Raw genomic sequence first — 120,597 nt, 5'->3', positions numbered from 1 at the left:
CTACCAGGGAAAGAACCGGTACCTCATCCTGAGATTCATCATCCAGACTGAACCACGTTCTGAATCGAGGAAGTTGAACTTCCATCTTCTTCTATAGACGGATCAGATCTTGAAGAGCCCACAACTTGTGGTAATATTGAATGGATGCGATACTGGCCTGATGACAGTACGTCTGATGTTGCTCACAGTGGTACAAGGAACGCTCTTGGAGATGGTGTGTTTGCTCAGACGCGAAAAAAATGAGTGGGAAAATTGCCCACAAGTCATCTTTTGAAAAATGGGAATCAAAGCAAAACAGAAAAGGCCCTTCAGTCCTGCATGTCTGGATGAGAACAAAAGCTAGATGATGAAGCCGGAGCCCGACTTGTCATGAATCTAGTAAAACATATGTTAGAATAAGATGCCGCATCAGACGCTTTCCTGTCAGCGACACACGCCTTATTAAGCTGGTTGATATGAAGATTCTTTAGCCCGTTTTCTGCTGCTGCCTGAAACCTTTTCTCTAGGAGGAGGTTAGAATAACTACCAACCATTCTGACTTGTCTCTTACCGAAAACAATTGACACTCCTCGGCATGTTCTTGTTAGCGGCTGTCAATCAAATCTCCTCATAGACCGTATCTGTTTAGAAGCCTTTATTTAGACACTTGAACTTCACTTGGCATTAACACTTAAGCCCAAAGGACTTTGCCATCTGTTGAAGATTACTATGAACTCCGGTGGACTCACTTTGTCTGTGTAAAACTCAGTGACGATGACATTTGAAGAAATGTAATTAAGGGGAAAACAAGTGGAATGTGCAATGTACATTGTTTACATCTGGTGCTCAACTTTTTTGCTTTAACTCATAATGTTTGAAAACATGACCACAGACCAAAATTAAACTGAACCACTTTCACAACAGGAAAATTCACAACAAAATTCCTCACCTACTGATTGGAAAAATCTAGTTTCTCTGACGGTAGATTAACTTTAATTTACACAACAACAAACAACTTCTGTAGGCAACTTGTAGTGTCCTGATGTCAAAAAAACTAGTGTAAAAATGGTGAATGAAAGAGGAAGTTTCTGAAAATTAAACTGAAGGTAGCATAGGTTGTTTATTTACAACTAGACCCTTTCAACACTGGCCATTGCATTCATATCCATTTCCAGATTTGTGTTTGATCTAATTAATTTTTTGAGCTATAATTTTAAGTGTTGGTCACACAAAGAGAAGTCCAGACCACATGACCCGTTATGAGTTCTGAATGGAAAGCTTATGAAGTCCAGAGGAGATCTTTAACCAGATCCTCACAGAAAACAATTACACAGAACTGGACCATTTTCCCCCATTAAATAACATGTATTTCACTTTCATTGATAAATTGGTCCACAAAGCTGAGAGCCAATAGGGTCTGACTGTTCACATTCTATCCCAGCATGCTCAGGGACCAGGTGGTGCAGTAATTGAGATTTAACCAGTAATGATTAAGACTTAAGTACAGTGTCCATTAAAGGCAAACAGCATTTATAAAAACTAAAGTGCATCCACAAAAAAAGTCCATTTACAAAAACAAAACTTAATTAATTGAACAGGAACTGAGGTGTGTATCTGCCATGTAGAGGCTTGTCTCTTAAAACAAGGCACCCTGATCAAACTGCACATCAGCATCTGTCCAGCACCCATTTAAATTTCTTGTAAGAAAGTGAATTTGTCGAGGAGAACAACAACACTAAAGAAAAGTATTGGTGAATTACAATGGCAGTTATTAAGCATGTTCAAATTAAGTATATGAAACATGAAATTAATTGTAAACTAAATGTACTGTAACACATTATAATTAAAAGAAAGTAATATGGTAATACCATTACTTTGAAATAACAATATCTTAATAACCTAATGAACATTACAATTATGAGGTAACTTTCCCAACACTGATCATAAGATAGTCCTCGATAAAGCTCCGTGTTCACAGAGATCATTAACGCTGCATTAGAGCTCAACATAGTTACACAGAGTTGTTGGTACAAAGGCCTGATCCAGGGGGCGATGAATCCCTGTCTGAACATAATGTCTGCCAAAGTTCATCACTTGAATGTGTTTGAGAGGTTGTCAATAGTGTACTTTGTAGTTTAAAACCCTGAATGAGATACAATGACTCTAGATATCCTTGTGTTTTCCCCTTATTGAAAGTTTTAATGTTAAAGATATTTAAACTTTTTTTCAATGCATGATTTAGTTTGTTTAATTGTAAAATTTAAATTACTTTAAATTATATATATATAATTTGAATGTAATTCATGTAAATAAAATATAATCAGGAGGAATATCAATTGTATTTTCCTCTCATTACATATGCACCTTCTTAAACTAAAGATTAGAAACTCAATCTTACGAAGTTGAAGCTCATTGTACATCTTTAAATAGGTTTATTTAGCTTAGTTATCCCAACAATAATCAATGGGGCTGTCTCTTTCACATAATAGAAAATAAATTAAATACAAATATACAATTCAGATATGCTGTCCTTCATTGTATGTTTTGTTCTGTTCCCTAACCAGGGCTGGTTCAGGACACTTGGAAGGCCTCATGTAACCCAGGTGTAATGTAAAACACAATAGCTCCTCACCCCCTCTCTCTCTCATCATATCTGTCTGTTTCTTCCTTTCTTTCTTTTCTACATCACCGGTTGCATGCTAGCCATCAATGTCAAAGGCGCGGACTCCAAATCTCTGATGATCTCTGATAATCTCTAAAGCTACTCCACAGTGATCTGCAGGGAATTTCTATTGAGGGCTTATTTAGCAATGTTTTTATTCTTAAGCCCATCAAAAGAAATCACAAGGCCAGATGAAAGATTGAGCGATATTTCACGATTAAGGAATATGTAATGCTTATCGTAGACTATACTCGGATGAACATCAGTGCCCTTCACAAGTCTATATCCTGAGTAAAAGGCAGGGATTGTAAGAATGTTAAGGCTTTTATAAATAAACTCAAATGTTCTGTGTGGGAGATCTTAACACCTGTGTGATGGTAAAAATCATTTTAGATATGCTTTAATTCCCTCATCTGTTTATGGTCAGGATTATTTCCACCCTCATTCGAGGATGAGATACTTTTTACTTTTGTGATAAATTTAATAAATAAGCTTATCCCAGCTACCTGGGGTAAGACACCTGAATAGGTCGGCAGTCATTTGCAGTGCGTATATACTGTACAATATCCCTTCACATGGAGTATTTAGAATCATCAATTAACCTGATATTTTAGGACTGTTAGGACCGTTGAACCCACTAACTTCCTGCTATGTCTTCAGTACTACAGCAATTTTTATTATTTTTATATGATTCAACAATCAATTACTCTTGCTTGAAACATTCAGTAATGTTTTTTCCCTTCATTACCTGCCTGTCGTTATTAATTCACAATCCTACGAGAATACATCATTTAGTTTAATTTATATTTAGTATTTATTCACTTTTAAGCCTTGCTAAAGTCTACTTTTAAGATTATTAAAGAGACGTGTGAGCAAGAAAAGTAACAAAACAAGGCCAGACAAGATCCTCATCAGGTACACACCATAAAAAATACAATTTTAACAACAAAACTCTCCACCCTTGCTGATCACAAAGACTTCAGTGTTACAGTTCTTTTTTTTTTTTTTTGCAATTTGACGCTGACAAATTATCACACCCTTGTTCTAGGTAGTCCGGGCAGTCTACTTAAATGTACAGTCCCGACTCACTTGACATTTTGACCCTTGTGTTATCTTTATGCTCAAGGTGAACTGAAGGCCTGAAAACAAATGTGTTTGTGGTATCCCTTGTGTTGTCTCTGGATCAGGTTCAACAACCTTCCTGGCCGCCAAACCCTCTGTGGTGGAAGCAACACAAGGGATACCACAAACAAATGTTTTTGGGTCTTCGGGTCACATTGACCCTGAAATAACACATGTAGAACAAATTGTGATTCATGTTAAAATGACATAGTGAGCAAGATTTGATCCAGTCTTTGAATTTTCCACACATTCACTGCCAACTTACTCACAAAATTGATCAGCTGTAAAAAAAGGAAAAACATGTGTAAAACAGACACGCAGAGTTTTGGTTAAATATATTCTATAATTATAACATTCACTTTGGATGAGATGTGAATCATCTTCTGTGTACCTTCGTAAGTCAAAAGAAACATTCCTTCCATTGAAGTAAAAATGCGTCATAAGTCACACAGTCAGTCGTCTCCACTCAAACTCACTAATTTTAGCTAGTTGTCATGTTGGCAACAAGACAACAGATACAAACATCGCAGAAGCTTGTCTGGGAGTAGATATAATGGTATGACACATGCTCATCAAACTGCTGAAGAAAAAGCCAGGGATGAAACAACGACTTAAAACAAAACGGTTTTTGAATTTCTATGGCGAGGTAATAATAATAATGACATCATTATTTACTATCTAAGCCACTGACAAGCAGAAAAGCACAGCATGTTTCTCTATGACTACTTGTAGTTGATGTTGCACTCAGCAGAGGTCACCATCCTTTGATATTCATCCTCCATTGAGCTGCTTCCCATGTTGGATTTATAACAAAAGCTCAGTGACATCTCCATGATATCACTGGCCAAAAACAATCACTTCTCTCCACCCACATTCTTTGGCCTAAATATGGCTGTTTACAGTGTCTCTGCTGCAGCGAGGGAAGACCCTATAAAAGCTGTATTACTTCAGCTGTGATCTGCTAACTGGAGTTCGTGGGGATGGGAAGATTTTACTGAGGATCATACATTTGTTTTTCAGCGTATAGAACTAAACTTTTGTGTTGAAGCATAACAAGCGTTGAAGGGTCACCAGCGGAGATGAGCACGGATGCTGAGATGAGTGTTTTTGGGGAGGCGGCCCCGTACCTCAGGAGACCTGAGCGGGAACGAATTGAAGCCCAAAACAAACCATTCGATGCCAAAACTGCAGTGTACGTGGTGGACACGAAGGAACTATTTGTAAAAGGCTTGTTGCAGGGTAAAGATAAAGATGGGAAGGCGACGGTTAAAAAGAATTCTGGACAGGTACGTAGAATTCAAACGTCAAAAATTCTTTGATTCTCTTCATAAAAAAATAAGAAAATTGAACTGATGATCTTTCTTTTGATATCACAGATGGTAATTGTGAAGGATGACGAAGTCTTTCCGATGAATCCGCCAAAATACGACAAGATCGAGGACATGGCCATGATGACTCACCTGAATGAAGCAGCTGTGCTGTATAACCTCAAAGAGCGCTACGCAGCATGGATGATTTATGTGAGTCCACTTTTCAAACTTTGATGATGTGTGAATCATCCTTTCGAAATTCAGCCATTACTAGAAAGCTCCTTGTACAGAGTACTTCAAGTTTTAATGAATAATAATAACATTTCTGGACGCTCAAGGTCACCGTACATTTAACAGCAGAACACATTGTAATTTGTAAGTGGAAACTAATTTCCCAGTATAGGACAATTTCTTGACATGAAATGTATTACAGTGGTTAGCTTGAATTTTAACTCCCATCTCATCTGTAAGAGTAGTTTTATGATATACATGATAAGATGGCCTTCCACCACGGGATGGCAACAGGATGTTTTCACAATGTTAAAAAATATGAATTTTTTAACAACATTCCTATTTTGATCTGGTTTATTTAGTTGTTTTTCCTAATTCATTTTTAAGAAAGTGCAGGAATGTGTTATGGTGTATATAAAGAAAACAACATAAAAAATAACATTAAAAAAGTCTGAGAAGTGGAAAGTTTTGGTAGTTAAGGTCAACTAATGTGAAAACCCAACTAACTCACATGTTTCAAAGTCTTCCTCTCCAAGATGAAGTAAATCCCTCAGCATGACGATGTTTCGAAGTAATTACTTTATAAAGTTCTTCCCCATTGGTTACTGGAGGAGAGTCCATTATGACGTAATAATGTTACTTCACACCTCCTCCAGCCAGCAGTAATCACACTCTTCGTTGATTATAAGAAGAGTCACTTGGAGGTCAAGACTTCTGGGATTGATGACACACGGTGACAAACCTCATCCAAGCTTGACCAACCACAGGATAGTGGGTGTGGTTATGGTAAACAAGATTTAATCTCCAGTAATACGAAGCATTTTCCGTGGGCGGGGCTTACACCCATTTTCTTATGTAAATATTTCAATGAAAAGAGAGTTTTCTACAAACAGACACATGCTGATGAGTACAATAGAGGTCCAAGATCAACTTAGATACTTTAGTGTTTAAATCAACACATTAGTTGCCCTTTAATCGTCTGCGTCTGGTCTTAAAGGAGGACTTTAATGGAGCATTGCCCTGGAAAAGAGAAGGATGTCTACCACCCTTCATCACCAGCACCTGTCTATATATTATTGGCTGGGCATCAATTTGAATTAATTGTATAAAGCACTCTTACTTTCCCGATAGACCTACTCCGGTCTTTTCTGTGTGACTGTGAACCCATACAAGTGGCTTCCAGTCTACAACCAGGAGGTTGTGGTGGCCTACAGAGGCAAAAAGCGTCAGGAGGCTCCTCCACACATCTTCTCCATCTCTGACAACGCCTATCAGTTCATGCTCACAGGTAAAATGAGCCATTTGTACTATAAGCTGTTTTCTAAGAAAGCTGCTTTCTTCCCTGCAGATAGAGAGAACCAGTCCATCTTGATCACGTAAGCTGAACGATTATCCAGTCATGAAAGTTTTTGATAAACTATCTGTGTTCACTATCTCCCAGCGGAGAATCCGGAGCAGGAAAGACTGTCAACACCAAGCGGGTCATCCAGTACTTTGCGACAATCGCTGGCACAGGAGACAGAAAGAAAGGGGCCATTTCTACAGGCAAGCTGCAGGTAACATTGCCCGACGAGAATTTGTTCGTCTTCATCATGGCCTGTCAGAGTCTCCCACAGAAAAAGTCACCTGAACCCTTTTTTCCTCTCCTGCATCATCACTTCGATCCCCTTCATCTCCTCATTTACTGCATCTTCATATCTTGTCATGTCTATATCAAGCTTTTTTATATTAAATGTACCTTTTTAGGGAAATTTGGAGGACCAGATTATTTCTGCCAACCCGTTGCTAGAAGCATTTGGGAATGCGAAAACTCTCAGGAATGACAACTCTTCTCGCTTTGTGAGTGGAAGCTAGGCTGACCAGCACCGTCTCATGTAACAAATGAGTTACTGTTCTCCTTTAGGGGAAATTTATCAGAATTCACTTTGGAACCTCAGGAAAACTTTCATCGGCAGATATTGAAACTTGTGAGTAAGAAACTGTGACGAAAAACTTAACCTTCAACTTCACTTACAAATGAATCTTGTTTCTTTTAATAGACCTATTGGAGAAATCAAGGGTAACATTTCAACTGTCTGCAGAGAGAAGTTACCACATTTTCTACCAGATCATGTCCAACAAGAAACCGGAGCTCATCAGTAAGCAATAAGTCCCCTGCTTGCTTTAAATTTGGATTTGATTTATTTTTTGATTTTGTCTAGAAACTCTTCTCATCACAAACAACCCCTATGACTATCCATTTGTTAGCCAGGGGGAGATCAGTGTGGCCAGTATCGATGACAGCGAAGAACTGATGGCGACAGATGTAAGAGTAAAAGTGTATTTAGGAATGTGTTGCCTCAATTCCCTTTTATTTAAATTTTTTATTATAATCTTAAAAATATATTTATAATTCATTCTTATTAAATAAGCTTTCCTACTGAACATTAACTTAATCTAAATAAGAATGTTAATTCTCCTTATTTTTTCTCATTTCAGACCAATTCAGTTTTGCTCATTTATGCAGCATTATCAGAATTATTATGATTTTACTTTTTTCTTTTTGCGCCAGATTTTTTTAAAACAGTGTAAATACTATGTTGTATGGCATGTAAATATTGTTTTACCTGAATTCTCCCATCTTAGAGCGCCATCCAAACCCTTGGCTTCAGTGGAGATGAGCGAATTGGCATTTACAAACTTACTGGTGCAGTGATGCATTATGGGAATATGAAGTTTAAACAAAAGCAGAGAGAGGAGCAGGCAGAGCCAGATGGCACAGAAGGTAGTATAAACTATACTTTCTGTCATTGTATGTCTGTGTAGATTCTTATTTGTCCAGTTCATGTTTATCTAGAAGGTTCTAAAGGAAGGCAAATGTCTTCCCAAAATTCTACTCAATCCACTTGCCTTTTTTGTTTTCTTTTTCATGACCGTTTCCTGAAGACACAAACATTGTGAGAATCTTTTGTTTCACTTTTTTCAGTGGCTGATAAATCAGCTTACCTGATGGGCCTGAACTCAGCTGACCTGTTGAAGGCACTTTGTTATCCTCGGGTGAAGGTTGGAAATGAGTATGTGACCAAAGGACAAACTGTTCAACAGGTATGCAACATAGCTCACGTGTGTTTAAGAATGATATACATTATAATATTAAATATTATCACGTGGAGTCAAAATTCTGCCGGTTGCTTTAAAGGTGTACAACTCTATCGGTGCTTTGGCCAAGTCTGTCTACGAAAAGATGTTTATGTGGATGGTCCTGCGCATTAATCAGATGCTGGACACCAAGCAACCTCGCCAGTTCTTCATTGGAGTGTTAGACATCGCTGGGTTTGAGATCTTCGATGTATTTAAAAAAAAAAATTATTTATTTAATTAAACCACTTTGGACTATGTTGTTATGACATGGATGGTTTTGTATTGCAGTACAATAGTCTGGAGCAGCTGTGCATCAACTTCACCAATGAGAAACTGCAACAGTTTTTCAACCATCACATGTTTGTGCTGGAGCAGGAGGAGTATAAGAAGGAAGGGATCGAGTGGGAGTTCATTGACTTTGGGATGGACCTTGCAGCCTGTATTGAGCTTATTGAGAAGGTTGGTTTCCTGCATGGAATCTAAGAGCAACACGACTTTCCTAATTCAGTAAAGCTCACAGAGGTGTGACAGAGCAGATTTTAATAGATTTGTCTGACTCCCACTAGCCAATGGGCATTTTTTCCATCTTGGAAGAGGAATGCATGTTCCCAAAGGCGTCAGATACCACATTCAAGAACAAGCTCTACGACCAGCATCTTGGAAAATCCAACAACTTCCAGAAGCCCAAACCTGTTAAAGGCAAGGCAGAGGCTCACTTTTCCCTGGTTCATTACGCTGGCACCGTGGACTACAGCATCACAGGGTGGTTGGACAAAAACAAGGATCCACTGAATGAAACTGTGGTCCAGCTGTACCAGAAAGCTGGCCTCAAACTTCTGTCTTTCCTCTACTGCAGCTATGCTTCAACTGATGGTCAGTCCCTGCATATGTGCAGTATTTTAATACTAGTTGTAGAAACTTGCAAACTCTCAACAGTAGCCTGTGAAATTCTATAAGAAGAATTTTCTATAATGATATCATTTCTTCAGGGGAGACGAAGAAAGCATCGAAAAAAAAGGGGTCCTCCTTCCAGACTGTCTCTGCTGTGTTCAGGGTAATGTTGCTACACCTTTTATGTTAACTTCATAGTTAAAAAAAATAATGTATTTACTGGAGGGAATCCATCAAATCTGACAGGAGAATCTCGGAAAGCTGATGACAAACCTGAGGAGCACACATCCTCATTTTGTCAGATGTCTTATTCCAAATGAAACAAAAACTCCAGGTATATTCTACATGATAAAAGCGCTAAACTAAAGTTCTAAATTATATGTATTGTTTACACCCCTGCAGGTATCATGCAACACCATCTGGTCATTCATCAGCTCAGGTGTAATGGGGTTTTGGAAGGGATCAGGATCTGCAGGAAAGGCTTCCCGAGTAGGATACTGTATGGAGATTTTAAGCAGAGGTAAGATTTTTTTTTTCATGCAAAAACATTGATTCGACAACTATATGTTGTTCTTTTCAGGTACAAAGTACTGAATGCAAGTGTGATACCTGAGGGACAATTCATTGACAATAAGAAAGCTGCAGAGAAGCTCTTGGGATCCATCGATGTGGATCATACTCAGTACAAGTTTGGACATACTAAGGTAGTACCTTAGAGAAGTTACTGATGCAATCGTTAATATATCCCATAATTTAGTTGTTCAACACAGTGAGACAGAATAAAAAGGATGTCTCAAAAACAAATCCTGATAGAAGCTTGTTTGTTAAAGTATGTCTTTATTTTGGGAAGGTGTTCTTTAAAGCAGGGCTTCTGGGCCTCCTGGAAGAAATGAGGGATGAAAGACTGGCGTCTCTCATCACCACCACGCAAGCTTTGGCCCGTGGCTTCTTGAAGAGAAAGGAAATTCAAAGAATGTCCCAGCGGAGGTGAGGGTGATTTAAATATGGTTTCGAAAACAATTTGAGAACTGATGAAGGAATACATTCTTTCTAGGGAATCTATTTACATCATCCAATACAACATTCGCTCCTTCATGAATGTGAAACACTGGCCTTGGATGAAGCTGTTCTTCAAAATCAAGCCACTCTTGAGGAGTGCTGAAACGGAAAAGGAAATGGCGATGATGAAAGTTGACTTTGCCAAGTGCAAGGAAGATTTAGCCAAAGCAGAGGCAAAGAAAAGGGAACTGGAGGCCAAAATGGTTTCCTTGATTCAGGAGAAAAATGATTTAAGCCTTCAGATGCAAACCGTGAGTAGACAATTGTGTTGTTACGGCAGAAAAAATAAATAAAAGGTAAGGAACAATGATGTGTTCTTCCTTATAGGAAAGTGAGAGTCTTGCAGATGCAGAAGAAAGATGTGAGGGACTTATAAAAAGCAAAATACTACTTGAGGCGAAAGCCAAAGAGCTCAGTGAGAGACTGGAGGATGAGGAGGAGGTCAACGCCGAACTGACCACCAAGAAGAGGAAATTGGAGGATGAATGCTCTGAACTAAAGAAGGACATTGATGACTTGGAGCTAACGCTAGCTAAAGTTGAGAAGGAAAAACACGCTTCCGAAAACAAGGTAAGACTGTTCACAAATGAATATACTAATATATGATATACTTTTAATAACTAGATTTTTGATACACATTGGATGGCTTATTATTTTATTCTTATTTGATCATTTGATTAATTATTGTTTCAGACTTTTGTGGTAGATTGTTCAAATGTAATGTCTACTCATGTCAATTCAGCCTCCTCCACCTTAAAGTGATAGTTCACCCAAAATTCAAATTTCACAAATTTTCTACTGAACCTCATGTTGACTAAGGGTTGGGAATAATATAGAGACTGATGCTCAGTTGTCTTCGTCTTAATATTTGTCCAAAAGGACACACTTGACATCCATATACCTCCATACTTCTAGTCTGTATTGTCCATTTTGTATTGGAGCTTCAACATGAGTAATTGTTCCGAAAAGATATGTGTGTATAAGTGTGTTTTTGTTAAAAGAAAAGTTCTCATTCTTTCAACTGCTGCCTTATGTATTTCCTCATTCAAACACATTCCAAGTGTCAGCGCGAATGCACAAGGTTTAGGCTGATGGTCTAGCAGCTTCCGTTAAAACAAGCTCAAATTATAAGTAAGAACGTTATAGTTCTTTGTAAAGCTTAATTCCTTAAGTCAAGGCTTTAATACATGATGGACATTAAAGACAAGCACCGTGGGGGTATTCACATAGATGTTATTAAGTGCCTGATTTTGAAGAATGATGAAGAGGAAGACAACTGAGCTCCAGTCGCTAAGTTAAAATGGACATACATTTATGTTAATAAGTCACATCTCCATCTGCTCCACCTTTCATCCACTCTCTTCTCTTATTCCCTTGGTTTCTCTGGATGACTGACCTGTCAAACTGGAAAACTTTAGGTGAAAAACCTTGTAGAGGAAATGTCGAGTCTTGATGACACCATAGCCAAGTTATCAAAGGAGAAGTTAGCCTTGCAAGAATCACATCAGCAGACCCTGGAGGACCTTCAAGCAGAGGAAGACAAAGTCAACTCTCTGAACAAAGCCAAAATCAAACTGGAGCAACAAGTGGATTATGTAAGCTGATTCTATTCATTATCAACATTCAGAATCTTACTAAGAGTAATTGTGGACTAGCTGGAGGGCTGTTTGGAACAAGAGAAGAAGATTCGCTTGGATGTTGAGAGAGGCAAGCGGAAGATGGAGGGAGATCTCAAACTATGCCAACAATCCATAGTGGATTTGGAAAATGACAAACAGCAGTTGGAGGAACGACTTAAAAAGTGAGTTCTGCTACATTCATGCAAACGAAAAAACCTTAAACCATAAAACGTTGTTCTCATATTAGAAATGGCTTCGAATTGAACCAGCTGGCCTCAAAATTTGAAGATGAGCAGAGTGTTACATCACAAACTCAAAAGAAGATCAAAGAGCTTCAGGTGCATCAACATTCTTCCGCTCAAATATGCAAGTTTGGGAAATGAACGATTTTTTTGTCCACCCAGGCTCGTATTGAGGAGCTGGAAGAAGAGGTTGACGCTGAGCGTGTTGCGAGATGTAAGGTAGAGAAGCAGAGGTCTGATCTTGCCAGGGAACTGGAAGAGATCATTGAGAGGCTGGACGAAGCTGGAGGTGCTCAAACTCTGCATATTGAGACGAACAAGAAGAGGGAGGCTGAGTTCCACAAACTTAAAAGAGACCTTGAAGAGTCAAATTTATTTCACGAGGCAACTGCCGCTGCCCTGAGGAAGAAGCATGCAGACAGTGTCGCAGAGCTGGGAGAGCAGATTGAGAATCTGCAAAGAGTCAAACAGCACCTGGAGAAGGAGAAGACTGAATGCAAGATGGAGATCAGTGACTTGTCCAGCAACATTGAAGCAGTAGTAAAGACAAAGGTATTACTGTCAGACACAAAGTGTTACTGAACTCTTTCTGTTGCAATCACAAGTCACAGTTTTTTCACTCCCATGTTAAACATCAGATCAACTATGAAAAGATGTGTCACTCTCTAGAGGACCAGTTGAGTGATTACAAATCCAAATGTGATGAAAACACTTGTTTGATCTCCGACATCAATACTCAAAGGGCCAGACTTCAGTGCGAGAATGGTAAGATACCAAAATGATAATTTAAGATTAAATGAAACATGTGTTAACCTGATGGGTCATTCTGTGAAACTAGTAACATGTTCACATTACAGATATTACTATGGACAATTGGTTTGGAATTTCCTTCACTTTATATTTGAGTTTAAAAAACGTATGGTTATGGGTTGGTATGGTTAAGGTTAAGTGATCTTACCTTTATACAAAAACAAATAGATATTAAATTCAGTGGGAAGTTGTTGCTGGAGACCTTGGGGTTTGCCTAAAATTCACCCGTTTTCTGTGATTACAGATCCAGCTTAAGAAATGATACCTTTGTAATAACCAGAGCATGTAAGCGTTACCGGGTTGGAATGTAAAACTGTGAAACAGATAGTGATGGGCTGAACCTTCATAAAGCCGTATCATTACCATCATAAGTCACTAGATGGCACTCTCTGCTCAACAATCAATTGCCTTTTACAGCTTTTCATTTGAAACCACTTTTTCATGAAGCTTCATCATCAGCTGTTCACCAGGGACCGGCATAAATGTTTTTTTTTATTTTAAGAAACGATACCTTAATAAATTGAAATAAGACAAACTTTTAGTATCAGCGGAATCTACATCTTGAATTTACAGTTCTGATTCTTTTAAATTCATTTTTGTAGGATTTTCTACAGGCCGCTTTCATGAACCTTGTACTCTGTTCAGCTTGTATTCTGAACGGGAACGGGAATCATTTTGCCTTCAAAAATACTTTTCATTTACCAGGTGATTTTTCCCGTCTTTTGGAGGAGAAGGAGACAACGCTCAATCAGATGTCCAGGGCTAAACTTGCTTCCACACAACAAATTGAGGAACTGAAGAGGCTGCTTGAGGAGGAAACAAAGGTTTGTTGCATTATTGGAATGAAGTGTCATTCACATCATGCAAATTTCACAATCTATCTCTTTATTTTCAGGCTAAGAATGGCATTGCCCATTCATTTCAGTCTGCCCGACATGACTGTGACCTGCTGAGAGAGCAGTATGAAGAAGAGCAGGAAGCGAAGGCCGAGCTTCAGAGGGGGTTGACGAAGGGCAATGCTGAGGTGGCCCAATGGAGAACCAAATACGAGACTGACGCCATCCAGCGCAATGATGAGCTGGAGGAGTCAAAGTTAGTGAATAAAAATATGTCACTTCTGCGATTGAACAAAAAATGCTGACGTCAGAGTCTGTTGGTTTTAGGAAAAAACTTGCACAACGTCTGCAAGAGGCGGAGGAGGCCATTGAGGCAGTGAATGCCAAGTGCTCGTCTCTGGAGAAGACAAAGCACAGACTTCAAGGAGAAGTGGAAGACCTCATGAATGACTTGGATAGGTCTAATGCTCAGGCTGCAAGCCTTGACAAAAAGCAGAAGAGCTTTGATAAGGTAAGAAAAAAACTTTCACAGAGCATTGACAAACCAATGAATCAAGACTTTCAAGTAAATTAAAAAGAAAATAGTATGTCAAAAGTGACTTTAAAGTTTGTCAAGTTTGAACCATTATTTAAAGGGATCCATTAAGAGAACTTCAAGGCGACCAATCTATCTAGATCAAGTGGAAGATAACAACTATTTTCTTGAGGCCCAAAGGGTGCTTAAAGTGATAATTCACTCAAAATTCATTTTCACGTATTTTCTACTCAACCCCAAGTTGACTAAATTTTGGGATTATGTTAAGAGTAATCCGTACCTTTTTAGATTTATAGACAAAAATGTATGTCCATTTTAATGTAGTGACTAGCACCCAGTCGTCACTGTCTTTGTCTTGGTCCAAAATGACATACCTAAAAACATTCAAATGCCTAAATACCTACGTGGTTCTCGTCTGTAACATCCATGATCCAGATGATTTAAACGGAAATATTTGGTATGTTGGTAACTGCTTGTTTTAAAGCTAATTTTGCTTGCCAATACTTTCATTCAAATGGCAGTCTTTTCTGTCCACACTGAAATCAAACAAAGTAATACATTGCATTTAGAGCTTGAACGAGAAAGAGTTTAATTACTGCTACAGAAAGAAGGAATCTCTTATGATTGGCAGATGCACTTTACTCCCCAGAATAATTATTATCTTTGAATCCTAGATTTTGTCGGAGTGGAAGCAAAAGTATGAAGAATGTCAAGCTGAACTCGACGGTTCTCAAAAGGAGAGCCGTTCGCTCAGCACGGAACTCTTCAAAATAAAGAACTCCTATGAAGAAGCTCTGGAGCATCTTGAGGTCCTCAAGCGAGAAAACTCCAATCTTCAACGTATGTTAACTAATCTTTGTTGAATTAAACCGTGTTGACAAAGAAACATTGTTTTTTAATTGCAGAAGAAATTGCGGATTTGACTGAACAACTGGCGGAAAAAAGTAAAGCCATGAACGAGCTGGAAAAGCTGAAGAAACAAAGTGAGAGTGAAAAGACGACCTACCAATCAGCTTTGGAGGAGGCTGAGGTAGAAAGACCAACAGTTAATCATTCTGCAAAGCTCCGTCTGACCCTATTTTTCCTTTAAAAGGCTTCGCTTGAACATGAGGAATCCAAAATCCTCCGCATCCAGCTTGAGCTCACTCAGGTGAAGGGCGAGGTGAATCGCAAGCTTGCTGATAAGGACGAGGAGATCGACCAGATGAAGCGCAACCATCAGCGCACAGTGGACACAATGCAAGTGGCGCTGGATGCAGAAACTCGTGGCAGGAACGACGCCATGAGGATCAGGAAGAAGATGGAGAACGACTTGAACGAAATGGAAATCCAGCTGAGCCACAGTAACCGGCAGGCGGCTGAAGCCCAGAGACAGCTGAAGAACATACAGGGCCACCTCAAAGTAAAAAACAAAATATCATATATTTTTCAAATACATTTGAACGTGATGTCTCCTGACAGGAGCAGACTGTTCAGCTGGATGAGGCTCTGCGTAGCCAGGAAGATCTAAAGGACCAGGTGGCTGTGATGGAGCGCCGCTGCAACCTGATGCAGGGGGAGATGGAGGAGCTTCGAGTTGCTCTGGAACAGTCGGACAGGGGCCGGAAACTAGCTGAACAAGAACTGACAGAGACCTGTGAGAGAGTTGGATTCCTTCATTCACAGGTGCTGCATCATCTGGTTGGATTCCAGGGATTGGAGTTCATGTAGTGACAGTGTTCCTGATTGTTGTTTCTACAGAACACCAGTCTTTTGAACTTCAGGAAAAAGCTGGAAGCAGATGTTAGCCAGCTGCAGGCTGAGGTGGAGGAGCTTAGCCAAGAGTCTCGGAATGCTGAGGAGAAAACCAAAAAGGCTCTTACTGATGTATGTATCATTTGACAGTTTGATGACCTGAAAATATGTGTATTTTTATTCAAATAAATCAAGGGTAAATTATCTTTAATTGTAATTAACAGGATTGTCCAACTAAGAATCTGCAATTTAAATTACAATTATTATATTCTAACTTACTTAGACATGGTTCAAAACCAGCTGGAAAATTGGAAGTCCTCATTTATTTTAAATGGCATGTTAATAATGTCCAAGGTGCAGTAAGTCACTCATCATGATGATTTTTTGAAGTCTGAAATCTTGGCGAATGAGAGGTTATGAAAGCGGAATCCATTAAGGCCTAAATAATGGACTTCACTACTTCTCGAGACAGCTGTAATCACTTGTTTATTCAACAAGTGCGTTGGAGGTGGAGACCTCTGGAAATTGATGACATGCGGTGACAGACCTCAATGCTTATATAGAACTCAAACCACAGCAGAGTGGGTGTGGATATGGTAAACAAGATTTCATCTCCATAATAAGGAAGTGTTTTCAGTGGGCGGGGCTTAAGCAATATTTAAATTAAAAGAGAGTTCTGTACAAACAGACACACACTGATGAGTACAATAGAGGTCCAAGTTTGAGATGCACAACACAACAATATCTCAATAGAATTTAAGATGAAATATTACATCTCTATTTCCCTTCAATTTTTGTTGTAGGCTGCCATGATGGCAGAGGAGCTGAAGAAGGAGCAGGACACCAGCAGCCACTCGGAGAGAATGAAGAAGAACCTGGAAGTGTCTCTGAAGGACCTGCAGCACCGTCTGGATGAGGCGGAGAGTCTGGCTTTGAAAGGAGGAAAAAAGCAACTACAGAAGTTGGAGGCTCGGGTATCACCACCTCACAAAATTGAAGTCGCCAGAGATCTTGATGGGTAATTGGCTTTTACATCGACAGATCCGAGACCTCCAAGATGAGGTGGAGACGGAGCAGAAGCGATCTGCGGATGCCACCAAAGGGAGCCGTAAGTATGAGAGGAAGATCAAGGAGCTCACCTTCCAGACGGAAGAAGACAAGAGGACGGTCATGCGGCTGCAGGATCTTGTGGAAAAACTCCAACTTAAGGTCAAAGCCTACAAGCGGCAGAGTGAGGAAGTGGTACGTCCCTGCAGACGCTCATATATGTCAAACAACATCTCATCATGCCGTCCCACCTCCCAGGAAGAGCAGGCTAATGGCTACCATGCTAAATTAAGAAAGATGCAGCACGACCTGGACGAGGCTCAGGAGCGGGCAGATAATGCAGAAGCTCAGATCAACAAGATGAGGACTAAAAGCAGGGAGTTTTGAAATGTGAGTTGAAAACCGTAACTTACATTCTCATGTTGTTATTATTGTTTCTAACCCTATTTTATTCTGATGTTGCTCAAAGTGTTGACCTTCTCTTCTGGAAACTCAAGAGCCACAGTGTGACGATCATCGTTTATTTCCAAACATCTTAGCACAAAAGTTAACTGAGCACATTTTCTTGCTGTGTAATTGTAGCTAAATAAAGTTGTGTGAAGCATCATCTCTGTCTTTAGTGTCTGCTGGTGTGTGTGTGAGCCAGCATGTGCAGTACAGTCCCCTATCTCTTCTTTGTGGCTTCATGTATCCTCCACCTCCTCAGGCTCTAATGGCCATAAACGTTGGACCAGAACAATATAATTAAAGCACTGAGGACAGCCAATATATCCACATTATTCAAAGTATTCATTTAGAAGATATTAGAAATTAGTCCAGGAGAATGTACACAGAGTTTAAATGACAGGGTTTTCTTTTGTTTGACATGCAGCACCAGTACTAGTGTTTAGGACTTCTATGAAGCTTCTATGAAGCAACAGTTATTAGAAACATGTCATGAAGCCTAATTAAAAGTATTTACAGGTCTTTAAAAAACATAATATTTACATACATTTTGTCATATGTGACCCACATACAATTTACGGATATTTTTCTTTCAGGTTTTACTTTTCCTTTGACTTTGCAACAGAGGCTGCAGAAGGAACAATGTACAAATGTGTTATGACTAGATATGATTTGATGGATGGTAACTGCTGGTTCAGGTTTTAGAAAACACTCAATAAACCTTGACCTGGCATTATTTGAACTAACCAATACAGGAAATTTGATTAGCTGAACAAAGTAAGATCATATAAAGTGTGTGGTCATAAAGTAGATTATGGTAGTGTAACATATTAAAAAGGAGTGTGTGCTTTACCCGGGGAAAAGTGGCCCTTTGACTGTATTGTAGTGGCCTTCAAGAGGTCAAAGATCATTAAGGATCCAACCATTTTATTTGCATTTATTTATAGTATTCATTACTAGCATACTATTATCACTTCAAAACACCACCAAACTACCTACCAAACGTTTCACTTCTTTATTTTTTGCTTTATAGCATCTCACAACATCCACTTTATAAAATGTGGTCCCTGAGGAAATTTAATTGCCCACCACTACTTTACTGCCTTAATAAGGGACCTATTGTAGAGGGCTCAATAAAGTTTATTTAGCTTATCTATTGTCGGTAAACTGTATTCCAAGTGCAGTTAGAGTAATTGACACTAGAGGGAGCGCATAACCAAAAGAGAAAACACACCTACCCAATGTTTCAAGATTGAATTTTGTTGTTACGATAGGCATTGTTTTAGTCTTATTTTGTGTTAGGAATATGTAATACAATAATTTGAATTATTCACATTTTTTATGCTACATGATTTAAATTCGAATACAATCGATAACTTAAATAGAATAAGTTTTCCCAGTAAAAGAGTAATATTATATGATACCAAATCAAATGTTTAAACCATAAAGCCATGCTGTTCTTTAAATAACCTACTCTTGGACTTATTTTACTTTTTAGTTTCGTGAAGCAAAATACATTACAGTGCATATGGATACTATAGGCTGGTGTAAAATCTAAGAAAAATCAACAGCGATTACTGTATAGATATCAAACACCCCTCTATCTGTTAAACTTTGATATTAGTGTTGTTTCCGGTAGAAAACGTTTTCCAGAATAAAAGCAACATGGAGCTCAAACGTCCAAAAACAATAATTTCGTTTAGTTTTTAACTAAAGGGATTTATTTAAGCTACTATAAAAGACAATATTACGCCACGTTTTCCTTCTCATTATGCATTGTATGCTTTCACTAAGCTCATGTCGCTTTTACTTTGAAGGTCGATTGGTAAACGCGAGTGTGCTGTTTGGAATTTGACGCAACACAGCGGCGTCTCTTCACAGCAAAGTGCGAGCAGCAGCCAGAGAGACGGACAGCTCTCAGGAGGACCGCAGCGACCTGTCATCCTCATCTACATTAGTCTCTTTTTTTCCTCAGTTCTCCTCAGAAGTCCCGGTCAGGCTCTGGTCGAGGTGAAGGGTCAGGGATCCATCCCCCCAGCACTCCTCTGGATCTACAGAAGAAAGTTGTGGACATGTCCGGGCCGTTCTGCAAAACTTTGTACCCCTTCAGTGGGGACCAGCACCAGCAGGGCTTGAAGTTCGAGGCCGGGGAGGTGATCAAAGTGGTCCAGGCTGCTCCGGGCGGATGGTGGGAGGGTGAGAAGGATGGGACCAGAGGATGGTTCCCCACCAGCTACGTCCAGGTCCTGGAGGTGAGAACTTCACCTCCTTCTTTATGATAGTTCTACTGCTTCAACACATGTTTGTATCGACCCACAGATTCAATACAATAATTCACTAAATATTATATGTTCAATTAGTGCCTGACATGCTGACACACAACTCATATACTGACACACACACAACACACACCTCCACATAAAGGCCCGCATTGACAACTAATGAATAGTTTTCCCGTGCTTGTGTTCATCAGATTAACTTCCCAGCAGTCAGTGGTCCTGCAGCAGATACACACTTCCTCATTCCACACACACATTCCACCGGTGCTGCATGAATACACACCCACCCCCCCGATCCCACTCCATCCTTCCTCACACACACACACCAGAAACTGAGAGGACATCTGGTGGGAGCGGAGACTGAGTAAATTGAGGAGTAGTTTGATGTGGTATTAACTCCACCTGTCTTTTGTCTGCCTATGTTTTGCACGCTTAAAATCAAAGAATGTGAAAGATTTTGTAATGATTTTTTGAGGAAGTACTTAGTGTTTAGTTTATCAAAGTAAAATCTGGAAAGTGTCACACTTTTTGACATCTACACAAACAAAGAAAAGAGCGAAACATGTTAAGATCACCTTTATTACAAAGGGAGTTTGCACAATCATTTTTTTTCTTTAATGTCTTTTTTAAGTGTAGTCACCCGTCATTCAAATGTCTTATTTTCTGATCACCCTCATGTCGACTAATGGTTGGAATTATTTCCAGTAATCAGTACCTTTTTAGAGTTGTAGACAAAACTCAAACTCAAAAACTCAGGTGTTTTGGTCTTCATCGTCGACCAGAATGACACACTTAAAATCTCCATGGTGCACTTCTGTAATGTCCATCTTGAATTGAAGCCTCGACGTGAGGACTTGTTCTGAAAAAAGTTGAAAGTTTTTTTTTAGCGGAAGTTATCAGTCTGTCAGCTGCTTCTTGACGTCTTTCCTCCCATCAAACACATTGCAAGTGTCAGTTTACCTTGCAGCTTCCACTAAAAACTATCCATAAATAAGGACTTGTTTATTTTTTTTACTGAACAATTCCCTTGTTGAAGCTTCAATACGAAATAGACGTTACAGACAAGCATAGAGGTATTTGGATGTTTTTAAGTGGGATTTTGGGTGAACTATCCCTTCAATGATGGGGCTTTTTTGAGATGACGTTGATTATTGTGGCCTGAGAACAAAGACATCAACAAAAGAAATTAACTGAGTTACCATAACTTAAGGTTTTAATCCAAAGCGAAGCTCGGGTAGAGGGCGTAGCACAATCAAGTATATTTTTCACATAGGGTAGAGCGAAACTTTATAGCTTGGCGATGACAGCGTTATAATGGAATCTAAGACACAATACAATTATTAGAAACATAAAAATGAAAGTGGCAATAGTCATTTTTCTCCTGAAACAAGTCAACAGTGATAAGTACAATTCATTTCCTACTAGCTCTGACTAATGATCCTCCCCAGGCTCTTCCCTAAAGGAAGCATTTTCAATATTAAAATGAATTGCTGACTTAAACAATGAGGCTTCATGTCAACCATTTGGTTTAATTTCATTATATGGTAATATCCAAAAAAGATAATTGGCTCCTCTTAATTTGAGGCCAAGGTTCTCAGAAAAGGGTGGAATATCTTGCACAAGTTGCTCTAGAGATTCCTCCCAAAGTATAGATCCCAGGGCATGTTCAAGTATCTAAATGTCTTGTTTTCAAGTGAGAAAAAGATGGAGCATTAGATCGTCAGATGTGGTCGTTGGTGGTTAAGAAAGAGCTTGGCCTAAAGGCTTTGGGTGTTGGCTGAGAAAACACTCCCCAGGTGGAGAAGTTAAAGCATCTTGACATGTTGTTCCTGATCAGGGGAAAATGGAGCATGAGTTGGACAAGCAGATTCAGCAGCATTCTCAGTCATGGGGTTTCTGCATCAGTATTTTGTGGTGAAGAAAGAGGTGAACCATTAAGTTGTTTTTGAAACCAAAATAGGCCTCAACATGAGCTCTTAAAGCTGCTGGAGTCCTCTGTATCCTCTCATCCTCAGTCATCGGATCTTGCAGGATATCATTGTTCCTGTAGCTGCGGAGGACATAATGACTGCTGACATCTATTGAATTGTAAACCATTAAATAACTATATTGAAAAATGAAATCTAAGTTAAAAAGTCTTGCTGTAAAATATCAAAATATCAATATAGTATTTTATTTTGCTATAGAGATGGATGGATGGATGGATGGACTTTATTAATCCCTCTGGAGATCCCTTTCGGGAAATGTATACCCAGTTAACAGCAGCCATAATAAAAACAAGAACAAGGTGCAAACAGAAGAACAACGTGCAAAGATAAAGAAAATACAATAACATTGCTGTCAGCGGGTTTGTAGTTCATCATAGGGTCCATATAGACAACATATACCAGTGGTAGAAATACTTTTTTTCAGTTTTCTACAATATTGCAAATCATTTTGCAAACACACAAGCCTTCATACAACAACATTTTTGAACTCATTATGCTTAGGTTTACATCATATATAGCTTTGCAACACATAACCTTACTGTAGCTCTTTATTCTCTCATTGTTTCAGCGTTCACAGATCCTCCTCTGCTGAAAAGTTATAATTCCCTAATACCTCCACTGGTATTTCATCCCCCTCTCCCTTGTGTTATTTCAATTAGTATGTCAACCCATTTATAAATGTACTAGTCATCACACCCACGCATCATTTTACACAACATACTAATAAAGGTATCACCACAATAAAAAAAAACACAAGTGCCTTATCCATCAATAAACAAAACATGTATTTTCATGTTACAGCATGAACAAAAATGAAAACAATGTATACAATCATACATATACAATTAAAGAACTAGAACTAGTGCCATTGAATCTCAAGCCTGATTTTTTTTCCCCTGCAAAATTGCAGGTTGTTTAATTTTCCTTGAAAATCGATCTGCAAATTGTAGACTGCAGACATATATTTTGAACACTGTATACATTCCTGAGACAATTGCAAGTTCTACATTCAAGGTCACTCAAATTTGGAATGTACACAAATGGACATCCCCTTGTCTTTACTGACATTACGGAAAGAGGCTTTTCCTTGATTTTCTGGAACTCCTGTTGTATTATCAGTTTTATCTTGATCTTTAAAATATATACTTTATTGAATATTGTTTTGATTGTTTAAGCGCTTTGTGACCCTGGTTTGGAAAAGCGCTATACAAATTAAAATTACTTACTTACTTACTTACATTATCATGCAATTGTAACCAATCGTTGTTCAACAAAATAAAAGCTACAAAAATATTATTTACCAATCCCATGTTATTATGCTAATGTCACTGTGCTAAATGTAAACATGTATCATATATGATATGCCAAATATCTAGTATTTTTCTTGTGCCAGTCCTTTTAGCCTGACACAAATAAGATCCTAAAGTATCATCATAGTTAGCACTGTTAATACTGACAATATGTATCTGTACTTAAAAGCCCACCATCTAGCTGTTATGAAAAATATTTGTGTTAAATATTTGTGTTTCTGTTTATGTTTAGTCTACTGTTGACAGTGTGTTCATGCCCTGGTGTTTCTATGAACAAGTTTCACTTCCTGTTACACTGAAAGGTAATTACACAAGATAAACTACGTGTCAACTTCCTAAAGCCGCTACTAGAATTCTGAAAGCCCCGTGAGCAAGATTCTATCGTGTCGTAAACACTTGTTTAAATGACGTTAAATATCATGAAGAGGTGATGTCCATAATTGTGACATTGTGAGTACAGTTACCACAGAGACCTCTGATGTGTTCTGATGTCATCTGCATTGCCACACGTTCATTCTGAACAGCTCTATTCTTCCCAGCACAATGCATCTCTCACAACCTGTTGCTGCCTGGTGCTTCAAGATCCTTTCTCTGGGGAAGAACATGTTGTGAGACTTTTTACAATTAAAATGACACTTGACTTACACTGTTGAGCTGCAGGTCAGCCGAAGACAAAATAATAAATATAAACATGCACTGCGAACATTTATTCACAGTGTTGACACACTCTAACTAACTTGTATGGGTAACAATACGATATATTAGGATATACTTTGATATATTGAGATTCTGTAGGAGCAAGGATATCTTTTTAGTATTGCTTGAGTACTTTACTCTAGTGTTGCAGAATTTACTCTTGATAATGGATCAATAAAGTTTTACCTTACCTTACCTTACCTTACCTTAATGTCGTCACTGCATTTATTTGTTTTGAAACAGTCAGCTTTAAAAGGCTGCTGGAGTATCTTCTTGTCCTCAGTCTTGCACTATTTCATTATTAGTTACTGACGATAAAATGTTAATAATATATATATATTTTTTAATGAAAATTTAAAAATGAATACAGTGCTGTCGAATATCAATACAGAATCGTGGAAAAGAAATAATGGCATATCAATATTTAAAGGTTTAGTTCACCAAAATTCAAACTCAATTTCTACTCACCCTAATGTATACTAATTGTTTGGATTATTTCAGAGTAATCCATTCCTTTTAAGAGTTATAGTCAATTTAAGAGTTATATGTCCAATTTAATGAAGCAACTGAGCAGCAAGGGACGAACTTCCCCCTAAAAGATGCTTAAAAACATCGATACACCCCCATACTGCTGGTATGTAAGGTCCATCTTGTATTAAAGCCTCGGTAAGAAGAATTGTCACAAAAAAAATAAAACAATATGCGACGACTAACAACACTATAAACCGGAAGTATTCCAAACGTACTCTGGATAAATAACGCTTTAAGAGCGCACAGAGTCTACTGTCTACACTGGAAGCGCTCGTGATATTGCCTGGAGTACTTTCGGTTTAAAGCGCTGTTAGTCTTTTTTTTTTACTTCTGCCATAAACGAGCGTAAAATATAGACTTGTTTATTTTTTTTCCTGAACAAAGGACAGATTTGTCCAGTTCCCTACACTTTTTATACTTAAGTCTGTTGACAGCCAATGAAAAGAAAGTAAATGAAAAGTAATATATTTTAAAAAGCTGATTGAGGACATTACCAACATCACTATATTGCCATCTTTAGTGATCCACACATCAATCACAATGTTTTACTTCAATTTCATATAGTTCTGTAGCAATCCACTTCTGACGGAAGGTGTGGCTTAGAGGGAAGAGTTACAGAACAATCTGTTCACAAAACATACTTGTCAGAGAGCCAATTGTTGACCTTGAGAGGGTTTAAGCATTTCATTTTATCTTTAGAATGTAAATTGGTTGCTTTAGTTATTGCTAAGTCTGTGATAGCAGTTTTCACAGGAAGTCAGAAGCTGACCTCAGCAACATTGTCTCATAAGTCATCTGCTAGTGACAATGTGGCGTCGTCTTTCAGCGCGAGCATGAGCAGCCAGATGTGAACTTTGCAATAACCCAGTGGAGGAATGACTGCGTCACCCCAGGAAGAGATGGTTGAGGTTTCTAAGTGTAAATAATAGGAAACAGACACTTCCACTGTCTGACACGCCTTTGCATCCAGTTAGGGCTGAAGAAAAACGGTACCACTGGCTTTAAAAGCTGTCGTCTATTTATTACAACTTACTTAATGTACTTATACTGTATTGTCTTTTATACATATGTTGTAATATTTTTAAGCAAGAACATGCTTCTTTTAAAATTAGAATTTAAAAAAATGTGTAGCTCTGCAATCTAGTAAAAGGCCACTTGAAAAAATAAATAAAAGGAAAAAACACAAGCAGCATTAAAGACAGTGAAACGACAATGATAATTTAAAATATTTGTATTTATACTTAATACATTATATTTTGTTGTTACAATTTGAGAAAAAAAACAAGGTTTCACTTCTCGATACAGGATTTTTTTCACCAAAATTTTAACAATTTTATCAGGAAGATAATCAGGCTTACACATTCTGAATACATTAACATTGTTTAATATTCCAAATGAAAAATGGATTGCAGCTTTATGTCATCATCTAATAAGTCAAATCTTTGCTGATGATATCTGAAAAGATAATAAAGAAGTATTTCATTGTTTTGTTTTTTTAATTTATTGATTTTGCATTAGCTAAATATTACCTTATAAGAAGTTATTTAGTTGATTTCTTTAGCATTAAATTGATTTAGGAAATCTGTTAGTTTGTACATACAGTATATCATTAAACATTTGATCGCATTCCATTCTTTTTTAAGCAAAAATTTTACATTTAGTTCCTAACACAGGTTTTTATATTAACTAAATATGTAAGTGCTCGTCAAACAATGAGTTATTATGACATACAACAGTTAAGAAAATGTTATTTTTAGAGGACACAAACCATGGGCTTTATATACGTTAGAACAGCTATTTTCTTCCAAACTGTCTTGACTTGTCTAAGTCTGATCTATGCTTTTCATCAGGTTGGTCTGAAGAACTTTATCTGTATTTCAATCTTGACAAGACTGATCTTGACGGTCCTGTGTGAGTTCAAAGGTCTCTCTAGGAATGACAACTTGCGAAACAAGTGATGAAAACAATGGTGATGCATCTTTAACAGAGCTTTTACCCTGAGTGAGTTCTGGTTCTGGTGTTTTGTCTCGCTTTTACAGAATCTGTTCTGTTTTTTTCCCATAAAAGGGCATTGACATTTAAATGTTTCATAATGTTTTTTTATGATTAAAAACCTAAAGATTGTTTAGGAATTCCTTTTCTATCTTCAAGTTATCAATAACTTATTCAAAACAGTTTAAAGAAAACTGTATTTCTCATCTCATATCTCAATATAATGTTTAACTAACAACAACAACCGGCTCCGTTGGGCACTGGACTGTCACTAATGAATTGTTTTTGCAAACTGTTTGTTGCCGAGAACATAGCACTGCCTGGTCAACCGAACTCGGTGAGCACATTTGGAAAGGGAAACTGTAACACTGTATGCATGATAATACTGGAATGCACTTGACTGGTGCCTCGATGGAATTTGGAGTTTTATATCTGCTTTACGATTTTTTTTTAATTTTGTCACAAGATAAGAGTTTACTAGGAAACAGATCTGCGTCTCATGTTATTTCTGGTATGAGTGGTATTAAGTGTACATCTGAGCAGTATCTATACTTTCAGGCAACACGACAGACGCAAGGGCAGTATCGTTAACTGGCAGTATGATTAGCTAAAATGGCCACATCAAATTTGGCAATAATCTGTTCCCACAGACTGTCACTGGTCAGGTGGTCATGAGTCACTGTGCAGCATGTGTGAAGTTATATGTCCAAAAATCCAATCTGCTAAACCTCTGATCCACTTAGGCTGCATTCTGGTCCACAACCATGTGATCGGAAACAGTTGCATAGAATGAATCACTCTTTAGGACATTCACCGAGCTTCTAACCTGCTGACGGATGGAGGGATGAGTCACAGGGCTGTAAAATGAAGTGCAAAAGAAAAAAGCAAAAAACCTGGCATTCTGGTGATTGACAGTTTTTCAAGTACAAAATAGACTGTGTTAGATCAAAAGAATAACACATTCTTATGTACACCAGTATGTCGGTTTTTTTTCTTTTGCCATATTAAAAAAAAAAGTCTGATTTACTGCTGGATGTGATCTTAACATAGATAAAGCATACAGGCCAGACACAACAAAGAGAGACAGGTTACCACACATACTGTATCATCTTAATCTTAAGCCTTTGTGAAACTGGTCTACGCTGTTTTGGAAGCCATGGGAGACACACTCCCTTCATCACACCTCATATGTTAAGAAAATCATTGAATGAAACCAAGGCAATAAAACTGTCCATCCATTACCTAAGTTGTTTAGTTTTTCTTCTTACTCTGAAAAATGTTTCCATGGTGATAAGAAGGCAAGAACCAGTTCGTGCACCAACTTTCCTGAGAAATGCACCCATTCATACTTCTATTTTGTTACATTTTAACTTCTGGTTCAGGTTCGGTGACCAGCCTTGTTTTAGTTTCAGGGCGTGATCAATGCTTTTGGACATTTAATGTATTATTGTTGTTTTAGGAACTGAAGTCGGATCAGACTTGTTGATGATATATTGTAGGGTGTGAATTAGAATATCAATACAAAGTAACTTTAATAAATTATTTCAAAAAGCAAATTCTTGATAGGAGATATCATACAATGTTGATACAGTGAAATCATTCCCTTGATGTTTCTGTTGCTTGAATTCATGAAAGAACAACTAGTTATATAGTTCCTTGTTTATTTTTCAGTTTTTAGATAATCTGTCATCACAGTGAGAGAACCTCTTCCTACATTTGCACTTACTGTAATTCCTGTGCTTTCAATTCTGAAAATTATACAAAGATGTTGCTAATCTATAGATTTTAAGAGAGAAAGAAAGGTGACGATTTCTTGCTAAAGAAGATGATAGTTTTTGTTTCGAACAATTGATTTAGAAAACATTGGCATCACTTATTTATTATAATGATGGTCAAGTGTTTTGTACTTTGGTTTTTAATCAAAATTTAAACTTTAAAACGCAAAAAAAAGAAACACTTCTTAGTATCCATAGCGATAGCAGGAGAAGCCCTTGTTGTAAAGATGAGCTCTTGGTTTTTCTGCCTTGGGGATATTTGGCCATGAATGTGGACTTGAAGCCAGTCTGGGGTATCGAAAGGTCAACCATCTGGAATCCTGTATTATTCAACGTTGCATATGCCGAGACAAGCTGGCTCATGGATTTGTTACACGAACAAGGTGCCTTGCTATTGTCTGAGATTGACAATAAACTGGTAAAGAATCCGGCTTTACTTCGACCTTTCTGAACGGATGAAGCTGTTGAAGTGGAGCTGGAGATGACGAGATGTTTAACTGTTGAGTTTGTTTCTCGGAGCCTTTAACCTTTGCCAGATTATTCTGTTTGTATTGATAATATTAACAAGACAAACACAATAGCTGTATCATTCTATATCTGTTTTAGATTTGTTTGAAAATACATTCAAATGTTTTCTACTGAACCTTTAACATCTACTCTCATAGCTACGTTGACGCAGGGCCACAGAGATTATTGCTCCAGCAGGGAGCCCTCATTTTACCATGGCAACTTGGCCAGTTGGGATAGAGAACACTAAATTTCTGAAAGTTGCAGAAAGTTGGGATGTTTTTTATTAGGACTGTCAATTAAAAAGGAGTTTTACCATTATACAGTAGATAGTCGAACATGTGCAAACTCTACATTAAAACATACTGGCAAATCTACTTCAACTCAAAAAAGAGGGTTACTGAATTGACTTAATAAAGAACTGTTGTCAGCGTCTCATATTTGTACTTGTTTATCTCATCATTGACAGCTAAACTTGCCATTGTTAGTTGTTGTTCACTTCAAAAAGAGCAGAGAACAATCAAAAACATCTTGACGTGAGCAACAATTCCTGTGGTGGAGGTCAAGTGATGTCCCATTCGTCACTTCTAATTTGAAGTAAACATGAACAGTTGACGTCCATCTTATTGCATAGCTCTGAGGACAATATGGAATAGTCGCATTCAACAGCTACTTTTTATTAGGCACGCAATCTCGAGCTAAAACAAATCAAGACCAGCTTGAAAGCTACTCACAAATCCATTTTGTCTTGACATTCCCAGAATTACAAGAGGTTTAACAAGTGTAAATAAAACATATTATTATTGCTAAAAGTAATAGAAAATTAATGAACCACAACTTGAATCTCTTCTAAGCTCAACTAAATCAGTCTTAATCCGTTCTCTCTTTGTTAAAACATCTTTATTGGGAATGTATCCCATCAGTATAAATGGAAACAGGAACTTGGATACTCATTAAACAGCAGCGCTCATTCGTTAATGGCAGCAGCAGAATCCAGCTTCAACAGCTTCAACACCATATGTGAAATCTTCCTCAACATTGATTCAGGTTCACCAGACTAGAACGCATCTGTGCCAGTTTTCCTCCTTTTTCCCCAGTTACATGCTGCAGCTATAAAAACAAACATACCATTAGTCTTGTCGCTGTAACTCTATCTACAGTCGTATATTGACTTTATCCTCCCAGCATGTCTTCTGCAGTACATTATCACGTCATCAGCAGAAATAGAACAGATTCATTTCACTGCTTGTATCGTTACGATCCATCGTTACGTCCAGTACAACCTTAGTTATTGAGCTACTTCAGCATCTACCTTTTTTGTAACAACTCAAGTATCTCTGTATTCCTGCAGTGTGTTACAATGGTCTGTAATGACTTCTAATCTGGAGCAGATGTGTGCCCACATGTGTTCTTGTGTCGCTGTATGTTGCCTGATCACCAGTGTACTCTGTCTTTGGGAAGGGACTAAACTATGATGTCGTCGCTTGCTGGTTGTGAAATGTTTGTGGAAATTTAAACCTCAATGAACCTGAGTTCTGTTCATATGCACCACAGCAACACTGCTTCCTGATTAGTCTGCTAGTTTAACTGACCACGTAATATCCACATTCACATTGAAATCAATTTATTACAAATAGAAGTTTACATACACGTTTCTTCTGCAGCTTTATCTCCCCCTTCAGGTGCAGAGCCTCTCTATAATCTTTACTAGTCTAAACTGTTTAAACTCATAAAAACAAGAATTCTGGTTTCTTTTTTCACTAAACCACGAAAGATTCCTGTTTTTTTTTTACGAAGTTCCTGTTTTGTTCTTACATTCCTGTTTTTTATTCTGATAAGTAAAGCAAATAAAAAAACTTGACTCACAAATCACACATTTTCTTTGTATTTAAAAGAGTATATTAGTGTGCAGTGTATTAAATTATGATTTGGTTAATGGTGCACAATCAAAGCAAAATACAATAATAAGAATGATAATAAAAGAAGAGTACATTTAACCCTTTTATTATCTCCCGTCTCAAGGTGACCCAAAGGCCCTAAAACAAATGTGTTTGTGGTATCCCTTGTGTCGTCTCTGGGTCAAGTTGCAGCGGTGGAGGAATACCACAAAACATTTCATTTCAGGCCTTCAGGTCACCTTGACCCTGAGATAACACCAGGTATACAACAAACACATTTGTTTTGCAGGGCTTCGGCTCACCTTGACCCTGAGATGACACAAGGGGGTGGAGTTTGTAATATAAACATTCCTATATATTCCTTTGTTGTTATTATGACAACTTTAGCCTAATCAAGCAACATCCCTACTCTTAATCCTAATTGTCAACACTATCCCTGAATAATAGAAGAGACTTCAAAAAAAGGTTCTTGAGTTTAATTTCTTCATTCTGTTTTTCCAGAGGACTGCCTCACTAAGTCAGCTACCCACTGAAGACCACAGAGACCCACTGCCTCCACACTGGAAATGCTACGTGTCACCCCAAGGACGACAGTACTATGTAAACACTACAAGTAACGGTAAAAGTTTTTACTTTTCTTTGATTGATAAACGGGTATCATAAAGTGTTCCCTTCTAAGCTTTAACCAGCACACAAACAGAAAGTCCTGATAGCACTGGGATTGACATGTCTGTTTAATCATCGAGATTTAAACATTTGGCTCTTATGTTGTCACATCTTTTAAGCGGCTTTCAACCTGCCCAAAACCATTTGAATTGAGATAACGTCCATCAATGTTTTTTGTTTTTGTGTCAGGGTTTGTCAGCTTCTATAATTGAAGCTGTCAATATCAGAGGCTTGATTTAAGCTGACGAGGGGTGAAGCCGATGAGTGACAGATGAAAAATATGTCAAACAAATGACACACAGCCTCAGCTACCTTAAGCCTAGTCATACCAGAGGGATCAATAACGTTTATCTATCCATCTATCTATATCAATATCTCGCAATAAAATGAGCACTTAAGTAACTATATGCTCTTGGTAGATATAATCACATGACACGCACCTTGGGAACATTCCACATGCTTTCCTCCATCGATTGTTGGATGAGAGTTTTCGTGCAGTATCAGTGGGCTCATGTCAGAGCTGCCATTGCTCTCCCGTGTCTTTGATCAGGTTCGCAGTGGTCAAGCTGTGGTCATGAGAGGGAGGCTAAATATAGCTCATGGGTCCACCCAGAAGGAAGACCAGAAGAATATTCATGAAATTACTGTTTCAATCCCAGCTGGCCACTAATTTGATCAAGCATAATTTGCTGGGTTTTATTATTTGAATTCTTGCTACACCAGCCCAACGTGTGATAGAACTATCTCACATTTGGAATCGCTAAAATTTCAATGCATCATCAGAACACAAAAGGACACAAACACATTTTGGTCGTCAAAACAAATCCCTTGTATTACTGTTGAGTTCAAAAACAGCATATCACACATTCACTTCCTCTAATCTAAGTTACCATGCTGTTTCTCTTTTTGTGTTTGTGTTGGTTGCTGCATCGTCATGGTAACAGAGTTCAGCATGTGGCTGAAGGCTGCATATACTTGTTTGTTTTATCATCTTTACTGGTGTTTGCATTGACCTAAGGCTCCTGCAGCAAGTACACTGAAATCCTGATTTTTAAGATAAGTTAGAGATATATGTTATTCTACAGGTTTTAAAAAGGTAAACCCATTAGAGAGCTGTGTACAATATATTGCAATGATTCACTAAAGTGTAAAAAACCTGACTACCAATATCTTGACACCATCTTCAACAGACTTGTGCCACATTCATTTAGATAAGTTGCACACGTAATAAAATATTTATCAGGTTACACAATCTTAATAACATTTGATTAAACTAAGTAAAAATACACGGTGTTAAAGGTGTGTAGCTTAACCAAGTTGGTAGCTCACTAAAGCTCAGACAGGAAACTGACCTGCTCACCTACCAATACATTTTTTTGTAATTACACTTGACCTATGGTTGTAAGAGTTAACAAAAGTTTTTGTAAACCGATTGCCTAAAATCATAGTTTATCTTGAAAAAATCCTTAAGAAATTAAGAAATATTCTTTAACAAACAAATTTATAATTCATTATTAATTATTTCTTTTTGGAAATAAGGGATGCAGCTATTACAAATATTTAAGTTATAGTTGATTAATCATATAAAAACATTAGTTCAAGGGCTGTTACTAATACACAAGAGAAATAGGATAATTCACTTAATAACCAATAACCAGCAGGTTGCAAGTTTTAACTAACAAGCTAAAATAGGTTAAAACTAATGATGAAAAACTAATTTCAAGTATAAATAAGTCAATAAAAAAGAAAGGAACTTTGTCCATTTAGCCATGCTATGCTTTACCTTTCTATTGTGTACAAGTAGGCATTTGTTTCAATCTGCCGTAAGTAATTTTATTGTGACCAGATCTGTAGTTGACATGCCAGCCAATCACTTTCTCAGGAGATTCAAGTATGTTATTGTTTTTCTCATGTCTCACAATCTCCCTAAACTATTAACTCATGTAACATAGATGTTTTTTGAAATATATTTAGAGATAAACCAAATTGGTATTTTCAGCTTCTCATTAATGGCAAAGCCAGCTGTTGATCCTGGTCATCAACATAAAAGCACATGAGAGTGTGGACAACGGCAAAATCTAATTTGTCTAATAAAATCATCGACTGTGTCTACAACACACAGCCGTACAAAACCCCTCATTTCCTTGTGGTAAGTGGATTATGTTTTATTGTTGTCCAATTTTATCTAATATTCCACTCTGTATTGATTTGTCTATGGTAAGAGATGGAAATCGAGGCTTTTAGGGGTTTGCACTATTGTTGTGCATCCAACGTGAAGGCACCGCCTCCGTCCATAAGCTTGCTGCCAGTTATATTCACCATGCGTGTCATTTGAGCCGATGGACTTGGCTCGCTTTTCTATGCAGTGAACACACCACAGCGGGCCAAGAAAACCCAAATGGAACCAGCTCTGTTTCAATGTCTGTTCTGTTTTATCCGGGCTTGACAGCAGTGGCCTGATCAGAATCCACGGAAGAACATACTGGATCTGGAAATCAAACTGATCCAGCATCTCAATTAGTAGGTTAAACAAGGACATGCTTCAAAATTACGTGGTTTAAGACATTTTTTTTATATTGTTGATAATTCAAATAATCCTTATATTTGGATTCATAAAGTTTTCAAAAACTATCACTTTTGCTTTTTCCATCCCATTTGGGTTGAGATTATTGGATTTCATCCCCAGATAACTGTTTTTTATTATTCAAAAAGAAAATCATAATAATAAAACGTAGATGATGGTGAACTCTTTCCAATCTGTATGCACTTTGTTGCTGTTTTTAAGATCAACAACACGCTTATAAAGAAAAACAAAACTAGCAATTTCAGTTTTATTTTAAAACATGCCTGGAGGGCTTTACAAGTCTTAAATCACACAAATAGCTTGAACCTGATGTCTTTAGCAAAGGGTGATCGTAAAAATAGAAGATTTCATATTCAATTTAGAGTTGAAGACGGAAAATGTGTTTCACAAAGGATTTTAGCATTTGCATGATACAAAGTGTGCTTTATTTGACCAAACCACTCTTTTATGTTTGGCTTCTTGTATCAGTCTAAAAGAAGAGGTGCTCCCTTTGAGATAGAAAAACATAAATATTTACACAAAACCCCAAATAACCCCAATATTCTACAACATTTCCCCCTTGTTAAAATCAAGCTTTGTTCATTAGAGTATAATAAAGTACAGTGGGATTACTCTCTCTCTTCTTCTACTCCTGCTGTTAGAGACCACTTGGGAAAGACCGTCCAGTGTGCCAGGCACTCCAAAAACACCCCTTCGCCACAAGAACTCCCTGCCAACAGGTACTGCTGCCGATCTCTCTCTATCTCCCTGGTTACTCTGTGTTTTACTGTTGTTTTTTTTAAGGGAATGATTGTCTGAAAGTTCCTCAGGAGTTCATGGCCACTCTAACAAACCTCAAACACATCTCCCAAATATTTAGCTGTTCTCTCTATCTGTATTAGGGTGACCTTGGACAGGTTGCCAGACCATTTCCGTGAACTTACTTGATACTGCAGACAGACAACGAGACTTGTGTACACATCCGCGTTTGTATGCAAGTCTGTAATTAAACATTAACACTTTACGAACTTTAGGTGAAAATAATTGTTGTAAATGTTGATGATAGTGGATATAATTGAAGTAATGGAATTGAGTAATTGTCAGTTGTTACTACCTTTTTGTACTTTCGTTGATCCTTTTTCTCAGGTGATAATAAACTTATAATAGGCGCCGTACACATGGCGACCTTATCAATGACTTGCTTTTCCCACGTGGACACAATAATTACTGATGTGTTTTACATGATTTACAGTTAGGCAATAAATATTGATCACTACCTCAAAACAGAATTATATAGTACTATATTAAGATTTCGACATGTTTATCCAATGCTTGAAGTGAAGAATAAAGGAAACCCGTCTCTCCTCTGCTCTGACTCCTCAGTAAACGGCTTTCACTCAGGTGGAAGTCCTCTTCATCGTCTGGAGCATCAACACAACAGTCTGGTCAGGAAGAGCAGTTCAGAGCCACAGGTAGACATGATGGTCACATATAATTGTATTATTATATGATGTAAAGTATATTGGAAATATAGATTACCTGTGTTTAGCCTGGTTATTATTATGTCTTCTCAACATGGTTTCTTAATGTTTTAAACTGTTTTCATATCAGAGTACAGGTCAGGTTCAACCATTGTTGCGGGGAAGACAGCAGCAACAGTAGTGAGGTGGAGGTAGGCTTAGTACAGAGAAGGTAGAGAAGGGTATTCTCGAGTAAGACTGTTGTTACTCTGGAGCAATTATACTCTAAAGAGAAACAGGGAGAGAATGTTCCTCCAAAAGTACAGACTAAGTAAGGGCTGATATTTGTCAATTATGAGGTTTATTTTTCCACATATTTTCCCCAATGTGCTTCAGAGACATGAGCAATTTTGGGTGACAATATTTTCTTCGACAAACTTGCCAGACTCTACCACTACTCTTCTTTATGTCTAGCTCAAAGTTAAGTCAAGTCAAATTAAAAAGCAACTAAGAGCCTAGTAACTGTCATCTTCTGATTTAAGCAAAAGCTAATCCAAATCTGTGACTGTCCGTCCACCTTCTGCCGTATTAAGATGATCAAATCTCCTTCCTAAATTGTTAATCCCACTGAGCTCCTGGTGGCATTTAAAGAAGACAAACCTCCTACATGGATGTTCCCCTGATCATAATTACGACCAGAATTCACTTCAAGAGGATCTTCCCACTACTTGTGCACCATTGCTGCTTCCCTTTCTTAAACCTTTTCTCAGACAATATTATTAAGAGCACAAGAAACAAGTCTAATAGCTGTTAATGATTATATGATTCTTATAGCGCTCGAGTCCTCCACGGTCTGCTCAACACAAGCTCTGAATCCTGCATAAGTTGAACCATGTGCTGGTTTAAACAAACAAACACAAATGTTGTGTTGTAATCCAACACAACATTTGTTTTTGTGTGGGTGACAGTGTTGTACATAGCTGTCATGTCTGACAAGGTCTCACACAATGTTGTTTCTGTTCTCACAGAGTCCTGGATCACCTACCAGGAAACAAAGCAAAGAAACCACAGTCACGGTGAGAAGAATTTAAATATACATGAACAAAATACCAGTGAGTGAGCGTCTTCTTAGCATTATTTGTGTTGTTCCCAGTCTGCATTAACCATCTTTTCGTACTTTAATTTACTGCTTTTTTCAAATGAAAGTTTAAACAGGTCCTTGTTAGGGATGGCTTCCTCCAGGTTCAGACAGATGGCTTTTATTGAAAGTGGTTTATTTGCCACTCCTTTACAGAGACCAATTGACAGCACATAAGTATCTAATAAATCTACTAATGATACTAATGTACAAATTGTGTACAAGCTAAAAAACTTCTGTGTAAATCGCACAGCTTTTCACTGAAATTATATTTTTTTTATCTTGTCAAACACAAGACAGAAAACTAGAAAAGCCGCTATGAAGGGGAATGTAGAACAATGTTGATTCTCTTAGGGAACCTACTGCTTATTGAGTGTTAATAAACAAGTATATTATATTATATAGTTAAAACTATGATAATTACACAAATTTATATCGTGCAACTACGAGACAATGATTTTATTTTCTTAATTTATTATATTACTTCTTGAGTAAATCTGACATAAAACATGATATGTTCCTTCAGGCAAAACATTTCAATTGTTCTACAACATTAAACTATCAATAACTTTGCATAAGAATCGGAAGAATCATTTTGCTTGATAAGAAACTTTAGTTCGATTCGATAGGCTTGTCAGAGCGAATGTTCACTGAACAATCTGGAGCGTCCCTGAAGTGCACGAAGGAAAGTTTTTTTTAAAAAGTGATGAAGCCAGACTACAAAAGTTTTGTTGTCATGACATTAATCGGGTGTCCTCTCTCTTCCAGATTAACTGTGTGACGTTTCCGTTGCCTGCCTTCATGCCAGAACAACATCTGCTTAAACCAAATGAATGGAGCTACTGTGACTACTTTTGGGTGAGAAAGCTGTTTCTATCTTTTGCTGATAATTGTCTGTGAAGTCATGTGAACCAAGAATCACGATTTTCTAAAAAAAAAAAAAAAGAAAAAAAAGGAACTCACTTAGTTTTTGTAATTAAATCAACAATACAAAAAAAATCAATATTAATTTATATTCATAACATATATTTAAATAATCAGGTGAAAGGTATAGCAACCACCAAAACCTTCCGACACACATGAATCCAACCATACAAACCACTTAGTAACCAGAGAAAAAAGGAAGTGAGAAAACGCTGTAATGAAACAGTTGAGGAAACGTTTTTGTTTTTTATATTTGAATAAAACATGTACTTCAGAAAGTACTTATTTGAAGGAAAAATTAAAGTAAAATACCATACTTAACAAAATAAGAACATAAGACATTAGACACTATTTTTTTCAATATTATAATCACCAAGTTAAATCATTCTACATTATTCATGTGAAATCAGCATCCCTTTATTGTCAATAAACAGTTAATAAACTAGTAAAAGTTCTTCCCCTGTCTGAAATCGCGGCGAACAAGAGGTTACTAGAGCAAAGTCCAATATCACTTAATAAAGGTCTTCACTCATCCAGCAAGCTGTAATCTCGCCCGCTTTGTTTATACAACAAGTCCCTTGGAGGTGGAGCAAAGTGTTTATAAGACTATAGCATTTTTTTTTCATTATTGTCATGATAATATTTTAGTAATTAGTGTAAGTTAAATCAGTCACAATAATTAACGTGAAATATTTATTGTCAATAAACATTAAAAATAAAAGTTAAATAAAGTAGCAAAACATGACAGGGTTAAATATGTTGTGGGTCCTACATATGGTGTTTGGTCCTGGTTACACTGGTCAGTTTCACACACAACCTTCCTACTACTGACACCATTTTTAATACGTGGAGCTCAATTATATGTCACTTATACACATGGGATTTTTTTAAGTAATTAAAAACACACAAGTAAAATAAATCAATGAGTTTATGTATTTCATTATTCAGTGCAAAAGAAAAGCTAAATGAATTTCATCAACAGCTGAAGTTGGATCTCATGGCAGTGAATTGTTTAATAACTTGTGATTAAGTGCTATTACCATATGGGTTATTTTGTCAGTATATTCTCTTGGGGAATTCAAACAAAATTCACAGATGCTTCTTTCAGTGCCGGATGTTCCCTTAGAAAAAAGTCTGGCTTCAAGAATTCCTCAGAAAAAAAGCTTTACTGTGTGAGACCACCTAACAGTTATAAAACCTTCTGTAACACTCCCGGTCTTTCTTCTACTCTAATCACTTGTGAGGGAGGGACACATGGTGTGTCCCAATACGTTCTTAAAAATAACTTCAAAGTATAAATGTACCATAGGGACCCTCTTCTCTGTTTGTCTGGAGGGATTTTTCCCAGCAGAAGGGAGTAGGATACACACAGTACAGGGCCAATGAAAGGAAAGGAAATATCTAAATTCATGCATCAATGAGAAGGAAGTGACCTCAACAGTTATTGAAAGATTGTCCTCAAATTGCACGTGTAGAGAAACAAACAGATATCCTCATGTACAAACCTCCAAAAAGACCTAATGTGGCCTGCAGCTATACAAGGATAATAGTCTGTGATGAGCCTCTTCAAACATATTTCAAGGGCAACTCAGGTGAAAATCTCACTTTAAATGTTTAAGTTTTGCTCTCAAAGATGCAGTAAGTATATAACTTATAAAGTTCTCACCCGTCCCATTCCCATGATGATGTAACAATGATCTTCACTCCTCTGCCAGCTGTAATCATCCCCCGCTTTGTTTATACAACAAGTCCCTTGGAGCAAAGTGTTTTTTTCAGTGGGTGGCGCTTAGGAAACTTTCTAATGTTAATACTTCAATGAAAATAGAGTTTTCTTTTTTACAGATACTGATGAGTGGAATAGAGTACCAAGGCCAATTTAAGAGATTCTTAAATCAACACTTGAGTTGCTCTTTAAGTATTTCAGTAAAATAATCACATTCTTCTTGCATTTATTTTTTTATTTTAGCTGGCCATTTCTAATCTGAGTTTTGCTTTTTAAGAGCTGCTCCACTCACAAAACACTCACAGATCTTGTACTATAAAACAGATTTTTGCCTCTTTTTTGTTAAAAGTAACAACAAGATTTATGAAGTTTCATATTATCTGGATCCCCAGCAAAGACTACCAACAAACTCCCCGTCTAGTCAGAGCTCAGGAATTGTAATTTCTCTGAATTAATTTGGGAGTTATGATGTAGCTTTCAAATAATCTTCTGATAGTCAGGTGTTCTGATTTTATTGATCCAATTTAATTTGTTTACCGTGTAGATGGACAAGAAAGAGTCTCAGAGCAGTGGTGGCGCAACAGGATTCGAGATCCTGCTGCAGAAGCAACTGAAGGGGAAGCAGATGCAGAAAGAGATGGCTGACTTCATCCGAGAAAGGTTCAGTATTTTCCATTGACTTTCAGTCATGTTGCGTCACATTAGGATAACAAAATCATTTAAAAACTCCCAGGATCCTCTTTTTTTCTGTATGTGTTGCACAACACAGGAAGCATGCATGGTGAAAAATGAAACTCCCTACTTCCCTTTCAGGATAAAGATAGAAGAGGAATATGCCAAGAATCTGGCCAGGCTCTCCCAGATACCTTTTGCAAACCAAGAAGAAGGGTGAGTGACATCTCAGGAACTTGAACGGTGACTCACTGTCAGATGTGCCGTTTCTCTTTAGATGAGATGCTTTCATAATAAACGGAAGTTTCATTCGCAAATCGTTGTGACGCAGAAGCACAACAGGGCATCGTGGGCCTTTTTTTTAACCACCATAAATGACTTTGTTATTGTCAAGTTGTCACATGTGAAGCTGAACCTGTTTGAGTCTTTAGATCTCATGAAAACTCGAGACATCCCACCGTTCTCGAGACATGAGAGTGGCATACCAATTGAAACAGTAATAACAAATAACCACCTCACATCAATTCCACCTTATATAGAGTTCAATCATAACCAAGTGAGAAATATTTTACAAGCATGGGAAGAACTCTTAAATACATGATGTCCATAGATCTTAAGTGAAAAAAGCTGTGAAAGCACAAAAGGTTCCCATTACTGCTGTATATGTTGAGAAAAGACACAAACAAAGTTGTATAAAATTGTCTTTAATGAGTGTCAGCCTTATTCTACACAATTTGAATTATGAATTAAATACATTGTGTTTTTAGATTATTATCAATCTATTCATCAATAAGTAATTGATGCACCCAACAGCCCGATAGAATTGGCAATAAGGATTAATTTAAAACTGATAAGCTGACATTTAGCAAAAGGAGATGTCTTCAGTCTCTAAATACCATGAGCCCACTTTTGTCCCATTTAAGTGAGTCACTGTTCCATTTCAATGTAAGTCACCATCAGTCGTGGTGCGGTAGGTGTACACTTTTTTAGATTACTTATCTTTACATCTGTTGGGAGGTATGCTGTTTAAATTCATGAAGCCGTCATGGACCTGAAGGCCCGAAAACAAATGTGATTGGGGTATCCCTTGTGTTGCCTTTGGACAAAGGTCAACAATCTCCCTAGCTTTCAGATATGGGCCCTCGGGTCGCCTTGACCCTGAGATAACACAAGGGTTAATATGAAAATCTTTTCATAATTTCCTGTTAAATCAGGTTGAATATCTTCTTTCTTCTGCTTATTCCCTAATTTCCTTATCATTATAGGAATTATTATTATGTCTAATATCAAACTTTTAACAGTTGTAATCCATTTTAAGAAGAGTTAAATTTAATTTCACAGGTTACATAAAGATTTGATCAGTCATGTTTTAACTTTACATAATTAGTAAATGGTTTCTAACTCAAAACTGTCATTGTTCATTCCATTAAAAAAAAAGTTTCCTGTGGTTCGGTGTTTATCACGTATAAATTTTAAATGTTCTTGCTATAAAACATATTTTTATTGGAAATCGTTTCAAGCTAATTGTGAAACTTCTTTTAAACTAACCAATCTGAAAACATCTTTGATTTATTTTGAAAATCCTTTTACATGCTTAAACATCATTTGTTTTTTTTTCCAAAATAAACTACCCGTTTTATCAAATCCATCCTCCATTAAAGCATATATTTCTAATGGTAAGGTCTTATTTTGTGAGTGGGCAGAAGAAGCATGTGAGAAAAAGCCTGCAGGGAGAGACTGGAGCAATTCCTCTTAAGACTGACAGCAGAGACCGTTTCACACTGAGGGAGCAGCTTTGTTCGACTCTTGGAGGGGACAGAGCTTCATAGAAACTTAAGAAGCAGGAAGCTGTGATGTTTATGGTGCCACCGCAGGGCAACCTTATTAGACTTATCGTTATTTAGAGAGTCCACATGAAAGTTCACAGGTAGCATCACTCAACCCTCTGACCCCTGGTGTGGTCAACCAAAGGATGAAATTAAAGGCATCCGTCTATGAAGAATTTGGAGGGTCGATTTTTCCTGATGCATGTCATCGCTAACATTTCCATGCTCAATCCTTCGTCACGTACGTGCCATTTTTACAGTGGGATGTAATTGTCCCATGCAGAATTCAGATGATGCCAGTCGGGTCATTCAGCCCACAAGTGCAACACAAAACGCTCATTATCCTCTTCCTCGGGCCAGTGCTGTTGTCAAGCAGGACAATCGTCTGTTTTGTTGGCCGGTTCCTATCAACCCAGCGATTACAGCCCCAGAACCAGAGCTGTGTTTTGTTCTGGATTTACCACTCTGTTTGGTAGCCATTTAGCCCAGAGACATGTTACCACTTCTTTTAGTGAAAACATCCTTCGGCGCGGCCCAAAGAAGCCAGAGGAAGGACCGAGGGTAGTATCTTAGTGTGGAACTCATCAGCTTTTAATAAGTTTCCGTTCAAATATAAAAGTTAACTTATTTTCATTCAACTAGCAATAATGTTCTGACTCTCTTAAAAGATGATATAGCGCAAACTTTCACATTTAAGCTCAGTTCATTATAGCGGGATCGTTTTTAGAGACTGCTACCGGTTTATAAATTAAAATACACACAATGATACAACACTTTTTAATGATGGGCTGATAAGGTTTCATGAACAGTGTCCTTGTGTTCAAAGGTCACTAGATTGCCATCTCCGCTCTGTGGTCGTTGGCTCTGAACCGCTTATTCAATGAGTCTTGAGGAAATTAAGAAATGATCTCTGAAAATAAAGACACTGTTTCCTGAAACCTAGTGAGGTGCAAATCAAAATATCTCTAGTATTTGTATTGGACAATTACACTGTCAGCTTCCAATGGTATTGTATCTGACTTAATAAGTCATAAATAGAATGTTTTATCTGAGAATCAGTAGCATGTTTTTTAACCCTTAATCGGACACAATTTAATAAGGTAAACTTGAAAATGCTTCTCAAGTCCAGCAATGATGCATATCAAATTACATTTTTATTGTCTTAAGGTTAGTTCTAACAATAAACAAGAAGTACATGTAATTTTGGACTTTTTCTTATCTACACCTTCGGCAAAAAAATAGTTTCTCTCTGTTCGCCCTCATATTTATTTTGCATGCGGACAAGGCTGTTTAAATAAGATGTTTTATTTTAATAGTCAAATGTAGCATCTTTTGTTAAATTGATAGTTGTACTCCCCCAATACACACAGCACACCTTAACCTCAGATGGTTAAGTAAATTAGGTAACATGTTTTTTTACGTCACACAATTTACCATCTGTTTCACAGTTAAATAGTCTGACAGCTGGAGTGAGAAAAGACTTAAAGACTATCTGCAGATGTTTCAATCTCACACTGATAAGTGACTATTCCTCCCACACTCCACCAAGGCCGTAGTGACAAAAAAAAAGTGCTAGATTAATAACGGGATTATTATTAGGTTTGAGATACTAGTTAAGATTCTTGTACTATAATTTAAATGGTCCTTCATAAATGAAGCTAGAATAAAAATAGAAAGTTAAGGATTTTTTAACATGGTTTTTGTGGTAGTGACTCCCATTTCAATTACTTTGATCTAAAAATGTGCTCTATTATTATTATTTTGATTGATTTATTTGTAAATAAAAAGCCGATGAGTTGTCATCAGAGCCACCTGGTCTTTAGTGAAATGATGTTGCGACATGGAAATATAGTTTCACTAGTACTGGTCAACTTTATGCTACAATTTAGTATTATTCCTTATATTCAACTAGCCTTCTTTGAAGTGCATTGGTTTATATTTTATTCATTAATCCGGTTCTTGTGTGATCCTGCTTTAATTTCATCAATGATAATCTACCTGATAAGTACCTGTACAGGTCAGTTGAACTGCATTTTTGATCTGTGAGTAATAAAGAGTATCACCTCATACAGTGTAAACCACTGTGTGCTGTGGTGACGGTGTTTGCAGAAGTGATTCTTAGACACCTGTCAGCCCCTATCGTTACTACATCAATACATGCCGAGTATATTTGTCAACTGACTACATGTCAGTAGGTAATAGCTCTGATTTAACCTCCTTATAAGCTTTTCTTCTGCACTGGAGGTTGAGGCAGACAATCTTTTCTCTGACACTCTCTGGAATGTTTTGGATGCCATTCAGAGGGAATTCCACACATGTCTTCTATTCAGACAGAGACTTTGAAGTGACCCGCTTCCCATAAAGACTGTCAGTGCCGGGCATAGAGATGATTGTTATGCACTCCACAGGCTTTCTGCCCCACTCGGCCTTCTTTCTTTCACAGTCTTCAATAAGGAAAAAATGTACGTCCACCTCAGAAATAACCTACTGTTGGTTCATCTTCTGTGAACCTCATCTAGCCATCCGTCCGCTCGATAATCATCTGATAGGTGGAGACCTCATTTTGACGAGTGGATCGTTTGAACTTTTCGACTGACTTCACTGAAGTCCAGGTTTCGACAAGTTGTGTAAGCGTGTGTGTGGCCCATCCTTGTGCTACGCAATAGAACATAAACACATAGGCTGCTCTCTCACCTTTCTCTGTTTTCTTCCCCTCAGGACTCTCGGGGAGGCCTGGGCCCAGTTGAAAAAGAGTCTTGCTGACGAAGCTGAGGTTCACCTGAAGTTCTCATCCAAGGTCGTTTATCACCTCCCTTACTTTGGTCAAACTCTTTTGTTTGCTTCTGGGGTCTTGCTACGGTTGAGGGGTTTGTTTTTTTAAACTACAGCTGTGGTTAATGTAGCTCTCCCCAATGAACCTACAGAGAATAATCACATTTGTTTAAAGTTAAAATCTTTGATATACGTATAAGAAACGCATTTTTGGATGCAATTAATGTACGTGCATTAAATAGCAACAAGTATTTTTGACATCATGGTTTAAAGATGACTCATGTATAACAAGATATATATGCTATACATTTACATAATAGGAAGATAAATATTACCCCATTGTGGGACACATAAGATTAATATCTTACAGAACTCTTTGTAGCAGGTCAGCTGTACCATTTCTAATGTAAAATAATACACATGTGGGACAACATTGTTTTTTAAATTGTTTGTTATGACAGGATCCTCATGCTAAAAAGATCTACTACAGGATAATTATTATCACCCCAAACACAACCGGTAACTTTGAGTATCATGTAATATAACAGGCTAATTGAATATTATAGGCTAGCTATTGAAACGCTTGTGCAATGACAGGCTATAGCTAAGGGTTATAGCTTAGCATGTTGTTGCTAAATCGCTGTAGAAGGCTAGCTTTGAAAACGTCTTTGAGATCTAAACTAAGGTTCAGTTCCCACAACTTTCAAATAACCGGCGTTAGCAATTTATTCAACAACATGCTAGCTTAGCTTGTAAATTCATTATTCCACTAGCTTTTCTAATGTACTGATTGGTTTTATTTATTGCCATAATATAAAAAACAGCCAAATTACTGAGCACATTAACATAATGCTTATTCTATCTTGACTACTGTCGGATTGTTTGTTTTATTATTAATGTGGGCTTAAACCTAAACTTGGTACAAATCAGTCCTTGGAAAGTTAGTATTTACTACATCTTGGCGACTAGTTACACATATTGTGGAATAGAACGAGGAAACAGAACATTCTGAATAAGGACCATTATTGTAGCTAGTTCAAAAGAGCAAGACACAAACCAATGATCAAGACAAGTCATACCTTGTCTGCTGAAACTAAACACTGATTGTAGTTGAGCAAGTAAATATGCAACAAACTGCTTGCTGGACCTCTTCCTGTATGTCCGTGTAAATATAGGAATAATAAAGCTTTAGCCTTAAGGACTATCAGACTATCACTATCAGACTAAGATTTTATCATGTATTGTCAAATTATTATTCTGCACTATAAGAATTAGAACGCCCATATCATGATGACTTTCTATGATCTTTTCCAATTAAAATTGAATTTCAATTAAAACAGAACATTTAAAAAGAAATCAGTTAATAGTATCTTATGGTTTTTTTTGCTGATATTTATCATTTTTTTACTGATATTATTAAATAATTGAATATTAATTAAGTATTTTTTTTCTCTTCAGCTCCAGAGTGAAGTGGAAAAACCTTTCCTGACCTTCCGGGAGAACTTTAAGAAGGACATGAAGAGATTTGACCACCACATCTCTGACCTAAGGAAGCAGCTGGTTGGTCGCTACGCATCAGTGGAGAAGGTATGAACACAAACACGCTCAACTATGTGCCAGTCACTGATGATACTGTTGTAATCCTTGGTTACACAAATCAGCATTTCCATGAAGCAATGCTTTGCTGATTGCTCAAGTTCCCCAAATAATGAATCAAAATCTTTCTCTGTCTGGTAGATGAACATATTTATCGCACAAAGGCCTGGTGAAAATAAAAAGCTTTACTTATACCTCTATTTTTTGTTTATTAAACGCCTACAATTTTTTCTGAGACCAGTCCCACGTGTTACTTTTGCATTTATATGGACATTCCTCTTTGTGTGGAAAGATAATCGTCACAACAAAAAAAGTTTTTTTTTTCTATTCTATTCTATTTCCAATGAGAGAAACAAGGAACTCATCTCTGTAAACTCAATCACAACTACAGCTATACTAAAAGTGCTCAAGCCTCTAGGGGCCTCAAAGAATGGAAAGGTACTTCTATTATCATTATGTGATTGTTGAAAAATATATTAATATTAAAACGACTGAAAGTAAAGCGTCAATACGAGTGTAAAAGGGTATAATAAGTCCATCACCAGCCTCACAGTTGCTCTCTCAATGATCTAGACGTATGAAAAGAACACATGCATGTCCTCTCAAACATCTGATGTGAGATCTTTGAATAAAATAATGAGAAAAATGTAAAATCATATGTATTCTTTAAAAAAACTAAAAAGACGACTGGGAAAACAGTATAAATATTTAACATAAAGTTATATATATTTGAATGTATGTGTTGTTCACTTTTATAAATATATAAATACATTCATATACACTTGTGATAAATACAGTTGTTTTCAACACAGTCCTCCAGATTTTAAGCAAAATAATAGTATTTCAAAAAAGCTCAATTTGGATCTTTCATGTTATTTTCTAATGTCCTTTTTTATATCCATATAGTGTCCATGTATAACCTGGAGAGTAGCTGCTTTGAATATATTCCACATCCGTATTATACTCTAGTGAAAACAAGACATCCCACTGTGATTGTTTTGGCACACATTTTTCTTTATTTTAAGTCGACTTCATGAGTTCATGTGAGGTTAAATATTGGTCCCTGTGGCAAGTTTATCTATTAATATCCTCAAACAAGGCGTTTATTCAAAATGAAATATAATAGAATTGGAACCTTTATATTGCAATACTGTAAAAATGAAATGGAGCATAGGCTGACACTGTACAGGAACGGTGATACCATCTTAAATGTTCTGACACACCTACAGGCGTCTCTCAATCTGCTCCACATAACATTTTGCACTAAAAGGGCATCACCATTGTGCCAACTCTCACTGGAGCCAAAATGGAGTAAATGCGGTTTATCGGACGATCTTATCTGGGGAATAAATACACACAGATGTGCCTCTGTGACTCTGACAGGCCCGGAAAGCACTGGCCGAGCGACAGAAAGAGCTGGAGCTGAAGACTCAACAGCTGGAGATCAAGCTCAGCAACAAGACGGAAGAAGAAATCAAGAAGGCTCGCAGGAAGTCCACACAAGCAGGTCAGAGTCCGGGGTTAAAAGGTGACAGTGCAGGTCGCCAGTCTCATCCAGCTGCTTGTTTTATTGGACAGCAGCTAGTTTGTGCTCTCATGTGTGGGACTGATCAAATGGAACTAATTGTAAACATCTACGTTTCTACCTAGTTTAGTCAGAATATACACATCACTTTTTTAGCCTTTGTTTTGGTCTAGAATTCTATTGTAGACTCCAGCAACAAATAAAGTCCCTATAAAGTCAAACTTGTTTGAACTGAGGAAAATGGTTCTTATTATTTAGGTGTTTTTGTGTGGAACAAATCACATGACCAGTTTTATTTTGAGCGGCGTGTAACTTATAAGAATTTTAATCTTGTGTTTACGACCATATATAATACGACTGGTTATGCCTTCTACCACTGGAGTTCCTGCACCCTTATAGTTATTTCGAGCTTCATAAAACAGAGCGTTCCATCCAATAAGAAAATCAATGAATGACTGTGGCATTGAAAAGTGCTCTGTCTGTTTGTCTTCTTCAGTACATATAGTGTTGCTTGATAAGATTTTTGATTTCTCAACTACCATGTTACACTCTAATGTCTGTACCGTGTGAGCCATCTTTAAGAGAGGAAGGAAATGAACAATTTCTTTTGAAAATAATTGGCACAGACAAAAAAAAAAGACACAAATCTGGTGATTACACAAGTGTTTCTAAAATAAAGTACATTTTCGATTGATTATGGAAAATGATTTGCAAAACCAAAATAACATTGACACATACATGTCAATCAGTTTCTTTGCTACTTCTTTATTGCAAATCTTTCCTGCATACACGGTTAAATGAATACTCAATTTACCCAATAAGTTGGATTTGTGAACATAAAAATATAATACATGTCTTTTTAGTAAAGCATCTATTAGTAATATTAATATATATTGATATGTAATAGGTAATAAATAGACTTGTTCATTTCAACTCTCACTTAAATGTATTTTATGCAATCACAAAGAAACATATTAATTTGGTATCAAGGTTTCACTTGCAAGTGAAAAGAAGAGGCCATGTAGGAAGACCATGTTTAAGCTTTGTGTTAATATTGTGTTGCCATGTGTTATAGTAGTTGGACAACTATAAAGACTCTCAAATCAATCATTACCGGTATTTATATCACTAGTTTTGTTCATCTAACACATTAGCATTAGCATAATATATTGTTACAATGTATGTCAGGGATAAACATCAAACCCTTTTCTTCAGTAACTTTGTTAAGCATCTTACATCTTAATGTAACTCCAGGTGGACTGACGGCTAAAATTCTTCCTCTAAAACAACTGTCCACAATAGTTTCAGTTATAAGTCTGATGGTAGGAGTCTCCGGCTGCCGTGCTATCTTTCACAGGATATACAGAGTGTGTTTGAACCTTCCTTGCTCTACACCCAGTGGTGACGGCTTATAAATCAATGCTATGTGTTTGCATTCTTGCGCAGGTTTACACTGAAGGCAAACATCTGAGCATGTGCAGAAGCGACCAAAGAAAACAGTCGAGCTCTTTTTTTTATTATGACTCTAAACTGACCTGGCTTTGAACTCCAGGAGTTTGTCTCTAGACATGAGTCATGAGCTTTATCAGCACTTGAATTCATCTTAAGGATGGGAGGGAGATTAAGACATTGGGAATAGAAGCGAGGGGTCAAATACCTCCTTTCCTTCCTTAATCACTCATATTTAGTTAGACTCTGATAAGTTGGCTTTGACTGATGCAGTGTACGAACAACTCTCAGATGTGGCTCTTGTGTCAGAGCTCATGATGTTCAGTGGGATTCTTCCTGACCCTTTCTTCTTTTTTGGTTCTGAAACGGACTTGTCAGTTGCTATGCGACTGCTAATTGTAAACAGATGTAGACCCTCTGCTGATGTCATGACTTGACTTTGCACGACCACGTGCTGTCACACAAATGTGCAAAGACTCGCACACACACATGAACACACAGCAAGTGCTTATGCAACTACACAGAGAGCAGTGGTCGTTGACCGTGTCTGGCTGCAAGCAAAGACTTGTTTTTGACAAAGAAACAGACTATTATTCCTGCTGTAACACAAAAATATTTATTTTCAATTTCTCCAGACCTTAAGGTTTCACTGAGAACCTTTCCCTCCTCTTCCTGTTTAGTTTATGGGAGTTGTCCCGTCTGAAGCGTCATTGTTCCACTCTGCATCCTTTTGTTACTATAGCAACAGCTCAACGCGAATAGAAATACTCCATTGTGCATGTAAACCACTTGTTATCTATTCATTCATTACACAATAGTTTACCAATGGGTTGAGAAGTCACAGAACCGTCATAAACAAAGCAGAATTCATTTCTGCTGCTTACCTGCAGCATGATAATAACATGGATTTAACACTAAGAGTTGAATAATATTCCATTTATGAAACAAACTACATTAATTTAAACATTATGTAAGCATGTTGTCACCCTTTCTTTGAACCACCACTTCAACAAAAAGTATATTTAGGTGTACCTATTTTATACTAAAATGTAAGTAGTATTCTTTAAACTTACTTAGGACATACTACACTTCAAAATGAAATGCTGAAATACACTTATAATTAAACTCAAGGATACTTAATGCAATGTACATCAGTTCAGTATACTACATTTTTATTTGGGCAACTGTATTATGGTGGTGATCCAGAAGTAAAACCCCCATTGTGATCCACATGTGTATGATCATGTGATGCTTCAGGTCTATATCAAATAGTATGTGTGATCATTTGCATTTCATTTATGTACCTTTATGACATACACACACAAAAGGTTGTCAGTTTGCGTCACACGTAAGACTGTTAAATGAAGTGCATTTTAGCAAAATAATTAATAGAAGAATATACCTACTACACTGGTAGTATAGAGAATAGTATACTTTGAGTATACTTGAAGTATACTTCTCTCTAAACTAAAATATAGACTTGGAGTGTATGCCTATTACACTGGTTCTTTAGATATGTGTATACCTGAAAGTATACTTTTGTAAAATTTAAATGTTCCAATTTTGTCTAAAGAAGTACAAATTTGTAAACTTTTAGAGCAAAACAAGTTTGCATTATTTTTGATTGTTTCAGCGCTTTGTGACCCTGGTCTGAGAAAGGCCTTAGTATACTAAATAGCAACGACCACAAGAGGGCGTCATCCACTCCAAAAGTTTTTCTTTAGCTAGCAAATTGTTGTTAATATGGTTTCTACAAGAATGGATTGAAAGCTATCATACAGTAGTCAATCCATTTTGTGTATGTTTGTTTTTTTCCAAGAGTTCCCAAACCACTCTAAAAGTATTTTCCTTCAACAGGGGATGAACTGGTGCGCTGTGTAGATCTTTACAACCAGTCACAGTCCCGGTGGTTTGAGGAGATGGTGACGACCAGCTTGGTAAGTAAACTAGCTTCCACTCTTTCAACCTTACTTTTGAACCAAATTATTTACCATATTTTCCACACTATACCGTGTACTGCATTATAAGGCAACCTATCAATGAATGGTCTGTTTTCTATTTTTTTTAATAAACAAAGGGGTCAGGATTATAAGGCAGACTGTCGTTTTTTTTTGTTTTGTTTTTAAGTGGGCCTTATAGTCTGGTAAATACGGTACAAAACATGCTTTCACACTGGAACTAGCTTGTTAACACAATAATTACTTCAACATGTGTTGGGCTTGGCTGCCTCACAACAACAATAAATGTCAGGGCCCTCAGACACTCAATGAAGAGGCTAACATGGATGCTTCTTCTTAGGAGTTGGAGCGTCTTGAAGTGGAGCGTGTGGAGATGATCCGGCAGCACCTGGGTCAGTACACCACGCTGCGGCATGAAACCGACATGTTCAACCAAAGTGTAAGTCGACCAGCTTGTTGTTGTGCTGAATGGGATAATTAATATTGAGCTCATAGTTGAGACAGATGTATTTAAAGAGTTAAATAAACGAGTTAACAAACAGGCTTGAAGTCGTTTTGATTGACACAGTTTGCCAGTAAAACAGCTTGAATTATTACATGAAACATTAGAGTGAAGTGAGCAGGTGTTGCATTTGTGACAAACCTTTATTTGAAATATGACTGTGATCGTCCACTAAATTTATATTGACAAAACAAAATCGTATACAATTTATCTGAATAAACCCATTGTTGAACAGATTAATTTGATTTTAAAATGTTATTTTCATTTGCAAATATATCTCAGATTAAACAAAAATATATTGATATAAAGTATTAAGTCATTAAAAACAATTATAAATGAATGCCACAACTACAAATTTACACTTTTTTATAGATCCTATTAACTTGGAACTGTTTCTTCTTTTGTTTATATTTAAAAAAAACGTGTTTCAATATTTCATATGAAATAAAATCACCTTTCCTTGCTAATATTTTTTAGATGGCCCAAAACAACAGTATGTAACGTGCCCCCTGAAAGAATCAAAGAGGCAAATGTTTTCTCAAAGTATCGAGTTGAACGTGTGCTGTTCCTCTCCTCCACCAGACGATGGAGCCAGTGGACAAGCTACTTCAGTCTGTGGACCCAGTGAAAGACAGGGAACTGTGGGTGAAGGAGAACAAGACTGGAGAGATCAGACCAGTGGACATCGAGGTATAAGAGCCTCAGTGAACCAACACATGACTCTGATCAAACGGGTCGACCCAATAAGGCGATGGATATTGTCAATGTTCAGGTCGGAGAGTGTTACCATATGCGAGCTGACAGCCGGCTTCACGACACTTGTGTGTCGAGGCAAAGCACCAACTGTGGACCTTCATGTGCAAATAGCTGTTGTGTTTCTGCTCCGTGAGGTGTGAGTCGTCCTATGGCTTCAATGATTTACATTAAAGCGGCTTTGCAAAGAACATAAAAAAAACATCTTCATCACTCACAAATATCAGCCAACAACCATTTAAAGAAAGTTCAGGAACATGCTGATCGATGCTAACATGAAGCACTTCACTCCTGAACTCGTTTGTTTGCCAGCCTGGACTTATTTATTTATATTGTTTCTCAGCTGCACTGCCCAGTCGGACAAAAAAGAGGAAAAGATCCACGGTCCATTTATACACCACTGTTGTGGATCAGCTGTTTGTTTGAGCAGCAACACACCATGACCAACATATGCGTTTTGGTACTTTTGATTAAGAAACATTCCACTCGCGTGTTCCTCTGAGGCCGGTTACATGAGGGCTTGTAAACTGTGATGTCGTCTGCTGACATAAATCGATAAGATTGTTCATTAAAGTGTGTCTTTGTGAGTTTTTTTTTTATTATTATTGTTTTTATTATGGTATTATTTTATTATGTTAAGTCTGAGTAAGAAGTTACAGGAGTTGTGTTTGGTGATTTATTAGATTTTAAAGCACACTACACCACGAGCAGATACATGATCAAATGTGTCACACACTGTAATTAAAGGTGGAGGACGCTTGTAAGTATTCATTTTTATGTGTTTGACATCTGTTGATCAGACAAATTGTTGTGGTCTATTGTGAGATTGATGCACTTTGGTCCAGTAAAAACATGTTTTGGATGCCTGACATTTATGCATATGGAACAAAAACATATTGATACATATGATTCAATATATTGAAAATAAAAAATAAATTTGATTACAATGAAATGTATTAGAAAATATATCTCAGTAAGTTGGTTGAATCCTCTTCAATTGAACGAGCTCATATCTTAATGAAAGAAAAAGAAAATATCAGAATGGGCAACAGAAAATCAATCATGTTTTAATAGAAAATATTCATTTTCCAAAAATACATCTTTTCACTCACTACTTGACATCAGGTGAGTACATGGGTGAACAGATCTACAACTAGCACAATATTTGAGAAAAAGAAAACATTCCAGTCTTATTTATTTTGAGGAAATCGTTAAGATGGTGATAATGTTTAAAATACCAAAAGAAAAACCTACAAGTAACAATGGCATTTACAGGAAAATGTACAAACAAATGAAAATATTCATGTTTAAAAGAGAACAAAAACATGAATTCTAAGAACATTATATGCAGAGTTGTTTCTTGTTTTCTTTAATTGATTGTTATAGGATGAAACTTTGCACTATGTGTGCCAGGGCTTCACTTTCTGGGTATAAGAACAACTTAAATTGGCTTTTTTTAGCCTTGTTTGTCATCCACACAAAATTATCTGTAAAACGAATATTTTGGTAAGTAAAAAGTAAAGACAGTGAAAAATAAACGTGAACAACATGTTACTTGTCAGGTCCTCTTTTTGGGTTAAAAATATCTTATTAAAAATCCATTATATCCACAAATGAGAAGCTTTATCCACTTGACTCTGTATTAACATGATATAATCCATCCTTCCAAAACTTTTTTTTTTCCAGATAGCACCTTTGATCTACTTTCTCTCTATAAGTACTTTTTACCTTTTTCTACTCCACCATGAGCTTGTTCAGAGAGTTGAGATAGGCTGGGATGAGCGAGCTCACTGACTCATTGTCGTCGTTGATGATCTTCTCTCCTCTGCCCTCGGAGCCAACAGAACTCGGGGATCGAACCAGGCCGGGGTAAGGTGTGCTGTAACCCTGCGAGAGGAAGAAGCATCTCAGTGTGTATCTATAGCACAGGGTTTCAGCTAAATAGATACTCAACTAACAAAGATTTCCCCTTGTGGGATTAAAAAAGGAAAATCTATCTATTTATCTATGGTCAGGACTGAACTATAGGATTTGATTGACAAGTATTTCCACGCTTCATGTTTCTGCACTTGGATGGAAACTTTTTTAAGGCAAAGGTGTGAATGTTGCTACTCACAGAAGAGTATCCTTTGCAAAAGCTGCCTCTGTTCTTTGTTCGGATCTTGGTCAGCGCCGACTCAGCGATGTCAGCTCGCTCTTCAGCGTCGTCGAGCTCGTGGACTGTCTTCCTGTACTTGGCTAGGTTCATGTTAGCTTGCTCCTCCTGCATGGTGCAACCAAGGAGAAAAATACTAAACATCACAGACCTACAGTATGTAATAGAAATTATGTTTAAAGGGTTAGGGTTAGGGACGTCATCTCAGAACTAGATAACATTTTAAATATTAGTAAGTCACTTTTCTATGTATCTTTTGGAATTTAACGGGGAAACGATAAGTACAAGAAGCCTGAAATTATATTGCCTTTAATAAGCAAAAAATAAACCAGTATTGGTTGCTGTTTGCAAGGATTTGGAAAACAAATCACATATGTGTTGAAGGTATATTGAATACATTTGGAAACTTTTTTTTGGAAAGTATTTTTTAAAAGAGAGTACTTAATGGAGGTACCGATAGAAACCCTTGTGTAATTTCTGGGTCAAGGTGACCCAGAGGCCCGAAGGCAACACATGGATACCTCATTTGTTTACGTCCACCGGGTCACCTTGATCCACAGATTACACAAGGGTTAAGGACAAGATTATAAATGAGTGTACTTATTGTTTTTTGTAAGATTGCATTTTCTCTCTGAATGTTTTGTAACTATTTGAAAAGAATTGAAAGAAATTCTCAGCTGCAGGGAATCGTACCGCCTCCTCCACTTGTCTCTTGCAGGCCTTCATCTTGGTCTGCAGCCGCTCCACCAGCTCCTGCATCCTCAGCTGGTTCTTCTGGTCTTCCTCGGACTGGAAGAGCAGCTCCTTCAATCGACGTTCATTCTTGCGGAGGGACTTCACGGTCTCGGCGTGTCGCTTCTGCTCGGTGTCCAGCTCCAGCTCCAGCTCCTTCACCTGCACAGGTCATTTGTGAAGAACTCCCCACCATCAACTCATTGGTGATCTTGTACCTTCCCCTCCAGCTTCTGTATGATCTTCTTGCCTCCTTTCATGGCTATCTGCTCGGCCTCCTCCAGGCGGCTGCTCATCTCCTTAATCTGAGCCTCCATGCCTTTCTTGACCCGCTCCAGGTGAAGCGTGTGTTCCTGTTCCAGGCGCAGCTCCTCTCCTACCCGAGCCAACTGAGACACCTCATACTTCAAAACTAATCCTCCTTTGCAGTGTCAGGGCCTTCTTTCAGTCATCAGTCTTACCTCACAGGCGGCTTTCTTGATCTTCTCCGCTGATCCCCTCAGCTCGCCCTGCAGCTCCTCGTGCTCCTGCTGGAGGGTTTGAACGTCCACCTCCAGCTTCCTCCTCCCGCTGATCGCAGACTGCAGCTAAAACGCAAATGTTTGTGTGAATAACACAAAAGCAAGTCTTTCGACTGTGTGTGTTGTTGCACCGACCTGGTTGTGGAGGTCGTTGTACTTGTCGCTTGACTCTTGCATCTCCACCTCCAGGGCCTTGCGGGCTCGCTCTGTGCTCTCCAGCGCTGACCGCGTCTCCTCCGCCTCGCTCACCATCAGAGCCAGTCGACGCTCCACGGCCGCCTGCTCCTCCCGATGCTCCTCGTGGCTCCTCATCTCTTCCTCCAGCTGTGCCTGGAGCTCCTAAAAAACCAAAGGACCGTCACAGTCCATTCTTTGACGACATAAAAATGACCAACAACACCGACCTTGATCTGCTGCTGCGTCTTTTTGCTGGTCTTGTTCAGCTCCGTGTTGCTCTTGGTCAGAAGATCCACCTGAAGCTCCAGCTCATTGATGTCCACCTCCAGTTTCTTCTTCAACTTCAGCCCCTCAGTCCTGCCCTTTATCTCCACGTCCAGACTGGCCTGCAGGGACTCCAGTGCTCTCTGGTGGCTCTTTCTAAACATAGATCCACATTAATCATCAGACGTCTTTAAAAAAAATAGACAAAACTACACACAAAAGTAATTGATCACCCACAACTCAATAGAACCAACTATAGCTTATTTAAGCTTTTTTTCATGTTTTGAAAATGTGCGTCCCAGCATGCATTGCAAGTCTTAAATATTAAGTATATCCTTAAATCAGTTACATAATCTGTGTTTTAGGTATTTAAGTGTTGTGTTCTGCTGTAGCTGCTCTATAGGTAGAGTCTTATTTACTGATGGGTTTTATGAGGCCTCACATAAAGCATCTGTTGTATCTCGATACAGTGTCTTAATTTTAAAAGACCACTAGATGTCAGTCTCTGCTTTATAAGTCATGGCTCTGATCTACTAACACAATAAAACCTCGTAAACGTTTGACTGAGAGTGCCATCTAGTGGTCTTTTAAACTGTATCATGATACAGCATCAGCTGCGTCATGAGGCCTCATCAACCCACTAGTCTTAATTGTTTATGAATGTATTGATCGGTTGTGTTTATTTTCAATGTTTATTATATTACATATACTGTTACCAATTACATAATCCTTTGGGCTTAGAGATCAACATAAAAAATAAACTTGTCTTTTTGAAGTTGCCTCATTCATTTAGACTTTATTGACTCAACTATGTACAATTATTTTTTTTTACAGACCCTGAGATTATATTTGATGATATCATATGGTTAACTATTTTAGCTTACTTTTTTGTAAACATGATAAAATAATCGTTTATGTCATCAAGTTTTATATAGTTAACTAATACTTAAATAGTTTAAGGAACAGTTTTTTTGAGATGTTGTTTCCTTTTCGCACTTATTAAAGAGATCAAAAGTAAATAATGATCAAATTATTAAAGTATCTACACAGTGAGGATGTTAACATTGTTCCTGGTACATTTGAGAAGAGAGTGATGGGCATTCACTTGAAAGTGTTTTCTTTTCATTGGACTAATTACATGATTCTCTATTGATAAATAAATCTGACCCTCAATAGTCTTTGTGTTTTGGTTGATATAGTACATTTACGTTTTTTGATTTACGTACCTTGCTGCATCCATCTCTTCCTCCTTCTCCTGAAGTCTTCTTTCCAGGTCTCCTTTGGCCTGAGACAAATCCAGCTGAAGTCTCAGCACCTTCGTCTCTTCAGCCTGAGGACGAAGAAGTCACAATCTTTTGACCCCACCATGTATAAATAATCCTCTACTGATCAATCTTTATGCTATTTTGTAAGATTTTACTCTTGTATACAGACAATCTTGAAAGTAGTTTTCCAGCTTCATGAAGGTGCAAGTTGAAAATTATTTAAAAAATGTACCTCTAAAGCTGCCTCTGATTCTTCCAAAGAGGCTTGCAACTCTTCTTTCTCCATCTCTATCTTCTTCTTGGCTTTCTGGAGTTCATGCACACTCTTCCCTCCATCCGATAGCTGGTCTGTGAGGTCAGTGATCTCCTCTGTGAGACAAGAGAAGTTCAATTGTCGTCCGGTGTCACTGTAGACATATGAATCTATACCCTGGTAGGCCTTGTTCTCTCTGCGGAGAGCTTCCAACTGCTCCAGAGACTCTTCATGTGCCGTCTTGAGTTTAAAGAGTTCACTGGCGTGTTGTCTGCTCTCTTTCTGACAGCTCTCCACCTCGCTGACCAGATCTTCACATTTCTGCCTCCACTCAGCCAGCTGCTTCTCCAGCAATCGCTGCTTCTTATCCAGAGCCTGACCACAGCTGTTGGCCTGCCGGGAGGACACGTTTGTTCAGATCAGAAGAGTACAAGAGTTGAGATTCATTCCCACCTTCTCCAGGTCCATGCACAGTTCCTCCACTTCACCCTGTAGCCTTTGCTTGGTTTTTTCCAAGGAGGAGCATTTAGACTGAGTGGCTTCCACTGCTTCCTCTGCCTCTTGAAGGCGCAGCGCCAGCTTTTTCCTATCATAAACATTTGGATTCATCCTTTGAGTCCCCAGCAGAGTTTTGAAAACGTAGGTTAATTATTACTTTGTGTCTTCCAGCTCATCCCCATGCTGGATTGTGTCAGTCTCGTGTTTGGTCCTCCAGTGCGTCACCTCGGTGTTGAGCTTGGAGATGAGACGCTGCAGCTCTAGTTTACTCTCCTGCTCCTCCTCCAGCTGCTCCTTCAACACCTCACATTCCTTCCTCACGGCGACCAGATTGCTGCCCACTGCTTGTTTGCCCTGACAAACACAACATGATGTGGTCAATGGGAGATGTTCGGATCCAGGACTAACATTCTTTCTCACCTTGATTTCTTCTTCGAGATGTTTTTTCAGATCCTCCACTTCAGACTGAAGCAGAATCTTTGCTCGACTAAGTTGATTGGCTCGACTCTCTGCTTCCTCCATCTGACGACTCATGTCGGCATTATCAGCTGACGGGTCACACAAACGCAAGTTAATACAGCAACATCATCTTCAAAATCATTGTAGTCATCATCATCATCAGTATTATAATCGTCGTCGTCAACATTATCATCATTATCATCATCGTTTTTATCATCATCATCGTAATAAATATCATCGTCATCATCATCATCATCATCATCATCATCATCATCATTGTACGTATCATCATTATCGTACGTATCAACATCATCATTTATACATCAACATTATCTTAAAAATCTATTATCATCATCGTAATCATCATTATTATTGTCATCATAATCCTAATCATCATCATATTTTTCAACATAATCATAATCATAATCACCATCAGCATCGACATAATCATCGACATAATCATAATCAACCATAATCATAATCACAATCACAATCATAATCATAATCATAATCATAATCATAATCATAATCATAATCATAATCATAACCATAACCATCATCATCATCCTCATCCTCATCCTCATCCTCATCCTCATCCTCATCCTCATCCTCATCCTCATCCTCATCATCATCTACATTGCCATCAATTTTCTCCCTCATCATTATCCTCATGATAATCCTCAACATCAGTGATTGTCATCATCATCTTCTTCATCGTCAGACCATGACTCCTAGAGATGATGTAAGAAACTCACAAACCTGTCACTCTGATCTTGGACACATTGAGCTCAGTCAATGTTCTCTGCAGTTCATCAGCTTTCCTGATGGTGTCGGACAATTGCTCCTCCAGCTTCTTTATCTGGTTGTCAGACGATATCTGAAGGAGAAAAACAAAGCATGTGTTTTAGTTTTGTGAACTACATTGAATTAGTGATAATCTACCCATGTTCTCAATCTGAATTTAAATAAATACTGTTTGTCACTCATTTTAGTTGCTCAACATAACTGACCTTTGCCTTCTGCAGGCTGTCAAGTGAAGCGGTCAGCTCATCCACCTCCATCCTCAGACTCTGCTTCTCCTTCTCTAACCTGGCTCTGGTCCGCTGCAGAGCTTCACACTGCTCGCTCAACTCAGAACTCATGTCACTGTGGCGCTTCCTCAGTGTGGCGGCAAGCGCTTCCGACTGGACAGAGGATTCGTCTAGGTCTCGTCGAAGACGCTGCAGCTCCGCCTCTCGCTTCTTGTTCACTTCCATCTGCAAAACACACCAGCGAGTATGAAATATCTCCACCTTTGTTTTATCAGAGCTGGTGGATGGATCGAACTTTAGCATGATGAGCATGGGCTGTATTCCTCACCAATGAATCTCTTTCATTTTCATACTTTTTTATTATATATAATATATCTAAAAACATCTAATTCTAAATCCTCTGGTTGACTGTTCTAAAGTCAAATGACACAGAAGACATTTTATAAAGGGCCCCAAATGACCCCAGATTTTGAAATATAGAATTGCAATATTTCGAGTCAAGAGGTTGAATTCATCCACAGGGATATGAGTCTGTGTTATTAACGTCTAAAGTAAACTGGCCCATTATTCCTCATCTAAACAGGGGCTCGACTTTATTTTAAAATTACTTTTCAGATGATGAAAGACAGGTCACATGTGCTCTTGCCAACTCTACACAGCTTTTGCGAATCATGCTGCAGGACTTGGATCGACATTAGCGGCATGTTTGTGGAGAGTCATTCTGCACCAGATGCTTCTCAGGGAAAAATATAAGCAGTAGAAAATCTGTGATGATATTTTCCACATGACACTGTTGAGAAATAAGTTGCTATTATCAAACATATTGACCGTGCACAACTGCATAAACAAATGCCACTCCTGCTTATGTCAGTATACTTGATAATCAACTCTGACTCAGTCATTACGTTCAAAAATATTTTATTTTCCTTTTTCTCTTTTGCGATCCAAAACTGGTTTACGAGCAGAAACCCGTAAATGTCAGACGAGCTGTAAAAGTGTCCAATGAAGATTTAAGAGGCACGTCGAGGTACATTCAATATCACCTGCGAGGCTCTGACTCCTCCCACTTCCTCCAGTCGATCCGTCAGGTCATCCAGGTCTCTGGTTAAATCTGCCCTTTGCTTTTCCACCTTGAAGACACGGAAAAAAAAAACATTATTCAAAAAGACATTCAGAATGTTATTATTATGTATTTACCTGAATTGAACTAGGCTACACACTCTATATAACCATGGCTACCATGGGACAGAAGCATTCTTTCACACTTTTGGTAAAAGTCCCTTGGGATTTCTACAAAACTAGTTTGCTCTTGCCATTGAGATCACTCATGTGTAAAAATGGTTTAAAAAAGTTAGTGTGTCGTAACTGAATTAAAATGTCAATTTTAATATACATTCTTCAATTTTTGTCATTTAAAAAAAATAGATCTACTGATGGTTCTTCGCACACGCTTCTGGACCAGAGGAGAAAAATCTTTCTTTCTTCTGACCACTGACATATAAATATATATACATGGTAAATGTTGCTTGTTAGGTCGCGGCTCTGAATAAAGCTTTTAAAAAAGCACCTGAAGTACGACTGAGACCTTTACTCTCTTGCCCCTAACAAGAGCATAGTGCCCTGATGATTTGTTTGGCATGCTTTCAAATTTGAAATGACTGACCTTCACAGCAGTCATGTGAAGCTCAGCTCATCCTGCTCCACAAGTGCCATAAAAGCTTCTCTAATAACACATGTATTCTATCTGTGCTGCTGATGTATTTATGATCCCCTTGCACAGCTAAAAAGATCCTCCTGTCGCACAGATGGAGAGAGTTTATGAAGTCGTTCATTACATGTGCAAACACACACCATTTACAGCAGCTTCAAACAGAGGGAAGGAGTGAGCTTTGCAAGAGAATCCCTGATGGCAGCGACGGGCCAGAGACGAGGGATACAAGTAACGACTACCTAAAGATGCTGGAGGGCTTTATGGGCTAACTCCAAGTTATAATACTTAGAAAAAAAACATGTGTTCTCTAAGTAGAACAATAAATAAGATAAGCTAAGAATAAACAATTAAACGCTCCACTTTATTAAAACTTTCATTTCGCAATTTTGCTGGCATTTGTGTAGATTTGACAGGGCTATGGCGCCACTTACTGAAAGAGGATGGAGGTGGAAGTGATGTAGACAAATGAACAGGTTGGTAGTGTTGAGAGAGAAATGAGGCTGCTGCTTGTGTTTTGACTTAGATTGGCAGCCACAGTGCGTGTTGACAGTGCCATGATTGAAAGTACACTAAAAGAATGTGAGAATGTTTTTGTAAACCATAAGTAGAACCATTTAAAAAGAGTTACAATTGTTAAGCTTGTGTGATGGTGGCACACAGATGTCAATAACTTGGATTTTGTTTTTCTTGGTTTGTACTAAATACTACAACAAATTCAATTGTCTGTTTGTACAAAACTCTCTTTTAATTGAAATTTTAACATTAGAAAATGTGCTTAAGCCCCAGCCACTAAAAAAACACTTTGATTTTCTGGATATGAAATCTCAGTTACCCCAATCACACCCAGTAAAAATAAATATATAAATAAATCGATGCTTCGATTAAACAGAGCAAGAGAATGAAACTAAAAATTCTTGCTGTTTAAACAAGACTGAGATGAAAGAAATTGTATCTTTTCATTTCAAATGTCTTTAATGTCTGTCAAAGTTTCAAAATGCTAAGTAACTTTTTTTTTTAATAGTCAATGATCACAGGGATTTGAAATAACATGTTACAGTCATTAAACAGTCATCGTACTTTTTACTCCATGCCTTATAATTCCAAGTGTCACAACCAATAAATCCTTCTTAACAACAGGTCTTTGATGTTTTTAAAAAACTGGGGGGATGTTTTTTGCAGCGCCTTTTGGAATGGAATATTAGATCTTCATTTCATCGGTTATAAGACATTTTTTGGGAGGAAATTTTGAAAATAAAAATGTAGGAAGCTCCTTGAGGTACCGTGTTTCTGTAGTGGGGGGCTTAAGGTGTCCCAATGATCCCAGGAGCTATGTTGTCAGGGACAAGGCAGGTCCAGGGTAAGGAACCAGAAAAGGAGTAGAGATGAAGAAAAATTGAACCCAGTTTTTTGGGGGGTACAGTGTAATGCCTGCTGGGAGGCAGCGTAAGGCGGCGACCTAGGCGATCCTAGGGTAAGGTAGGAGCTTGAGCTGGTATATGAGGCTGAAAGGTTCTGGCTGGATATAGTTGGACTTACCTGACGCACAGTTTGACCTCAATAACCAGTACTGCTTCCTAACTTACCATACTGTAAATCAGACTAGTTTCAGACGGTTGGACTGCAAGGTCTACCATTTGTTGCCAGTTTTGTACGGTGGTGGTTTTAGGATCGAGAGGCATCCAGGTGAGGCTACGAGTAGAGCCCTGACTCCTCCGCATTGAGATGAGTCAGATGAGGTGGCTTTGGCATCTAAATAGTAAACCTCGCTGGTAAAGTGTTCAAGGCATGTTCCAATGTTAGGAGAGTGGGAGACCAAGAACATGCAAGTGTGACTTCGTCTCTTAGCTGCTGCCCATGTGACACTACTGGGGATAAGTGAACGGTTTTCCTCTAAGAAAGATTTTAAATGTATTTTTCTCTGACAGAAGAGTAATTGATGGCGTCATTTAAACTCTTTTTCTATAAGATAACCTGAAAAATAGAACTTTGTCTAGAATGTGTTTCCTACATTAGCTGCAGATACAACCTGTTTTTGCTGCAGTGCACGATTAGTCACAGGTACATGATCTTGCTGTGTATTACTGCTTTACGTGATCCATTGTCATGATAAGAACCAAGAATAAATCTCTTTTAAACTAATTTGACATTTCCGGTGTGCGGTGTTGTACATGTGTCTGTGAGGGGTCCGGGCTGTCGAACCTCCCCCTCCTCCTGATGCTATCTCCCATGTGCGACCTGAGAGGCAGATCTTAACAATAGTGAGCTTGTCTTCAGCCGAAGTATGTCGTGTTTGAGTTCCTGTGAAGGCGAAGATAAAGACCTGCATGTTCTTGCCTGCCTTTTTTTCTCTCTCGCCGACTCTTGGGGGTTGTTGGATGCAATTGTGGGTTACTTCCATTAGAAATACCACCCAGAGTGAGACGAAGTTCACAGATCTGTCCCTCGGGGCGCCTGTCACTCTATTCAACACTCTAGGCAAAACGTGGTGAAACCTTTGCCGACTGTACTTCGGCATTGAGAGGAAAACTCTGTGGCTTGAACACACAACTGCTTTAAGACGCTCTCAGATGGAACAACAAGCACTTAAAGTGCCCACCCCATAATCCTCTTGTAAACCAGACAAATAACTTTACACACTCAATGCTTCTCTTGCAGCCGCAAGGTGAGGAAGTTATGAGAAACAGAAGGAGGGATGGAATGAATGTTTGTGTATGTGTGTGTGTGTGTGCTTCGTTGTCGAACATTGAAAAAACAAAAGAGGATGTTGGGGCTCCCCCTTAACCTCCTGGTTTGTCCTGTATGTTAATCAGAAGCACACGGCTACTCTCTCCTGCTTGTTATGACAGGTGCAGATGGTTTGGGGAGGTGGGGGGGCATGTTTACCCCACCGGCTGCCAAAGAATCGCAACACTTTTAAAAGCTGAATGTTCAAGATTCTCATCTGCCCTGCAGCCCGGCGGAAAGCTTTAGGGTGCATCTGCTCTTAGTTTCATGCCGTACAGCAGGATCAGGTTATTATTGGCTGACTAATCCATCAATTATCCAACCTCAATAGATTTAAGATGTGTTAACTTTATACATTCAGATTTAAATCTGTTTGTAATTAGTTTGACATTGTATTGCTATTATCTACCTACACTCTTGTTGACTATGTCTGACGACTATGTTGAGTAGAATTTTGTTTAGGGTATTTTCAACTCTTCAATCGGTTTAAAAGCAAGTTAAGGTTAAGAACCATTAAACACAGGCATATTTTTAAGTAAAAATTCTATTGAAAATAGATTTGGGCCACACGATTTTGTTTGTATTTCATGTTGACTTCAAAAATAAAAAATATATATATATAAAATAATAATAAAAAAAAAATCTAATCATGAGAACAGTGTATGTTAGGTGTTCTGAGGGAGGTGTGTTTTTGCTCACTTTGTCACTGCGGTGAAACATACCTTGGCTCGAATAGCTCGCTCAGCGTCCAGCTCCTCCTCCAGCTCCTCAATGCGAGCCTGAACACAGACATAGCTTGATATGAGTTATGATAGATGAAACTTTGTCAAGTTAGGCAGTCGTCACAGTGTCTCACAGATCCAACGGGTCGTCGCCTCTGGGATTGTTTGCTATTTTAGTGTTGCACTTGTGTGGTCAGCTTTCCTCGTAGACCACGTTGCTCCCTGAGGATTTGGCACGCCTCTAGCTTTTTCCTCAGGTAGCAATTTAGGGTAAGAATGTCTGTAGCCACAGTCATTATCTGTACTTTGACCCAGGGCTGCGTCCGGCCCGGGACGCAAAAATGCGTTGATGCCATTCTCTCGACATTCGAAGAATTTGTGTGTTTGCTTTCTCTTGGTTTAACATTGCCTTTTGACACTTGACAGATTTCCTCTGAATCCCAAACATTGCCTGCAGCTCAGGGTCACGATAGTGATCCACTCTTTTATTGCAGGGGCACAGACTATGGTGTCTCTGAACAGACTTTTGTCAGACCGGAACAAACAAGCAGCATGTAAAGTAAAACAATGTTTACTAGATAAATTATAGAGTACATTTGTATGGATTATTCTGATTAACATTTTTATCATATTTACAAGAAGGTTGTGAAATTGTACAAGTTGTATTAATAGGCAATAAGTTAGCATCTTGCTTAGGAATTTTTTTCTCTCCAATATTTTATCTCAGCGTGTATCTCTGGTACCTGCCAGTTTGCTGTAAAAAACTGGTAGGAAACTGCCAGGAAAATGTCAAGTTATTACAAGATTTTCTTGATGATGCATGTGGTTTGACATAAAAATATACTCGTATATATGGCAAGCTACGAAGCATGTTATATGATGCATATTAAATCTTGACACCTATATTTAAGCTCCTCTGACTAAATCAAAGTTTTGTATTGGAGCTTATAACCCAATTCACCCTCTGGTTGGGTTCATTTGTATTTCAAATAGATCTTTTTTAAGAAAGTATAGGTTAATTTACTTTGCGTGGATGTTGGCTTATCAGGTTACATTGATAATAAGATCTTAACTTTTAGCTTCTGTACCCCAGATACAGTAGCATTTTGCATTTTCTTTTAGTGATTTACGTTGTTAATTAACATAATTAAATGTTCCATTTAGAACTATACTAATAAAATATTCATACAATACTGTATACAATCGTAATAATTTGATCATTTTATTTTTCAGTTGGATAACTGGGGCCAGAGTGATCTTTGTAGATTTCTGCATATAATAACCTAATAGTCCTATTTGAAACTGCACAATATAAACTTTTGATGTGAACAATGAGAAAATATAACCTTGTCTTTTTGCAAATACAAAGTAGTATTATAACCAGCATCTAAAATTATATATTTTTTGCGACTATGGATAACCAAAAAAAAGGAGATACAGATGGATTTAAATGAGCCAATCCACAATGAAATGCTTTTGGAGAAAAAGAAGAATGACATGAGCTCATTCCTCTTTAATCATCTTGTCAATCAGTTTTGTAGAGCTCTAAATGAAGGGTTAAAGCATACTTTAGCTGTTAAATTGCCAACAATTGCAATCAAATTGATCCGATAAACTTAAGGCAAATAAATCAAGAGACTTGTCGGATAACTGATTTATCATCTTCTGTTATCCTGTGCCAGCAATGCCTTTTTCAGCCGCTAATAAAAAGTGTTGTCAGTTTCATTTCTCCGTGTTGTGTCATGCTCTGATTCTATCTTTGGGCTTAGGATGTGAGTACGAGTAGATCCATATCTCCAGGCCACTCGCAACTCTCTATCACCAGCGACACATTGCTCCACACACAGGTCAGAACATGAGTCAACAACTCAATCAAAAGTCATTTTTTATTAGCACTAACTCAATAATTGCAGGTTGGTAAGCTTTAAGTAGAAAGCAAAGATGTACTCACATGCCAGCACAGGACCTCTGCAGAGAGAACCGCCATGGTGAGGCAGCAACAGCCCGACTGACTGAAGGTCTTTCTCTCTCTCACATCAGACATGATCCCTAAAGCATTACACTGTCCACACCCCCCTGAGCACGCACACCCGTTTTCTCTCTTTCTTACACATTAACGGTCCCTCGCTATCTGTTTCTTGTTAAACTTTCCATATCCTCCGTATAAATACTGTGGCTTCAAATGTAAAACTTTAAAACATCTAAACCCACAGCAGTCAAAGGGGTGCATGAAATGTACTGACAGAAATGTTTTACATTCACCTCACAAAGCTTTTTTTTCTCCATGAAGGTGACTCTAATCTAGATGATTTTAGACTGATTTGTGTTGTGAAGATATGATCTAATAATAAAATAGCAGAGAAAAGGCTGCTGAGTTTGATCTCTATAATTGTATGTGCTTAAAGTTAGAGCTATTCTTTCCCCTTGCTGCACTCTGAAACCATAATAATTGTCCAACAATTGCAATCAGATGTGGCCTCATAGCTGATTCCTCTCTCATGTGTCTGAGAGGATTGTCAGCAGTGTGGGTAGTTATTTCCTGTGTGATCCCCCCTGGTCTCTTGAAAGGGAAAACAAGAGTCAAACAACTGGAAGTCCTGCCTCTGAACCAGGAGAAGAAGCCTTGCAGGTCTCCAGCTGTGCACACTGTACACACATGACCAGCGGAAGCCGGACTCTGAAAAATTGCGGCTGGCTCCTTTGAAGTAACTACTTCATAATTATGAATACTACAGATATTTAAACACGGTTTTCACACTTGGTGCCTTGCTCTCCAACAGGCTTACACATTGCTATTAGGTAGTTTCATGAACGTCCGAGTGCAAAAATTCACAGTGCTCAGCAATGTTTGAAGGCCTTTGACCATCTCTCTTGCTCACTGTTAAGAGGTTTTTAGATCTGAAGATTGGTATGATATGGTATCTGATAGTGTTTTGTATCTGGTTTTATTTCATCCACACCTTGAATGATCTAGCTGTATTGCAGTGAGTGTTGTCCACAGAAATGGCAACAATGTCAGAGCACAAATAAGTTTTCCTTCACAGAAATTAAATTGCCCTATTCTAGCCATGTTGGAGCATCCCAAGATAATCACCGACCTGGCACCAAATGTCACAGTTATAGTAAGAAACTGTAGCTTGTAGACCTCTACAGGTCTGAGTCCCAATTCTGAAAATGTCACTCAGAGAAGATTACCTTTTTGACAGACTCTTCTCTGCGTCGTTTTGATAAAAGGCCTTTTTTTCGATGACTTAAGCCTGTTTTAACAAGTCAGTCTCAAGTAGTCCACCTCAGCTGCCATTCAACATGATGTGGCAGGTCACTGCAAACTAATGTTGCTGAGTGACATTCAAAAAAGAGTTGATGGTCATTCTGGACAGTGGACAGAGTGGCGAAGGGAACTGTATGTGAACTTGTCGATTTTGAAAAAGCTTTCGATTCCATAGACCCTGTAAGTCTGTGAAACATACTGCTTTTATATGGAAAACCTGAAGAAATAGTTATAGTTGTCAAAAGTTATTTAGCTTAAAAAAGTCCATGTTAAATCAGGTCTTTGACAAGGTTGTGTTTACCATACTAAGAATCGTATCCAGAGGGTTGCCCAAGACCGATGAATTGCCGATCTTTTGTTGCTGCCCTAAATGCCAGGAAGCATAAAGGGCAGTGAGTAAGTTAGTACTAGTCAGTGAAGAGCTGTTTTTTTTCCCAGCCATCCTATAGTGACTTAACCTTATGCCCACTATTTGAATGTCAAGTAAACACCTTGTTAATATCTCCTTAATAGGATGATGAATTCAACAGACACTTTTCTAAACAAGAAGGAACTCTCTTGCCTGCAGCTAATACAAATCTCTGCAGAAAGAATTCTGACCTGCTCTAGTAGAAGAACTCACATTTCTCCGATCCTTTAAACTCTTCACTGGCTGCCAGTTTCTTTCAGGATCCATTTTAAAATTCTGTTTTTTACTTACAGAGCTATTCTTAGTCAGGCTCCTCCTTACATCAGGGATGATCTGAACCAGCCTTACACCCCAGCTTGGGCTCTAAGGTCTGTGGATCAGAATCTATGGATGGTTCCTGAACATGGTTCAGGACCAGAGAAGAGAAATTCTTCCAGGCTGTTGCTCCTAAGGTTTGGAACGATCTTCCTCTCCCTCTGCGCTTGATGGAGTCTACTGACTCCTTTAAGAAACATACTTATTCTTATTTGTGCTTTTCCCTGATTTTCTGAGACACCTGTGATTGTCTTGGCCTTTTAAAGCATGTATTTTAGCTGTTTATTGTTTGTTAAAGCGCTTTGTGACCCTGGTCTAGAAAAGCCCTTTAGAAATAAACTTTACTTTACTTTACTCAACACTAAAAGACACTGATTTGTAAATTATTCGGTGAGTTGTCATTTCTACAACAGTATTATATTTGTACTCTGGCATCTTGAAGGCCAGATTGATCCAGTCAAAGGGTTGCTTTTGCCCAGTTCTGCTGTTCAACAAAAGGTCTTTTGGTAACCCATGTCCAGAATGAATCCCTGCTGAATTTTTTATTTTATTTATTTTTTTAAAGTTTTTAGACTTCTTACAATCAAAATATTACTAAAGTATAGGTTGAAAACCAGGATAAAAGGGTTGTAGTTAGGTTCTCAAAAGGATGATGAGTATATGATCACTTATACTCTACAAATTATTGAGTTAATTTGCCACTATTTGAAAAGAAAATGCCAGGAAGTGACAATTGTTATTCTATGAAATTATATGAAACCTTAAGATGGAAAACCAGCTTCCACACATCAGTGCAACAGAACATCTGTTCTTAACCAAATAGGGAGAAAGTGAGTGTCATTAACCTCAGATGATGCTGACGACAGTTATTAGTGCCGTATAACTACTTTACAACTATATAATAAAACCATTAAATGTAAAGAAGAAAGTATGACTCGGAGCCTGCGACCCCTGCGGTATTCCCTTCTAGCCAAACACTTGAATTACGGCTCACTAAAAAGGCAGACATTACAGGTTTACAAATAAAATATTAAATTCAACTTAGTCTGAATCATAAGGATGCGAGGTGCCTCAAATAATGTTCTTGTCCAAAAAACAAATAAATATTCATTATTTGCAGTCCACAGAGTCAGGGAATGTCTTACTTTTGCTCCCTTTACAATGTATTCATGTACAGGTAGACAAAACATCTGTGCGTCGGAGTTAGACCGTAAGAATTCTATTCTATCTGGATCTCATAGGAAACCACTAGAATATGTACACTAACAAAGACAAACTATCTCCAGCATGCGACTACAGCCAGATATCCATCTGGCTAAACTACAAAGGCTTGGACTCATTCAAGCTTTAAAAAAACCCACCACTAATCGTTTTCTTTTTTAATATGGTGGAGTGGTTATCAAGAACACCAAGAGATCATCAAGTATGTCACACATCGTGTTTTGCGTTGTGTTAACCATTAACAGTTGTCAATTGAGGTAGAATTGTTAAAAGTGGGAAACTGTAATAGAGATACCTTTGACCATCTAAAGAAGAGTGTCGAGGAACAGATGGGGGCAATAATCTCGGCATCTGGAATTGAGTCGGCCACTCGGTCCATTTCCAACTGAATCCTGGAAAACTCTTCAGCTGATCAAAATACCGAAAAACATTTCAGCTAGCAACCGACGTAGCAATAAAGGATTGCTGCAAGTGCAAGCTTTATTATTTTAAGAACAATAATAAATACAATAATAATACAATGTCCATTAACTTGCTTGCATGACTGACCCATACAACACAAAATACTAGTAATAAGTAATGCAGAGCATTTAGTGAGAGGCTAAATTATTTTAGCAGATTTAATGAGTGCTGAAAAAACACACACACAAACACACATGCATACACAAATGTTTATGTTAAGGAAGTACCAAATGACAGAGGACCATCTGTTATGTCGAGTCAAATGCACCGTCGTAAGAAGAGATTTGTTACCTAAGTGGAAAATGGGCAGTGCACCAGGAGTAAACATGTGAGGCAAGTTGATAAAACATATTCTTACTTTTGCTGGTAGTGTTTTTTAAAAAACAATAGTGAAGAAAGAAATAGAGGGAAATGTGTTGGTCCAATGGTCTTGGAACATCTCATTGACTGAAGTTGACTTGTGTTTTTTTTTAGATGTTTTCAAAATTGACTTTTTGCTCGGCGCTTTCGATAAACACTTTGATTTTGTCTCAGATGACTTCACTGATATCGGGTTGGATTTTGACTGGGAAGCAAAGAGCCGTTTGTTTCTTTATGTGTGCAACCAAGAGCCAGGTTACTGGTTGTGTTGTTTATCCATAGAAAACATCACTGTATTGCATCAATTGAATAGTTTTAATTTTTAATTCCAGTCTGGATTTTGAGGATAATCAAATCTATAATAAGTACTCTAACCATTTAAAAAAACATTTGCAATTAAATAAATTTTACTGTTCCAATTAAACTATGACGATATGATGATTCATTCATAATGGGAACGTTAAAGTGACATCATTTTTTTCCTATTATTTTCATTAGGAACATATTATTTACCGTTATGCAACCGCTTGTTTGCGAAAGTCCCGACCACTTTACCAACCATACTCATTACCGAGTCTTCATCTCTGACGGTGAGTCAAGGAACTTCCCCTCAAAAACACTGTATTTAGTTACACTTGTGGCTTTTTGCAAGTATTCTGCGTGTAGTTGTTGTGCATTGCCAGAGCGGAACTATAAGGCCCATTGTTTTGCTGGTGATTCATAGAAGACTATTCCAAGAACCAGCTGCAGACGGAGGAAGATGCTATCAAAGAGTGTAGGTAATTAAATTTGAGGGGAAAAAAAGTTTAAAATTAGAGGCTGCAGATAGAAGCCACATACCAGCCTTGATTCCTGTGCACGGCTACACAGTAATGACTTCTTTGTGCTTGAGGTATAATGTAAAGATAGATTATGTTGACAAGACACGTTAGTATGAAATATTAGTCTGAGAAAAGAAAAAAATGTAGAGCTGACCAAAAACTATTAACAAGTGCAAGAAGTTTTGAATGTGGATCATTTATAGAACTAAATACAAAATAATAGACCATTAGTTTAATCGTCGTTTACATGTTTAAGTACGACTATTAGAGGGTTTGATATTCCAGCTAAACCATTTCCAACTAAATATGTAATTAATTATTGACAAAATTGAGATCCATTATGTTTTAAGAATTACTCAACAAGGTATCATAATACATGTAGGAGGACTAGACCTTTTATATTTATGGTCATTAAATATATTTTCGATATTATTTTACTTTACAAACATTGATATGGACGAATTGAAAAGTGTTTTCTACACATTAAACTTACATTTTCACAAACATTGTGAACCTGTGAAGCATGTCTTCTTAATTTGTTAATTAAAATACAGATGAGGAAATAAGTATTTTGGTCTAACAATCTTCATTCTCTTAATCCTATATTTTCAAACACAATTGGCAAATCAATTGGCTAAGCACGGAAAATCACACATATTATCAGTCATATACAGAAATGACTACAGGAAAAACACAGCTTACTTGTAGCCCCATGCTTTTCCTGTGCAGGTCCATATTCAGATCTTCAGCCTGCAGCTTGGTGCTAGTTCTGTTCATTTCCATGTCCTTCCTGCAGCAGAGAAAGCACAATATGGCAAAATACGTCTTTCCATTAAGAAATCCAATGTGTATGTTGAAATATTGAAGGTGATTAAAGTTGGACATTTCAATTTCTTTAGCCCAAAATATATATGTTTTTTTAGCAAACAATTGCCATTGAAAAACTAAATCTTTATGAATAAAAATTAATCTCTACATTTCTTATATAACACGAAAAAATAAAAAATTTGTGCAGGCGGTTGACCTTATTTCGATGCTTGATGCTGTCTTGTCTTGCTGTAGCCAAATAAGAAGCCCTACCTATAGTCCTCATCTGAAGCCTACAAAGACCACCTTATTTCAAAGAGGTTGAATAAATAAAAAGTTGTTTCTCATTTGTTTTACAGCAACAAAGTAATTGTAATTTTACATTAATTGAGGCTTCTTGGTTGTTGTTTTTTGTTACGTTTTCAACACAGTTTGAGGCTCTAAATGGGAAATCTTGAACCAGTTGATGTAATGTTCCATCATTTGGCGCTTTCAATGTATTATTATTAAACCGCAGTCCTTGAAGAGCAGCATGGAATTGTTACAAATTTTCCAACAAAGAACACTGAGAGCAAATCACTGCCCTCTTTGGGTACACTAGATAATGACTGTTTTAAAGGTTTGTGTAGAAGATAAGACGAGTAATGTCACACACAGATTTCTAATTTGTATTTGTATATGTTCTTGTCTTCTTCTATGTGTAGTCGACACAAGGGATGTAATGCTCTGAATATATTTTGTTTATAAATGAAACGTCATTAAAATCAAACCCACTCACACACATTGATTTTCTAAATCGGAACTCCTCAAGCTCTCAACATGTTACTGATGAAAAGAGTTACTATTATGTATTTGATACTATTTAAAAATGAATATGTATTGCATCATTATAAAATAAATTTTTTTTTTTCATATAAGAGACTGCCATCTTATAGGAGTATTTTGTGTGTAAAGTGACTTAAAATAAGTTATATGGATTAATTGTTAATTATTTGTTAGTACAGAGTTATTTAATCTTAAATCTTTCTTTTAAACATTTAATTTTATGCACTTTCAGATTTGTAAACAAACAGACCATTATTAGAATAGAGATTAAAATCCATTAATCTTACATTAGCATAAAAATCTTAAATCAATTAAACACTCTCATGACTCATGACAAGGTTGTTGAAACTGACCTTTTGATAAGGTCTTCTCGCCCACTCTTGTTGTGAGCTCCCAGCCTCTCCTCAGCAACATCCTCACTCCATCTTCGGTTTGACCCCTAATAAAAAAGTATTATTATTATAAAGTGGCCATGTAATACCGCTTCAGTGAGATTCTAATTCTTTCCTCATAAATGGAAACCTTGAAAAATATTTTTAAAGAAGAAAAAGAAGAATTTAACACAGAAAGGGTGCCAATTTAGCTTGAAGGCTAACACAGGAGTATGCTAGGTAATGTAGCTCCACCAAAAACAACTTCAATTTGAAAGCCAATGCTCACAAAGTGAAAGTGTAAACATATAGCATGTTAATATATGTGTACACTTTATAATATGATATAATATTAAATATTAAATGTTTAAATAGCTTACCAAGCTAACTCGTTTACATGGAAAAACCAGCTGGAGATGCAGTTTTTAGCATCAGCTAATAGCTGAATTGAAACGACTAGCTAAAGTTGCTTACAAAATATTAAGAAAATTAAAACACATTGATGAAAAAAATGTGGGTAATAGCTTTAGCTGTGAATTTCTCGCATAGCAAGTTTGAATGGCTGCTGCTGAGAAATATTGCAAACAACTCAGTATTAGTACCACCGCTAGTAGTAGTAGTAGTAGTGGTTTTGGAGTAAATATTAAGATAGTACCACGGTCTGAAAGTACTTAAAAGCTACCATATAATTACATTTTTTGTTAGGTTTTTGTTTGTGCTTCCATCTTTTGTGAGCTGAAGTGAAAGATCATAAAACAGACATTTCTCTAAACAAGTATCGTTCACAAATCTGTCTTTATCTGAGTTTGTGAGAACTTCTCCTTTACCAAGGTCACCATACAGGTGTCATATCCAGATGGTTAGGCAGCATGAATATTGCACAAGTGTGCCTTAGCAGGACAATGATGAAAGGTCATTGTTTTTATGTATTGTTTGTTCAGCTTCAATTTATTTCACAGGCACCAGAGTGAAGGGGGAGTCAATACACGATATTTAGAATGTATCTTTAAATGCTGTTATAAATATTGATTCACATCTTCAGCTTGCATCTGCAGCAAGCTCTTCTCTTTGGTCAGCAGTCCTGACCCTCTCTTGCTCACTCTGCATAGCAACAACATGTTGGGGTCTGCCCGGCACATGTGTCCCAAAATCACACTGACTCATATCATCTGTGGGGCACATTGAGACTTCCAAAGAAGTTGGGAATAATGTCAAGCAGTTGGTCCATGGTTGCATTTAAAAGATTGACCCTAACTGTGAGTAATGTATTGAATTTAATTTAAAGCAAGTTTTCAATTGACCTATCCACATGGGGGAGTTTTTTGGCAACAGTATAGAATAAAATCTTTCTCTGATAATCCTGGTCATCACAACTATAATATATGTCCAATGTTTAACTTTCTATTTGCCAGAAACTTGTCGGGATGGATCATCTTTACAAAATACAGAAAAGGGCTTTAGTTGTTAAAGAGCACATGTACAACACAGACCAATATGCAGGTCTGGCTGTATATGGCATTCTTTGAAATTTGTTTTCCATTCACAACTTGGCTCAGAACCCCATGAAACACAAGGGTATCATTGTAAATCAAGTTTTTTTTCTACGTGTTCAAACCAATTTCATCACAAAATGCAGAGAAAATCCTTTATGAAAGGAAGAATTCATGGTTATTTTAACTTGTATAAAAGGTGACGTGATTTCAGTGGGAGAAGCGTCAGAAAAATGTTCAACAGGAGATTATCAAGATATGTTCCGTTTTTTTTTTTTATTCCTAATGGACTGACAAGTTTTGCAGTTTGCTGCTCCAAAAACAGGTCTCACCTGGCTGAGCTCCACCAGGCAGTCTTTCTCGGGTTGAAAATTCTTTAGAGCTTTGTCCTTTTGGATCAGCTGCTCCAGAAGCCTCTTCACCTCACTTTCTGATGACTAGAAAACAGATTATTAACAGTAACAAAAACAACAATAGACAGTCTGGGAAATGTTTGAACCACTACATACGTCTCATATAAAATTAAATACTGCAGACAATTTAAAAATACAATTCTAATTGTGTCAAAGTGCCAACAATACATGTGCAGATAACTTAGATGTTCTTTTAAATGAAACAAGTATTGACAACAGCATCGGGAATGTCAGTTTTATTAGCTTATGTGTTTGTCGAAACAGATGTTGTGTTTTTCTTTTGTTTGTTCGGTTATTGACTGGTTCACATAGTAAAGCTAATGGGGCATGTGTGGGGTCAACTTTGAAGAAAAATTAATGGGATATAAAAGTCAAAACTGATGATTTAAAGTAGATCTCAAAGACTGGATCAAAAACATTTTGTTATATTAACTACTGACTAAACGCATTGAAATATATCACAGTCTCATTAGAAGAAGAAAAAAAGAATACAGATGAAGTGGGAAAAGGTTTCTGAGAAAAGTCTGGAATTCTTGGACAAAGATACAATCTTGATCCAGCATAGCACCTCATCAAAGCATGTCAAGAAGTCTAAACGGAGGACACCGAGATATGTGAATCAAGCACCACTCTGAACATCAAAACAACTGACATTCCATCAAACTGAGTGTGAAAAAGGAAACTTCCTTACATGCATGTCACACTCTAAGTGCCCTCATTCAATGTGTCCCTCAAGGCTGTTCATAAACTAGAAAAATATGTCCAATGCAACAGGGAAGAACCAACGTCATATTATTTACTATTCTATTTTAGGTGAGTCATACAATTTAATCCAGAAGGTGCCAGTCAATATACAGTATTCTCTGTGAGTCATTATAGAAAAAAAAAAGAATATATATTAAATCAGTTGATGTACATTGTAATAATAGTAACAACTTCCAAAATGGAAAATTATTATAAATTAAATGTCATAAAAGCCTCAAAGATTATAATGTATTCTACCTGTTTTTTATTTTCGGACAAAGCGAGTGCACTCTCCAGGTCGTCCAGGTCCAGTCGAAGGTTGCTGCACTCGACCTCCAGGCGATCCCTCTGTAAAGCCAGGTGAAGTGAGCAGGACTCCTCTTCCTCCAAACGCTCGGACAGGCCCGAGAGCTGCCGTTCCAAGTCACACCTGGCCTTCTCCAGCTCGTCGCAGTGCTGCTCCGAAGCCTGAAGACGCTCCTGCTCCTGCAGTTTGTGACAAACCTCATTGTTAGTTTTACAATGAAAACAGTTTTCCTCATAGTGAACACTCCAAAATGTGTTTTTTTAAGATGCAAAAAGCAGACCTTTTTCGAAAGATAAGATCCTATTTACGATGGAAAATATTGTTAAAGATTTTTTTTTTTTTGTAAGGAATCTTATTTTCTTTCCCCAAATGTCTTTGATATCCCACCCACACCCTCTTTCCTCCATTCAGCAGTGACATGAAGTGACTTATTTGACAAGTTTAAACAAAGAGCAGATATGTAGGTCAAGATTTAAGTGAGAACTGATGTGACCAATTATCAGAGTTGAGGACATTTTATCTGGTTCTAAACTTTTTTTTTCAACAACTGAAAAACCTCCATAAAATATAGAAAAACATGACTCGGTCTTGTTTGTATAAACATCCTGTCAGATGTGTTGTAACTACACTCTGAAGTCAATTAAATGTTCATAGATTTCTACACAAACTGGTCTAAAGCCAACACTCATTAATTTCACCAGATGTTAAATATGAAGCAGAACACAGTAAGTTAATGTTAGCTGACCCTCCCAACAATCAAGTCCCTTTTTTGTAGAGGCATAAATGTTGTTTCTATAATCCGTCCCTCCTGCTTTTCATTGAATGACACATTGTTTGCATAATCTCTTATTTGCTTGGCACAGGTGCGTCCAACCTGTCTGACACCGAAAGGGATCTTACTCTGAAATGTGGGTGAAATGATTACCTTTATAGGACAGCGGTACAGGCTTTGCCAAGTTAACTATCTCTAAATTCCTGAGCATTCATGATCCTCGTCAGATCAACGTCAGATAAGAATGTGCACGGTCATAATGAGCAATTCATGAAAGACCCGTTATTCATGAGTGAATAAAGGAAAAAAGAAGAGATGGCTCGTGAAAATATCAGACACACTAGATATGACCGATTGTTGTTTACTTGACGACATTGGAAAAAGTGTCAAAGCCTCAGATTATGAGCACATTTACTCTTCCTCACACAAGATTGGCAGTAAAATACCCAACTGTTAATCCGTTGTCCAATGTGGTGCTGAATCCATCCCAGTCTAGATCTTCGGCTTCTGGTTCCAGTCCAGGATCTGAGTGATTCCGGCTGGTATCCTCGTCGAGGGACGGGCTATTCACTGACATCATCACAGAGATACTTTCTCTAGTCTTAACACATCCAGATCTCTCTTCTACGCCACTTGACACACAACCGTTTGGCTGGTTCCAGGTGGACAGTCACTGATCCTTGCGTAGCACCGGTCTGAACAAGCAAACCTCCTTCATGAATCTCTGCAAACCATATTTTTGTTCTCTCCACACGGTTAATCTGTCATCCGCTTTCAGTCCTGCTCGTTTCCTCTCCTCTCAATCAACCCTCCACTTTTATTGGAGGTGTTACGGTATGCTACTGAAATCCAAACAACCAGTTCCGAATATGTCCGGAGAGCTTGCAGCTTTTGGACTCTTAAAAATGATGTCTCTGTCTGAGCTGCAGCAGTCTCCTCCCCCACGTACAGGTGCCTCTCACTACACACAGAGGTTTCCCAGACTAGAAGAAGCTGGTGTTGAGTTTCATAAAAGAAGGAGGGTATAAATCCTTAAACATCCTCCCGCAGAAGTCCATCCATGCCTCGTCCCTTCAGAACTGAACCACAGTACAACAATAAAACAAGACTCCAGACTGTCATCATGCCCGACTCTCTTCTCGGTTTACATTATAACATGTGATGAATGTCTGGTTCACCCACATGGTCGCCCACAAGGCTGCCGCATTCATCCTTCCAAGAACAACAGGGCTGATTGTGTTTATGTGTTGACATTTTGAATTGAGCGTCACAACATATGACCACAAGAATCTGAGCAAAGAACTAAAAAGGCCAAAAAAAACAGACAACTTTTGGAATGAATCTGATTCATAAATCACGACTGCATCGTCTCGATTGAGGAAGACAATAGAACATAAAGTTTATGTTTCGAACCTTTTGAATGTGAATCTTGGGTTTTTACAAACCACAATATGACCATATAAAACTACTCCAAATAGTATCCTTTTTATCCCCGGAGATGTAGGCTGCTTGGAAACAGAGCTGTAAAACCCAAAGAAGAAGAAAGTAGAATAACCGTGGATTTGTTGGAATGTGGCTTTTTTCTGTTCTTTTCTAAATGTTTTACATACAAATTAAGTAGACAGACTACCAAGAGATATTCCATTGGAGCAGCTGGACATTCTTTATTCTCCCAAGCAGTGCCCACACGCACATTCTCCCATGAGGATTCCTCACAACTTTTGAATCACTTATCTGCTGCAAGTATATCACACTGCAACCACTTTTATGGTTTTCTTCAATTACTCATTTTTTTTAATATGTAAATGTATTATTCAATCCATGATGGCAACCCATCCAGCAATGCTCTTTGAGGTAAATTTAACACCGGTATGTGGGCTGCACACGGTACATGGTACTCTTGTGATACCTACTTGCACTCAACCTTTGAGAGCTACCACAGTATTGGACAATATGACCCCTAGAGGGGAAGCCCAAGCAGGGCCCAAATGCACCCTAAAAGCAGCTTCTGTCTGGGAAGCTTTTTACCTTCACCCTGGTCAAAAATGTTTTAACTGTTATCTCTTGGATGGGTTGATGAATGGCCTAAACCACTGCATATGTATCGCTGGAAGCCTTGGAGGTCGTTCACCTTGACATAGAGGTAACACAAGGGAAACCACAAACAAATTTGTATTCGGGCCACCGGGTAACCTTGACCCTGAGATGATATAAGGGCAGATCTCTTCAGGATTCAAAAGTACTTCAAGACCAAAATAACATTCTGCCTTTGGGAGATGTATTTACTCTAAATATTATGCTCTTATTAGACATGTAGGTAGGGTCAACCTTATGCTCACACTTATTGTAAGACAAATGGATACTTTAACCATAGGCGTAAATAAAGGGCGGAATAAAAACAATGGTTTTACACATTCTTCTTTATTATCTTTAAATGTTGTGAGGACTATAGAAGCAGTGTTAAGTAAAATAAAGTTAAGTAAATGTAAACAGATGATCACTTTTGACATGAGATGAAATTAAACAAACGAAAAAACAAAGTTATTTGAATCGAGGATGAGATATATCAACTTGTCTTTAATAATTGTTGAAACGCTTTTTCAGCACCTAAAGCGCTTCACACTAAGCTACGCACACACAATCACACACTGATGATATATATTAAATGCAATACATTTAGGGATAAAAACTCAGGACTTCTTTCATTGAACTGACATGAGTGTTAAGTGTCAACACTATTCTGCCTATTATAGTGAACAGTGTCTATAATAGTATTCTGCTGTAAGACCAGCCCCCTCGAGCCATTTCCCTAAAATGTAAGATGGTAGAACAATTATTTTAACTACAGTGTCATAAACTCTCTGCTCCGCTTTGGCAATTTTCTGTGCACACATTTGCTTACGAAAACCAGATAAAGGATCTTGTTGTTTCGGTTTCTGGTTCTGGTAGAAAATTTGACCAATAAAAAAAATCTAAAATATTACATACTGTTGCTTTAATTCACTTGAATACACGTCAGAGATCGATAGTTAACAGGTGTCCAGGTAAAGTCTTCACATCCAGCACAAGCATTCCCACCAATAGAACCCAGACATCAGTTTGCTACTTGGGAGGCACATAGTTAACTTACCCAGGCTGTGAAAATACAAAAATAAATCTGATTATGAAAGATAAATAACATTTAAATAAATCAATAACATTTTTTATTAACAGGAAACACTGGATGTAAGTGTAGCAAATTGTATTTTGTTGGTACAGAAGTGACATTTAAAAGCTTTGCACGCATTATTTTCGGTGTTTGCATTGTATCCAACTTTTTTTTACAAGGTTTAACACAGTCCATTGATAGAAAATAAATATTGTAATGTAAGAATAATATTGTGGTTATCATAGTTTTGTGTTTTTTCTCTCTCACAAAGAAAAAAGATGAGTTAAATGTCCATATTCAAGCTTTATTATTATCATTACAGCATCTAAATACCTATGTGTATATACAGATTCCTGTTCACAGTGAAAAAAAAAAAGTTTTGTTGAGAGTATTTGTCAACTTCTCGCACATACTGGACATGCCGACGCCAATCAAAGGCCTTTTATTTTCTCTTCACACCTAACAAGATTGTACAAGTCATTCCTGGCTTTGCTTCTGAGGCTGAGAAAAAAAAAACGGAGCAGTTTCCTTGACAGGGAAAAACAGATGTGGGCTGATTTTCCAGCGTGAGATCAGAAGAAGACAACTTTTAAAAGGGAAAGCTGTGTTGGGGAAAGACACACAGACAGAAAAACCTGTTGCTGCTTGAGCGTTGGTATCTGCTAAAAAAGGCTATCATTACCTCCACTCTCCACTTAGTTACAAAAGTAAAGTCACATCAGTGTGTCAGTAGGAAATTAGACCTGGAAATATCATATCATCTTTCCTAAGTGTAATTGGCGTGTTGTCAAAACAAGATTTAGCACATGTGTCTTTTCACCATGAGCTAACACACATGAATGTTCTTTGCATTGCTAGTTTGAACACAAAATATATTTACTTGTCAGAGTGGGATTTACCACAGCACTCAAGATCCATCTTCCTGACAGAGCCTCGACTGTAGGGGAAGATAAAGGTGACATCTAAAATGGTTCGACTTTCGCACGATCACAGGGCTCAAGCCTCTAAGCCCCGGTTATTGTCCATATCTTACAACAAAGAAAAAATGTTCGGCCATTTGTTTGCAACAAAATCTGTCCATCAATGTTGAACATTACACTGCAAGTTTTGACCTGAATAACCCAGCTTTGGTCTCAGCAGGACTCTGTTGTCTCAGACTTCTGCTCGCCTGTAAACCTAACCTCTGCTTCAATACTTGAAACATTTAAAATCACACAAACAAGTAACTATATCAGTAGATCTTTCATTTGTTTAAGAATAAAAACATGGATAAGACCAAGTTGTTTAAAGTAGCTTCAAGCATTCAACGGTTAAATCAAACAAAAAGTAATATAAAGAACTTAATACAAGCAAATCAAGATTAAATACAAAACTATATTTATTTATTTACTTCAGAGTGAGAGAGAAGGTTAAAAGGTTGTATGAGTGTATCAGGATATCAGTGAAATTACTGACTCTTCCACTGTTACTCGTGATGGGCTAATGAAGCCTTATGAAGCACTGGGCTATTTAACAGTAGGTGGCGCTCTTAGTTTAAAATTCAAGTGAGGTTACAATAAAATAGCTATTAAATCAATAGATTACAGAGCAGATCTAGTGAGCTCTGCAAATAACGACACACTTCAATAAGGCTTCATTAGCCCATCACTACGTTTTACTTGAAAAAGTAACTGTAACTGATAACTTAGCTCTAGCTCTAGAAGTTATTAAATAAAGCTTGAAAGATTATTTTTATTTTACTTTTTTACTCTACTAAGAATTTGTTATAAGGCATTTTAAGAAAGCGATTGAAGACGCTTAAAGACAATACTAATAATAATAATACTTATAATATTAATAATACTATGTTGAAATGTGCCTATGATGCATTTATCAAATCAGATTGGGAACAAATATATACAAAGAGACTTTATGTAAAAGAGTATGGTAATAATATTATTTATATCGTTTAAAAAAGAATTTTAACAAGTATGTTTATTTTTCTATAAGACCAAGCTTCATTTAACACATGTAACAGATGTATTTGAGGACAGAAAATTTAATTTTCTACATGAAATATTGTTGAATAAAATAGTTTACTTCATTCATTATGAGGTCACATGAAAAACATTTTTATTTTCTTTTGAGTGGTCATATTTCCCCTATGTATGGCTTCATTGAGATGTTGGTCAGTTAAAAAAATATTTATTTATTTTATTTCTAAATGTGTAAATATAAATACAACAAGGGACTTTAGGATCTTTACAAGCCTCTATAGGAACCAAATTCAAAACTTTTTCCGGTGTATTTCTTTAAAAGTTGAATGGCGAAGCCTCGTTCATTTCTTGTGGTTAGTGCTTGTCAACATACAAAGACTGTTTTCCATCCAAATGTATTCCAGCGTGGCCTCTGACTGAACTCTGAATACAGGTGAAGGAGAAACACATTCGCTTTGATCATCTGAGCGTCTCCAAATGCACCAACACTCCCTCGCTTGACTGACTCCAGGTCACGGAGTGTAAATCATATCAATGGCATGATTGTAGTTGAGCAATTATCACAGAGGAATAACATCCAGCTATGAGGCGGATCATAATAGCTGGAGAGTTCACTGTCGGACTAGATGGCCTCAAATTATCTGCAAACCAACAGGTGTCCTTTCATTAAGAGTAGTTTTAGAGATGAAACAGCATGAGCCCATTTTTTATATATCGCTTTGATGATCAACCTGCTGTTAATAAGTGGTTTTATAGCAGTTTTACCTGCACATTTTATTTGTTGTAATTGAGTAAGTTTTAAGCGTCAAATGTAATTATATTATTCATTTAAAGCTTTAATACCTATGATGTTTTAATCATTAAAATGTTACCTGTATTTATGTGTAAATAATAACTTTTAGTTGAATGTTAAAAAGAGATGTAGTCTACAGGTAATATCATAAATAGTTTTAAAATCCTCCTAAATATCCTCTCACAGGTGCTTCACGGTCCTACATGAAGCTTCTTGGGGTCCAATTGACCGCCATGAACTGCCCTGTGTCTGGATCAAGCCTGATTTTTGGGGGCCGGGCGCTTCTTCGTCCGCAAAAGCCAAATAGGCTGAAAATAACCATTGACTAACCACTCTTCTTATCAGCTACACTAGTGGAAATAGGTTCATTTCGCTCGTCGCTAGCACCCTTTTAAATCCATGTTTAAGGGACAATAAAAATATTAATATTTTTCTTTTGAAATATTATGCAAAATCCCCAGGTCACTACCGGGTACTTCAGCTAGTATAGTATATGCCTGATGAATACATTTAAAAAGCATTAAAACATATGTGGACTTTTCCCGATTGAGACTAAAAGATAGATAGACAGAAGAAAATGTAGTACACACATGATAAACCTGAAAACTTGCTTGACTTAAAGAAGCATCATATTGCACCATATGCACCATATTGGAGTTGATATTCAAGATGTTTATGTCATGGGTATCATTAAAGGAGCAGAAAAAAATGTGATTATGATTCTAGATCCCTGTTAGAACATGAGACAAAGACAAAACCAGGACCATTGATCGTCCAGACCAGATGGTGACTATTGGTTTTCAAGATTACACAGAAAAATGTTAATATAAAGGTATTTTAACAGAGTTCAATAGTTGGGTTAGCAGAGACTCCCCCCTGAAACCTCCTCTAGCTCTAGTGAAAGAGTTCAATCGAGAGACAAATCCTCTCTGAAGGATCTGGGGCCTCTTTCCAGTGTTCGTGCTGGACTGCATCACCAGAAAGGTGTCCAGGAAGCACCCTCAGAAGGTCCCTGAGCCACCTCAGTTACCTTCTTAACAGCTTTGAGTCTCCCCCAGATGACTGAGCCTAGACTCCTGAAAGCAAACATACTACTACTCTCTTAATCTGCACTATGTAAATAATTGTTTTATTTATGTTTATGTTTATTTTAGATTTATTTAATGTTTAATGTTGCACACAACTTGGTGGTTTTGCACTGAAAATGGCAATGAAACGAATTCTGATTCTTATAAAGGGGAGAGGATCTGGCGGCAGCAAGAATTCTATTTATAAAAATTGTGAATAGAATCAGCAACACAGACATGGTGAGGTAAAGTAAAGCTGAACTAGTACAAGCAAAGCAAACAAGAATCAGGTCATACAGGGTCTGAATAGCCCTGATTAAAAAACAGCATGTCCACAATAAGCAACCAAAAACCACCACTTGACAAAAACGGCTATTTAATTAAAATCATTAATACCTGTCAATTTCTTTCAGGAAAACGAGTGGATGGATTCAACCTTTGAACCCCCTCGTCTTTGGACGGTGGAGACAAAAGACAACATTATTCCGCGAGGTCAGAATGTGGCCCAGAGCCTCTTCACTTGTCTCTTGTCTTTTACAACTTTCACAGATTAGCACCTTAAATCTGCCTGCGAGCACTTTTACTGTCTCTGTTTGTGTGTGCATTCTTCGCTGAGTGTTGGGAGGTAGTGAGGCTTTGACAGACTCTGCAGAGCCGCTTCAAACTTGATCAAATTATGGTTAAAAAAAAACAACACTAACACCAATAATAACAGCAAAATGCACAAGTTGAAAAGACACTTATATTCTGTTAATATAAATTAGACTCAAGAGCTAGAGAAGACTTTTTTAAAAGTCTCATCAGTCACTTTTGGAAGTATGACGCCCCCTGTAGATCAGGTGTGAGTGGGCTGTCACCGAGGAGGAGTCCTAGGGTCAGAGCACCAACTAGACCAAAACACGAGGAAAAAAACACACTTATGTTTTCTTACGTGAGCCAGAGCGATGGTCGGTCTGTACTGGTGGAAGTCAGTCTGGATCACACACACTCTCTTCTCCATCCTCACTGAGCGCAACCTCCCATGCTGTCTTCACCCGACCGCCCCGGCATGTGTGTGTGTTCTCGGGGCTGTGGGAGTGGAAATGTGTGTACTTATGGGGGGGGGAGAAAGAGAGAGAGAGAGAGGGAGAAGACAGAGGGTGTGTGAGAGTCTGCAAATGAAGATGTGCTTGTCTGTTGACCCTTTAAACACACACCCTCGCTCAGGCAGGAAGTGGACACCTTTTTGACACCCGCATGTTACTGCTTTCGTGTGTGTGTGTGTTTGCCACACACACTCTTATTGTACTTACCAGTGTGGTGACAAACCATGCTGACAGCGCTTTCAGATTATTTGAGTAATGACGAGGATCAATGCTCTTTTCAATCACAATTAACAAGTATGTACAGTTAATTTAGTCTAAATCCACAATTCCGGAAATCACTGTTTGCACCATTTCAGCTTATTTTTATGTCATTGTTTTGGCAAAAATATACCATTTTATTAATATAGAAACAATGCAGATTTAAAATGTTTATACTTTCTAGTCTGCACGAATATTTTCCATTTATCAGCATTTGTACAGAATGAAATAATAATAATAAATTATTAATAAATTAATAATAATTCAAAAAGTGAGAGGAATAGATACAAATATACAATAAAAAAAAAGAAAAAAAGAGGAGAACAATTAAAATTACATATGAATAATGAAATAGAAAGGATAAAACTTTTACATTTTATTAAATAATATTCATTTTCCATACAGATAGAACAAATTCTTGAACTGTGACACCTCAGTCTACTGTTTGACGGAACAGTTGGAACAGTGGGTGTCCCGGGGGAGAGAGGTCAGCTATGAATATAGAAATAAAGATATGTATGTGACACAGTTTCACCATTTTTTCATTTTCTTTATTTAATCGTACATATGTTTTTGTTTTTGTTCTTTTGTTCCCTTAAAAAAATGGGACTATAATATCAAATAATAATAATCAACAATATAAAATAGCAGAAATCTTTAAAAGAGGTTATTTGAGAGAATTAAATAAAAAGTTACTCAACAAAATGTGTTGTTAATTATATGATGTATATACATTTTTAATGTTGCATGGATTGAAAAAATAAATGTAGGCATTGTTGTTATTTGTTTAAGACAGTTTAGATTCATTCATTTCATTAATACAAAGTTCAACTAAAACAAACATTTTTGAAAAAAACAAAACAAATGATGTGATTTTAATATTATAGACATTTTAAATTATATACAATTATATAAATAAATATTTGAAGGAGCTAAATTGATAGCTAGTGTCCCTGCTATTTTACAGCATGCATCAATCTGTCAGATCCGTCTCATTTCTCTTAAAGATGTACGAGACAAGATCCTCTTGAGTATCAATTTGTTCAACCGCATGAACTCAAAGTATTCACAAAGAATTAGAAGCTCTTAGAAAAGTTTCCATCAATAATAAGTTTCCCTCTGTTGCACTTCATTTCACATCAGTGCACGTCTGTCAAAGTGTCAGTTTATCATCAAACCGCACTCGCTGTGTCTGCAGGCGGCAAACAAATCATGCAGACTGTGATATATTTGCCCAGCAACGCTGGAAAAATGACAGCGGCAGGTAATTTGTCTTGTTTCATCTCGGGGGCATGAAAAGAGCAGGTTGTAGGTTTTTAATCAGCCTCAGGATGTTTTACAAGCTTATTGTCTAGAGTGGATCAGATGACAGTGCGAGTAAAGCGGATGTCAGCATGTGTGCAAGAATTTGACCTGAAAAAAATACACTGTGTGTCAGACCTAATTAACCTGAGGGTGCATTACAGGCACCAGCCAGCTAATTACTGTGTTTAAGCTTCTGTTTATTGTGTCCTGGTTGATTTCAATCACCCCTTTTATTTTTTGACACACAAACATAGGCAGATAGTCAATCACATGATGCATTTTAAATAAATACTTTATGTTGTTATCTGAGGTGAGCAAACTTACTTAGCAAAGAGACTTAATACAAACATTTACGATTCCAATTAAAACCACATTACTGTAATTACAAGAAGATTTAATACAAATTAACATGGATTTTTTTTTTTAAGAATGTTTCTTGATTGCTTGGTTTTCCTCCAGGAATTCCGGTTTTCTCTCACAGTCCAAAACAAACAGAGGTTTATTGGAAATTTAAGGAAATTGTCCATAGGTATGAGTGTGTGTGTCAATGGTTGAATGTCTCTGTTTGCTCTCCGACAGACTGGCATCCTGTCCAGGGTGTTCGCTGCCAATTGCCCAAATAATCTGGCATAGACTACAGCCCCTGTGAACCCCATAAGGGATTAAGCCGCAGGAAATGGATGAATAAAAGAATGCTTCATCAGTTGTTGTCTTGAGACCCATGATGGCTAAACGAGTCTTTATAAGGATTCTTAAAACCTTTATATTTTGTACGACTATATTTTATAAAATGATTCCGTTTTGCATTTCTTGTTTATCTCTTTTTATATTCTAGGTTTACGATCAGATGATAAGCAACATGTGGTTTTCTATTTTGTTTATTTTCTGTTTTTCATGTCCCAGTTTATTGACTCATTTGGTCCACGTTCGACTTTTAAAGTTTAGACTCAATAATAAATGGAATCATAAATTATATCCAATGTCAAAATACTCATCAAGATGTTTACTCATCATAATCACAGTCATATTCCAATTTGCTCTAAGCCTTGCTTTAGCGCTGCTTAAATCGCTTAACTGGTCTGAAACAAAATCATCCAAGCACAATGGAGTTGATTTGTCAATATCACATGATTCCCACAGAAAAGGTTTTTCCCAGAAGCATCTGGGTAATAACAAGTGTCCTGCTGCTAATGTCATTAATCCAGAAGAATGACATGTAAGACTTAGATTTGTTATGTATCTAAAGTGTGGTGAAGAAAAGCAGATCTGCTGGCTGTGCTTCAGCTTGTTCCTCGCTGGGTTTGTGTCTCAGCATGACGGAGAATCATTAACATTAATTAAAGGTTCAAACTGTCAGATGAAGCTTCGATTCCAAATTAAAACGGTTGAAAAGACAAGACCCTTTTTTCTTATCATCGGAGTGTCTCTTCAATGACATGTCACATATGTTGCGGTATGTAGCTTATTAAGAATCAAAAGCCAGCTAAATACCTGTCAATCTGGGAAGCAGGTGGAAAGATAATTAAATAAAAGATTATATAACACACCTCTTTTGAAAAATGAATGGTGATGCGTCAATCAAACTAAACTTTTATCTGTCCCGTTATCTGGCCTGTTTGAATCCAATTCTCTTTTATGTTAAAAGTTAATTCATAACAGAGTCATCTGAAGACAATCTACAGTTTATAACAAAATAGATCAGAGAAAGGAAGATGGAAGAAACCTTGAGCAGAATCAAAATTTGTGAACCGTCTCAAACTGCAACTAATATCAGACTCGAACTTTTCTTATCATGAACATGTTTTGAAGTTATTACTTTATAAAGTTCACCCCCCATCTAAAATCTCAGCAAACAAGAGGTTACGAGAGCAGAGTCCATTATGATGAATAATGGTCTTCACTCCTCTGGCTGTAATCACATCTCACTTTGTTTATACAACGACTCCCTTGGGGGGGAGACTTTTGGGATTGATAACACTATCACAACAGAGTGGGTGTGGTTATGTTAAATGAGATTTCATCCCCAGTACAAAAAAGTGTTTTCAGTGGGACAGCACATTTTCTAATGTAAATAATTTAATGAAGAGAGTTTTGTACAAACAGACAGATGAGTACATTCGACATTCAAGATCTAGACCGGCCCCACATTTCATTATGAATGACAGAATGTTGCTTCATATAACACTTTATTTGTTTAAAAGCATGTGGAGAACTAAGAAGGCCTCTATGAGAACTTCAAGGCTGTATTGTCATTACTTTGCACAGTCTTTGGTACAAAAAGTGCAACAAAACAAGGACACGTGAACAAACTTAACTCATTTCCTTCAAGAATTGATTAAAAAAACATCTACTCTCCTCGATAGATGACAATGTTCTTATCAGTCTCGTGGATTTTGATTTCGTAAAGTAGGTTTGGAGGAAGAACCTTCACCATGTTGTCCCAGATGTACACAGCCAAGTTCTCAGTGGTGCTGTAAGACGCAGACAGAAGTCATTAGTTCAACAGTGACGTCACAGGATTGCACGAACGTGCCTTTAGAAGGTCACACACCTGACAACTGTTGCGAAGTACAGAACGTCCTTGTCCAAGTTTTTATGGTCCAGCGGGATCATGATGACATCCTGTGGAGGAATGAATCCATCAGTAAGTAATCTTCAGGGCCAGAAAGGATAGGAGGACTTAAACTGGTGTATTTAATACGAATAAATCTTCTGTTTTAGCACAAAGTTATGTGAGCAAAGAACCGTATCCTGTTATTTGGCGTCCTTGTGTTGTTAAAGGTCATCACGTCAAAACAAAAAAATTGATGATGAAAAATGGCCTTAATATGATGGGAAAATAAATAACAATTAGAAATTCAGACAAAAATAACCAAATGCCAAAGTAAGAATATAAAAAATGTCATTATCCCATGAGAGAAAGAAAATAGAAAATCAAGTCTGAAGAACCACAATAAGTTATATTAAGGGCTGATCTAGTATTAAATTGAAAAAAACAGGTATGAAATAAAATATATAGTTAGACTATGATTTTAAGGGCCCCTTTGACAAACAGAATCAAGCAAAAAGAGTAAGTAAGTAAGTAAGTAAGTAATATTTATTTATATAGCGCTTTTCCAGACCAGGGTCACAAAGCGCTTAAACAATCAAAAACAATACTCAAAAAAGTATATACTTTAAAGATCAATCATGTTTATGACATCGTATCATATCGTATCATTTAAAAGATATATCACAAAGCTATAGTCATGACAAACCTCTATGCACTTCTTCAAGTCTGTCAGGTTCATAACCATCCCAGTGCTGCGATGGATCTGCAGATACAAACACATTAACAAACATTGTTTAAGAAGCTGTAAATAAAGGTTGAAAAGGAAAAAAGAACATACATTTAAGTTTGACATTCATGAAAAATTCATTCAACTGTGCAGCAAAAGTCTTTTTTTTAGATATTTAAAATGTTACTTGTATTTTTATTCTTAAATTGACAAGCAGCTGCTTTCTAGGGTTCAAATAAATTACAAACAAATGAATAATTGATCTTTACTCACCTTTCCACGCACCGTCACCTCCACTGTGGAAATAACAAGTACATGTCAGTAAAGGACTATTAATACAACCCAATATATCATGATTTATAGCGATATGACTATAAGTTGTTTTCAATGTGTGCACCAAGGTCTCTTCTGACAAATTAGCCACACTGACCTTTGTAATTATGTCCATGTCCATTTGGGTTGTTGCATTTTCCAAAAACACTTTTGTTCTCCTCATCGCTTAACTGGGGGCTGTAACAGAGAAGGTTGGTGGGCACCAGATCAGGCATAATTTGTATTAATCAATTTCCACAGAAGAATGTCATCCATCAATGAAATAATTATAAAAGGTTAAGTGTGTGGTTTTTTTTTACTTAATAAGCATGTACAGGTTAATAAATCGTTATCGTTTGTTGAAGTTCCATCAGTACCATCATCATCACAGCTCAGTAGGTTGTGTTAATAAACCAAGCAAGGGTTAATCAAACTGGGAAGTCGAAACAGAAGAATATAGAGCAGAGAGTGCCATCTAGTGGCTTTACAGAAAAGTAACGATAACGTACGAAAGGCTCACCGATTCAACATCGCATAATGGTTCTTATACTATTCTCTACTACTACACAGCTTTTAAGAAGTAATTTTTTGTATTTTAAACAGTGTGAACAATGTTTTTGTTTTGTTTTTTGTTTACATTGGTTTTAAATATGGTTTGTCTCAATATTCTTAGTCGTTAACAAAATGTAGTGAATGCAGGGCGTCTTAATTAAGGGATTTTTTAAACTTAAAAATCAAATATATAATTAAGTGATAATAAAATGGAAAAACATCCATTATGCCTTTAATAGAAAATGATACCTTATATTTAATTTCCATTCAGAATGACAAGAACGTACCAACACCGGTACTTTGAAATTGCGCATTAAAAAAAATAAAATGAAAATATTTTAGATACATTTTATGTGTCTATATTTTTTTGTCTTCAATTTAAAAAAAAAAAAAAAAATTATGATGGAAAGTAAACTGATAGGATGCACAGAACTCTACGTTCTTTACGCTCTGATTATAACAGTTTATGGCATTTCGGACCAAAGTTGCTGTCAACCCGTTTCATTTTTGTAAATAAAGTTTCCTCGTTGTGTTTCTTATCCATTTAGGTCAATGATCACAATTATTGTCCCTGTTTCTCCAGACCTGCCTCATATTTCGTGAAACTGCACGAGCCTCACCGGAGGACTTCCGGTTTCGAAGACGTACCTGTGGAGTCGATGGCAGGCGCTGAAGCTCTGGACTCTGGTGATGTACCCCACACGCTCCTCGCCAGCGTCCTTCCTGTTCGAGTCAGACATAGTCAGCGAAAACAAGAGTCAGTAATCCAGGGCTGATCGACACACAGAGGAGCTCAAATACGGAACAGCCGCAGCTTCAGCCCGCCTCCTCGACCCGGCCATTGGTTCAGATCCGGGCGTAGATGCTGCTCACATGATGGCATACTCTTGCTGTGAAGATAAGGTCACGGGGGGAACCGACACGAACCTAATCGATTGGTTTTATCCGATAAACGAAGTGATCGAGAAACACAGTCGATTGTGTTGCGTTTGACCACGTGACCAAACGCTGGGCCGCTGCTTTACAACTGTTGATGCTCTACAATGGTACTGCACGAAATATTTACGGTTGTTGAAAATATTATACAAAAAAAATATTAATACAGAAATATTGCAGTAGAATTATATTTATTAAACTAAAATATATTTAAATGAAAAAAAAAAAATCACAAAAGACAAAAAAAAAGAAGTATTGATATGAGCTGAGCTTTAATTGGAAAAAACTATTAAGATGGACCAGAACTTCACCAAAACACTCACACACACTAGCTGAATTAGCGTCTGTTTTCTACATATAAAGATATATTTGAAAGCCATCTTTGTATTTTGCAATATATACAGTTTGAATTTTAATCGAAAATGGCAGCGTTAAGGTTTTTGTTTTTTTTATGATCCCTGTGAACTGCCCTCCCCCTAAAACCTGCACTGAGGGTTCAGTAGTCTGCATGCTACTTCATGTACAATGACAATGTACTTGCTTATGGTCCAATTGTCAATATTTTTATATTATTATGTTATACTAATGTCACAACAGCGCAGAAGAATTGAGCACATTTGTTTTCCTTTGGTACAGTTTATTTTGGCATGTAGGTAGATGGATAGATAAAAACTTTAGTAAAAAGGTGAGATTTAGGTAAAGGTGAGACTACATATTTACACCAAGTTTTTGGCTTTCATACAGGTGTCCTAATATAATACACGTTAAGCAAGCAAAGCTTATACTTACCTTTGCTTTTTGCAGTTTTACACTGAGACAAATACATTGTATTTATATGATTTTACATCCAGCTGTTCTTTCACATGGATATCCATTATACAAGGCAATACAATTCAGCGTGTACAGTTTCTACACAAATGCACTTTTGTAATTACAACAATGCATGCATTTTGACTGACAACTGCAACAAGATATATTTTTAAACATCCACAATTATTTTGTAACTGATGAGAAGTCCTGCTTGGGCAAACACTGTCAAACCCCGAAAGTTCTCTGATCTATTCACAAGAAGATCACTAGTTATTTATGTTAACCTCGTGGTTCCAATGATTATCCAATAGTCAGCCATCATAGCATTGAATACTACAATGACTGCGTGTTCTAGTAACACTTAACACATTGAAGTTAGTGTTTTGAAGATTCTAGGCATCGCATGCAAGCCGAAGTCTAAGTTACGAAGCCGAAGTAACGAATTGTAAAGTGTTTTAGGAAAATATATGAGCCAACATGACGGGAGACACACATCATTTTGTACAGCAGTTGCCTTTTCAAAGTCACCAAACATACTGTAGTCCTCAAGTCCTCAACAGACCGAACAGAAAATCGATCAATAAAAAATACAAACAATCCTCAGACCAAATAGTTCCTTGAGCTCCTTCAAAATGGAATGTTTAAGGTCTGCAAAGTGCTTAAGAAACTGTATACTTTGTATCGTCCGTGCAGCCTCAGAATTCACTCTCTTCCAAAATCTCCTCCATCGTCTCCCCGAGGGTCATGTCTCCATCACTGCTCGACAAACTCTTTCTGGTGAGAACATCAAGAGTAGCGGCATCGCAACCCTTCAACAGTTGACCGTTAGCCTGCTGTCTTTCTAGTCCACTGTGGACAACCACTTGGAGAGAGTGAGGGCTCGCCTGGGAGGCTGTTGCCTCGTAGGAGGACTGTTGGCACTGGGGCTGGCGAGTGAACTTCCAGAGGTGCTTGAGGGGGGCACTCCTGACACAGCTACGGAACTGGAAATTGTGGGTGAACAGAAAAAGCTGCCAGCGCTTCTTTACCTCAGCTTGAACCTTTGAAGTGGAAAAAGGAAACATCAGTAAGCTAAAGAGTGGCTGTAATGTAAACAAAACAGACAATAGGGAATTACACTTTATAATAAAACGCTATTGTTGAAGCATTACTGAGACAAAATGAAGGAAACATAAACAAGCCTACCTCTCCATTTACAAAACAGTACAGCACAGCCACCAACAATCCCTGCAACATTTTAAGAATTAATATCATGCTAGAATTCCTGTCAAATCATCATGTATTCAATTTGGTTTTACCTGAAAAGAACTGAGCGTGAGGTTGACAAAGTTCCTGGCATAGCGGCTGTGGCCCTCGACATACTCATCGATCAACACGGTGAACACCACCTCATGGATCCCCAGCAGAGGAATCAGTACCAGGGTAGCTCGGACCAAACTGAAAGGAAGTTTCAAATGTGTTTTAGTGAACACACTTGAGTTAGAATGAAGAAAAGTTAAGAAAAATGGCTGTCTCAAAAATGTTCTTATCATCATGTCATCTTTAAAATTCACAAAAACCAAGTGTGGTACTTTCTGTTTGTGTTTAATATGTGGGGTACCTGTATCTGTAGTCTGTGAACTTCACCTGGTTCGCCTTCAGTTTGGACAGTAGCAGCATAAGAATCTTGATGAATATGAAGAAAATAATCTGGAACATAGAAAGGGACAAAGGTGAATTCCAAATTAAAATGCGTGTGTGTGTGAATGTAACAATAAACAAGCACATCACAAGATCTCACAAGGCAAGAAGCGTTTCATTCACTGTGAAATCCATGTGCTACGCGACTTACTCCAAAAAGGACACTCACCAGCACAGATACAATGATGGGCCCTCGTATTATCCACCAGAACCATCCGTTCACAATGGACCAGCATCTGCCGGAGTCATGTCAGGAGAAAAAGTCTTAAAATATTGTTAACTCCATATGCTGCAAACTCTTACTTTGTTTTTTCATATATAATCTTCACAACGGTCCATGGTGTCACAAACAACACAGGGGTTCCTGGAGAAATAAACAAATGGTTTGGTATTTAAAATAAGGTTTTACCTTTAAAGGTGTAATGTATAAGTATGAGCCCTGAATAGCCTAGTTTTGTGCTTTACAATGTGAATAAACAATAATGTATACATTTCACTCTCTTAAACATGTTGAAATACATACATACAACATATTATGTTGGTTAACATTTTAAAGAAATATTGATAGTAATGTGAAAAACACATATCCATAATGTTTTTTTTGTTTCCAGCTTGTAGCTAAATACATTGTTTTATATATTGGATATGAAAAAACACTTCCATCACATCCTATAACATATACAGACAGACTTACTACTTTTAACAAGTTTTCAGATATGATGACAACTTCTTCAGGTCTATGTTTTGTTTTAATACCATAAGCTTGGCTGGTGGTTACAGGACGGTTTGTATCCAACTTTCAAGTAGAAAGATTCCTGTAATTCAGGCGACTTCTCAATGTCTACAGTAAAATATAAGCTGTGTAGTGGAGACGAGAGTTATCATTCGTCCATTGCATTTTGAACTTGTTCTTATTTAAAAGTCATGATATTTTGGGATTACAACAGGCTAATGCGTTCACAGTTGCAAACGAAAGACCCAGCTGTCACCCATTTTTCTTCACTGATATGGATGTAGAACTGCAGTAATTAGTTTTCCATCATGAGGGAAACGTGATATCTCCTGAAGCCTAATTCACTTCTAAAGATGATTTTCCGCTTAGTTAGCCTCCTTCATTTAACAGAATGAGCTTTTTTTTTTGCTCTTAGAAGTGTATAGCAATTGTGTTACCAGGATTTAGCCGCCCGACTATCACTGCAGGCCTGAGGAATCAGAAACTCCAAACATGCATTCATGTAGGTTCTAACCCAGGATCAAAGGATCTTTGAGCGCTAGAGATATCTGACAGAACGACCAAAGATGCAAGAAGGCCACTATATTTCTCATACAACTTGTGGGAAAGGGCGTCACAAGCATAAACAAACCCTTATAAATATGTATTTCTTGCAGAGCTCAGGCAAAGCTGCACACATCTAGAGACACAAAGTAGGAAGCAGTGAGTCCACTGGAGTCCGGAGTCCTATGAAAGGGGACTTTTATAGGTGAGGGGCGCCTGTCAACTACTGGCTGGTGAGTGCATTTATCTTGTCAGGTGCAGGTCCCCCAAGGGGATATACCAAAAGCAAAGTACTGACGAGGTAAAACTACTCACCCCATCCTAGCAGCAGGTATTGCTTCAACAGGCGTCTCTTGGTGGGAACAGCCGTGAAGAGCAGCGTGTGGAGAAAAATGGCCTCCACCAGAAGCCAGAAGTAGTTACAGGCAACAAAATACTGCATGGCCACTACTGAAAATTTGCACATGAGCGCCATCTGTTGAACAAAAAAGCAGTAGTCTTCCTCCATGAGCTGCTCATATTTAACTGGTGGGTATGGGATTACCATGGAGGAGGAGTAGTTCTTCCATCCAGGGTCGTCCCTGGGCAGGTTGGAGTGCATGACATGTAATATGATCTCCTTGGATAAAACTGCCACTGCTCTCAGGATGAACGACATGAAGAGGTTCATGTGGATGTAATTTCGGGTGCAGTGAAGCTTTCTGGAGCAGGAGAGGGAACATTCACAGGATTTATTAAGAAATGAAAGTAGCGAACATGCAGGAGCATCAAGAACAGACAGTACAATCTTGTGCATCACACACACACACAGGACCACACATCTCTTCTTTCTGCACTAGTTTTTACTTCTTCGTCATTACCTGAATTAAACCATGTGAATGTAACAGTTTAATAGTTGACCCAAGAATATACATCTCATAAAACGTGTGTGTAGGAGATTAACAAGAAGCATAAAACAGTTTACAATTTATGTTATATTTAAGTTCAGACTCTAATACCATTGATTGGTGATTCAGAGAGCGGCACAAACTGAGAAGGCTGAGGGCGTTGCTTATAGCTACTGTGTGAATGAGGCATTATTTTGACATATATACTAACTTATAACTACAGTGTTGTGAGTGAAATCTGTGATCCGTGCAGCCCTAATTTTATACTAGTCCATGTACTGTTTTTTTCTTTTGTCTCCGTTGATTATTCTTGATTATTGTGGAGTGCACGAATGCTCCTCCCCAGATGCAACACTAATAGACTCAAGGACTCATTCATTCCTCGTGCTATAAGATTCTTTTAGAGTTTAGGGGCGGAAGTTGAGTGAAAATAATGTATTCTATTCTATGTTAATCTTTGTATCCTTTTCTTTGTATTATTTTTCTTTGATATATGTAAGTAAGTAATTAAGTCATTTTTATTGCTTTGTGACCCTGGTCTGGAAAAGCGCTTAAACAATCAAAACAATATTCAATAGTATATACTATTAATTATATACATATATATATATATAAGTATATACTTTAAAGGGCAAGATAAAACTGATAACACAACAGGAGTTCCAGAAAATCAAGGAAAAGCCTGAACAAATAAAAACTTTCTGTCATTTCTGTCATTTGTCTTTTTGTTATTTTTATTTCACTTTGTTCTTGTTTTATGGATCTATCGTCTGTGTTGTTGTGTGCGGGAAAACAAGGAGGAACGAAGGAGATCTCGAGAGGGATCAATAATTGTTATCTATCTATTCACAGCATACAAACTTACACTGGCCCATACACTTTAAAATGTACCTTTATCTCTCTCTTACAAAAATGTTACTTTCTCATGTATTTACTTTCAAAGTAACAAGTTACTTAAAGTAACTGAGTTACTTTTCAAATATGTAACTAGTACTGGAATAATTACCATTTTAAAATAACTTACCCAACACTTATTACTACCAATAAAAAATGTACCAGGCATTCGTTTGGGAAGGATTTTATTAACGTATTCACAAGTTTATTCACAGGTAACTAGTAGATTAAGTCGGGATGTTATTTTTTAAGCTAAGAGGCTAAAGTTACAATGTTTGTCAGAAATATAGTTCGATGTGAATTCAATCACTGACCTTAGTATGCCCATGAGCAAGGTAGCAAGCGTGAGGGACGAGAGCGAGAGGGAGTAACCGATGATGGAGATCAGTCGAAGGGCCACATGTCGCAACATTTCATCCTCCTGGACAATAATGGAAGACATCAAATACTGTCTGGGTGTGTCCTTTAACAACAATACACATCTTACCAACCTCGTCTCTAAAGAAGTGCTGCTCCTGACATTCAGAGTGATCTCTCCATGGAGCAGTGGAATTTTCCCGCAGTCTCCAGGTCCCATCCTCCAAGCACTCTCTGTACGCTCTCCTGGACGTGTCTGCAGGTGAGCGAAGGTCAACATGTGTGTCATGTTTGTTAAATAACTCACATGCTCATCAGTCTTTCATACATTTATTCATAATTACATTCACTTTATATCTGTCTTTCTATTTCCAACTTGAATGTGTCTGTCTTGTGACTTGCTGAAGCTGCATGTGACTGAACGCTAACTACAGGATCAAGGAATGTCTGCGAAAACAAAGAAGCATTATCAAATCACAATGATGATTCAAATTCACCTTCTGTGATCCACGGCAAGTATGGTGGACACGGGATGGACACGTTCCCGGGCGGTGATTTGGGCCAGCATGCAAAAGTATCAAAAGTTCCATTGCAGTAGATTCCTAAAAGCAGAGCCCTCAGATTGTCACAATGGAGATGACCGTAAAATAAATGTTGTGATTTACTGACACTCACCAGTTGAAGAGTGAAGGCTGGATGTGAGAGAAGACTGGCAGTTCTCCCAGTACTCTGTTCGTCTGGCGATGAGGCTTTGCAGTAAGGATGCAGTCACCTTTCGTGTATAAAGCAAAAGAAAAAGATTTACAACTTTGTGTGATGTTGTTGTCTTATTCGACCACTAGATGGTAGTAAGCAACCGTTGGCGGTGACATAGAAAACTATTTATAGTTCAGGCGTGTATGTAAACTGTGCATTGATGGCCAAAGACAACCAGATTTACACTCTCAGCAGAACTTGAGTTATTTTCTGTCCGTGAGCTATAGCTCGAATGACAGAAGCAATATCTTACTTTGTCCTGAGAGGTATTTTACTGCTATCGGGTGAATTATAACTTGGTAATAAATTGTTCTTCCCTGGTTGGAGAAATTCACTGTCTTGGACTTTATGATCTTCTGTGTTCAGCTGGATGATGGATATCGTTTGACCTCAATGAAACTGTACAAAACTTTCATAGCAACTTAACAAACATCCCAGTACAAAATCAATTCTCCAAAATTTTTATCCGGCAATTACTGAAGATCTTACTTATTTGTTCTCAAATATTTACGTGATAAAAAAACAACAACTAACGTTTGTAAATGTTTAAATAGAAGTATATCAGTGCCTTTAGAGAATTGATTTTTAACGTTTTTTAAATGTTAAGTTTGAATTTTTTTCTTAGAACTTTAGTTTTTCATAGCAATGCTTTTTATTGTTGTTGCATTTTTTAAATAATTTAATTCAGCAATTTGTTTAATAAAAGGTTATATTTCTTTTTTGTAACCCTTGTATTATCTCCGGGTTAAGGTGACATGAAGGCCTGAAAACCAATATGTTTGTTGTATCCTTTGTGTTATCACTGGGACGAGGGTAAATAATTACTTTTTTTTTTAATTGAATGTTTTTAAAATAAATTGATTGATATTCTTGTTCCAGAAAAAAAAATCTATACTAGATTCAATGTTTTTTTATTCCTAATATCTAGTGGCAGTATAAAAAAAACATTTTTATATTGAATTCAAAAGGCTTTGAATTAAACAACAGAAACACGATACGTTAGAAAATGTATTGTGTTATTGTTGGAATTATAATATCGATATCTATGTGTAAAAAAGAAGACTCACTATTTTAGAAAACTTTGCATTTTTATTTAAATTGTAAAAAAAATAAAAATACAATCTTTATTCATTAAAAATAAATGTAACTTTTTGAAATGTAAAGTATTTAATTACATTTATTAAAATAAATTATTCATAAGAAGTTTGGTAATAAATGACATATTTTAATGGACTTTTCTATTTAATTGATCCCAAATCATCTGCAAGAATACTGTATTAAAAAGTTAATAATAAGTTTTATTTAAAAGTAGGTTGCAAGGATGCAATATAAAAACGAGTAATAAACCCAAACAGCGTAAAATAATTGTTGGGAAAGAATGCAATGTAAAAAAAAAAACCTGAAGCAACTATTTAAATAACATTAATTATAATATATATTTTATAAATACAATACAGAAAGTTTAACCCAACCAAACTGAACATTCGAAAACACAAAAGTATTTCACAGTTGCGATGGTGAATATGTTGACCTTAGACATTTTATATAACATACAGATGCTTTTAAGTAAATATGATGTTATTAACAAGATATTTATAGCAATTTATTAAAAGTTTTCTTCAAAATGTAAATATTAATTAATTTCAGTTAGCTGAAACAAAGTTAAATTAAAGTGCCAGAAATGAAGTTGTCTTTTTGGTTGAATAATCTAATCACCAAGCAAAATAAATATTGTTGTCATGACAGATGTGTTGACCATCTATAAAAGGTGAGCTCGTTCCATTACTTTGAGGCTGGGACAACAGTCTTGACTTCCTAATGATTACTTATTGATACTTAAAACAAACCTGAGAGGTTCTTTAGACATTAAACAAATAAATCTTTTATCTGTGTGTACTCACCCAGTGTTTGGAAATAAGAAGAAGGAGCAGTAGAAGTAGTAGAGGTTTAGCTGTATAGATTGTCTTGTTCAACATGATGCCTTAAGACATGCAGCTTTCTCAGCAGGTCTGCCACCTCAGAGCCCAGAGCTCACTCATCTTTCCTTCACATGTCTCCAAACATGCGACAATCCTCGTTTTCGACCTTCAATTAGTCACCTCCAAGTCAACCATTGCTAATTGAAATAGACAATCCAGGTCCAGGAGGACTCACTGAGTCCACCAGTCTGTCCTGGGAGCCGCAGAGATTCTGAGAAGGGGGTCTGTGGATTTTCACCCGCCCCCATCTCCCACTAACCAATCAAGATAAGGCCTGGGGATATCTGGCCTCATAACTTTGTTTGACTAGGAAAAACTGATGAGACGAGAACAAATGTTCAAACTGATCCTTTTGAACGTACCAACCACCAGCACGGTCCCACACTATCACCTACAGTCACAACAAAACAAAAGGTTTGCCTGGGATTCAAAAGAAAAGGGCCAGGGACATCACAAGATGACATGTTTGGAAGCAAAACTGCACTTACTTGACCCTTGTTTAAGAGGAAACGAAGCTCATTTCCGTTAAAACAGATTCATGAGGATGCAACAATATTTAAGTAGCTTCTTTTGAACGGTTTAATAAACAACCTGCCAGAACAGACCGATGCAGTGACTGGAGACACTTTATCTGTAGATCTAACCTTCTCAGATGAGACACTTAAACACTTGAGCCTCTTTACCTGGGACAAGAACCTGACAAGTACCATCATTGACTTTCATTACAGTACATATATTAGCTCTGAATTATCAGCAGAATAATTGAATGGAAAATATATATTTTGTCAATGTATTTCAGTCATAAACAACACTCACTCCAGGGTGTCTCTTACTAAAACGCATGAGAGATGGATATTTATATTTTTATCTCATTCCTAACAAGGATAACTTAGATGCAAAAGTTTTTTTTACAGAGGACAAATGTTATTGGGAATCCATCAGAGTGGCTGCGGGGAAACCAGAGCCATCATTTCAGGTTTCATGCCTTCTGCAAGAAAGACTCAAGAGGCTATTAAGGAGGTGCCATGAGAGTTCAAGTGACTATTTGAATCCCATATAAAGCTTCTGATTGATGTTATTTTAAACCTGCAAGGAAATGTTGAACCCACTGGAGCCTTCATTAGATCCACAAAAGACATCAAGTCTTCATGGCCTCATTCTAAAGCTCTAAATAAATATATATTTTTTCTTCATCCTCACAGTAAAACAGCTAGGGATCTTTGTTGTTTACTGGTCTCAGTAGGAGTGCCTTGATGGATGTTATTTATCAGACTGATGCCAGAGAAAGACTATCTTCCCTAAATGCACACAAATGCTTTAATAAATATTCAAAAACTATTAGAGAAAGCATCTATATGAGCCTACTTTCTCCCAGGATTGATCAACAACACTGTGCATAACTGTTATGTGGTTGGTATTATTGAGAGCCAAATGAAGGAGAAAGGTCTTGGACTCGATCATGAGCCTTTCCAGTCTACTTGTAATATCGAATTTCCCCTCGCGGGACTAATAAGGGATTCTAAAAAAATAAAAAAATAAAAAAATAAAAACTGTTTTTTTTGATAAAGTAAGTTATTATAGTAAATGGCCTGTGATTGTTGCTTTCCCTTATCTTCTTCATTACAAGATCCATTTACCTCATTTTCTCTCTTTTTACCTGGTGCCTAATTTTGGCTTGTGTCTCATGTGTCTCATGACACATATGTAATAAAACCTTTAAATCTGTCCTCCCTAAGATTTCCGCGTAAGCTGTCTCTCGTATATACCTATGTTTTAGGTCTTTTCCTTTCTGGTCTCTCCATGAAAACCTGTGCATCATTATTTCTTAGCCACCTAACTATGAGTCTTAAACGTTTGCAACCCAGTGTGAAGCGGCAGGGATGAGATTCAGCACTTCTAAAAAACAAGTTTGCGGATACATGCGGCCGAAAGGAGTTTTCTCCATAGGCTGGCTGGGCTCTCTCTTAGAGATGGGGATAGAAGCAAGGTCAGTCAGGAGAGGCTATGTCTCCCAGCTGGTCTGGGAACGCCTTGGGTTCCTCCTGGGAAGAGCTAGATGATGTATCTGTGGTGAGGAAAGTCTGGGCCTCCCTGCTGAAGCTTCTGCACCCAAGAAGCTGACAACAAAGCGAAAACGAAACTACGCATCTTGTCGTCTTCTAAAGCACGCACCATATAAAATTTATTTCTCTCTTTTGAAGCTGCTCTTCACTCACAGATAGTCGTCTCTACCTGTTCCACTATGCCTGCACCTTCCTCTTTTCCTCTCTTGATAATGTAAATTATTTAACTTGTGTTGGGTTTTATTTATTTATTTTCATTATAACAATTAATATTATCGTTATTTATTTTATTATTATTATTGGTCTTTCCTCTACTACTGTATTTTTATCATCCATTTCCCATAACACTTGTTGTATTTTAATTTTATAATTTTTCACTGTGCAAATATTTGCATGATTGTATTATTATGAACACAAAGATAACAAATATTACATTAACTTAACATTTGTTTAAATAAGAGGTGGGCAGGATGAAGGTAGAGAAAGGTATTTGGGATTGGTCCCCTACAGTTATTGTAAATCTCAATCTTAATATCTCATCATACTTAGAATAGGAGAAAATCAGCTAAAGAGTAACATCTCAGTGAGATGTGGAACTTTTTTTTTAAAATGCACAATTGTTTTATTTTTGACATGTCATCAGTCTTTCAACCTGCTGTGATATTTTTAAAAGGCTAAACTTAATGAAGATATATGTATTGCTTTATTGGAAACGTAAGGTTTACAACCAAGTCTGATTATTATTATTGATTTTATTCTTCTTCTTTTTTAATTATATTAAAACTTGAATATATCCAATAATTTCAAGATATCATATCAAGAAAAATACACTTTTACCATTGGCAAATTGTTTTCAGTTCTTTAAAAGCAAAAAATATCCTGTATTAATTTTCTTTCAACTTGTACCTTCTCTATTTTGTTTCAGACTATTTGTGTATTTCCCTGAGAACTCTTGAATCACAAAATCAAGTAAACAAGTAGACTTAGTTCTGAGGCTGAACCTTCTTCATGGAAGGTTCATGTATATGTTGATCCAGTTATGTAACGGTCTGTTGTGCAACTGATCATACTGACACTTTGTTATGAAAATTTTCCACACATAGCCAGCGAGGGAGTCTTCATTGAAGCGGTTGTTGGCTGGTATATTCCCACATGCACTCGGTAAACACAAAGTTGCAAATGTTTACGATCACTGCAAACGGGTTAGAATGTGTTTAGCGCCGAGGACAGGTGTTATGGGGGAGGTTAAACAGGTTGTGCTGCCGAGGATAAACTGTTTGCAGGAGCGCAGCCTCGGGCCTCTCCGGCTGTGTTTGTGCTCCCTTTTTTTCATATGAAGAGGGCATCTGCTTCTTGGGAAAGATTTACAAATCATTTTTTATCAGTAACAAGTAGATTAATCCCGCCATGCTGCTGTGAACACATGTTTGGACAACTGCATACACAGAACATGTGCACAGATCCTCAATGTGTTTACATTTTTGAAGAGACAAAGTGATGATGGAGGAGCAAATGGCCACTCTCAGCCGGAAAAACAAACAGGCTCAGGTTGGCTAAGAGAGCCCGGGAGGCTGGGAAACATCCTGTCCACCGGTTAGCCTGGGTCAACAGCACGCACGGCTCCAGGCACTGCATCGCTTAGTAGCCAGACAACAGCATCAGCACCGGGGTCAAGGCACGGCACAGGCCTGGGGGCCAAGGATGTGCTAGAGCAATGTTTTCTTTTAGATTGTGGGCAGGAAAACAGGAACAACTTTGAGCTCGTAGGGCTGCGTCCAACACTCATGTTAAATGTTAAAAAGATGCAATAGAGCCTCATATTAAAGGGGGATATGAACAGGTAAAGAAGTAGCAGGTGGTTGAATTAATAAATGGTTTCAAACTCAGTCGGCTAAAATGAATAATGATGATAATTTATCCTCCAGTCTTAGGAGGAGTATACCCGCCCTCCTATGAGTGATAGAGTGTGCATAGGTTTTGAACCTAATCTGCTGAATGTAGTCATTTCTTCCATTGAATTCTCCTACTTATTCGACAGTTTGTGAAGCAACCGTCTATTTATGAAATTCAAAACCATTAGTTTTAAGAGCAATAACTTTTTCTGATTAAAATACAATTCCATCTTAGATAAAACATTATCTCCATCTTTGATATTTAATTGAATTTGAATTGCTTAGATTAACTTAATGACAGTAAAATAACGCAAAAAGTGAACTATGTAACGGTTTTATTGTCGTTCATTTGACGTCAAGTCAAACGATTAAGCCACTCTAATAAAAAAAAAAAGTTGACAAGACTGTGTCAGCCTCTGGGAGACGAGCATGAGTCAGGAAAAAGTACCAACATTTTCGACTTCATCAGAAAATATATTATTTTCTAAGAAACCTGAGACTGAATGAATTGATTGTGATGGACAGGTTTGCAACTACTGATATAGGCCAAGCTAAACCTGTGGAACATATGCATGACTCATGTGACATGACTCAGAAAAGTTTGATAAAAAAGAAAGAAATTAAATGGGGTAAGGGCCCCTTGAATTTTAAGTGGGTCAGCTTTGCCTGTTTACTTGTGATTTTTCCTAATTGTTAATGTATAATGATACAATGCAGCAAATCCAATTAACATTGGTTCATTGTGAAAATGTAAGTCATCATATGTATTTTTATGAGTTAATAATCAAACAAGATTATTTTGTTCAACTCAAATCAGTGAATGGAGAGAGTCTGGAGTAGTGCACCATCGTCCATAGGGGTTCCTGGAGAGAAATCTAATTTGCCTTGATGATACTGTATACAGCAAAAGCCCCAGAGATCCTCTGGAGGAGGTGGAGCCCTAAGGCTCCTGGAGAGATGGAGACGAAGAGGATAGGTTAGAACTGCACAGCTGATTAATATAATGCAAAAAAGGAGGATAAAGAGAAAGATCTTGGTGTCTAAAAAACTCCTCCAAGAATCTAAGCCTATATCAGCATAAGAAAAAACAAAAAGCGCTGTCAGGCAGAGCCCAAGTCAGTCTTAACTAAAGGCTCTATCAAAAAGTAAAGTTTTAAGATTACTCTTAAACACAGCGAGAGTTTCTGCAGGACTGCAGTTGTTGTGGACTGATTTTTTTCATCTGCCATTGACCCTAAAATAAGAGTATAAGAGTAGGGTAGGCGTGCTTTTCAGTCGCCAGTATTAGAACAAAGTATAAGATCAGGTCCATATACCCAATCTATAGATAGGCAAAACCTGGACCTTTTTAGATCTGCCCCTCTGAGTAACTTTGGTGAGAGTATATTGATTCACTAGTTCAATTTATCCCTTGTCTTGATTTAAAGCCAGCTTTACGGGACATGTAATTCATCAGGTTATTATACCGACCACTGAGGACCTTGACAGAACTGTGACACGGACTTAGCCATCTAATTCTTTTATCGCACCTCGTCATGTGCTTCAGGAATGAAAAGAAAAAAAATCCAATTTGTTCCACGGTTTAGATCTCTGACAAATGTCAAGTTACGAATGCTTCTGTGGGAGACGTTGCAGAGATGCACAGAGTGATTACAGAGAGGGGAGGAGGATCTGTCAGCAGAGATTTATAATTCATTTACATTTTTTCCAAACACACACACACACACTGAAGTCAAAACAGAGCAAACAGACTTAAAAGAAAAAATAACTCGCCCAGTAAAATCTAAATTTGTCCTCGGTAGCTTGTCATCTTTATGTCATTGTGCACGGCTGAAGTTAACCTTCTTCCTTTATGGATTTATTTGAAACATTTTTATTAGAATGTTAAGATCTTGAATGATAATTTATTAGCGCTGACAGATAATGTAAGCAAACCTGTTTATTTCAGCTCTGCAAGTTTACTCGTGTTAACATTGAGACAGAAGCAAACACAAATCAAACTGGTCAATGTCAGTGTTTTTTTTTTAGTTCTTTTAGTGATTTTTCTTCCATTTTGCCGATGATTAGGAGATGTTGGCTCCTTACATTCTGATTTGGCTTAAGCTTAACAGAATAATGTGAGACTATGATAGCAAGGTTCTGATTTGTCAAGTACTATTTACAAATATTTTTAGATGTCTATAACTTCTTCTTTACTTGGATAATGAATCTGTCTTACAGGTGTGGCTTCTCATGATGCTGATTATACCTCAAGATTATTGCACAGGTGCACCATAGGCTGGCCACTATTGAAGGTCACTATATAAGGTGCACTTTTTATCACACAGCATGCCAAAGAAATCACAAGTAACACAGATTTGGCATGATGACAACAGGAACTTCCATCACAGCCTGAGAACTGTACGCTCATGTAATGACCATTGACACTTCAGTGGCTTTTGGCAGTACACCCAACCAGCCTCTTGTATTAGGAATTGCATGAATATTCTCTTAAAAGAGGCATACTTTACTTAAATTACAAAAATGTTTAGCTTTTATATTGTTGAAACATCTTATCCCTTGCGTTGCCTTTGGGTCAAGGTGAACGACCTCCTTGGCTTCCAGAAATACATATGCAGTGGTGGAGGTTGTTCACCTTGACCCAGAGGCAACTCAAGCGATACCATTTATCCATTTATTTAACCATTTATCTATCTATAAACACATTTGTTTTCGGCCCTTAGGGTCATCTTGACCCTGAGATAAAACAAGGGTTAAGGAATCTCCCCGGCCTGGAGGCTAGTTCTCTGTGAAGTCACCTTGACAAAAGTCGAGTCGTCAGGGACTTCAAAAAGGTTTTTTTGTATTTCCGAGACTAGTTAGAAACATGTTCAAGTCTCTACCAGGTCTTAGAGACCTTTCAATTGTGATGACGCCTTTCTTGAGACCAAAAAGAGCGAGGAGACCTTGGGAGACTAAAAATTGCTTTCATTCTCAGTAGGGCGACATCTGGGAGAACACAGGTGCATTTTATGGATGGTATTTTAGCACAGTGATAAAGGGAAAAAAAACATGTCATCCATTGAGCATCTTTGGGATGCTCCGTATTTGGTGTGTATGACGACATGTTGGAATTCCTACCAATATCTTGAATCATAACACATCCATCAAAGGGGCGTGGACCAAAATTCCACAGGTCAAGAAGAGAGCTTGTCATATATTATGGGTTTATGGTGCTAGTGAGCAACAACAGTTATACACTGACCAAATCTCTCAGTGTGATCCACGAGAGTAGGGCTTTTTCACGTGTTGATAAGTTGTATGACATGCTATCTGGAGATTATACACAAAAATGATCACATCGATAGAAATCATCAGACATCCTGCATCCTTCCAGAATTTCCCAGCAAATATAAACACCATCAATCCTGCTGTGTGGGCCGAGGGCCAAACGCTGTGTTCCAGCTCCGACCAGATTTGGTTGTTTCTCCCTCTTGTTGATTTTTTCCCCCTTCTATTTTATATCTCCCCCCGACTGCAGCTTTTCCCAGTACATGACCCCGACCATACCCATGACTGAGGACGTGTCAGGTCTCAGGAATCCCACTATGTAGAGTAGAAGGTGGAGCTGGACTCCAGCTTCATTCTACGTCCAGTGATCTAGTCAAGGAGCCCATTCCCATTACATAACAGGTATTTCTCCCCCCTTAAGAAGTAGATAAGATCCAATGGTAAGGAGGACAAAGTGCAGACTTGTAAGCGTGTCAAATGTCTGCACTTCCAAACACTTTTGTAGCACTGGTCTATGTCACGCCTTCAACACCGTATCCACAGAGGTACAGCTACTGCTGTGGAGCGTGCTACCTCCTAATCCTGTGTTAGTTTTTCACACACAGTTATTCCAAACAACAGTTGAGTTCAGGGAAAATTCCTAGAATAAATGTTTTGATTGTTTCTCTTGGGGGTAATGTGGCTCCTCCTAGTGTCTGAATAGTCTTGTTCTTCATTTTTGTAATGTTTACCTCTTTACATGGTGCAAGTCCAGTAAATAATTCATTTTTAATAATAGAGTGATAGATTTGTAAAACTTGTTTTTTTTTTGTTGTAATCTTTTGTTTTGAACCAAGTTGGATAGTTTTGAATTGAGTATTGTCCTTCTGATATGTAAAAATAATTCATAATAAAATAGGGTACAATATGCATTCCAAAAACTCGTTTTCATTCTTGATCATTTACTCGTCTCTTGACCCAAACGCATGCACAGGACTGCTGAGACCTAGGGAGGGCAGTGTTGTTTTGTTTGAATCTGGAGTGTGAAAGATGTCTTGACTTGGTTGTGATGGAGCGGCCAGGGGTAAATAAACTGTTCATTACTTTCCTCGCCCTTCTATCCTGACATTTAAATCACTGCTGGTGGATAATGTCCTAATTATGCGGCTCAATTAGTGCTTAAACATTCCTTCAGACAGCTATCAAGGGCGATGCCATTAGTGTCACACTGTCACTTGCTTATTGACACGGCATTCTGGAGAAATCCCTTCTGCTTAATTGCAGCAATTACAATTAGCAGTGATACATGCTCCTTCAAATAAAGTGGGGTTTGTGTATGAGCTCAGCTCACTGGGGTGACATCCACCCACCGTGTAATGACACATCACTTGACACAGTTACAAAACAATGGTTGGAGGTTTACCTTTCAAAATCAATATACTCTCACTCCACTAAATAATTATAGAACTTGCTCAAGGGTCTAAAAGTGACATATGATTTAAAGTAAAACTAATCACATTTTAAACCTGGAGTGTCAAGAAAAGAAATGAAAGAAAAGATGTTGGAAATTAAATGAAAGAAAAAACGAGACATGTACCTATTATTTCTCGTAATATGTAAGTCCTTAAGGAACTGTGGACAAAATATTGCACAATTTTCTTTTGTTAAAATACATTTTAATGAATGATTCGAACACACAAGATTAAACTACTATCTGAGAGAGCATTTTCGACGTGATTATTTTATACCCTTGTGTTATCTTAGGGTCAGGGTGACCCGAAGGGTTAATAGAATATTTGAACCCTGGGAAGGGACAAACTTTGCCCAGGTCTACAAGTATGCAAATTTCAGTTTTGTAATTGCACTCCTGGTGTTGTACATAAGCCCATCTCACTGATGAAAGGAGAGGTGAAAAGATTTTTTTAGAGGAAGAATTAATGCTTGGTTATTCACAACTTAGACCTCTGACAACAGATGTTGTTTTAAAGTGATTTTTACAATACAGTTGAGTTTAGTTGATATTCAGACCCTATTCTGAGATCAGCCTGTATCCAAATGTGGACCTGATTAAATACAAACGTTTCTAAATGTTTTTCAATTCATTATTTGTTCTAAAATATCTATAATTATAATATAATAAATCATTCATTATAATTTTAGATTTTGTTTGACAAAAAAACACAAATCATTTTAGGTGCAACATCCAAAACTTGCGTAACTGTAGAAAAAGGGGCCTAGTTTTTACTAACAAAAATAATCAGACGAAAATAGACTTATATTCCCATTCTGACTTACATGACTGAGCTCACCTGCTGCAGCATTTTCATCGTGACGTTAAGTTATTTTAGTGCTCCTCCACAGTAATATGAGATACTTTCTATCAAGAATGTATTTCTATCAAGAATAATACAATTCATACAACTATGTTTCACCTGCTGTCAACTGTTTGCGTCTAATCATCTTCCTGTCAGGTCCATTCTTGGAAAGAAAGAATAAAAATATTCACGTGGGAAGAAAAAGTTCCAGAAGCTTACAGTGCTGCCAGCATGTGTCACCACACCTGGACAATAACTGTACACAAACGATAATACACAGTCTTATAAACAAACCAATAGAAAGTTTAAAAAAAAACACTAATTGTAGTTATATTTAAATAACAAAATAAAATACATTGATGATGTTACGAAGAGTTAAAAACCAAACTTGTATTCAGAACTTGAGGATCACACACTAAGAAGGCTCTGTCGATACATAAATTAAGCAGATTTTAATGTTTGAATTGATGAACAACAGTATATGAAATAGTTGCTTAATAGCTGCAATCTCAATTCTGACATCAACATCAGCTGTTGTATCAATGCAACAAAGTCTTTTTAGTAAGACCAATCATTTTACGTTCAGGTTTGTTCATCCACATTTGTTCATTATGTAACTGTGTGATATTATAATTTTCATCAAACATAAGCAAGGCACTCTCCTCCACCATAACTCTATCATCATCCCTAGTCTCATCTATCTTCCTCATATGACCACATCCATGATTCTCTTTTCTTTCCTGTGCTGTGTCTCAAATCGCATACTAATCTTAGTATGCTAGAAGTTAGTATGCATCAGTTTAGTATGCATACTAACTAGTACGCAAATTCTCCGCAGATAGTATGTCTCAAATCAAACCCTGAAGCTACACACTAACCGGAAATCACATGACAGCTTCTTCTTCTACTTCTATTTAACGATGTTTCAAGCTGCTGTTTGAACGCTATCGCCGACACCTGCTGGCAGCACGTATTGCAACTTTGGAAAAAGAAATAAAGAAAAAATATGAGAATCTAAATAATCGCGAGATATTTAAGCTGGTATCAGCAGCGAAGACGTGTTTATCCTCCTACTGCTGCTGAAAATACACATTTAAGTATATGCATATATATGCATTTATATATGACGTAACTTCCGTTTAAAACGTCACTAAAATGGCAGCTGTTTTGTATGGTTAGTGTCCATCGAACCATGCTAGTTTTGTGGGCGTGTTAGTATGCCAATTTAGTATGCATGGCGCACTAAATTTCGCATAAGAATTGAGACACACTAACGTACTAAAAATACTAACTTTTAGTACGCTAGTATGCGATTTGAGACACAGCACTGGTCTTTTTTCTGAACCATCTGAGCATGGCTTTCACAAGTTTGTTTCAGGAGCTGTCCCTTTTATAAGCTAGTTTCTGATCCTGTCTTCTGTTGAAAACCTGAGCAACTTTAACTCTGACGCTTCTCACTTTGCTTCTTGTCGTTTTAGCTGGTACTCTTATGTAACAGCTTCTGGCACAAATTAGTGTACAAGAACATGAGGTAAAGCAGAAACACACAGTTATACAATAATTCAATAAAAGCAAATAAAAAATGTAAAAGGCAGTTATAACAGCTACAGAGTCGCATGTCTCATGTTGAGTTAAAAGCCAAGGAATAAAAGTGGGTTTTAAACAAGTTTGATGAGGTCACACATCAGCTTCAGTGTTTCAACTTACATGTTTTTTTAATATTATTTTTTACAATGATGGATCTTATTTTAATCAATGCATCTCACTTCTTGCTGTATGTTCCAGTCAGCGACAAGATAAAAGGCTGGTATATTTCTAGCGTAACACTGCAGCTCTTCTTGTAGAAACATTCTAGTTGCTTATAATTTAAAGCTTCAGTGACACTTCTGTAAAACCTACCAATACACCAACATGTTTCCTATTGTCAGTTAAAATGTTAATTTTCTATTTATACTAAACAGTTGCTTATTCCTGAGTCATATTAAAAATATCATGCATGCAATTGAAGTTGACTTTAATTTATCTGCTCACATATTAAATGTAGTTTTAATCTAATATTTTCATAATAAATCAAGGGGTGGCTCCAAACACCAGACTTCGTTTAAATATTTAATGTATCTTGTGCAATGCTTCGATGATTTGTTATGAAGTTCAGTTCTGTGCTCACAGATGAAGCTTCATTAGTTGGATTGTGGAAGCAGACCCATTCAGAGTGAATATCCAGTACCAACATATGACCTGTTACATCGGAGAAATGATTAAAAATGCTCACTCATGTGTTGAATCTCATAAATGAAATGAGAGCAAAATTGGTCCCTGTTTTTAAGGGTAAAATTGTTCTGGGAATATATTTTCTCATCTGTAGGACATTCTAAGGGAGCATGTGCCTTTTTCCTCACTTGAATACCAAACACAAATACAGTTGGTTTTAAACGGACTTCACTCCCCGCCCTTTAGCAATCAGAAATTAGTCACCAGAAATGTTTGAAGACCGAAACGCCACGTCTTTTTTTAGACTCAGCTGAAGTTCTGTGAGGCCACAACAATGTCTGTTGATTTCATTTCCAGCCTTCGTCCATGTGATTGAAAGGATGATAAAGGTGAGACATCTGCAATCAGGCTTGATTTATAAGACTAGACAGAATTTAAGATCCCTGCTGTGCCTTTCTGTACTTTGTGTAACTGTCTTGTCAGGTTTTATTTACTTTCATAAACCCATAGTTTGGACTGGCTAATGCAAATAATATATATATATATATATATATTTATATTTATATATATATATTAAAAGAAAAAATCAGAAATCGATCGTTTCAAATCCAATGTCAGTTTTTTATGCTGATAAAATGCAACGGTAAGTGAAATCTATCTATTTATCTATCTATCTAGACTGCAACATTCAGACAAAAACTGAAACCTGATTTTCGAAAGCTTTGTTATGTCCCTATGGCATCGTCAAGAATCATGAATATTTATTTACTAAACAATCAGTTGGTTCCTCATAGAATAGTCAACAAGTTTAGTTATTTGTTCTCAAACATTCAATGACACCACAATTTCCTTTTTCAAGGAGGATATTTATATACAATACATATCAATCTCACAAAGCAATCTTATTCAAACTAAAGTTTAAAATAAAAACCACCAACATAACGCACACGGTAAACGACAAATGTCCGGATAAACTTAAACTTGCTGATGAAATTCTGCTGCCAGCCACTAGATGTCTGGTGTTTGTATTATGCTTCCAAAGACATCCCAGATGTATTGACTATTAACATAATTGACGTTATGATAAATAAACAGACAGAGTCATTTGTTGGTGCCATTAATACTCAGGCAGTGGTTGGGCAGCAGCCATTTGGCAGTGAGAGAGTAATATATTTTGGCTGTGACACCCAGGCTACTGGACTACAGGAAAAGAGCCACAGATTCGCAGCAGGGAATAAAAACTGTCAATGAGAGAAAGATTTTAATAGAGTTGCTCTAAGCTAACGTTTGTATAACTCACACTGAAAGCCTTTTTGACAAACATTAAATACGCTTAATGCTTTGTCTTATGGTTTTTTTTACATGTGGGTCTTCAGTATCTTGTTTGAGCTCTGGCTTCATTATGTCCTTCTTTTCAGAATGTGTCTCTCTGTGACCCCACATTTATTAGGTTTTAAAAATGAGGACACTTTCAGTCGCATCACGACTGAAAAGTAAAATCCCAATATTTCTTGATTGAACACATTTGTATTTGTTCTTCTGTATCCCTCGTATAGTTGGGAAGCATGGACATCTAAAGAAACTTCAAAATGTCAGATTTATTCATAATTCTCACCAAGTTACCATTTGTTACATCAGTTCACTGATGGATAACATCAGGAGAGGGAAGAGGCAAACGCACAAGACATGGACCAGAAGAGAGAAGAGGAAAGATGGTGCTGAAAATAAAAATAAATAACTAAAAATAACCTACTACATTAATCCTATCCACACTTGTGAACTTTTTCAGATATCACCATCAAGCTATTCATCAGCGTCGTGAGCGGTTTACTCCAGTCAAAGAGCTGGAGGAGATAATACGTTCAGCACTGAGATAAGCAGAGACGGCTCTCACAGAAACATGCAGTGTTTATCGTAGTTGTGCATCACTGGAGTGAGTCCTTCTCCCAAGATCAGCGTTGTTAAAAAAAAGGGCTCATGTCAGAGATGGAAAATGTTCGTACTGCAAATGCTGCTTGATGTACATTACATAAATAAAACATTAACGCTTCACAGGCAAAGGAACGAAGATAGGTTGGTAGCCACGACCTTAAAGAGACGTATACACATGTTTGGAAATGAGAAGTCTTGGACACTGCAGAGACTGATGTTACTCTATTAAATATCTGTTAAATATAAGCCTGTTCTTATCCTTATCCAGTTACCTGATCACACTCACCTCAAAACACACCTTCTGGGGAATAAACATTTGACCTATATTCAAATACCTAGATTTAGCAGATATTTCAATGAAATTGTTATTATTGTCAAAACTTCACCCTTAGCATTTGAAGACTTTGCTGTGATAGATCTCTGCTTTTACTCTGGGTCCATGATCGTGTATGTGTTCTACCTGCGCTTGCATAATTTACTGAACAAGCATTTTCTCTTAAACTCATTCATGTGCCTGGGTTCTTCTTTACCACCACTATCGCTATTGCTTCTGGGGAAGAGTTGGCTAAAACTCAATATATCAATCATCGTGAAAGGGTTGCACTCTCTTCTTTTCTCGAGTTGTCCAGGACAAGAGGTTGAATGTAGTTAGCTCTCCCTTTCAAACAAAACTCCAAATTGGTTAATCCTGGCGGCAATTGCAAAGCTTGAAGAGTTATATGCACTATTCATAAAACTTTGGTTATAACCCCTTGACTCAGGATCTCTTTGTTGGTGTTTTCATCCTGACAGATGAAACGGCAGCGCACTACTGACTCAATGTTGGGTGTCAAATAAGTATAAGTGCACATTGCTCCTCGATGATCCACTTTGTTGTTGTTTAATGTCATATGTGGCTTGATGTCGTCGACACTTGAGTGAAGAGAGGAGCTGAGAACAGGTATACTCATCATAACCATGTATTATAAATATTAAAAGCCACAAGAGTCTAGCATGCAGAAATCAACATGTATTTGTTTTATTATATTAACAGGCACAAAAGCAAACAGATGCAATAATGACTGCTTAAGCATATTCATTATCAATCAGGAACCTTTGAAATTATTGAAATACAAGAAAAAAAATGACATTCTATCTTGTAAGATGTTAAAAAATAATGGCAACTTCAATAAAGAAAACTGTTTCTGCCAGCAATAAAAAAGCATCCTTTTCTCTGTTTAACAAAAAACTCTGTAGTAGCGATTAGTAATATGCAGGTAATACATTATAGTTATGAAGTGACAGCAGTGAAGAGGTGAAGATAGATCGTTTGACGGTGGAGTTGTGACCATATTAAGCGCATGGTAGGTTCCTATTTGACGTGTTAATAGAGGAGGTTATATTAGAATGGGCAGGAGACACTGTGATGTACAGTTAGATGATAGTAGAAGAGACAGGAAACATTTTTGACTAATGCTTGAAATAAAAAAGAAGGCACTAAAAGATTATTTCTCATAACACATTTGCAGCAAAGTTTACAAAGAAATAACACAAAAAGTAAGAAGATAAAGAAGTTTAAACTGCAGGTGTTTAGCAGAGAAGCCAATGAGGAGGAATGTAACATTATAATTGCCTTGTTGTCCCAATATTTCTGCAATAGAGATTGACCAAAATATCATCAATATCATCATCAATATCATACATGTCTCTTTCACATTATGATTCACTCAGCCCTGTTTTTTATCTTCTGTAATGAAGTGTAGTTTAAACTTGACAAGTGTCTTCAGATAACTGTTATTATTCGCCTCTTTAAATAAAATCGAATTGAATTGAATATAATTATACTATTAGATTTATATGGCTGTGATTAGTTTCTCCATTCTTGTCACATCTGAAAGATTCACCTGTGGTCATAAAACATTAATGCATTATTCAGGGAACACATCATCACAACTTATTTCTGCCTCTTGTTTTGTTGCATTGGGAGAATAATTGAATTTAACCTGAGTACTAATGCCTTTTAGCAACATAGCTAACTCTAAGCCCAATGGTGCTCTGATGTCATTTTCTTAAACAAATTGATAACTCTTATGCTGCAGACCAAAAACAATGCGAATGAAGGTGGTGGAATTTTACACAAACAACTACACTATATCTGCACATAGGCGCTATAGTGATACACAACACAATTGTCTATCAGGCACAGGCATCCGCAACCACACGACCGAATCAATAGCTTATACAGTAGCTATATGGGTGCATGACTTATCTACTACATGTAATGTGTTTGTATCACCTTTGTTTTTTTTGTTTCTCTCCAGATCATAAGTGCTTACAGATGACCTGGTCCCATCTCATTGAAGCTAAAGTTGCATGCAGGTTTCGTCAGGCCGTTAACTGGACGACTATGACAAATTTTCATTCCTTTTTCATAGCACCAATGTGCTTTTATGCCTGATTGTAGAAAGAAAATGATCTGATCTTAGCTTCGAGCAGTCGAGTAAAATAAGTTAAATGGCACGCGTACAGATATAAAACAGTTTAATACACACTCAGGAATCTAAGGACACAAGGCAAACCAGAGGTGAAAAATATATTCTGGCAGGCTAAAATTAAGATAAATAAATACCAGAATAATTTACTGAACACAGGATGAACCAGTTAAACATTAAAAACCAACAAGAGGTCTCAACAAAGTCATCAGTACCACCACTAGTTAAAAAAAATGACATGTAAAGGTTTTCAGAAGAATCCTTTGAGGTCCAAACAACAGGAAAGATTACTAAAGCAGGACAGCATGAAACGCCAGTTGTTTTATCAGTCAGTCAAACTTCCTTACTCTGACTGGATTGAACATGGTCAAAGATAAGTAACTATCAATGTCACATGGAAAGGCAGTTAGCTGTCGGATATTCATAATTGTAGAACAGAGAGTTAGACCTTCCATGCAATTTTAATCAAGAAATCAACACCAATTACATTGTGCACTGTGAAGCAATTCCTTAAGCGGAATTAGCCAAGTGCTAGTGAAACATGATAGTTTACTATGGAAGTCAAGATGCTTTTCTCTGTATCATGAAGTGTGGTCTTTAAAAAAACAATTTATGACGTGTGTCCTACACCAGACATTATTCGATTAGAAAATGTTTCACATCTTTACGAGCTCACACTACGACATGGTCGTCTGTCAGAGGTAACGACGTTCACGCAAGGCTGACATTTGTCACCGCTAGAAGAGAATGTGACTGAAATGAAACATTTTCCCTGACCCAGCTCCTCACCAGACGAGTAAAACATTAAGTTGCAATTACTTTTGTAGTACAAGGACATTTTAGCAGTCAGATTACTTATATATTGGTAACAGAGGATGATGGATATATTATTTATCAATCCACCTCCTTGAATAAGGTAGAAACTGTCATTTGTTTTGAAATATAATAATTTTATACAGAGAGACTTGCACTATTTTATTTGATTTAATCTGCATGTCATAGATGTTTTGCCTGTGATTTGATTGACATAAACAATAACCTAAAATTGCATCTATCCATCAACAACAACATGCCTAGTTTGGTCTTGCACAGAAATGTTTATGACAAATCTGTCATTTGAATTTTTTTCTGGTGAGAACACTTTATCTGTCGGTGACAGCCCTTGGCCACCAGTATGTCACTGCAATCCATCAGCTGCCGTTTTTTCATTTTGTTTTCCTGGCAAAAGTAACACATATACACACATGGAAGACTATTGTGGTAGAGCAGATTTCACAAACCCGACAAAAAATCTTCTGATGCTTAATATATGTAATATAACCAGATCTTAATGTACCTACAAGGACAGGTGGTGTTGTTTCATATAATCAAAACACCAACTTAAAGGTAGTAAATGTGATTTTCTTTTCTCTTTTTCTTTTGTTTGGGAAAAAACGTTTTAGTTTTAATGCTTGAAATCACCCTTCACACATTGAAGCCTATATATCAGCTCTGACACAAAAATAAAAATATTTCAATCACCTTGGAACGTACCGTTCTGTATCGGCCAGTGTGAAATAATTTGGGGATCATTTTTTAATCATTCAATAAAACCAAATCAATAAAACTTGGCTCTGCTCTGTGGAAAAGCCATGAGAGAAATTTGGCATATCAAGGCTCGGTTTTGGGGGAAATTCTTAACGGAGGAGAATGACTTCTGAATTCAAAATGCTATTTGCTCAGACCGTTTTGAAGAACATCTAGCTTTATTTTAACTTACATCAACAATATTTACGCTCATAGGAAATACAACACATTTTATTGGAATTTCAATAAAAAGACACATTTTATATCATTATTTCATTTTCATCCTTATCTCAAAGTATTTCTTCATTAAAAATAATTGTGGAACGTACCATATAACTTACTGAAGTTGAAGATGGTTTTTTCTTCAGTATTTTACTGCCTCATCCACACTTTCCATTGCATAACTGAATCGTGATTTGTTTGCCTAGTGCTTTAATGTTGTTGCCCCTTTAATTTGTATTTTGATCACATTTTTTCAAGGGAAGCCATTTAAATGGGTTGTGTTATGAACCTTGATGCATTTCACTCAGGCTGTTAGAACCTGAAGGTTTATATTTAGGTCATTAGTGGTTATTTTTTGACAAATTCTATTTGTAATTGTCCAGGTAACTACTGCAAGAACTGTGCCACCAATTTGGGGATATGTTAAAATGGGAAACATTTCCTGTATAACACTTACAGTATATACATACAGTATATTGGACTGTTCTCAATTTGTAGACCACCATGCAGCCTTGTTCAGACATGTGCATCATCCATGTTCAAGGCCAAGAGGATGGTAGTAACCCACCTCCCATCTGGTGGAGCTGTAAATTGCACTGTCAAGCTGAATTAAGGCATCAGCTGCTGCTCTGTAACAAGCATAGACTCAATTGCATTTTCCAGCAGCATTATCCACAGAATATTAACAGATCCCTGAACCATATTTTAGCAATAGTCGAGTCAATCACACTACTTTGCATATTGCAAAAGACTGTTTCACTTTTGTGTCATTAACGTCAAAGTAAATGGAGACACAATTTGCTATATCTGCTGCACCGCTGAATGTTAATAGCTTTTTGTATGTTTTCAACAATGTTTTACTTCCGATAATAAAAAAAAGTCCAGATCTTAGGGTTTTGAGCAGCAGATACGTAAATCATCTCTCATTCCGTGACTTGAACTTAAAGAGCCTTTTGACAGCACAACCTTGGGATAGTCAGAGAAATGGAGCAGACCGAAAACATGAGATATGTAAGCTTCATCAAGAAATTGACAGAATGTTAGTTTCAGCGAGAAAGTAGCAGACTGTTAGAGTAACAATTTGACATTAAAATATATGTGTAAACAGTCTCAGCTCAAACAAGTAAAATTTGATTTTTAAGTATTTTCTTTAAACAGCGCTGTGGAGAAATGTTTACAGGATGTTGTAATTCAGTCAAATTGAATGGATTCAGGTCCAGACTTTGACTAGTCCACTCCAAAGTCATTTTGTTTTTTTCCAGCCATTCAGAGACGGACTTGCTGGTGTGTTTTGGAAAATGTTCTTGCTGCAGAACCCAGATGGCCAGACATTCTTCCCTATTATATTTTGGTATACAGCAGAATTCATGGTTCCATTCATCACGGCAAGTCTTGCTGGTAAATAGAGCAGACAAACAGCCGAAGACCATCAAACTAGCACCACTATATTCAGCTATTGGTATGATGTTACTTTTCTTAAATGTGGCGTGTCTCTTTACACCAGATGGGACACATCTTGGTGTCTTTTTTAATTATATATATAATAATGGTTAATCAACCTTAAGGTTATATTGTTTTCTCATCTGTTTAAAAAATTGCCATCTTCGACCACCAAACTCTTTCTTTTTTTTTTTCTTACCATTATATATCTAGTCTGAAGTGGTAAAACAGCTTGCGGATGCACTGATTCTGTCGCTTTTTAGGTCACAAATTAATTTGCTGGATGTATAGTATTTCAGGTTGATTTGGTCATAGACTGATGTCTGAAACATAATTTTAGATATGAGATAAAACAAACTAAATTGATCAAATCTGTGTTGAATAATACAGAAATACTTTATTGAACTGACTGTCACAACCAACAAGTCTTCATAAAAGGCAATGACCAATGTATGCGGTAGATGATTAGAAACCATGTATTCTTCTTTAAAAAACAAAAAAGTAGATTGAAGAGTACATTTAATGTTCTGGGTGAAATATTTTAGAATCCATTTCTACAACAACTTTGTTTTTTGTTATCTTTTTGAGTTTTAAACATTGGGTATTAATTGTGTATTATTCATTTACAGTCATCATGTAATGC

General features: G+C 37.3%; 5 protein-coding genes across 8 annotated transcripts; 2 read left to right on the top strand and 3 right to left on the bottom strand.

The window, feature by feature from the left end:
* The first annotated feature begins 4,842 nt into the window (after positions 1 to 4,842).
* On the top strand, positions 4,843 to 17,804 carry LOC148078023 (myosin-1-like). The gene is made up of 38 exons (XM_087794579.1): positions 4,843 to 5,049; positions 5,104 to 5,283; positions 6,436 to 6,592; positions 6,653 to 6,680; positions 6,746 to 6,860; positions 7,051 to 7,143; positions 7,208 to 7,271; positions 7,344 to 7,442; positions 7,506 to 7,609; positions 7,930 to 8,068; positions 8,270 to 8,388; positions 8,483 to 8,632; positions 8,713 to 8,883; positions 8,991 to 9,297; positions 9,414 to 9,478; positions 9,562 to 9,649; positions 9,718 to 9,835; positions 9,896 to 10,019; positions 10,166 to 10,302; positions 10,370 to 10,625; positions 10,702 to 10,944; positions 11,793 to 11,969; positions 12,030 to 12,175; positions 12,241 to 12,331; positions 12,398 to 12,787; positions 12,874 to 13,000; positions 13,751 to 13,869; positions 13,941 to 14,137; positions 14,209 to 14,392; positions 15,091 to 15,256; positions 15,322 to 15,446; positions 15,510 to 15,818; positions 15,878 to 16,081; positions 16,157 to 16,282; positions 16,954 to 17,124; positions 17,192 to 17,392; positions 17,456 to 17,587; positions 17,667 to 17,804. The coding sequence occupies exons 1-37, from the start codon at positions 4,843 to 4,845 to the stop codon at positions 17,582 to 17,584; spliced, it is 5,826 nt and encodes a 1,941-aa protein (XP_087650705.1). The 3' UTR covers positions 17,585 to 17,587; positions 17,667 to 17,804.
* A 1,732-nt stretch (positions 17,805 to 19,536) lies between these two features.
* gas7b (growth arrest-specific 7b) lies at positions 19,537 to 52,731 on the top strand. The gene is made up of 14 exons (XM_087794589.1): positions 19,537 to 19,893; positions 31,119 to 31,236; positions 34,509 to 34,586; positions 35,230 to 35,318; positions 36,335 to 36,382; positions 37,213 to 37,302; positions 39,636 to 39,751; positions 39,905 to 39,979; positions 44,308 to 44,386; positions 45,820 to 45,948; positions 47,341 to 47,464; positions 50,789 to 50,868; positions 51,230 to 51,328; positions 51,974 to 52,731. The coding sequence occupies exons 1-14, from the start codon at positions 19,714 to 19,716 to the stop codon at positions 52,085 to 52,087; spliced, it is 1,419 nt and encodes a 472-aa protein (XP_087650715.1). The 5' UTR covers positions 19,537 to 19,713; the 3' UTR covers positions 52,088 to 52,731.
* Positions 52,732 to 53,195: 464 nt separating this feature from the next.
* LOC148078021 (myosin heavy chain, skeletal muscle) lies at positions 53,196 to 85,346 on the bottom strand. 4 transcript variants are annotated; one of them, XM_087794581.1, is made up of 22 exons: positions 77,696 to 78,007; positions 76,424 to 76,651; positions 75,341 to 75,445; positions 73,501 to 73,586; positions 72,218 to 72,305; positions 64,657 to 64,713; positions 60,543 to 60,629; positions 59,479 to 59,724; positions 59,228 to 59,345; positions 58,430 to 58,557; positions 58,167 to 58,363; positions 57,965 to 58,097; positions 57,688 to 57,904; positions 57,491 to 57,627; positions 57,220 to 57,323; positions 55,957 to 56,149; positions 55,688 to 55,891; positions 55,493 to 55,618; positions 55,250 to 55,420; positions 54,993 to 55,193; positions 54,261 to 54,407; positions 53,196 to 54,031 (listed from the first exon to the last, which is right to left on the bottom strand). In XM_087794581.1, the coding sequence occupies exons 1-22, from the start codon at positions 77,822 to 77,824 to the stop codon at positions 53,879 to 53,881; spliced, it is 3,255 nt and encodes a 1,084-aa protein (XP_087650707.1). In that variant the 5' UTR covers positions 77,825 to 78,007; the 3' UTR covers positions 53,196 to 53,878. The 4 variants fall into 4 exon arrangements, with proteins under 4 accessions (XP_087650707.1, XP_087650708.1, XP_087650706.1 ...); XM_087794582.1 differs by lacking the exon at positions 77,696 to 78,007 and adding an exon at positions 85,160 to 85,346 and having other exon boundaries at positions 57,491 to 57,904; XM_087794580.1 differs by having other exon boundaries at positions 57,491 to 57,904; positions 77,696 to 78,084.
* A 3,684-nt stretch (positions 85,347 to 89,030) lies between these two features.
* Positions 89,031 to 91,822, bottom strand: pts (6-pyruvoyltetrahydropterin synthase). Its single transcript, XM_087793457.1, has 6 exons — positions 91,667 to 91,822; positions 90,585 to 90,664; positions 90,428 to 90,450; positions 90,134 to 90,190; positions 89,428 to 89,498; positions 89,031 to 89,347 (listed from the first exon to the last, which is right to left on the bottom strand). The coding sequence occupies exons 1-6, from the start codon at positions 91,756 to 91,758 to the stop codon at positions 89,224 to 89,226; spliced, it is 447 nt and encodes a 148-aa protein (XP_087649583.1). The 5' UTR covers positions 91,759 to 91,822; the 3' UTR covers positions 89,031 to 89,223.
* A 1,430-nt stretch (positions 91,823 to 93,252) lies between these two features.
* On the bottom strand, positions 93,253 to 100,670 carry glp2r (glucagon-like peptide 2 receptor). The gene is made up of 13 exons (XM_087793456.1): positions 100,516 to 100,670; positions 98,534 to 98,630; positions 98,356 to 98,460; positions 97,993 to 98,120; positions 97,816 to 97,922; positions 96,265 to 96,421; positions 96,036 to 96,195; positions 94,748 to 94,808; positions 94,614 to 94,680; positions 94,365 to 94,453; positions 94,063 to 94,201; positions 93,950 to 93,991; positions 93,253 to 93,804 (listed from the first exon to the last, which is right to left on the bottom strand). Exons 1-13 carry the CDS (start codon positions 100,588 to 100,590, stop codon positions 93,460 to 93,462), a joined length of 1,572 nt encoding a protein of 523 aa, XP_087649582.1. The 5' UTR covers positions 100,591 to 100,670; the 3' UTR covers positions 93,253 to 93,459.
* Positions 100,671 to 120,597: the final 19,927 nt, after the last annotated feature.

This window comes from Callionymus lyra, chromosome 6 (genome assembly GCF_982586985.1).
Source record: "Callionymus lyra chromosome 6, fCalLyr1.hap1.1, whole genome shotgun sequence".
NCBI lineage: Eukaryota > Metazoa > Chordata > Actinopteri > Syngnathiformes > Callionymidae > Callionymus > Callionymus lyra.
The sequence above is the reverse complement of the archived record's forward strand: the minus strand, read 5'-3'. Positions and strand labels throughout refer to the sequence as shown.

Excerpts from the sequence above, each read along its gene's own strand:
- LOC148078023 (XM_087794579.1), top strand. The coding sequence starts at position 4,843 with ATGAGCACGGATGCTGAGATGAGTGTTTTTGGGGAGGCGGCCCCGTAC. Across the intron at positions 8,884-8,990 it reads GTATTGAGCTTATTGAGAAG|CCAATGGGCATTTTTTCCAT; the intron begins GTTGGTTTCCTG and ends GACTCCCACTAG. Across the intron at positions 17,393-17,455 it reads AGCGGCAGAGTGAGGAAGTG|GAAGAGCAGGCTAATGGCTA; the intron begins GTACGTCCCTGC and ends CCCACCTCCCAG.
- gas7b (XM_087794589.1), top strand. The coding sequence starts at position 19,714 with ATGTCCGGGCCGTTCTGCAAAACTTTGTACCCCTTCAGTGGGGACCAG. Across the intron at positions 36,383-37,212 it reads GCAAAGAAACCACAGTCACG|ATTAACTGTGTGACGTTTCC; the intron begins GTGAGAAGAATT and ends TCTCTCTTCCAG. Across the intron at positions 51,329-51,973 it reads CCGACATGTTCAACCAAAGT|ACGATGGAGCCAGTGGACAA; the intron begins GTAAGTCGACCA and ends CTCCTCCACCAG.
- LOC148078021 (XM_087794580.1), bottom strand. The coding sequence starts at position 77,824 with ATGATGTCAGTGAATAGCCCGTCCCTCGACGAGGATACCAGCCGGAAT. Across the intron at positions 57,905-57,964 it reads TGTGCATGGACCTGGAGAAG|GCCAACAGCTGTGGTCAGGC; the intron begins GTGGGAATGAAT and ends TCCTCCCGGCAG. Across the intron at positions 56,150-57,219 it reads GAAGAGATGGATGCAGCAAG|AAAGAGCCACCAGAGAGCAC; the intron begins GTACGTAAATCA and ends ATCTATGTTTAG.
- pts (XM_087793457.1), bottom strand. The coding sequence starts at position 91,758 with ATGTCTGACTCGAACAGGAAGGACGCTGGCGAGGAGCGTGTGGGGTAC. Across the intron at positions 90,451-90,584 it reads ACATGGACATAATTACAAAG|TGGAGGTGACGGTGCGTGGA; the intron begins GTCAGTGTGGCT and ends TTATTTCCACAG. Across the intron at positions 90,191-90,427 it reads AGGTGACGGTGCGTGGAAAG|ATCCATCGCAGCACTGGGAT; the intron begins GTGAGTAAAGAT and ends TTGTATCTGCAG.
- glp2r (XM_087793456.1), bottom strand. The coding sequence starts at position 100,590 with ATGTTGAACAAGACAATCTATACAGCTAAACCTCTACTACTTCTACTG. Across the intron at positions 94,202-94,364 it reads TTCACAGACTACAGATACAG|TTTGGTCCGAGCTACCCTGG; the intron begins GTACCCCACATA and ends ACTTCCTTTCAG. Across the intron at positions 93,805-93,949 it reads ACTGTTTTGTAAATGGAGAG|GTTCAAGCTGAGGTAAAGAA; the intron begins GTAGGCTTGTTT and ends TCCACTTCAAAG.